At 49.8% G+C, this 141627-nt stretch overlaps 4 protein-coding genes across 19 annotated transcripts in view; 1 reads left to right on the plus strand and 3 right to left on the minus strand.

Moving 5' to 3' along the window:
* Positions 1–60189: 60189 nt before the first annotated feature.
* Positions 60190–79569, minus strand: ARRDC2 (arrestin domain containing 2). Of its 2 annotated transcripts, none has more exons than XM_032782852.2 (8): positions 79129–79569; positions 64819–64885; positions 64456–64603; positions 63603–63705; positions 63006–63262; positions 62360–62522; positions 61948–62096; positions 60190–61847 (listed from the first exon to the last, which is right to left on the minus strand). In XM_032782852.2, exons 1-8 carry the CDS (start codon positions 79196–79198, stop codon positions 61794–61796), a joined length of 1011 nt encoding a protein of 336 aa, XP_032638743.1. In that variant the 5' UTR covers positions 79199–79569; the 3' UTR covers positions 60190–61793. The 2 variants fall into 2 exon arrangements, with proteins under 2 accessions (XP_032638743.1, XP_032638742.1); XM_032782851.2 differs by lacking the exon at positions 79129–79569 and adding an exon at positions 65786–66087.
* Positions 79570–82387: 2818 nt separating this feature from the next.
* On the minus strand, positions 82388–98023 carry SAXO5 (stabilizer of axonemal microtubules 5). 4 transcript variants are annotated; one of them, XM_032782849.2, is made up of 9 exons: positions 97787–98023; positions 95028–95577; positions 93769–93872; positions 92804–92898; positions 92555–92670; positions 90645–90763; positions 89903–90104; positions 86000–86088; positions 85178–85444 (listed from the first exon to the last, which is right to left on the minus strand). In XM_032782849.2, exons 2-9 carry the CDS (start codon positions 95569–95571, stop codon positions 85256–85258), a joined length of 1458 nt encoding a protein of 485 aa, XP_032638740.1. In that variant the 5' UTR covers positions 95572–95577; positions 97787–98023; the 3' UTR covers positions 85178–85255. The 4 variants fall into 4 exon arrangements, with proteins under 4 accessions (XP_074927084.1, XP_032638740.1, XP_032638738.1 ...); XM_075070983.1 differs by lacking the exons at positions 85178–85444; positions 97787–98023 and adding an exon at positions 82388–82486 and having other exon boundaries at positions 95028–97754; XM_032782847.2 differs by lacking the exon at positions 97787–98023 and having other exon boundaries at positions 95028–96074.
* A 348-nt stretch (positions 98024–98371) lies between these two features.
* On the plus strand, positions 98372–114751 carry PEX11G (peroxisomal biogenesis factor 11 gamma). 4 transcript variants are annotated; one of them, XM_032782844.2, is made up of 5 exons: positions 98372–98494; positions 98679–98867; positions 99464–99642; positions 103649–103699; positions 104613–105138. In XM_032782844.2, the coding sequence occupies exons 1-5, from the start codon at positions 98423–98425 to the stop codon at positions 104836–104838; spliced, it is 717 nt and encodes a 238-aa protein (XP_032638735.1). In that variant the 5' UTR covers positions 98372–98422; the 3' UTR covers positions 104839–105138. The 4 variants fall into 4 exon arrangements, with proteins under 4 accessions (XP_032638735.1, XP_032638736.1, XP_074927083.1 ...); XM_032782845.2 differs by lacking the exons at positions 99464–99642; positions 103649–103699; positions 104613–105138 and adding exons at positions 111004–112810; positions 113994–114750; XM_032782842.2 differs by lacking the exons at positions 98372–98494; positions 98679–98867; positions 99464–99642; positions 103649–103699; positions 104613–105138 and adding exons at positions 110116–110136; positions 111004–112810; positions 113994–114751.
* A 10621-nt stretch (positions 114752–125372) lies between these two features.
* ARHGEF18 (Rho/Rac guanine nucleotide exchange factor 18) overlaps positions 125373–141627 on the minus strand; it is a 99932-nt gene continuing 83677 nt past the window's right edge. For all 9 annotated transcript variants that reach the window (XM_075070972.1, XM_032782853.2, XM_075070971.1 and 6 more), the window contains 8 exons: positions 140983–141120; positions 137589–137713; positions 136589–136645; positions 136045–136092; positions 134925–135392; positions 133791–134115; positions 130752–130874; positions 125373–130658 (listed from right to left, as the gene is read on the minus strand). In XM_075070972.1, the coding sequence (XP_074927073.1) occupies positions 130513–130658; positions 130752–130874; positions 133791–134115; positions 134925–135392; positions 136045–136092; positions 136589–136645; positions 137589–137713; positions 140983–141120 (1430 nt within the window). In that variant the 3' untranslated portion in view covers positions 125373–130512. The remainder of the gene's footprint in view (positions 130659–130751; positions 130875–133790; positions 134116–134924; positions 135393–136044; positions 136093–136588; positions 136646–137588; positions 137714–140982; positions 141121–141627) is intronic.

The raw sequence follows: 141627 nt of genomic DNA on the forward strand, positions 1-141627 counted from the left end.
GCAGAACAGTTTTCCTGGGGGTGGAGGGGGAACTAATCCTCACGGTGAGATCTCTGCAGATGCAAGAACATTACAATCCAGATGGCAGTCATTTGCTCACAAATTCCCTTGGAGACAAGCCCAGATCATAGAATCATAGAAGATTAGGGTTGGAAGAGACCTCAGGAGGTATCTAGTCCAACCCCCTGCCCAAAGCAGGACCAGCACCAACTAAATAATCCAGCCAGGGCTTGTCAAGCTGGGCCTTAAAAAACCTCTAAGGATGGAGATTCACCACCTCCCTAGATAGTCCATTCCAGTGTTTCACCACCTCTGCAGTGAAATAGTGTTCCTAATATCCAACCTAGACCTCCCCCACTGCAACTTGAGCCATTGCTCCTTGTTCTGTCATTGCCACCCTAGAGAATAGCCTAGCTCCATCCTCTTTGGGACCCCCTTCAGGTAGCTGAAGGCTGCTATCAAATCCACTCACTCTTCTCTTCTGCAGACTAAATAACCCAGGTCCCTCGACCTCTCTTCATAAATCATGTTCCCAGCCCCTGATCATTTTCATTGTCCTCTGCTGGACTTTCTCCAATTTGTCCACATCCCTTCTGTAGTGCGGGGACCAAAACTGGACACAATACCAGTGTGGCCTCACCAGTGCCATATAGAGGGGAATTATCACTTTCCTTGATCTGCTGGCAATGCTTCCTACCTAATACAGCCCCATATGCTGTTGGCCTTCTTGGCAACAAGGGCACACTGCTGACTCACATCCAGCTTCTCATCCACTGTAATCCCCAGGTCCTTTTCTGCAGAACTGCTGCTTAGCCTATCAGTCCCTAGTCTGTAGCAGTGAATGAGATTCTTTCTTCCTAAGTGCAGGACTCTGCACTTGTCCATGTTGAATCTCATCAGATTTCTTTTGGCCCAATCCTCCAATTTGTCTAGGTCACTCTGGACCATATCCCTCTCCTCCAGCATATCTACCTCTCTCTCCAGTTTAGTGTCATCTGCGAACTTGCTGAGGGTAAAATTAATCCCATCATCCAGATCATTAATAAAGATGTTGAACAAAACTGGCCCCAGAACTGACCCCTGGGGCACTCTGCTTGACACCGGCTGCAAACTACACATCAAGCCTATAATTAGGGTGAGATGGGAGTTTTGCCATTGGCTCCAACAAAGCCAGTTTTTCATCCTTAGTCTTTATAATCATTTATCACAGCTCACTCCCTGGCCTCTTGCTTTTCTGGGCTGTTGTGACCTGACTAGGGGACTTTCTCAACTAGGGGAGGGAGCAGAGCATCAGGGCTTCTGGAAAATGACTGGCGAGCTCTTTCCTCTTAGACCTGGCAATGGAAAGTAAGACTGTTCTTCACCCAGTCATCAACACTGAAACTGTAGTGGCAAGTTAAGAAACCTATCAGTGCTCTGCATCATCCTTTCACTTCCTGATGCGACATCTAGCTCTTCTGCTCACTTGCTTGTCACTTTTTCATGGACTTTAGACACCGACCTTATCATCATCAATACTCACCTGCCCTGTTTTTTTCTGTTCCAACATGTACAGCAATAAAATCTCTGTTATTTAGAAACTGGGAGCCCCTTTCATCCTGAGTGAGGACAAAGTGCTTTATGGACGAGGCACATGGATCACTTCACCCAGCATCAAAATGCCGCCACTTCAGGATGAAACACGACAGCTGCTTCACAACACTCAGCCACGGTGTGTAAGCGTTTAAAGCATGAAGTCAATATTCAATCCAGCTGAAACACCAAGGAAAATGGAGGGAGGTGGAATGCAATGATCAGAGCTGGAATTTGGCAAAGGCACCAGGATTAACAAGATTCACTCTTGTGGCAAGTACCATGAAATTTTTAATAAGAACAGCTGACCAGGACCAGTTTTATCCTTCTTTCTCTAGTAAGAAGGTGAGTGTCTCCTAACCCCATACTTGGGCACTTTCATTCTAATTCAGAGGGAAGGATACCACCTGCGGAATAACCATCGCCACTTCCTGCAGTACCTCGGTGTTAGTGCTCAGTCTCTTTTCAGAGTACTGGCCATCCTCATGGGTGCGCAGCAATGTTGGACCTGACACAGTCCTTGCACAAGATCCTACTAAGGGCTCTCCTTGAGTCTAGTCACAGGTAGTCTGAATTCTGCATAGCTGCAGGAGCCACATCTGACAGTAGTTGCTGACCTGGGTGAAACATGTTTGTGTGTCACTGACCAGCTTACCGCTAATTGGCCTCCTTTGGTGGTAGCTCAGCAGAGGTGAAGGAGTGAATAATTTAGGTCTGGAATCAAATTCCCGCTTCTGCCTTAGGAGTGGGCTGGTCCTTTCAACGAAGGGCTGGAACAGATGTTCCAAGGAAGATTCTCACTCACAGCCAAGGAGAGAGGCTGCATAGGAGAGCTGTTAAGGGACTTGTACTGATTGCACAATCTATTGAAACCAAACAACACCAATGTTAACTAAGAGATAAACATCAAGCATCTCTGAAGTGAGTGTACCGCAACACAAATAAAAACAATAAGCAAGTCTCAGCTAAACCAACCTGCAGAATATTTATTCCATGCACCTAAGACTGATTCTCAGCTTGCTTCCAATGCAGGTCTCTGCAGCCTGATTATAGCCTGGTTTTGAAGTGTGTTTTCAGTATTAACTCCTATGTAATTGATAGCTCCTGCCCATGGATTACATTCTTTGAGAACCAGGTCCTCAGCTGGTGCAAGTTAGCATTGACATGAATGGAGCTTTGCTGATTTTGGCCAGCTGAGAATCTGGCCCAGCATTTTAAAACATCTTTACTTTCTGTGAAGGCAGGAGCTTTAAGTCTTCACCTTTCTTATGAATTTATAACTTCTTTCAATAACCCTCTTTAAGCTGATGGAAGGACTTTGCATAAAAAATACCAAACAAAGCTGCAGTCAGCAAGGTCTCTCCCCCGCCCACCCCCAAACAGTTTGCAACAAGGAATCAGAATAAGTCAACACAAGAAAGAAGGAATAAATGGAGCATTCCCCAGCCTTTATTCAGCCTGGATCTGTGATGCTGGCTGAGGCTAGCTTTTCCAAAGCAGCAACTCCTGTGGCCCTTTTCCTAAGCACCTGTGCTAGGGAAGGAGAGCTGAGCTTGGGAGCTGGCCACCCTGGAACCTGCTGTATTTTCTTATCTTAGGGTACATCTACACTGCACGATTATTTCGAATTAGCTTAAACCGATATTACAAAACAGATCTAATAAAATCGGTTTAGCGCGTCCACAGTGGGATCACGAAATCGATTTTTCATTGCGTACCATGGTCAAAGCTACCATCGATTTCAGGAGCGGTGCACTGTGAGGTAGTGTTCCTCAGCTATCCTAGTTCCACTTCCACGGTTGAGAGCCGTGCCTATGGGTAGAAAACATTGCCCGGTCGTGCTGAGGTACAGCCTCACCCCTCCCTTTCGTGAAGGCAGCAGACAACTGTTGCGCCTTTTTCCCGGAAGTGCAATTTGGAAGGCACCGCCATGCCGCAATCATGGACCCATGCATATCACAAACGGATCCTGACGTTGTCAACACCTCGCGTACTCTCTGCGCAGCCTTCAGTACACGGAGAAGGTGACATTTACAGTACTCCAGGAATTATTTATTTTATTTCTCTTTCAATGTGCTGGGGGGGGGGGAGAGACTGAGAGCTGTTCCGTGAACCACGCAATGATACCGTGTTTTATTAAGCTACAGACTATGGGCGCTCAGCCAAAGAATGCAATATTGTTTTCAGAGACTGCTGTTGGAGACTGGTACTGTAGTCCTCATTACCCCCCTCCCTCCCCTCCTGAGCATCCGTTTGAGTCTCTGGCTTCCGCTACAGTTGTCCCGCCCGCTGTGTATCCTGGAGTTTATTTTTCAAAGCTTTGCCTTTCCTGTTCTTTAACAAGCTCTGATCAAACAGATTCTGTCTACATCCAGCGATTACAGATCTCAGTATCTCCGTACGGTTACAATAAGGAGCTATATTCTGCATATTGAACTGCATCGCCACAAGTGCTGATCAGTGGACCGTGAGCAGAGCAAATGTCTTCTAAAGGTCGGCGCGGCTTTTCCTGCTTTCGGCACTCCGCATCGAGGTTCCGGATTTGCGGACCAGAGCGTCAGTGCGTGACACTGTGGCTACCTCTGGAGGCCACTCATGCTCGATATTTCCGTCCACACGAACCCTAATCCGAGTTATCACTTTTGAATTTAGCGCTACTCCTCTCGTCTGGGAGGAGTTCCGAAATCGATTTAAGGAGCCGTTTAACTCGATATTAATGACGACGTCATGTGAATGGGTACAGCGTTAAAATCGGTATATCAGCCATTAAACTGATTTAAAGTTGCAGTGTAGACCTGGCCTTAGAGCCTTCATGTGTCTGGTATTGTAGGGGCAGTCAGTGCTATGCAGCAATACCACCACGTAGTGCTTACAGAGCGCTTTCCATCAGTCGCTCTATGCGTTTTACAGAGCAGGTAAGATCAATTGCTGCACTGCACACACGGATTAATTTCCATCTAGACAGGCTCTATTTGTGTTATGGTAGCGCTTGAGGCCCCAGCTTGGCTGGGGCTCCATTGTCCTGGTTCCTGCTCCTAAAATCTTATAATCTAAAGAGACAGGACATACAGAAGGAGAAGGAGGATTGGCCCTGTTTGACAGATGGGAACTGAAGCACAGAGAGGATAAGCAGCTAACCCAGCATCACACAGGGAGACTGTGGTAAAGCTGGGAATGGAAGACAGATCTCCTGAGTCTTAGTCCAGTGCCTTACCGACAAGCCTGTCCTGCTACATGCTGGCTAGTGCCATTTGGGCAAAGGAAAACACGGGTATTTTGATCACAAAACTCCCCTTTGGTCTGTACCAGGGATGAATTTGAACATGCTCAGACCAGGGCAATCCAATCTCATGCTTCAGTGTATAAGCAGATTGCCAGAGGAGTCAGGAAAGATTCCTCCTCTCACAACTAACGTTGCACATTTGTGTTTGGGGTTGGGTTGGTGTTTTTTTCTCCCCCCATCTTCACCCTAAAGCCTCAGGTCACTGCAGGAACAGGATACCTGACCAGGGCTGTCCAGAGAGGGGGGCAAGTGGGGCAATTTGCCCCGGGCCCCGCAGGGGCCCCCATGAGAATATAGTATTCTATAGTACTGCAACTTTTTTTTTAATGAAAGGGATCCCTGAAATTGCTTTGCCCCAGGCTCCCTGAATCCTCTGGCTGGCCCTGTACCTGACTTGATCTGGCTGTCAATCTTACGTTCCTACATGATTTCCAGGGCACTTTTCAAACTGGTGAGGGGAGTGTAAGAATGTGGGCAGTGGGTGGGTTTGAGCCAGTATTTTACACCTCAAGTCTCTCTCAGCAAGAGGCTCTAATATTCCAAGCCATAGATGAGCTATCTCTTAGTGCAGAATACATAGGGTGCTGCATCCAGAGAGGCATCTGTGCTGACCACACAGCTTTTGCACTGCTAGTGTGTCTCTCATTACTCGAAGTGCTTAGGGATAATTCTAGCATGAAATCAAACCTGCGTCTGACGAAGTGGGTATTCACCCACGAAAGCTCACGCTCCAAAACGTCTGTTAGTCTATAAGGTGCCACAGGATTCTCTGCTGCCTCTAGCATGAAAGGCGTCCTGTCCTGCCACCTGGTGGCAGAGGGCACATCCTGCTACCAGACATTGGAATGCATGTACAGAAATACGGAGGATCGAGATAATGGCATCTAAGATCAGATTCCTCTCCTTACATCAACTGATTAACCAGCATCCTCACAGTCCTGACAATGTCTTGGATACTGCCCAGCAACATCCCCATGTCAGTCCAGGGAAATCTGCTCATCAAAGCTGTTCTTGAACGGGTTCTCTCTGGAGCAGGATCCATTCTCTGCTGCTCCAACATCTCCAGTGGCTGAGAGTTGGATGTCACCAGCCTTAGTGCAGCGTTTACAACATCAGCTTGTGACAGAGCACGAGTCCCTTATTAATTTCCGCCTTCCTAGCTTTAATTTAACAGACCATCATTACTAGTCTACCATTGAAAATAAAACGTTGTGCTTTTTTAGCTTCTCAGTGCTCCTCAAGCATTCAGCAGCTGATCCTCTCAATGTCCCCATGAGGTAGCTTTTTGGTGGGGGAGCTAAAGCAGAGATGAAGTGACACAGCCAGCTCACAGAAGGAGTCAGTGTTAAGTCTGGTATTAGAAGTCGTGAGTCCTGGCCCCCAGCGCTGTGTTCAGGCCAGTAAAATCATGAGGGAAACTGGACGACTACATCTCAAATGGGAGAATGGTGTGTCCCAAGATGCCCAGCATGGACCTCACAGTAGAACTGTTGCTTTCTCATCCAGAATAAGAGCAAGGATTGAGGGGCTAATTTTACACACACACGAGGACAGCAATGAAAGTGATCGGGAAATACCATAACATGCTACCGCAGGCCACGGGGTGGCAGCAAAAGCACATTGTACATGAAAGCTGGAGCCTAGCCCTTTCCCTCATAGCAATGTCTTCCTCGGAAAGCACACTGACACAAGTGGGCCAAATTCATCCCACCTCAGTGGAGTTACACGGGACTGAATTCAGCTTCATGTTTTCCTCAGGCTCCAGCCCAGGAATATGCAGGGCTAAGTGATGAGCTGCTGAATAACTGGGCAAACAGGAACAAGAACTGAGCCTTGACGATTGAGGAGCCAGAAGGTAAATGAATCTTGTTCGCTCAACAAGCCCATGGTGGTGCAGAGAGAGGCCGGCTCCTGGTAACTTGGAGATCAGCTGAGGCCGACCTGTTAGGAAGACAGCCAGGCCTGTCGCACAGTTAAAGTGAAAGCAAAACATTGTAGAAAGCAAAACAAGTTTAAAACCTCTTTTGTCATATGTGCGTGGGGGACATTCTGAACACTGTGCCAACTGCAGCAGGCAGGCTCTGCATGTTAAATTCCCCTGGGATCTTCCCACTGATTCGGCTGAGTCATGAGTCCAGAGTTGCCATGAACCTCCAGTCCTGAGAGCAGGAGGTGGAGGGGGTGGGGGGCTAGGGGAGTTGGCAGCTCAGTGATAGACCATGAGATTTCCCCATTGCCCCTCACTCTGCAAGATCCCAAAACTCTTAACAATTCATAGCTAGAGACCATCTGACTCCCCGTTGCAGAGAGCTCCCTCGGGGTGGGGGTTAAACTGCACAGCAACACCGCACGCGTTAGAAGGAGGAAGTGAAGAATACTGCGTTCAAATGGCACTTCTGGGGATGGCACACGGAACTCAGGGAAGCAGAACAGGATTGCCCAGACTGGAAATTGGGCATGACACCAGGTTAACATCCCGCACTCATGACAAGCACCCTGGGATCTTTAACGACAAAGGGTCAGGACCTCCATTTTATCTAGAATATAGCGTCATCCCCTTGTTTATACATCACGAATTCCCAGAATAGGACAGCAAGTCAGCAAGTATCCCACCCACCCTGTTCCATTCCTTCGTGCTCTAACAGCTGTCACTGAACTGTAAGTGTTAGGCTGTACATTTGACACCATTAACCGTCAGGGTTGCAAAGAGGAGTTGTGGATCTCTCTGCCCAGGGAAGTTAGAAGCCGCTGGTGCTTTTCAGTTCACTCTCTTGTTCCTTGGGAGGGGATACATCATCTCTTCCAGGAGGTGTTCCTGTGTTATCATCATTGCTGAATGTTCCTCACACCGCACATATCTGAGAATATTTAGAACTACTTCTGGGTGCAGATATGGTAACTGAAGAGGTGCTGAGAAAACGCTGCACTATTCGCATGTGCAGCAAACTCTGTGATCTGGGGCTTTTTCTCTTAGTTTTAGGACAGTCATCTAACAAGACTCTTTTCCTTTCAGTGCATTTGAAGTACACAACAGGACACATCCACTATCAAATCAAACCAGCACAAGCACCGAAGTTCCCAGAAATGAGCTGGAAGTCACTGGTAGCAGCAGGGGGCTTTTTCAGTTATGTTGGAATCTGCAGAGCAAGAAAAGGCTGCACATGGGTAGTGCTGAGCTCAGCCTCCGGAGGCTCATACCCTTAGCCCTGAAGATCCTGGGTTCAACCTGCAGTGGCACCCACCAAGCAGTCATTACACATTCATTTATTGGAGACACGTTTACAGCATCTGCATGAACAGAAAGAACTGTGTTGTGACATAATTTGTCCATGAACTTGCAGAGAGAATTTGGAGGCTGTGCACCCCCCGCACAGCACCCTGATGATGAGACCACAGATGCCTCTCCGAGCCAAGTAGTGCATGACAATAATGGCATCAGCCTGGCTCCAGGATACCTCTGCTCATTCAGTGGATTGTTTCTTTACCATTCTAGAGCTGGTTCTGCTGCACTGCTGCTGGCTTAAGTGTTCAGTGATATTTTTAACAAACTAGAACTGGCTCACTGGAAGATTCAATTATTTGTATTACTGTAGCACCGGGGAGCCCTCCAGGACTCTTCCGTGCCCCCGGCTCAGGGCACACACACACACACAGCAGGGGGGAGCTGAGAACTGACAGGCTCAGTGCATGAAGGAGCCATGTCATTGTCCCCACTTTGACTCGCTGAGAGGTGGTGGCAGCTACAGGATCCCCCTTCCACCATGACTGTCAGTGAGAGGCCCAGGAAAGCCCAGGGCTTGGAGGGTGGGTGAGCTGGGATGATCCATGGTCCCCTAGTACAGTGTGTCTCAAACCTTTTTACTGGGGACCCCTTTCACACAGCAAGCCTCTGAGTGCGATCCCCCCTTATAAATTAAAAACACTTTTGCTATATTTAACACCATTATAAATGCTGGAGGCAAAGCAGGGTTTGGGGTGGAGGCTGACAGCTCGCGACCCCCATGTAATAACCTCACGACCCCCTGAGGGGTCCCAACCCCCAGTTTGAGAACCTCTGCCCTAGTGGGATCAAGGGTCAAGCCCTCCCAGAGAGATCCAGGCCGCAACCCCCCACAGCCTGAGGTAAAATTGGTTGTTTCCCTCCTCCCTACCAGGGAGCCGCTGGGCAGGGCTGCCTGAGGTAACTTCTGAGGCGAGGCAGTAGTGAGGTTTCCCTGCTCCCACTCCCAGTGTCTGAGCGACCTGGCTCGCTGCTCACGCTGCACAAAGGCCCGGTGGCACACACCCACCGCTGTAATTAGGTGTTTACACACAAACTGTGGCAGTCAGTTTCCGATTACAGCCTCCTAAACTCTGTTATTAGCGGAGGAGCCAGCAGGGCCCAGTCTCACACTGCGCTTTCTAGGCTTAAAACCATAAAACCTCTGCATTCCCGGCTGTCAGTTGTGTTTATGAGACACTGAGGCAGGCTGCCGGCTCCAAGCCGGGTACCTGCTGTTGAACAAAACACAAACCCATCAGGACAGGGGCGTCTGAGCAGACGGGGGGGGGGGGGGGGCGGGATTCAAGGCGACACCGGTTACTTCACCCAGAGCAGCCCTTGTACGTACCTCGCCCTGACCCTGCATTGGGACTGCTCCACCTCAGGCTTTGCATGGATTTCTTAGGATACCAGGACTCAGTAGTTCTGGGAATCTCCCTGGAAGCAGGTGCTGTACCCACAACACGGAGTGGAGGGCAAGGAGGCCAGCCAGGCCACAAAGATGACAGTTCTGAGTCACTGGACAGCTCTAGTACGGGAAGAGATTATTTTTCTTATTTAAAAAGAAAACCAAGACATGTATTTGGTGCCAGGATTTTTCAGATGGCAGAGAGAAGCCCAGGGAAGGAGCAGAGAAGCATCTACGGCATTGGGGTATATCCCTTTGTGAGGAGGCATAAGCCCACCCTCACCTGTTTGACATGGCAACTCCACACAGTCTTACTGGATTTTACCTAGCTGGTGCTCAGAGCTGGGCATCTCCAGCCGAGTTTGGACAACAGGGGAGAGCCTAGAGATAAACACATTCCTGGAGCCATGACTCAGCAGGCAGCTGGGAAACAGAAAGTGTCAAGCAGAGATGATACTCCAGTCACAAGCAGCTCAGAATATCCCTTGGCCAGAGGCTGATGTGTTCTGGCTTGTCCTGCTCAGGACAGCAGCCTCTTTTCTAGTAAGGTCAGTGGCTGGTTACTCTTGGGGAAATGCACAGTGACTCTGAAATGATGAACCCAGAGTATCTGCTACAATGCTGTTCTAAGTGAAAGAACCCTCCTTCCCACAACAAGAGAAAGGGATTTTTTAAACAGGGGAAAAAGTCAAGTCCATGGCTGAACAGCCAACTCATTAACAAGAAGCATCTCTGGCTGGATTTCAAAAGCGATCCTGCAGCTTCTCCAACAAACTGGAAGAGACCCTTATTGCAAAGCATATTATGGGGGGGATTTGTGATGCTTCAGCCAATTTGCAGCTGCATTAAAAGCTGCCAGACTCAAGCTTTTGTACCTTCCGCTCAAAATTGATTCACCATGGTTGTGTGTGCAAATCAGTTTGTAGACTCTGAACTTCAAAAAGTACCTGGGTTTGACTGACCCCAGTCCCCCATGGTTGCCTTTCACTAATTCATAGAGTTTAAGGCCAGATGGGACTGTGATGACGTCACCTCTCAGTCTTCTGTTTGATAAGATAACCCAACTGAGCTCTTTAAGTCTCTCACTGTAAAGCATGTTGTTTAAATGGGCCCAGTTTACCAAACAATCCAAATCACTCTGTATGACTGCCCTGTCCTCATCAGTATTAATCACTCTGCTGATCTTTGTTGTCATCCACAAATTTTATCAGCAGTGATTTTATATTTACTTCCCAGATAATTGATGAAAATATTGAATAGCGTTGGGCCTCATACCAAACCCTGCAGAACCCCACTAGGAACACACCCATTTGATGATGGAGTCTCCATTGACAACTACTCTTTGAGATCTATCAGTTAGCCAGTTTTTAATCCATCTATCACCAATATTGTATAGTGTAGTTTTTAATCAGAATGTCACGCAGTACTAAGTCAAATTCCTTACAAAACTCTATTACATCTACGCAGTTACCATTATCAACCAAATTTGTAACCTCATCGATGAACAAACTCAGGTTTGTTTGACAAGACATGTTTTCCATAAAACCATGTTGACTAGCATTAATTACATGCATATCCTTTAACTCTTATCAGTTGAATTCTGCATCATCTTTCCCATTATTTTTCCCAGGATGTCAGGCTAATTGGTCTTCAGTTCCCTGGGTCATCCTGGTTGCTCCTTTTTAATGCTGACATGACATTAGCACTCTTTTAGTTTTCTGGAATTTCCTCAATATTCCAAGATTCATTAAAAAGTATCAGTGGGCTAGAGGTCTCCTCAAACAATTCCTTTAGGACTCTTAGTACAAGTTATCCCAGTATGCTGATTTAAAAATGTTAATGCCTGGTAGATGCTGTTTAACATCCTTCTTAGTTACTAATGGATTGGAAAGTACTTCATCATTGTCATATAATACAAGTACATCAAGATGCTTCTTTCCAAATGCAAAACAAATATTTATTGAACACGTCTGCCTTTTCTGCATCATGATCATTAACAATTTTACCATTTCCATGGCAATTACATAGGCAAATATGCTATTGCCAGAAGTGGAAGTAGTGTTTGTATAGGAAGATACTTTGCAACATACTCCATCAAACAAAGGAAACAATTTCCCAGTGAACAGCAGCCCCAGTACTTTTGTAGAGATTTAGATGGAGGCAGACTCTGACAGATCATTTGTGGACACACAAAGTTCTAATGAATCACTGCTATTTCACACACAGATCGAATTCAGACCAAGACCAAATTTGACAACTATTGGATTTTGAGTCAAATGTATGAGACAGCTCTTGATTATGTTTTTCTGACCTAGAGGCAGCTGTCACACAAGGGAAGAGACAGCCAGCAAAAGAAAAGAACTATATAACCTCTCTTTCTTGCTGCTAACAGCCTCAGGACCAGACAACTTCAGTTCAGTCACGCTGGTGGCCTGCAAACTCCATGCTAGCATTATATAAGTATCCAGAAACTGGGTAACTGTGCCTCATAATGTTGTGTACCTATGCGTTCAGGGGACCTTATAAAAACAGAACAAATTAGAAGGGTTTTGGTCTGACTCTGATTAGTGCAGCAGCATATCTTTAAATGCATATCTAGCATCAATGGTACATTGAGGCTGACAAGGCAAACATCCCAAAGACAGGATAGTGTGCTCATTGGAGCTTCTATTGTGACGGATCCTTGTCTGGCTTGTTGGAGGAAAAGGGAGTTCTCGCCTCTTTAAGAGTGCCCTCTGTATTACAACAGGTACTGGAGGGAAAGGCTTACAGGGCCCCAGGAGGAAGCAGTTGGGCCAGGTGCTCTTCCTGCTAACTGGAAGGGGGGTGATATTTATACCCCATGCAGTACTGCAGAAGCCTGCTCTTACCTGGATCAGGCAAAAGCACCCACCCACCCACACTATTTGCAAAAGGACCAGGTATCGTTGGGGACTGGGAAAGAATTTTCCCCTCACTTTCAGATTGCCCAAGTCAGATGAGATTTTTTGCCTTCCCCACGGCAGGTCTGGGACCCAGTGGGGTAGAGAGTCACAATCACAACCAAGTAAGTAAAACTTGTGGCAGACATCCAGGGCATATACTCATTATGGAAGGGATACAGTTATTGGATAAAACAGATGGGAAGGAAAGCATTCCTTCAGGGAACTGAGTAAGGGGGAGTTGGGGCGCCTATGACTGGAACAGGAAGGAGACACCACCCTCTTTTTTCTAACCCCCCTTAAGGGAGCGAAGGAAGAAGACTATGACGTTTCTATGACTGAAACACAGGGCACCGATCCCGGTCCTTTTATAGCCCCCTTTTACCTCATACAAGGGAAGGGTCTCAACACTGGGATGGCTGGGACCAGGTTGTAGGATTATGTGGAAATCCTTAAGGAGATGATGATGACCTGCACTGCATAATTTATTGCTGGGTATTCCCAGATATAAGTAAATAGAGCTGTGAGCTGTAAACTACATCCATTCCCTCCTGTCTTCCTTCTGGCATGGCTTGACAATCCAAAATGCACGGTTTCTGCCCCATTATATCACAGCCATGGGCTCGGCCCATCAGGCACTGTGTGCCAAGTCTTGCTTGGTGCTTCTGAACAATCGTGAAAAATTAAGTACACAGATTTAAGAGATTCCTACACCCTGCAGTAAATGCACCGAACAGTATTTTCACGCAGACCACAAATCCAGAATTGTTCAAACCCTAAGAAGGGCACTATAAACCCATAAGTGAGGGCTAATTTCTTCCCAGGTTTGAAGAGTCAGAATTCTGCTCCTTTCAAGATACCTACTTGACAATATCTGATGGTCAGAACAGCAAATATGGGTAGGGTGGAGGTTCACCCTGAAAAATGGCCAAAAGTTCAAATTTTCCAAGAGTCGAGAGAAGAGACCAGGTGTGGAAAATTTCAGCTTTTTTTAAACAGGTTTTTTTCCAGACAGTTATGAGCAAGCCAAAATTGGACATTATAAATTAAAGTGTTTTATAACTGACTATAGCAGTCACTACTGAAGACAGCTATAGTACAATACAGTGGGCTGGTTCCTGAAATGTTTCATGTCTTGTGTAAAGCATTCGATACAAACATACTTCACTTGTTTTCAGTGCCACTGATGCAGTGAGAATAAAAATTGTTCTGTAAACAACACAGGATTAAAAAGTTTAGACCAGGATGGCAATTTCTAATTTTTGCTTTAAAACAAACAGGAAGCTGCAGTTTCTCTAGAGTGCTACACAAATTCAAACCCCTGATCAGAGAGCCACTGGAAGTTTTCCTTTCTCACTATCTCTAGGTTGAGACAAATGTGCATACAGGATATGGCATTAAACTAGAAAACATTTAGGCCCACGTTATACCCTTCCACAGAATAACTGGCCCTTCCTGGAAACCCCCCTATAACCTTGTATTGGACAGGTCAGAGCAATGCTCTTACATTTACAAAACATGTCTTTTTCACTCACATCAGGTGCCTGACCTGATTTCTGCTGGTAGCACGCACTGTCCCTGTGAGCTTCCACTTGTTTCCTGAATTATGTGCTCTGAGTAAGGAATACCTCACAAGCCTGTGCAGTAACAATCTAATTAGGCTGCCCTGTAATGCAGCCTGCAAAATAATGCAAATAGATGGTTCAGGGCTTCCTAATTAGATTTACTTTTCATAGAACTATTTCCCAGCTGAAACTCCCATGAACTTGACTTGATGACACAGGAGTCTGTTGAAGCAAGTGAAGCAATACACAGCTCAATGCAAGGGCGAGTCCTCCCTTGACCTCCCTTCAACTGGACTTTCTGGCATGTCTGCGTGGGGAGAATGGCACTGAAATGGGTCCTGAAATTACCGAGTTATATATAGCAAGGTAACCAACTGTACGTGGCATTTGGTTGCAGATGAAAATGACTTACAAATCCCGTCGCAAGACAAACATTCATTCCCTGGCCTGCCCACTGACAGGCCAAACACAAAAAGGAGCACAGCACGAGGAGCAAACAAAGGTTTTGATTCCTGGAGATTAACCCTGAACCATTTTGTGTGTCTGTGTGTCTCTGTCTGTCTGTCTAGTCTTGTTTTAAGTGCATCTAATGAAGAGGTTCCTATGCCTTCCCTTGGGAGACTCTTCCATAGCCAGCTGTTATCACTACAGACCATTGACTCAAGCCTGCATGCTTCCCCTAGTCAGGAGCAGCCCCATTCTGAATCTTTGTGCACTGCTCTAAAAGATTCATCTGAGAGCCATCCCAAAAGTAGCAGAGAGCAGGGGGAGCTCAGCCTATACTTGTCAGGAGGAGTGTGTTCATTTGGTGGCTACCATAGACCGACACACATCATATCAAAGCAAATGACATCGCAAGACAGGCAAATAGTTGTCTGTGTGACGAATAGTAGCTCTGATAAATGCATCTGAAATACTGTATTCAGCTTTCAGGATCATTAACATATTATCAAAAGAGGTTCATGTCTCTGAATTAAATTCCATGCAGTCAATAAGAATAATTCGGGAGCTAGAGAGACTATCAGTAAAGATAGGGATGAGTATGTATAAATTGTCTTTGCAACAGCTGAGCAAGGGGACTTGGTAAGTCTACAGATATGTGAAGAGGCTGATCTCCAAGGAGGGAAACAAATTATGTAAGGTTCTACGAAAGACTGTAACACTAGGAGCACTGAGTGAAATGAAGAACAGGGAAATCAGGAATTAGGCTATGGAAGAGTCTCCCAAGGGAAGGCATAGGAACCTCTTCATTAGATGCACTTAAAACAAGACAAAACTAGTAGACAGACATACACACAGAGACACACAAAATGGTTCAGGGTTAATCTCCAGGAATCAAAACCTTCTGTTACTAGGATGGCTACTGAACTTTTAAAAACTGTTCCCAAACTGAGTAGAAAGAGATGGAATCAATTTAAACCAACACACATATATTATTACAGAAAACCCAAGACACAAGCAAAAATAGAAAGGGAACTGGTGAGTAAGGACAGACAGAAATTACTACCCCCAAAACAGTTTTTTCTTGGTGAGAAATGAAGAAATTCCATTTCCTTTGGGAAAGATCGTGAAGTTGCCCAACAGAAGTTTCATCGTATGGGCCTCATTGGGCTGCCCACACCAAGAACTTTTACATTTGGAAGAATATGTTCTACCGGTGGATGTTTTCCTTCTTTGTATCAGGATTTCCAGGATCTGTCAGGAGCAGTCCCCTGTCCGTGGTGCTCAGCACCTAAGCACTGTGCACTCAGGTCTGGATGGAGTACCTGGCCTTGGTGCTATGAGATCAGATCCAAGTGGTCCGGGAACTGGTTCTGAATGGCCATTTGTGGTAGATCCATCAGCCAGAACTGCCTCAGCCAATACAGAGCCACCAGAGTGATCATGACCATGTCCCTTTTGATCTTGGCAATCACGCTTAGAATCAGGAGAACTGGTGGGAATACGAACAGCAAACCTCTCTTCTCCTGTAGGGGAACGGTGTCTAGCAGTGACCCTGGATTCAGGCCTCCTTTCATAGTGGCCAATAACTCTATCCTGGGGAGGAACTTGCTGGCAGAATATCACTGCTGGGATGATCTGTTGAAGGACTATTCATGGTTGGTCACTGATTATCTGCTCAGGAATGCTGCTAAGCTGTTGCTGATCTTTGGCAACTCCTGTTCCAGAGGCTCATTTCCAAATCCAGGCTGTGTTGGCGGCACCCCGGCTCTCTCCAGGGCTGTTCTTGCAGCCATTTGGCCTTCTCTGATGATCTCCCTTAGCTCTTCCCTTTTCTATAGGGAATGCTACAGAACACCAAGGGTCACCCTGTCCCCGTTAGGAAGTTACACTCTGCAAACAGTGCCTGACAGTTTGCCACTAAGAATGGCAGCAAAGCAGATGAGTAGGCTTTGTGCCCTGTCCTGGTGTGTGCCGTTCAGCAATTTTAACTTCTCTTTCACTAAAGATCCCATCAGCCAGGCCCATTGACCATGTGGACGAGTCTGCTGCAGGTTGGGGCAGTGTTTAAAACCACTGGATTTTGAGTCTGCCAGAGAAACAGGTGAAGGCACCTGCCCCCCTGTACAGGAGAGTGTCTTTTACCTTTTTTGAGGGAGGGGAGGTATCCAAATTAAAGAATTAAAGAATGAGAAGGGTAAAAGGCAGATTCTTCACAAATTACTTTGAAAAAGGAAGAGCGTGACGCTCCATTGGAGCCATGGGCCGGACACATGCTGGTTCCATTGCCTGGAACTGAGCGAGGGTCATGGTCACACTACCCTCTGTGCCCTCACATGGGAGCACACAGTGGCACAGGGTGCTACGGGACTCCAGTGGTCACTGCTATTCATAAAAAGCCACATTCATGTGCATGAAACACATGGACCTCTACTATGAGATCCAAACGGACACAATCTCAAAGAGCACCAAGTTCCTACTCTTTCAAGGGTCAAAAACCCAGAGATAGATGGTTACTAGTGGCCCTAGCAATGAGCCAAAAATGTATCAATTCCTGTTCTTCAGTCAGTGAAGGAAGAATGCAGTGAGTCTGGGCTACACCGGAGCTACCGGATCAGACAATAGCGACACTGCAATGTTATTAAACATTGGCTTTTCATGTCTGACGGATTCCAGTTACAAGTTTCTCAGTAAAAGGGCCCTGTAGGGGCAGATTTAGAACAGAGCAAACCTGTTTGCTAGCTCTGAATTGTTCTGTGCTACTCTGGGAAATTGCTCTGTCTCTCTGGAATCTCCTAGCCTGTCTCCGCCAGTACAAACTGGTTCTAGCTTCCTCACATAACACACACACAGAGTCTGATTTCTGAGCCAAGGAAGCCAGGCTTCCTTACATGCTGCAAGAGAGAAAGATTAGCTCTGCTGTATCACTGCCATCGACACCCACAGATTATGGGTGAGGCAGCCAAATGGGTCCTTCCCCCATCAGTTCAGAACCAGGACTGTAAACAACAGTGGAGATGCTGCAGTTTCCTCAGTTGTTTATACATGTCTCTGGGTTTAGTAAGTGGTGGTTTAAAACTCCTTCCCTAGTGTTTGTGTTTGAAATTAGACACATGGAGCCAGGCAGTAAACAAAACCGAACACTGGGTCCATTACCCAATACCGAGATTGGCTAATGATTTCCATCCAACTGGCCACATCCTGCCAACTTGGAGGAACTCAAACAACAAGAGCAAGTCAGTCGAGCTCTTTGGAACCGATCCCAGAGGGGTTCTCAGGAAGCACCACACTTTCCCAGAATAAGAGGCTGTCTCCATCGCCGAAATCATGTTGCCCACTCAGTGCTAACACTGTACATTGCACAGTCATAGAAACAATTTCCAAAGCCCCAGACTCCACCATGTGCTAAAGTGCCCTGGGAACTGCACAAGCAATAACGAATAGGCATTAGTTTGGCTACGAGTCAATTACTTTTGAGCTACCTGAAATGTACAAATGGATATGAACTGGCCATCAACAAGTTTAGGCTTGAAATTATGTGAAGGCTTCTAACCATTGCAGGAGTGAAGTTCTGGAACAGGCTCCCCAGGGGAGCAGTGAGGGCAAAAAAAATGAACTGTCTTGGAACCGGAGCTTGATAAATTTATGGAGGGGCGGGTATGAGGGCACTGCCTACAATGGCATGTGGCCAATCCACCTGCCCATGTTCTTAAGAGCAGGGGATGGCCCTGATGCCTCAAGCTGCATGAGTTACTCCTGAGTACCTGGTGACTGCTCTGTATGCAACTGCCTGTCCTGTCCAGGGCTTTGAGATCCCTGGAATGTAAGTGTTGCAGAAAATCCCACTACTCTAGTCTATGTTATTTTGGTGCATTCCTGAATCATACTTTTGTCTGTTAACATTTCAGCTTGCGGGGTAGGAAGCAGGGCCGCCCGAGGGGGGAGGGGGTGTAAGTGGGGCAATTTGCCCCAGGCCCGGGCCCTGCAGGGGCCCCCACGAGAGTTTTTTGGAGACCCTGGAGCGGGGTCCTTCACTTGCTCTGGGGCCCCGGAAGACTCTCGCTGGGCCCGGGCCCCTGGAGCTTCTTCCGCTCCGGGTCTTCGGTGGCAGGGGGGTCCTTTGGGCAGAAGGACACTCCCCCCCCCCACCGCATTACTGCTGAAGCGGGACCCGCTGCCAAAGTGCCGGGTCTTCTGTGGTAATTCGGTGGCGGGGGGCTCCCGCCACAGGCCTTCGGGGCACTTCGGCAGCGGGTCCCAAAGCGGAAGGACCCCCGTCCACCGAATTACTGCCAAAGCAGGGGCCCCCTGCCGTCAAAGACCCCAGGCCCCCTGAATCCTCTGGGCGGCCCTGGTAGGAAGGAGGCATCATGCAATTTAAACTGTTGGATTGTTCCTATGGCCACTAGTGCCTGAAGATTTGCTCATCTCCATGGTGATTCTGAGTAACTGAAGTCCAGTGCAAGCTACTGGAGGGAGAGAAGGAGCATTCACTCTTCCAGGGGTGGTTGTATGGGAGCCCTGTGGGATAACAGCAAGATATTCTTGCTTCTGGACCCGAAGAGCAGCTCACCAACAAGGAAATTGGTCTAACACAAGATATTACCTCACCCACCTTGTCTCTCTAATATTCTGGTATCGACAGGGCTACAACATTAAATTCTTTGAGGCAGGGACTGTGTCTTCGTATCCCTTTGGACAGCGTGTATTCAGAGAGGATTACATAAGTAAAAATGATAAACAATAGAAATAGCCAGGTAACCCCCAGCTCCCCAGTACTGCCCTGCATTGTCCATATGGGCATGAGCCAGCCTACGTCCTGGGTGGGTGGGACTCTGGACCAGAGACAAGAGCTACCCAGTGAGTCACAGGCAGCCTGGATGAGTCAGCGTCTTCCTTTACATTGTTTCTTATTCATCGAGACAAGCAAGTTGGCAGCTTTAACCTTGCTTCAGAGACACATCAAAGAGAAAACCGCTCCTGCCTATAGACGGAGGGCCATGCTGCCCAGCCCTGCAGCAACCAAAGCAAAGATCTAGCTGCAGACCCCGGCTGCTATCTCGGCACCTCTCTACCAGAGCAGGGCCCTTGATTTAATACATGTTTTCCATGTGAAAGTGGATGGCGTGTTTCATGCAAACAAGGAGAATGTGGGTCAGTGTGTTGAAGGCAGCGAAAGGGCTTCTCGTCTCCAGAAAGTGTTAGCAGCCGGCCGGTTCTGCTCGTGGTTGCGTCTTACCACAGCCTTCTGAACCAGGAAGTATCATAACGTTTGTTTTCGCAGTTTGATTTACAACCAGGACACCTGGCAGAAGCAAATAATAACAGGCCCACACTAAAGAGCCTGTTGCAATGCAGATATCCACCGCCAACCCTGCCTCAGCTGAGCCATGCTCTTAGCAACAACCCATATTTAGCAAGGCCAATGAACACAGGCTCTAAACAGATGCCCCTAACGAGTATGCGAATCAGTCATGGAGCTGGAGACTTCCTCTGTTCTCAGACAGCAGCCTGCCTGCCTGCCCTCTGTGAATCAGTTCCTAAATGAACTGCCTTTAAAAAAGTAGAAGCCAAATTGAATAGTTTAACTCTCTCGTGCATGGATCCCTTTCCAACATTACAGTCTGGAGTCATTCGGGAATAAGAGGGAAAGATTAGCACAGATTTAATGCCTAGGAGGGAAAGAGAAAAGCAATCTGCTCCCCACCCTGCTGCTGGAGAGAGCAGCCAGGCAGAGCTGGAAGTGAATAAAATCTGTTGCAAGACAAACAGCCCGATCATGGCCTGACTGCAGCACAGGAATCCAGAACCCCTGAGTTCAAAGGCCTGTTGGGACCCTGGGCAAATCACGGAGGGAACATCAACACTGTAAAAAAGCCAGACCTGTGCAGCAGCCAGTCTCACAGCCCAGACACTGACTGAGGCTCACACCCCCAATGGGGCTAAACCTAGCAGTACAGACATTCCTACTGGGGCTGGAGCCTGGGCTCTGAGACCCACCCCTCTCTCCAGGTTTCAGAGCCTGGGTTCCAGCCCAAGTGCCAAGTCTGCACTGCCACTTTTCACGCTATAGTGCGAGCCCAAGTCAGTTGATCCAGGCTCTGAGACTTGGTGCCGCAGGTTGTTTTTTTTTGGCAGTGTAGATGTACCCCTAACCTTTCAGCATCAGCTTCTCCATGGGAGATAAGGGCACCTACTCGCAAGGATTCCTGTTTTTAATAATAATATTAACCTCTTGACTATAAAAACAAAATTGACCCTCAGGCTGCAAGTAACCTGTGCCAGAGGGAACACCCTCCCTTGCAGCAGACGCCAGATGCAGGTGCCAGTCTGTATGCAAAAGAGAAGGATTCTTGTTCAGGTAGCATTCTTACCACTATCAGATAAAGAAATACAGTCAAACCCCATCTTACAAGTGGGTGGCAGCTGGTTGGGGACAATGGAAATGCTACTAAACCCCTCTAGGTCTTCTGCTCATCTCACCTCCTAAATAGTCCTGGCACACTGCAAAGAGTTTTGAAGTTTGCATGCAACACACTCACATCCTTTTCTTTTGTGTTAACAAAATCGGGCTGAACACTTGAGAGCTGGCATGTCCTCCTCACCCCCCAGCACATGGACCTCTCACACACAGGAGAAGAATCTACCCTGAAGGGTAGAGTCTGTTCTCTCCTCCCTGCAGAGCGCTTCAAGAAATGCCGATAAAGTGCTGATGACCATAGGCTTGAGGAGTGATTCCAGTTTGGGGAAGTGAGTTCAACCCAAAGGTCAAGCAGCTCCTCACTCTAACATTTAGAACAAAACTCAGAGATAGTAGGGCCAGAAAATACCAGACCAGATGAGCCAATCTGATCTCCTTGCACTTTGAAGGGTTTCTCCTGACGTCATCCCCACCAATACCTGATCTAACCTGTTCTTGTATTTTTGCAGAGAGAGTGCTATTTCTGCCTCCCTCCATTTCATTGCCTAATTACTTTTGCAGTTAAGGACTTTTTCCTACTATGTAGCATGTTTTTCCTTCCTTAGCTCCAAGCCATAGGAAAGCAGAAGTGAATATTATTATGTTGAGGCCCAGTGGATGCTGGAGGGGAAAGACCAACTTGATGCCAGATAGTTATTGGAAAGAGTAACTAACTTGAAAACAAGCTCTAGCACAGAAAAGGATTATCTACTGGGCAAACAGCCACAAAGTCAGTGAAGTAAACAGTGTAACCCGCTCAGGGGAGAATTAAATGTTGATACAGGAGTTGATTTGACTTAATCTTTGGGAAAACAAATCAATTTATAGGATTTTTTTTTTAAAGCAGCCTTTAAGGACTTCCACTTTAACAGGGAAACTGCATGTACAGTGTTCTGCATATACAGAGCAAAATGCCACACTGACTTTGCAAAAGCCGTAACAATTCTTTTTTGGCACAGCATACTTTAGCTACATTCTCATCACCATATTTCAAGGCTCATAAGAGCTGGATGGAAGAAGAGGAGAGGAAAGTTATTCATTTAGCACCCAGTATGCTGGGCTCTCTACGACCCACAAAGAAGGCATGAGCCCTGCTCCCAGAGATTTATAATTTAGAGAGACAATGTAACTCAGACACATCCTGCTCTGGCGTCCAAACGAAGTCTAACCTGAAGAGAAATTGCCCACTTGGGCAAGTTTTTCATGAGATCTCAGTGCCCCAGAAGCCCTAAATTATCCTGTTTTTTTAATTTCATTAGTCAAAATTTGTTTTTGTTTTTAAATCAACCGCACTATGTTTATTCAAGACCCATCACTGCACTGAATGGAATTTGTTCTGTGTTTATTAGAAACAGTCCAGCAACTTGTCTGTTCAATGTGATGAATGGTGTTTGGAGTGAAATGTCAGAGAAACACAGACACTATTGAAAGTGGTTCTCTTGCTCAACATGAATGTTAACAACACAACACCAAGTTATCAGAAAAAATCCTCCACTCTGAGAAATACACCTGTCGCTGTTGATTCAGAGTCGGGCAATACCAACAACAGCATTTACAACTCATAACATACTTTATTGCTATTTTGCAACCCTAAAAAATGGCATCACCACAACAATGTCCTAGTTTCTTATTTTGAAAATAGAGTCACCTAATCTCAAGCATTGACTGGGCTAAAAAAACAAATGAGAACCAATTAATTCTTTCAACTAAATGTTTACTAGTATTCTTACAAGTCTGTATTATTTTAATGGAAAGTTACTTACCTATGTACATATTTAGTGTTTATTTCCTCTAAGAACATTTTATAATTGCAACAGCGCCCTGCAGGGTGTGGATTAAAGTGCAGTCATTCATACCTAGCTGTCTGATACAGCGCTGACAATGAAACTGTATTATAACCACACCCTGCCATGCCTTATTGCTGAATGAAGCAAGCCCTCCACATCTCAATGTCTGGCCATGCAATAATGATAGGAAAGATTCTTCCTTATTGTAGTGACACACACACGGTTTTCAAAGGCCCTGGGATGACTTTAGCCCTGGTGTGCTGCTGCTGCAGCGTAACTTCTAATGGGGCGAGTGGAAGCTGACTAGCGCCCGAAGCGCTCTGTGTACTCGAAAGCTGGTCTCTTGCGACAGCACATGGTCCAATAAAAGCTGGTACCTCACCCACCTTGTCTCTTGAGCACTAGTGGTGGAGCAGTAGCAGGGTTAGTTTATAATGACCACTGGTGTTTTTAGTCACGTGTTGCTCTAAACCTGCCCCCAGGGGAAGCCCCTTTGTAGCCTATGGCAGTCTGCGATTGGTTTATGCAGGACAGCTTCTCTCTCTTATTATCCATGCAAACATTTAACCTATTTTGAATCCCGCTAAGCTTTTGGTGTCAGTGGGAACAGGGTGGTTAATGCCCGATGGTAGGGCACCTGGCCTTTTATCAGCTTTACATTTGCTGCCCTCAAGTTGCATAGGTGTCGGGCTAAAAGGGATGTTCTATGGAGAGTGAGTAAGGGGGCCAGACCTACCTTCTCTCCAACATAACATTTTTTTGCACACCTCTAAAATGCCCTCTCTTATTCCTTTCCTTTCTAAGCAGCCCACCCTCACTTTATCCCAGTGGAGGGAGACCAGTTGCATTATAAAACAACTTGCATGTTATTCTCTGCCCTGTTCCTTATTCACCCCAACCTCTTGTTCTGCATCCTGGGCTGCACTTCCTATGGAGTTGTTCAACATGGCATCCACCTCTTATCCTGAGTGCTGTTGGCAATGCTCTCCCATCTCAGCTCTGGCTTCCCTCTCCCAGCCTCGCCAGAGACCCTGTTTCAGATACGTTCCTCAGCCCTGGCCATAAAGGCTAGAGGCCTGCCTGCATGCCACCCCTCTGTCCATCACGCTGCCCCAGGGTCCCAGCCAGAGCAGCACCAATGGGCGAGAGGCCATGCCGGACGTGGAAGACTCCAAAGGGTATTTATGATTTGCAGTCGCTCTCTGCTCCCCAGATGGAGATGGGAGAGACACACAGGTGCTTGGGAGCCTGGGAAATGGGGAGAGTCCTGGGCAATTTGGGAAGCTGAGCAGCTTGGAGTACGTGGCATTGGGCAGCCTTGAATCCCACCTGGCCTGGTGCTGCCCATTCGCCTGGCCCCAGGCTGCCCTTTGCAGCACCTCACAGCCCTCCCCACTTTTCACCAACCTAAATAATTTGAGGCACTCTGCAAATGTTGCCATCTCCCAGCTCACCCCCAAATTCCACATCACTGACAAAATAACTCTGTGTTGGCCTGCTCCCCATACCTCTCAAATTGTTCCTGCCCATCTAAACTCAGAGAATGAAACGCACAAGCCCTAGGGTGAGGAGCACCAAACAAATTATTCACGTAAGGAACTTAAAACAGCTGCGGGGTTCATGCTTTTAGTGCAAAAAACCTCCTCCTACAATTTCAGCTTCATGCGTCTTCATTTCTAATAGGAATGTTCAGTATCAGGAGTACAGTTTTACCATTTCTGCAGCCAGCCACTCTCTCTGCTGCACAGATCAGGTTCCTGCAGCCAGGGTTTTGGCAGGCAGCTTCACAAAGTGTGGAAAGCCGGGGATATTTCTTGAGCTGAGCTGTTACATTATAAAACAAGGGTGTGTGAGCCAACCGGTTGCCTCCACACACAGGAGGGGCAGACTTGCCTTGGTGTTTATTCCTGGGACTTTCTGTGGCTATTTATTGAAACAACTGTGACCATAACAGCTGTGACCTTAGTTTCCACTCCCCATCGCAAAAACAAAGCAAGTCCCAGGAGATGCTCCAAGTGTCTCTCACCAACCCCCACTATCAGATTATCTCCCAGGAAAGGACATGCTGCCCTATCAACACACACATGCCTCTTGATTCACCTCTGCCTGTTTCCAGAGGTTTGCATCATAAACATATTTTGCTCCCTCTGCTAAACAAGGGTGGATTAAGGCTAAAGAAGACATGAAAGAAACTTTAAGCTCCCCTGTGCCCCAAGACTCTGTCTTCTACTCTCTCCTCCCCCTGCCTGATGGATATTTGTCTTTCGCCCACCCCCAATTCCTTGATTTTGCTCCAGGTGAAGTTTCTCAGGCCCCTCCCTGCAGAGGACAGTCCCAGCCCATAGCAGGGAGCTGCATCTCTGCCCCTTACCATGATGTATCCATGTGCCCAGCTCCAGAGAATCCAGCCTTAATTCAACCCTGTTCTAACATGGTCTCTCCTTGAATTTCTTATCCTAATGCAGAGGTGGGCAACCTTTCAGAAGTGCTGTGCCGAGTCTTCATTTATTCACTCTAATTTAAGATTTCACGTGCCAGTAATACATTTTAATGTTTTTAGAAAATCTCTTTCTTTAAGTCTATAATATATAACTAAACGACTATTGTATGTAAAGTAAATAAGGTTTTTAAAATGTTTAAGAAGCTTCATTTAAAATTAAATTAAAATGCAGAGCCGACTGGTGGCCAGGACCTGGGCAGTGTGAGTGCCACTGAACATCAGCTTAGGTGCCACCTTCAGCATGCATACCCCTGTCCTAATGGGTGCAGTTTGAAACTTTAGCTAGGGGCAGCAGCAAAGGTAGAAAACAAGGATAATGAACCACACGGAGTTCAGATCCTGTGGTGGTGAGGGTCACACACACATAGACAGACGGACACACACAGCTTTGGAGGGCAGAGTGGACAGAGAATTTCCACAGACAACAGTAAGATGCTAGTTTTTTTGTGCAGTGAGGGAAAAGGAAAGCCAGTTCTGTACCACTAGGATGCAGTGATCAGTCACAGTGTCTCATTCCCACTCCAGGGGGACTGTGCAGGGGAAGGTTCATACATGTCAAATATGAGCAGTGTCCACAGCAACAGACATTCCTGCATCATGGGCAGCCAGGCTGCTAGCAGTGGTTCGGCCAAGAAAAAAAAAAACATAAGGAGACTGGGTCAGTCTGAACCTGCTGGATCAGGAAACTAACACAACAATAGGAAATGTTTCCCCTACAAATATCACCTAATTGCAATGTAAATGTACCCAGCAAGAGGATTCACATTCCTACAGATTAGGCTAGAGCTTCTGGCTCTCCTGTCACTCTTCACTGGAAGCATCATTTACACCAGGCCCTTCCAGCTGGAGACAGCTCTTCCCTGCTTTCAGGAGGAGCAGCAGCAATGCAGAGCTACTGGGGGGGGAGAGTAAGTGGCTGACTTTAACTTAAACAGTAGCAACAGAGGTGAGGTAGCCCCTAACAGTAGCAAGAAGAGCCAGCCCCCCCACTCCCTCAGAATTCAAGCACTGAACAGCAGCAACTTGTCCTACAGTTTCCTCTAAAACTCTGACTTTCTATGTGATTAGAAAACAGCTTAATTTATTTTTGGTGGTCAGGAATCCTTCCAGAACTCCCTTACGTCTCAGATGTAATCACTCCAGAAAGGTCCTGTGTCTGTCAACCCATCCTTCTGGAAGTGCCACAGAGAGCCACTCCCTTGAGCCTTGCTGCACCTGGTCTCCAGAGCGCTCTAATCCTGGTCTCTGCAACAAATCCAATCCCTACCTGAGCAGAGCAGCAGATCGCTTGGCATGTTTAGAATATCATACTGCTCTGCTCAGTCTAATTTGCTGCTAGGGAGATGGACTGAATGGGTCCCAAGAGCTCTCAGAAGAAAGGCCTGCGTGTTTTTTTAGGTGTACTGAAACTTAACCAGGCTCACAGTTTCTCCCATGCGTTATGCTTCTGATAAGTTAGTTTGTAAAGCTGTGCAGAAAGGCTACATACATCATGAGCTACACTTCTCTCAGCCATTGCCAGTGGAATTCTACTCACAGGCCCACTGCAATAGACCGGGGGTATGAGATTGTAAGTGTGTCATGGCTGCATGCTACGTCTCTTCGCAAGGAAGGAGTGCAAGCACCTAACAGTCAGTGAGAGCCAGAGGATGATCCCCGAATAAGGTTAATAGCAAGAACACTGCTCCAGCATTCTCCCAAAAACTTCCTCTGCCTGGGGGTTATTTGTTTGATCTTTGGTAGCCAATTCTTTTTTTTCCGGTGGTTTTGTTAAAATCCTTCAGGAAGCAGAAAAACCGACCGGCAGGCACACCCCCACCATATCTAAACTGCTCTGACTTGAAGTGCAGCAGAAGTGCAATAAACCCCTTTGATTGTTCTCACGTCCACACCAGCGCCCCTTGCTCTGGTCATTGTTTTCCACTCAGCATTGCCCTGCTGAAACCCACCCCAACCGCTTCCAGTAGCTTTCAACCAGTTCTCAAAACTGATTATCAGGACTCACCTGGGGAAATCCCAGCCTGTCTAATCAGCTATCAGATTTCCTCATCTCTTTGGCTCAAGAACAGCTGTAGTTACCCAGTCTTGTCACTAGGTAATTCCTCCCCCACTAGTCCTCCACACCCATCAAAGAGTCTTTAAAAGGTTTTAGGGCCAGATTTGCATCTCCATGGCCCTTTGGCCCCAGCTTGGTAATAGAGGAGAGGTGATTCCAGCCACAGCAAAGCCCACACAGACCCTCTGTCCCCTGCAGCAGTTAGGGTCTAATCACACACTCATTGCAATCTCACAGCAGTCTGCAAGGCCCCTGACACCACACCTGGTGTCAGGTTTCACTACAAGCTTATAGGGACCCCCTATGGTTTTCTGTTGAAACCAGCCCAAACTGGATATTTTCTGCAGTTTCACATGAAACCCAGGGGCTTTGAGCGAGTTTCACTTGAGTATTTGGATCAATCTGAACCCAAAACTCCAGAATGCAGGGGGCTGCAAGACAGTTTCCAGCAGCACCTGGAGAAGGTTAAAGGCCAAGTACAACTCAGTGCTACGTTCAAATCTACTTCTGTAAAATGGACTGGAAAGGGGGCGCATTCACTGCCCGAGCTCAGCGCTGTTTCTGTGGTAAGTAACCCCAAAGTGTGGCACAAAGCAGATGCATCAGGGCAGCTAGAGAGGATTTTTTTCAAGGTATAAATATGGAGCAAGGGACCCTGCAGTTAGTGGGTGCCCAGGAGCTGGGATTGGGGAACTTCTTACCATGCACAAACAGTAAAGATCCCCACAAGAAACAAAATCACCCAGACTTTACATACCCCCAGAGCTACCTTTGTGATGGGAATTCAGCACTGAGATTGCCCCAGGGCACCTGCAGTGGAACCCCACTCACCAGGGCTTCCTGTGGGTATAGCTGTCAAGTCCTGGAGCACCTGCCGGGGCCCCTGATTTGATATTTGTAGGCAGCCACCTACCATGGACCCGTGCCAGCGCTGCCCCTGAGTTTGTGCTGTGACGGCTTCTTGGTATTTTCACAGCATCAGGAGCTAAGGATGCAGCAGAATGTTCTGCCCTGCCCTGCGCCTGGCAGCCACTTCCCTTACTGAGCTGGTTATTGCCTCAGATGGGCTCCTAAGAGCTTCTGGACAAAGGACAGTTAATCTGTCAGCTGCAGTACGAAGACAACTTTGAGGAGTTATTTTATGGGAACTGGTGTAAGTGCAGCACCGGGCAATGGCAGGCAGTGATCCTGATCCAGGCAGGGAGATACCCGGCTAACCCCACCTCGATCTTTCCTGTGTCTCTTGCTCCCAAATAAGGAGAAGCTGCTTTCAGAGGGGGAATTTTTGCTGCACCCTGATTGGTCACTGCTCAGTTACATCAGTGCAAAGGCTTTCTCAGCACAAGGCAATATAGGTTGCGGAATGGGAGGGACAGCCCTGGCCTGGGAGCGCCAAGGGTGCCCTGCAGATCGCTGGGATGGTGAAGGGTTTTATCATAGTCATTTGTGCTTATAAAACAAGTAGCAATCAATCAGTTAATAGAGCAGGGAAGCCTGGCTGAGCTCAGGCCTGGAAAGTAGTAAATGTGGAGCTCTTGCTCTGACAGAGACTGGCTGGATGGTTGTGGACAAGGCACATCCCTTGCTGTGCCTCAGTTTATCCCTCTGTGCAAAGATTTATGTTAAAAGGCAACAGAAACTTTCCAAAATACATAGTCGCTGACGTTACAAATTGTAATACATACAAAAAATTCAGTGTGTGTGAAGAGAATCAACATTACAATACAGAAGCTGTGGAATGACCAAATGTAAGACTCTGACCAGACAGCAGGGAGGTCAGGGGAGACAAGACATCCAGCCTATATTTATTTGGCAAAGCTCTTGAGCTTGAGCAGCCAGTTCTGACCCCACCCCTCCATCTCCTGCAATAAAGTTGTGGGGGCTGCCCCACACACCTTGCACAGAGATTTGGGTCCTTCTAGCACTGCTGGGCCAGCCTGTGATTTCAGGGCAGGGCTGCGGGTTTGGTTTCTACTCAGAGGTTTCTGTGAAACAGCGAAACTCATTTTCACTTTTCATTTCTTTTGCTTCTGAGACTGATGGCGGCCCCAGGGCATGAGAAATCCCAGCTCAATGAAGGACAATCCAGACCTTAATTAATGCCGTAGTTTGAGAAATGCAGACGTTTATGGGTTGTTTAATCATTCCCACGTACATGAGCTACCTGGACAGAAACAACTCGTAGTCCTCTGCATAAACCAACTCTCCCACAGAGGGCGCCAGCAGGCAGAGAAAGAGGATTCCTTGCGCCATGGGGATGGGGGAATTGGAGGAAGGGTCTTGTTACAGGGACCCTGGGAGTGGAAACAAAGAGCAGACGTGACAGAAGGCTGCGGTCAGTCTCCCATCAGACCTGTTCTGAATCTCTTGCTTTCTGGTTTTGTGCAAAATTAAAATAGAGAAGGTACAAAGTGGCTGTTTTGTTTTGCAGAATTCCTGGCACACAATCCAGGGTGACATCTGGCCCAGTGAAGTGATTGGCCAAATGCCCATTGATTCCAACAGGGCCAGGCTTTCACCCTTAGCTTCATTGCAGAGAGACCGTGAAGACGAATGTTACCAGTTCAAAGGTGGCAAAACATATCAAGGCAGATTAACACTGACATCAGCTATGGGGAGGGGACCTGGCTATGCCCGGCAGGGGAACCAGCCAGCCCTGCAGGATGGCATTGCAATGCTCAGTAGCCATGCCGTTAGCAGAGGTGCAAATGGGCTCCAAAGGGAATGTCTCCCAGGCTTCCTTGGCCACCTAAAATACTCCAGGAAAATGAAAGGAGATCTTCCCTGGAGCTCTGTGTTGGAATGCAGCTCCCCACCTAGGACCTCCCGCTCCCTCTGAGCGCCACACCCATCCTCGGCTCCTCCAGACTCCTGGGGCCTCTGAGCGCCGTGACTTGGCCACAACGTGCCCCACTTCCTCGGACAGCTGCCTGCCATGGCACTGGGTTCCCGTGAGTACCTTCTCCCTCTGGGCATCTTGCACAGGCCTGGCTCCTGCTGCCTCTGAGCACCATGCTGGGACTCAGCTCCTGCCCCTGCTCTTCTGCTTACTAGTTTGATGTCCCAGTCACAGGAAACCTCGTTATTGGTGCTCCTGGCCTGCCACTTCACCACCCCTGGCTGTACAGAAAGCTTGTGGCCCCACACCCACTGACAGTGCAGAGCTGAGCAGGCCTTTCAGCAGGCAAGAAGGGTTCATGACCCAGCTGTGAAGATTTCACACGAGTCACCGACAGTCACTGGTACAATGGCAGGTGGAAGTGATGCCCCCAGCCTCAAAGGAAACAGGAGAGGCCACCGGGGTTAGCGCTTTGAGCTGCAGGTCGCAGCCAAAAGCTCATCTATGCTAGGAAAGGGATGCTTGAAACTGGCCAGTAAAGCTCTGATAATCAGACATTCAGTGTCTGACCTTGTCGGCATTGGTGCTTTAAGCCCAGAACTCCCCAGGGAGCTGGATGCCTAGTTGTGATGCCGCTGGGCTCATGTCCGTGCTGCCTCCATGGCCTATCCACTGTTCAGCTGTGAGAGGGCCTTGTTACTATCAAGATAGCTGTCTAACAACGCGCGCTTGTATTCTCAGAAAGGAATTAATCTGTGTGCAGCCCAGGTCCATGCCAGGAGGGAAGAGTTAGCACCAGCCACACAGACAGACCATTTTTCCTTCCATCCATTCAAGCACTGATGACATTTCTGTGAGAAAAGCTGTGATTATTTCTGGGTGTAAAACATTATTAATAGCTCCAAAAGGTCATGCATCCTGCTGCCTCCGTTCATGCAAGGAGCCCAGGCTTCTCTGGTATGTGCTGAAGATAAACTGAATAGGTGATGGCTCCATGCTGGGTGATAGGCCTCTCCCCTTTACATTTTCTCACCTTTATGCCAAGAACTGGCCAGGAGACCAAAGGAGTGGGTGTCCAGGAGGCCTCAGAAGAGGTTTGTACTGGTCTGATCTGGCTAGCGATATTTAGGGGGGGAAATAATGACTGTCTGTGAAAATGGAATCAGTCACAGAGTGCACTGCCTATTCAGTCCCGCTGGAGATTCTGTATTGTTTAAGTTTCATCCGTAAGGCTCCCAAAAAAGTCGCTTGCCCACAATGAAGAGATAATCCATTTGAAAGACATCAGTGCAGTCAAGGAACTATTCCCCTAGGCCAAGAGATCACCTTTAGGAATGTATTCCTGATTTCCAGCCCAAATGTTCCTCTGCTCACTTCCATTCCCTTCGATGTCCAGAATTATCATTATAATACATAGTGTGGCAGGGATATTAAACCTCCTGCCTTGGGGCTTACGATGCCAATCGCTAACTCTTGGAGATCAGGAGGAGACCTAACGAAGGGACGGATTACTGCACATCTGCTACACTGGGGGGTCTGGCATTTTCCTCTGAAGCATCTGGGATCAGCCACTGTTGGAGGCAGTGGGCTGGACTTGGTGGACCTCAGGTGCAATCCATCCTCATCAGTTTGATGTTTCTCTGGAAAAGGGAAGCTGCTCTAGGGAGTTTTGAATGTCTAAACTCATCCGCCTGTGATAATACAGGGGGCCTTGCATACCTGGCCCTGGTGCTTCTTTTTTTTTTGTTGACGCCGCTCTACCTTTATGGTAAGCAGATGAAACTAGAGTTCTCAGAATGACTGACCATGCAGGAGGCCTCAGGAGAGGGTCCATCTTGTACTGTGAGTGATGCCCAGGAAGAAAATAATGGGAAGGAGTATGTTGTAGGTTGGCACAGCATAGGACAGTGGTTCTCAGCCAGGGATCCAGGACCCCCTGGGGGGCTGCGAGCAGGTTTCGGGGGGACCACCAAGCAGGCCAGCATTAGACTCGCTGGGACCCAGGGCAGAAAGCTGAAGCCCAGGACCCTGAGGCCCACCACATGGGACTGAATCCCAGGGCCTGGGCCCCATCTCCTGAGGCTAAAGCTGAAGCCTGAGCAATGTAGCTTTGCAGGAGCCCCTGTGGCATGGGGCCCCAGGCAATTGCACTGCTTGCTGTCCCCTAATGCCGGCCCAGGCTTTTATATGCAGAAAACCAGGTATTGTAGCACAGGTTGGCCATGGAGTTTTTATAGCACAGGGACAGGGGACTCAGAAAGAAAGACTGAGAATCCCTGGCATAGAGTTTCACATCCTGCAGACTCCATGTGGGCAGCACATCACAGAGGGTGAATTGCACTGTGCACTTAACATGGCTGTGATGGGGCATTTTCTGATGGATATGAACTCGATAGATCATCTGTGAGGCTGTACAATGAGAGAGGCTTGTTAAAGAGGTCTTCTTTGAAAGATACACCAGTTGTCCTATGAGTTTGCAGCTGGCTAGCAAAGTGCCTCATTTCTGAGGAAAAGGAAATTCACTTAAATGTTGTCCAAGCACATTGGGAAGTTATGAGTGAGGAGGAAAGAAAATGCTTAGGTGGCACCAGCGGTTTCCTCAATATCTCAGTCCAGGTTCGGTTAATAACAAGAGTGTATATGAGTGAATTGCCAGAAACTGCAGTAATGAACCATGGTTCCAAATGTCAACAAATGAAATTCAGCAAAGAAACTGCATCTTAGCCCCTTGCATTTATGCAGTGCTGGTGTTACATGTGCGTGTTTAGTCATACCGACAATGTGGCCAAGTTACTGGGGCTACGGGACAAGGATATTCAGTTTCCTGGCTTTTGTGTGTCTTAATGGTGAATTAACCAGTGAATTTCAGAATGATCAGAGCGGAGTGATCCTCAAAGCTTGAATTAACGTGTCTGTCTATGTACCAGTGTGTGTATCCATGAGTGTCTGTGCTCAGCACACTAGAATCTGAGTGCACTGACCTAGGCAGTCTCTTGAGCAGCTTTTCTATGTTCTGCCAGAAAGGGTCTGTTTCCTAACTGAGAATCCTGTCGGGGGCTGGGACCCTTGCTTAGAGATCTTTATAATAATTGTCCTATAGAAGGAAAAACGATTGTTGTTATATAGAGGCTCTGATTATTATTGACGGTAGCAGATCATGAATAATCCATCTATTGCCTCTTGTCTTACACTGAAATGGTATGGGCAGGGACTATCTTTTGTTGTGTGTTTGTCCAATGGGGATGGGACCTTCTGACATTACTGAAAGATCAATAATAAATATCAATTAATGCTTCTGAAAAGCCCGATCTAAGTTCCCCATGGAATGGCGGGGGCACTCTGGAGGACGTGAGACTATCCAGGAATGGGATGAGCGGGATCATGCTGTACTAAGTCATGGCATGTCTTCTGTTTACATTCCTCACCTTCATTTTCAGAACTGCCTGAGAGACCGTGCAAGAATCCTCAGGAGAGGTTCTGTCTGGTCTGATCCAATAAGCCATGCCTAGGAAGAAGTTAATTTCTGGATATAGAACAGGAATGAGTCATGGATTGACACTGTATTTGTAGTCCTGCTGAAGATTTCCAAGCCTACAGGTTCCACTTGGGCAGTAGGTCCTCAGAGTGCCTGAGGCCTGGCATGAGATGAGACGCGAGATCCATCTGTCATGGAGTAGTGGCTATGGATAGCAACTGCACTCACTCAAGTGAGAGAGATGATTGCTCAGCCGCATAGCGAGTTACTGCTTTCATCTCCGGAGACGTGACGTCAATGGGAAAGTGAGCTGAGTTACAGTAGTTTGTGGTTTTAACACTGTGCATCACAACACTGTCACATGGTGGTTCAGCTCAGCCCGTCAGCTCTCGCTGCTCAGGAGAGGCCTGCCCTTGGACCAAAGCAGAGCGTGGTGCTATTGGTCGGAAGGGAGATACATTAATGAAAATTTGCCCAGGACCTGCCAGGGCTGCATACAGCTCTAGTCAGAAGGATGAAGGGCTGAGTTACGCTGCTGGGATTCAAAGCTGTGGTGCTTCGGAGGTAGGTTAATGCACTGACTGGGTTAGAGCAGAGGGAGGGGATGGGGTATTTACCATTCACACCTGACCTATAGCAAACTAGACAGCTGCTGCTGCATGTGGCCATGAGGCATCTCTAACCCATCTGCCTTCATTCTAACAGCAAGTCCTGCAGAGCAGTTCTCCGAATGGGCAACAGTCTAAACAATGGAATGAGCCTGCAGGCTTGGACCATCCGGCTCATCTAGTTTCGCTAGGCAGAGCTGCATCATTAGCTGGAAGGTGCCGTGTTTTCAAACAGAACTGAAAGTATCAGACTGTAGAGAAGTGGTCATGTGAACTCCAGCCACTGGGAGCCACACAGATCAAGCACCAGTCGATGCCAAATAAAAGTTACAGCTCTGGGCTGCAGGGAGCTGGGACACAGATGAAACATGGACCCAACGCTGCCACACCAAGTCAGCCGTGCTGGGGTTGGATTCCAGCTGCATCCAGCCTCCACTAAGGCAAGAAGCCTACAAAGAAGTCAGCAGCCGCTTGGTAGCAGATTGCCAGCCACATCAGAGCGGCTGCAGTGAGTGACGGAGGAGCTGGCTGTGCTGCTTCATGCCAGCTAGAGACTCCTCCCTCTAGGAAATACCCAGTTAGGGAGATGTGAAGGTGTGCTGGCTCCTTTGCAAGACCTGAGCAATGCAAAGGAGCAGTGTCACAGCTCAGAACCTGGCCCTGGGCCTTGAACCAGCGAGAATGAATGGTCCTGCCAATATACAGAGGCTTCTTTAAAACACATCTTAGCAAAGAGACATTTAGACAGTCCTCAGTTTGTTTAAGATGGGACACAAATGATCCTATTAAATACATGAGGCCCCCTCGCCTTCCCCTCCTCTCTGCTCATTTCCTTCCCTTCCTCTGAATTTTACCTCTATTCTCACATTATCTTAATTTTTTCTTTAGCTAGTTGGCTTTTTATAAACAAATATGGTTTGTTTGAATTGTATAACAATTGATTTCTATTTTATTTATATTTTAACCGTTCATATAACAAAATTAAATATTTCACATATAGCTACAATTAGATAGCAAATAGTTAATATATAATAAGAAGTTTATGTAGTTTATTTAAAATATATATACAGAAAAAAATAAATTGAATTAAAAAAGGATATCTGGCACAAATTCAGCCTGATTTCAGTGGTGGGGTATCCACTTGTACCAGGACTAAGTCTGGCCCCTTAAGTGCATTCATCAGTAACAAAATCAAAAAGACACAGCATTATCAGGAAAAGAGGGTAACTGGGCACAACTAAAACTTAGTGAAGAAAAATAACCCAGCTCCATCTGAATATTCTCAGCAGGACAGATTCTATACAGATGCCCTGCTTTTCCTGCAGCCATGCCCCATAAATGTTTCTCCAACTTTAACAAACAGTTCTATTTTGGGGAAAACCAGCTAACTGGTCTCTTGCAAATCTCTGTATTTACCATACGAACAGGGAGGGATTCCGGGATCCCCAACCTGAAAACACTGCATGACTCCTGAACAACCCTTCCCTGGCTAAAAGGAAACAACTTGCAAATGCAGAACTAGTGCCAGCCAAAGACTCACTCCTTCGGATAACATTTATTTCTTCCTATCGCAGGGATCACTTACGGCCCAGATGGTACAAACTGAGCAGGGATGAGGCTGTGGAGCACAGCAGCAAAAAGCCACTGCCTTTCTAAAAAGATCACCCCCAGCCATCCTCCCAGCAGCAAGGTAGAAAATTAAAATAAACTCACACCAAGGCGACCTGTCATGGAGCATGCTGACAGTGCAAAACCAGTAGAAATAGGACGATGATAATCATACAAGAAATTAAGCAAAATCCCCCAGAGGTAGTGACAATTCTTCCTGACAGCAAACTATCCTTCTCTGCTGGAGCAGGGAAGACACTGACTGTGTCAATGACTAACTGGCAGCTGGAAAGACCCACCATGGCCAAACCTAACGCTGAAAAGAGCAGCGATAACCGTTACTGGAAATCCAAAAGCAGTAACAACAGCCTGCAGCAACCTATTACCTCCCTCAGACATCACGAGAGTTGGACAAGATTCACTAGATGGTCTAGTCCATCTTCCTGCCTCTGCACATCACCCACTTTCATCCCAGACTATAGACACAGGGATCCTTCCACCCACCCCACAACAGGTACCATGTCATTATGCTCCCAATGTGTCCAAATGCTGTGCCCTGGCTGTGACTGCTTCCCAGCCTGATCAGAGTAAATAGACTTGAGAGCTCCTTTGATGAGATTTTGTCTGCTATTCAGGATTGGAGTATGATAGGTTCTAGCAGGGATGGGAGAGCCGAAGCCAGCTCCTAACATTCGGTTCTGTTTCTTTAAAACTAATGGTTTCATTAGAAAGTTATCAGGACTTTTACAAAGCACTGTCATATGAGCACTGGAAGTTATCACATTAACTGTTACAATACAGAATGTGGCACTTTTTGCTTACAGAAACATTCTGCATCAATACAGCCCCCAAGTTTTTCTGTTTGACAGGGCAGGACAACCAGGACATGCCTGCAGGCATTAATTACCTTTTGCCTCTCCCCACAATGACCATCTTGAACCAATCTAGTCTGAGTATGGGGGTTTTCTGAGCATTTTATCTTTTGACGACATCATCCAGCTCTTTAACACTGGAAGGTACTTAGAGAAGAGAGCCATTGTCAATAGCAGTTCGACTTACCTACATTTTTTTAAATTGTAGGTTCCTACATTTTCACACACCTACTGGGGCTTTAGTCAGCTTGGACTAGGCCGCATTTTGAAGGGAGCACGACTAGAAATGCCAGTCTAGCCTTTCCCCTCAATGCTGGAGAAAAGACTTTCTGATGGGATAAATCCGTATATATCAGTTACCTTTAATTCATAAATAATGTTCCCACAATTATACACGTGGCATAATTGTTTCTTGTAAACTTCCAGAAGTTTTTACCCCCTCAGGTTTGCTGTTCAATGTCCTCCAAAAGGTAAGAGGGGGCTGAGAAATGCTGGGCATTGAGGGCTCGTGGAGGCAGTTTGTCTGGGACTAGATTCTGCTCTCAGTTACATTGGTATAATCCCAGAGTAACTCCACAGATTTAATTGTACGTACGTACTGCAGCTTTACACAAGTGCAACTGACGGCGACTGCAAATGAGAAGCCTTTGTCACGTGAAGTGTTTGTTGAAGCCCACAGAAGTTTATACAGCTTGTGGGGAATTACTGTGTAGGAACCCACAGACTGGCCAGCCAGGCCAGAGGGCAGGTGGTGATCTCCTCACCGTCCAGGGGGCCCGACTGTTCAGAGCCAGCGTATCTTTACTGCAGTAGCACTGGGGAAGTTACACCATTGGTCACTGAAATCTTTCTTCTGGTATTACGTGATCGATTTATTATCAATATAACTGTGTCCAAGTAGAGGGTCGTGTGCAGCCAGAATATCAGACAATAGCGACAGACAATGCTGGGAGGATGATTTTAACTAAAATCACAATCTTACTATGACAGAACTGCTGAGAACAGACCCTGGGGTTACACTCGATGTTTTGCAGGAAGGCGAAATTCACCATCATGCACCTGGCCAGTTGTGCAACACTGCCTAGAAGAGGAAAATTTCTCTGCCCTGAATCCTGGGGCCACGAGTTGACAGCCTGCAGCAGGAGCTCTTAGGTCACAGGGCAACAGATGCTATTTTTGTTGGTCATAAAAGCAGCCAATTCTTTTTAAATCCAGCTAAAATAACTGGCTGGCAGAACACCATTAAACTAACATTACCAGCCTTTAATCAGTTATATATTAATGTGCATATCCCCAAGAGTCAGAAAAAAGCTAGAGGCTAACTCAGGCACGGAGATCACTGGGTTGCTAATGGGATAGGTGCAGGTCTAAGCAACATGACTGATTTGTGCCTCTTGAGGGCTGGAGAGAGTGTCTCCAGCTCCCCCCACCCTGCTCCCCATTTTACTGACTTCTAGAGTAGTGAGGGAGCTGGAGTCTGTTCACACCAAACCATGCTGAGACCTGAATGTTGCCATTCTGTGTGATTACCCTGATACAGAGACTTGCATGGTGACAAGTTTCAGAGGAGCAGCCGTGTTAGTCTGTTTCAGCAAAAAGAATGAGGAGTCTTGTGGCACCTTAAAGACTAACACATTTATTAGAGCAATAATGAATAAATAAATGTGAGAGTCTTTAAGGTGCCACAAGACTCCTCGTTGTTTTTGCTGATACAGAGAGCAGATATGTCTCCAGAGAAAGGTTGTGGGGAGAAGAGTTAGGGCGGGAAAGCGATCGCAGCTTGAGCCTTCACTGAATACTGTTAACCCAGCCCCTGTAAGGTTCACACTAGGCAACCAGATTCAGTGCTCCAATCTGGCACCATTCCATTGTTTGTACAGCAGCTGTGTGGTTTGAAAACCCCCAGCCACCCAAAGAGACGAACAGGAGGAGGTCAAAAGTATCCACCAACATTCCCTCTCACCCTCTTCTTCTGACAGGATAGTCTGGGAAGATGGAAAGATAGACGGATACACACAGACAAGAGCTTTCTGTTTCTCACCGTTCGCCTGGCTGGGTAACTTCCCCTTGAGCAGTAAAATGCTGCCTATTCCCCTACAATCCCCGTTTCCTTCACACTGAGTCTGGACAGGGGCTAATTTGCCTATTGAGGACATAGAGTACTACAAATCAGTGATCACTTTTGAGGCTGCCCTGCTCTGTGACTGAATGTGCCCTAAGCCCTGTGAGAAAGGGGAACGCTCCCCACGTGGTGGGGGACCTACTCAGAGTGTCAGTGGCTGAGCCAGACATGGATCCCAGGTCTCCTGATTCCCAGGCTCTGGGTTCTAACCTCCTGCCTCCCTAACAGGAGCTACCTTACATAGGAGAGGCTACCAAGAGACACCCTAAAAGCAGAGCCAGTGTGGGGTGCTCTCCTCTCTGACACCAGCCTGCTGGTGGCAAAGCCCTGCCTGTAACATACAATCCGCATCTTTTCACCACCCTGGTCCTTACATCCCCAGGCCAAGATGTTTTTGAGGGCAAAGGCTAGTTGTCTGGGTAGCTTTATTTACTTTAATTTATGAAACATCAGCCCTGGAGGGATACACAGCAGTCCTTGCACCATAACAAAGGAGGGAGAAAAGTGAATCCTCACACCTGGGCTTTTAGTGCCTCCCGCCAGTGAGCTCATCAGGGAGACAGCAGAGAAAACCAAAGGAGAACAACAGTGGCTGCCTGGGAGGTGGGTGGGGAATTGTATCGAACAGCCCCCGGGGTGCCCAGTTGCATACAGAGCTAACACCCTCCCACAGCATGGTGACAGGCGAGCAAGCACCGATCGCCATGGATCACTGGCCCAGCATGAACCCTTTCGCGGTTCCCTGCCCCCCCTGCCCCACAGAACCCCGGCACTCCTCTGCCCCACACCGGCCGTTCTTCTTGCTCTGACATGGGGCAAAACTTCCCGCTGCTTCTGCCTTTGCCGGCACCATGGGTCACTGACCTGGTTCTTCCCTAGGGAGAAAGAAACAGCCCGGTGGGGGTGAGGGATTGAGGGACCTATATCCCTGCCTAGAGCCCGTGTACAGCAAGCTGGTGCTGGGCTGGCTTCCCTCACCCATCTCTGCCACTGCCCCCCCCATTACTGACCTGCAGCCCTTTATGCCACTGCTCCCACTACTGACCAATAGACCCCCCAATCCTGCAGCCTCCTGTCCTGTTGATGCCCCCCACACTGACCCACAGCTACCTCTGTTCTGATGATGCCCCCCACTACTGACCTGCAGCACTTCTACTATTCCAGCCCCGCTGCCCTCTGGGCTCTGCCAATGCCCCATAGCCCTGTCCTGCAGCCCCTCACCCTCCAGCTCTGCCAGTGCCGCTCAGTCTGGCCAGCAGCCCCCCATTCTTCCAACTCTTGGTCGCTCTGGTCTCATCCAGCCACTCAGGAGTGGGCGGTGAGCACGTGCCTCCTCAGAGATGGATTGAAATCGAAGCCGCAGTCCCGTATCACCAAAGGTCAGAAGTGAAAAGCCTCATGTGATCCCCACCATGCTCCTCTGGGTTCAAAGCCCATGTGGGTAGTTCAGACCTTCTGGTGACTGCCAGGGCTGACAAACCGCTGCTCGTTACCATACATGTTTGTGCAACACCCAAAAGTTGAACAGAGCCCAAACAAACAGAGCATTGGATTTCACGTAGGAAACGTTACCTGTCTACTGGGGCACCCTGCAGTGTTATCCACTTGGCTCATTTCCTCTGTTAGCCTTTTGTTTCATTGGAAACTAGTCGAAAAATACAAATAGAATTATAGAGTTGAGCTTGGAGCATGCACCAGCTGCACTTAACACACAAACAGCTGGTTTCGACTGAACACCAGAGAGGAGATCTCATCCCCAGGTCTCTCCAGCTGTGACAGATCACACCAAATGACAGGCAGCCTAGTGTCACCCAGCTCTCCAGCTCAGGTTGAGACAACAGGGTGCTGGATCCTAAAGGCCAGCACCACATGCTTTGTTGCTCTTGCCGGGGGCTAGAAAAACAAAAAAACAAAAAAAAAAGCACAAACTTTACAAGAAAACACAGACCTTGCAAGCGATAGCAACATTTAATCCACATCAGGGCTGCTTCTGCCAGATAAATGCATGGACTGTGCACTTTCAACTGAAGATTATGTAGAGCCTCACAAACAGTCACTCATTAAACTTCACCCCCCCACTCAAATATTAGCCCCAGGATAGATGGGGAAACTGAGGCACTGAGAGTTGAAAGTTTCCCCCCCACTGTGAGCTGGCCACTAAGAGAGGACTAAAGCCCAGGATTGCTGGCTCTCAGTGCTCTGCTTTCACCACTAGATGCATTTCCCCCACTCTGATGGACCTACCAGAGTAGCCACCAGATGGGCTGGCTCAACATACTGATTGAAAAGTCCAGTATGGGAGTAACTGTGCCTTAATGGGTCACAACTGAGGATGCCAAATTCAGGATGAACTGCTGAGAAATAGGGCAAACACAACCCAAAACTGGTAGTTATTCTTTTATAAGATATATCAAACCAGCCACAAAACCACCACGCTGGCTAACAAGAAAACAAAGGCAGTTTCCTCAGGTATTTCAGTTCTTATATCACCACCAAAATCACTGGATTCAGAGATGAGTGGTTCTTTACAACCTATCTCATCAAAGAATAGGTTCTTCTTATCCCAAAAGGACCAGCCACACACACAGGTCAATATATAACTTAGATCTTACTAAATGATTGGTATCAGTGTGATTTTTGGGTATCTAAAATCTAAAGGTTTATTTATAAAAAGAAAGAAAAAAAGTGAGAGTTAAAATTGGTTAAAGTAATGGCAAAGTTCTTGATTCAGGCTTGCAGCAGTGGTGGAATAAACTGCTGGCCTATCTCTGGAGTACATCCACAGCTTGGATGGTCATTCGGTCCTTTGTTCAGAGCTTTAGTTTGTAGCAAAGTTCCTCCAGAGGTAAGAAGCAGGATTGAAGACAAAGTGGAGGTGTTTCCAGGGCCTTTTATAGCTTTTGCCATGCGGAGGGCATCCCATTGTTCTTACTGTGGAAAATTACAGCAACAAGATGGAGTTTGGAGTCACATGGGCAAGGCCTATATCCATGCATTTCGCCTAGTCACAGCAGGAAATTTAATTAAGTGTAGATGGACATCTCCCATGGTCCATTGTCGGTTAAATGTTCTTTCCATGGACCACTCAATTTGAATAGTCCCTCCAAGATGTGTTGGCTAATTACTTCATGGGCATTACTGCAGGAGTAAACATTTGAAATCCAAGTATGGAGCCAATACTTATAACTTCACATACAAAAACGATACAGGTATACAGATAGCATAATCGTAATCATAACCTTTTCATAGACACCTCACTCAACAACATTTGTACAATATTTGCTGCAAATATATAACAGTGATTGCAACAATTGATCTATATGATCATATTTTAATCAGCTAACGTCACAGTGGGATGAACCCAGGATCTCCCAGCTCTATCCAAAGGGCAGAGGAACAGTAGGATGTGTTTGGTGTGGTGTTATTGGGTTGTTGGGCCCAACTCACTCTGTGTAAGTGCATGAGCTCCACTGGGCAGGTTAGTGACCGCACTCGTGGTAGCTGGGAAGGGCGTGTTCATGCCAAGTCCTACCTGATCCCTGGGAGTACAGATCAAAAGCGACAGAGGGGCTCATTCCAGTGAGAGAAGTGGAGCAATGACTCAAGTTTAAGCACTGGTCTGCTAAACCCAGGGTTGTGAGTTCAATCCTTGAGGGAACCATTTAGGGATCAGGGCAAAAATCTGTCTGGGGATTGGTCCTGCTTTGAGCAGGGGGTTGGACTAGATGACCTCCTAAGGTCCCTTCCAACCCTGATATTCTAAATGTCTGTTTCCCTGCTGAAGCAAACTGGGCATGCCAGGTAAAGTTCACACCTTGTAGCAGCTTTAGGTTTCAAACCAATCACGTGGGGAGGTGCCCGGCTGGCACAGCTCAGAGGTCATGGGGATCCATTACTGGAAAAGTGTTTGTGCCATTCACCCAGCCCTCCTGCACATGGGTGTCCTTAAAGCCTGATATGGACTCTCCTGCCATTACCCCATTAGCCTTTCGCTTAGTAGAGACGGACGGAATGAGATGGTCTCACAGTCCCTAGTAGCCTAGGAGGGCTTGACACTGAGGGGAGGCGGTGAAAAGGCAGTATACTAAGCACATGTCCCATGACAGGGAGAAAAACCGCATTACAGCCTGTCACCTCACAGGCCCACAGCTAGAAGCTTTGGGGCACGACCTCTGATCTCCTGCTCCACCCACGCCATATCTAGGATTCTCCCACTGTCTGCGGTGCTGCAGCAGGGGGTACAGGTCTTTGGGGGCCCTGAGGGGAACCAAAGGCCTGACTCACCCCACCCGAGTGCCATCCTGAGCGTTAAAGTCCTTAGGGGTGTTAATAAGGCATCAAACTATACAAGCCACAAGAAATGTCATTGTCCAACATGTCCATGGGCCCTGCTCCCAGAGCGTGGATGACAGTGCTGCGAGGGGCCTGCCCCTGGAGTGGGGTTGTCCTCAGTGGCAGCTGGCCTGTTGAATAGCAACTAATCAGCCATCAGGGGCCCCTGGCTATTTACAGGGCTAAACAGGACAGTGAGGGGTTAAGGTCTCTCTGACTCCAGTTCTCATAGCCCTCAGTGTTAGGGCAGCGGCCTCTGGCATAGCATTTATTGTACGGGGCATCCTTTCCACAGGAGCCACTGATGACCTCCCAGCACACCCACACTAACTAAGGCATCTCAGCTCTGTTTATATGTCAACACGTCATGTGCCTCAGTCAGATGATTCTGGAATTTTTTTAAACTCACTGTGTTTGTGAGAAACTCGGAAACGTTTACCTTGGGGCAATGAACATTTCCCACCAGTTTGAGACTTGGTTGCTACATCGTAAGGTGTGCTATTTCTTGTAAACATCTGCAACTGCCCTGTGTGCAAAATGCTAGCTCCATCACGTGAAGTGTCAGAGCACCCAACCGAGACCCACTGCAATGGGTGTCAGGTTTTCAGCCATATTCCACTTCCATTGGGACAACAGGAGAGAGGGGATTTCACTGTAGCTCTCCACAATCCTCATCTTTATTTACAGCTACACTAAGGATCTTCCCCCTCTCACCTCCGCGACTTTCTTCCAGAAGTGCCATTACTGGGTCTCCCTCAGGCGAGATTGGAAGGACCTACACAATAAAGTTCTGGGCAGTGTCAGGTTGTATTAGGAGCTTAGTTTACAGACTGAAACAGCATCATGTTGGCTTGGCCTTTCCTAACACTTCGCAAACTTGAGCTAATTTAGTTCACAACGATCTTGAGAAGTTGGTGGGCTCAGCAGTGTGAGAAGAGCAGAGGGAGGGAAAAGGGATTGAGGAGGGAAGAGAAGCAGAGGAGATGGGGAAGCAGGAGTTCCTATGTGGGCCCACAAATGCCTGCACCGAGCTGGGTGCAGGCAGCCTAGCTTTGCCCTCTCTGGTGGCTTGCCCTCCACTCACCCATCCTGGTGAGCAGCACCTCCACTCGTGGGCCCAGGCTGTGGTTTCCAAACCAATTGCTTGGATTCCTACAGGTTTGCCTCCTTGTTCAACTCAAGCACCGTCCTACTCATGCCAGACACCCTGGCTTTCTGCAGCGGCCAAGTGAATGGGACCAGTGAGTCGAGAAAACCAGCACAAGGCAAATGGACCCGTCCTTAGCGCCAAGGCCCTCTGGGCTCCCACAGACACCATGGAGCTGGGCACAGGGACCCAGCAAGCGAGGAGACTGGGGCATTCCCAGCAGCAGACACAATGCAGTGTGGCTGAGCCCTTTGCTGGCTCTCCCTGCGTGAACCCTCACACTCTCTGAATCCTGCCCCTCCCCAGCCCAGCAGTGGTAATGGGCGACTGGTGTATATGGATCCCCAGCACTGGTGTAGCTCTTCCAGGAGCAACGCTGGCTGCTCCCTCACCAGGGGAGCCCTTAGGGTGCGTGCAGTCAGCCTGCAGGGTCATTTGTCCCTGGCCATCCCAGGGTTCAGTGACCCGAGCTCAGACCTCATGTTTCACAGAGGCCTCTGGGCAGCCTGCACACGATGAGCACTGGCAGCACTATTGACCTAGGGTTGCCTCAGTCACCTGTTAGTATTTACATTGCCATAGTGCCATTCGGGTCCCTGCCCCAAAACAGCAGAGGTGAAAAGCTCCTTTTCCCATCCCCAGTCCCAGAGCTGCCCAATAGTCCAGGCATAAAAACACTCTGCACTCTGGTTTCCTCCCCGGGAGGATCTGCCCCGCTGTGACATCATGTGGGGACAGGAGAGATTTATACATCCTCTACTGAGACCCTGACTATAGCTCTCGCCATGCCCGGCAGAGCTGGCTCTGGTTGTAGCTGGAGTCCATGTATTTAGAGGTGGCCTCTGCTAAGGACAAACCATTGCCCTGGATGGAGGGAATGGTAGCAGCACGCCTGCATGGTTTGTTATTCTCGAAGCAGCTGCCTTGCTGAGCCCTTGTGTTTATACATAGACATGTTTGTGAGCTCGGCTCCGCCTCTTCCCTGCTTCAGAAACAACTGGCGCAAGAGTAAGAAGTAGTAAAAATTTTCCATTGTCAGAGGAAGTGACCAACAAACAAGAGTGAGCAGCCTGGGGCAGCCCCACCATACAGGCAATCCAGAGCAGCCCCAGCAAGTCTCTTGAGCAAGTGATGCCAACAACAAGGGGAACCAGAGAAGACAAACAAGGGTCTGTTTTTAACAAGGCAATGTGCAGGCAGGGTGGGGAGGCAGTGGGCAGAGTGGGGCCTGGGGCATCAACAGGCTGTGTGGCAAACAGTTTCTGGGAAAGAGCCTAGAGCCTCCCATGCTTTGTGTCCTTCAGAATCAGAGCCACAGGAGAGAAGGTCTCTCCCTCCAGGGGTGGCACCAGAAGCCCCAGCCCACTGTGCCAGGTCCTGCATAAACGTGACAGGACAGTCCTTGCCCCAAAGCACTTACTGTCCTGGAACAAGACTGAAAACAATAGGTGGCTACAAACAGCCAAGGAGAATGCAAGGAAACAATGAGACAGTGCTGGCCAGGCCAGCATCAGTCCCTGCTCACCAGTTGGCTGGCCACCATCCAGGGCTCAGCTGGCATCAGGGCAGAGGAGTGTTTGCAGGATGACAGTGACTTAGTGGATGGTACCAGGGAGCCCCTCTCTACTCAAGGGGTGACATAACAGAAAGCGACAAGGCACTGGTGGGAAGTGTTTTAAACACCCAGAGCCCGTTCCTGGTACAGTGCTGCTTTGCACAGTCCTAGCTACTTTGTGCCGAGAGCCTCCCGGCAGCATGCCTCAGTATCACCCCCATCTTACAGAGCGGAGCAGAGACACACAGGTGACAAGTCACAGGCAGAATAGCTGACTGCACCACACGATTTGCCTTCCCCATCTCTATTCAGACACAGGGTGGCCTGGCAGTGCGCTCCATGCCTGGAGTCTCACCACTCTCCTGCTGCCAAGCCTGTGTGATTAGAGCCTATGTTTGAACTGCGAGTCTGACAATCTGCTGTGGGATTCGGCTCATGCCCAGGGCAGGCCTGTGCTGTGTGGTTCCATTTAGAGTCCCTAATGCACAGGAGATTCGCCCTGGGAAGCACAAGTAGGAGTTTGCCTGGTATGTTAAGTGGGACTGGGAATAGAGGTTGTTGCTTCAGACCAAACTGCTCCGTGCAAGAATGAGGGGGTTTGTTGTCACACGAGGGAGGTCAGCATGCCCTACGGGGCAATCAGTGACACAGCAGCACACAGGGCACAGCGCCTGCAGCAGTAGACCAGCAGGGTCCAAACTCAACAACTCAGAAGGAACAGGGCATCTTAGTCGGCAGGTAAAGAGCTGGGGGGCTTTCCTTGCTCCTCTGCTCCATATCGCTAGATCCGGTGAATGCAGAGGCCTCTCTCCTAATCCTGCGCAGCACTTGCCTGACACCATTGGGAAAGCTGATGTTCTTCGAAGGGAGGAAGCAGGAGGGAGCCAAGCAGACATTTACAGCTCCACAGAGCAGCTTGCAGAGACTTTGCAAGGAATCGTTCCTTCCTGTGATGTACCCTTCACTGGGAGGATCTCAGAACAATTTACTGACATTCCTGCATTCATTACTTACCCCCACCAGATGGTTCCCCTGCTCCTCCCACCATCAGCCAGCATGCCAGGTGCTCTCACCTTAAAGGAAGCAGGTTAGACACACCTTTCAGGGCAGGTGCTTGGTGGTTCAGCTCCGAGCAGTCCGGGGGGATCAGACGGGAGTGCCCGAGCAGGCCCCATGTGGCACAGAACCTGCATTCCCTTTTGGGAACGGGTGAAGTTAAGATTTTGAATGTCACCGTGACAGGGCCACCACCCTCCGCCAGCTCTAGGGAGCACCCAGGGCTTTCATACTCTTGCCCCCAGGGTCACCGTATGTCTCTAGTGGCCTCCCCAGTTGTGCCCCATGGAAGCACAGACATGTCAATGCAACAAGTCTGCAGTGTGGGCAGATCCCCAGGGCTACCTGACCCCTGAGCCCCATCTCAGCATGCCCCAGGCCCAGCGTAACACTGTGGGTGGGCTCCGAGAGCTGCTTCTTCTGGCTCAGTCCAGAATCCTGGTGAGAAATCTCCAGGAGGCTGACCAGACCTGCCAGCCCCTCCTTGGCCCTCTAGCAGACACAGGGTGTCATGGCTGTAGTTTGGATACAGATTTCCTGACTCCGGCTTCCTTTGCGTCTCTGGCTCTCTGCCAATCGGGGTCAGGGGAGCTGCCTCCATCTGCTGCAGCCCATGCCCACCGCAAGGCACAGGCACTCCCTGTCGCTGGCTGCAGACTTCCCAACTGCTCACTCGCCACAGGCTCCTGCTTCCTGTTTGTGAAGGCAGTGGCAGGCCTGAGTGCAGAGGAGAGCCCAGAAATGCTGACCTGGTACTTCCCAGGTTTAGCAGAATTGAAAACAAAACAAAACATGTCCCCTTCATGAGGGTTAATCCCTTGCCTGCCCGCCCCAAGCACATGGCCTCGGCCAGGGAGAAACCACACTGGAGACACCCGGCCCAGCTCAGGAGAAGAGGAGGCTGAGTTATTTCAGCTCAGAAAGCCCCATAGCCTGCAGGGCTCTCTCCAGCACCTACTGTCCTGTAACCCACTCACTCCATGGCACAGGAGAAGCCTGTCCTGCCTCAATGCTAGTGTGCCAATTGCCAGGCTGCGTTGTGGCATCCTGCACCTAAGCCTGAGAGGGGTGGGTGCTCTCAGTGCAGGCACCCACATGGCAAGAGCCACGGCTTGCAGCTGGCACTGCTTGTATCCTCGAGGCCAATGTAGAACTGATAACTGAAATTGTTTTTAAATGTTCACTTTATTAATGTAAATTCTGTTTGCCATCCACTACACTTGTCTATATTGTAACTTCTGTTCACTGTTTGCCATATTGTAATTCAAACCCCATTTTAAAACGCTCACTCCATTTTGTAAAAGCTTCCTCCAACCTTCATTTTTGCAAACCCTGCTGTAATCTTATTAGTTAGTTTAGATGTGTAAATAAAGTATGTATGGATGATGGAATCAACCTCCAGCCCCAGCCTGTCCTGATGAAATAAAGTTCAAACTCCACCAGCTGAAAATGCAGACAAGAGACCTAACAAAGTGAGAAGAGTCCACCCTAAAGCATACAATAGAAGGAAGATCAAAGCCAGGTCTGAGGCTGAAAGTCACACCTGCAATTGACAAGTGATCAATCATCAAACCCAGAGGCAGCGTGACATAGCAAGGTGGATAGACTCTGAATACAAACTAAAGCCTACAAAAAAATGGGTGAAATAAAAAGCTTTGGAGGGTAACATTCTGCTGCCAACATGGAAGTACATCGGTGCAGGCCCAACAGAGAGCTAGCTTGTCCTTGTGCCTGGCTTTCCTGGTCAGTTAGTCACCACAAGCTACGAACCCAAGCTGCAAAATCAAGCCACGAACTCAAGCTATGTCCAGGACTGGTAACTATGCAGCAGCTGCAGAACATCTGATGGGTGTAAGTGTGGTGTGTGTGTGTGAATATAGGTATTAGGTATAATGTGTGTGTATAGGGATTAAGATATTAGTTATTGGTCATAAATCAAATTGTTATCATAATAAATGTGGCATCTTTGTCTTGCCCCCTGAAAAGATCCTGTGTAGTTTTGTCTGTACAACACCAAGCAGTGAGTAGCCCTGGAGACTGAACTTGCCTCTCCTTCCTAGACCAGGCATGGCCGAGGCCTGCTGGCAAGGCAGACCATGATCTACTGCTCCCACTCCACTTGGCTGTGCAGAATCAGAGCTCTTTGCTTCCAGCTCCCAGACTGTCCACATGGTTCTGTGCACCAGCAAACTGGCCAGACCCTGACAGGTCACTGCAGGGTACCACGGGACATAATGGTTTCAATTCAAGCAGCCCAGGTGTCACCTATGACCACTTCAGTACAGGCAGGGTATTAACTAAACATCGCGACACTGGCTCTGGAACAGCAGCACAGTTGTACGTGTGCAGGAAATCTAGGCAGGTATATTTATCTGTTTAACAAGTCTGTTTGCATGTCATGTCCCATAGAGTATTCAGTGTATTCCCCCACTAACCGAGTTAACTTGGCCTAGAAGCCAAATACAGCTAGAGACAGCATCACATTCTGACCTCGGTTACACTGGGCTAAATCTGGAGTAACTCCATCGACTTTAGCGGAGTCACTCTGGATTTACAGTGATGTCTGTGAGATCAGGATCCAGCCCAAGGCAAGTTTAGCCACAGTCAGAGATAGACGGGAGTAGGGAAGCAGCAGCAGCTTTGGCTGCCTTGCCGAGTGCTACAGCCTACTTGTAAGAGAGAGTCATGTGACTTTAAGATGCCTCTGTTGCAACAGGAGCACATGAAACCGCAAAACCAAAAGGAAATGTCTGCGTAGATTTTCCTCTGCATGGGAGCCACATACCGAAGAGTTCTGATCACATAAGAACATAAGAGCAGCCATACTGGGTCAGACCAAAGATCCATCTAGCCCAGTATTCTGTCTACCAACAGTGGCCAATACCAGGTGTCCCAGAGGGAGCAAACCTAACAGGTAATGGTCAAGTGATCCCTCTCCTGCCATCCACCTCCACCCTCTGACAAACAGAGGCTAGGGACCCCACTTCTTACCTATCCTGGCTAATAGCCATTAATGGAGTTAACCTCCATGAATTTATCTAGTTCTCTTTTTACCCTGTTATAGTCCCAGCCTTTACAACCTCCTCAGGCAAGGAGTTCCACAGGTTGACTGTGCGCTGTGTGAAGAAGAACTTCCTTTTATTTTTTTAAACTGGCTGCCCCTTAAGTTCATTTGGTGACTCCTAGTTCTTATATTATGGGAACAAGTAAATAACTTTTCCTTATCCGCTTTCTCAACATCTCTCATAATTTTATATACTTCTATCATATCCCCCCTTAGTTTCCTCTTTTCCAAGCTGAAAAGTCCTAGCCTTTTTAATCTTTCCTCATATAGGACCCGTTCCAAACCCCTAATCATTTTAGTTGCCCTTCTTGGAACCTTTTCTAATGCCAGTATATCTTTTTTGAGATGAGGAGACCACATCTGTACACTGTATTCGAGATGTGGGCGTACCATGGATTTATAAAAGGGCAATAAGATATTCTCTGTCTTATTCTCTATCCATTTTTTAATGATCACGCAGCAGAACAAACAGAAAGTGGCAGAGGGAGCTTGGTGGTGGTTTCTTTTAGCCCCTGAATGGTGAACAGTCCTAGCAAGTGCAGCCAAGGAATGGATCTGAGGATGGGGATGCTGATGTATATTGCCACAGCACCTAGGAATCCCAGGAACAAGTCAGAGCAGGATTGTTATTGCTCTGACAGCGCCGGGCACAGAGGCTGCCTGGACTCAGATAGCCCCCAGTCCTGGTGTCACGCAAGACACAGCAGGGGGATCAAACTGACAGGGACAGCATGGGTGGGAAGGACAGGAGAACAGAACAAACAGGACAATCCATTGGGATAAGGCCTGGCCAAGACAGGACAGCAAGGCTTGCGCACAATCCCTCTCCCGGGCAGCAAGGAGCATCGTCCCCTTTAGTACGTTGGGGAAACGGGACTAGAGGCCATGTGACTCCCCTTGCGTCAGAGGAGGAAGGTGTTTGTGGCAGAGCCTGGCTCTTCACAGCAGGGTCACTAGGCAGAGGTGCCATATCGCTGCTCTCTGGCTGAGGCCCTCAACAGAGGACTCCAGTCGCCAGGGAGCATGTCCCTGGGCAGGCCCAGCTGCACCCCTAGCGTCAGACACAACATCCCATCAAATGCTACCAAGAGCTTTCTGAGCCTGAGGTGAAACAGCTGGTCAGTGCTACTGGCACCAACAGCACAGCAGTGGGACCAGTCCTACTCGACAAAGCATCTCTTTCAACCCCCTGCCAACAAGAACCTAGGAACAGCCACACTGGGTCAGACCAGTGGTCCATCTAGCCCAGTGTCCTGTCAACCTACAGCAGCCAGCACCAGGCACTTCAGAGGGAGCAAACACAGTGAGTGATCGGTCCTCTGCTGTCCAGTCCCAGTGTCTGGCAGTCAGAGGCTTAGGGACACCCAGAGCATGGGTTGCATCCCTGACCATCCTGAATAACAGCCATCGATGGACCTGTCCTCCATAAACTCATCTAATTCTTTTTGAACCTGGTTATACTTTTTGCCTTCACAGCATCCCCTGGCAACAAGTCCCACAGGGTGACTGTGGGTTGTGTGAAGAAAAACACTTCCTTGTGTCTGTTCTAAACATGCTGCCTATACATTTTATATTAATAGAAACTACAAATGCAGAAGCAGAACCATACGCAAGAGGCCAGGCAGCTTCCAACCAGTGCATAGCAGTGTCCTGGCACTCCCAGTGCAGGGTGGGTGGAGCTGACGTTAATGGGATGTTTGTGACAAACAGTTGTAATGAATGGGCCACCCTCAGGGACACATTCCCCAAACTTTCCACTAGAGGCTCTAGCTGTGTTTGTTTGCAGGGGGTTGTGTTTCACAAGAGGGCAGGAGAGGAGCTGCTGATTCTCACTCATCACAACATGCCTCTGCTGCCTTGTTTTGCACCATCCATGCAAGTTGCACAGTGGGGTCGCTCAGGTGCCACCTGCCCAAGTCCAGGCCCATGGGAAGGGCACATAAGGAGAAGGGGAAACGCAGGCAGGTTTGGAGGCCAGGAAAGTAGCGAGATGATGTTTATGGGACTATTTTCAAACAGCCCAAGGAGCTTCCATATGACCAACATGGTGCACTGGGGGAACAGGGTCCACGTGAGAGCAGAGAGCTTGGAGGAAACTGTTCTAAGCCCACGGGCAGCGTGAGAGAGGGAGAAGAGAACAAAAGCAGCAGCAAAGCACTTAAAGCCAGTCACTACCAGCTCAGCCCCAGCTTCCCATGGCTCCAAGCAGCCCCACGTTCGCAGGGGCATGGGGCTGCGCTGCTCTGGGCCAGCCCTGTTTGGGCTCAGGCCTGTGGGGCTTGGTAACCCTCAGCACAAGGGGTTTTACTGGCAGCTGCCTGGTCACACACCCCCTTTGCCCGCATGTAAGTGGCCCAGGCTGGGCAGAGCCAGCCCTTATGTTGGTTTGCTCCAGCCCAGCCTGAGATGCACAAGCTGCCTGGTCATAACCCAAGTCCCCCCCACAAGGCTGCTGCCAGCACAGTGCTGGGCTCGCTTGTTTCTCTCTGGGGGGAGCCGCAGCTCAGGAATCCACACACGGCAGCCATGCCACTAATCCCCAACTCATCATCTGGCAAAGACCCGATCACAGTGTCCCTCCCCGCACAGTCTGTCCCTGTCAGCCGGCCAGGCCACCTGATCCCACCAGCCTGGCATTTCACACTCAGCAGGTTTGCCTGCCCCTTGCCAGGGAGTTTTAACCCTCTGCTGGAGAGGATGATAACCCCAAAAGAGCTCCACCCATAAACACACAGCTTGCCAGTACAATACCTCACTGCCTGAGCCCGCTGGCTTCTGCCCTCAAGTTACCCTGAAGGCAGCAGGGACACCAGGACCTCAAGAAGGGGATTAGTTACCTGGGGATATCAGTTCCATTAGCAGCAGAAAAGCTCATCAGCAGGGCCCTACTAAATCCACTGTCCATTTTGGTCAATGTCACAGTCAAATGATGTTAAAAATCATTAGTTTCATGATTTCAGCTGTTTAAACCTAAAATTTCAGCTGTTTAAACCCTGAAACTGTAGGGGTCCTGACCCAAAAAGGAGTTGTGGCTCATTTCAGGTGTGGCCAGGATTCTCGCCATTAGCAGCCAGCCTTGCTGCAGTTGCCATGGGAGTTCCTGGGTAAACTGCCTGTTTGTTGCTCATTGGGAGCATCTCAGTAATTTGCATCTTGTTTCCAACTCACCAACTGCAACACCAGCCCAAGGAGGCATCCGTCGAACGGTGACTGCTGGCCTTGTGTGTCAGCCGCTGGCATGGGCTCTTTCGAGTTACCTGTCCGCCTTGGTACCCAGCTGCGGGGTGGTCTCTGCTTTCCTGCCTGGGACACACAAACTCCACATGCACAGGCCTGGCCAGAGAGGATTAACACCAAGAAAATGCCCCTGCCTTCCCTGTGGAACATGGACAGAGAGACCCCAGGGTGCAGGGCCACGGCTTGCTGACAGTGAACTGAGAGGAGAGCTGTGGGGAATCCAGGGGAACCTTAGGTTAGCTGAAAGCAGCTGTACTAGGAAACCAAAGGAAGGGTTACAAGATGGCCCGGGACTGCTCAGCAAACAGCCCCAGCTGATTCCAATTCAGTGTGTCTTACTTGGAGGCCGAGCTTCTGGGAGGGGGCCAGTGGGCCAGAGCCAGCTGCAGGCTAAGCCATTTCCTGGCTGGGGAGAGAGAGCTTAAAAAAAAGGAGCATAAACAAACCCTTAAATCAAATAAAACTTGAGAAAACGGAGCGAATTGAGCTAACCTAGCGACCACTGGTGGGTCTCCAAAGCATTTTCCCCCAGCTGGGCCCGGTGCTGTAAATAGGCTCAGCGCTGTAATAACACAATATGCCCCCCCTGCTCAGGATCGGGTCGCCACACATGTGCTGCTCACGCTCTGCACTTGTTTGGGTGCCGTTGTGTAAGTGGCGTCGTATAGGACGGTCTGTGACTCCCTGCAGGACAGCACCTTCCTGACTGAGTAAACCAAAACAATGCAACGCTGGGCACTTCTGCAGCCTGCTGATCACCCCTGGCTCCCCTACCCCCCCTGCCCCGCCACAAACACACTGGATTCAGCACCCACCCTGCCCAGCCAGGCGCCTGGGGAAGGCTGCTGGGAGCTCTGCAGCTCAGGGGGTGTGGAAGTGTGGTGGGCGCAGAGCTCTGGCTGGGCAACCATGGATATGACGCCTCCTGCACACAACAGCTGAGGCAGTGACCAAGTGTGCCAGCCCTGCATCTGCCAGTGTGCCCAAAAGGACCCTTCCAAGGGCAGTTCTGTTGCTGAGGCTTATTCAGGGCTCGACTCAGCTCCCACTGGCCTCAGCCAAGCCAGACGAGCCCATTGCTCCTCGGAGGCTCTGTGGGGAGGCCGACAGTGGAGACAATTAAGCCAAAGGGGACGGAGGTTTTGTCAGCTGGACACTTGTCCATGGGGCACTAGCCTGAGCCCAAGTCACAATGTTAAATCCCTGAGGCTACCAGCCAGCCCAGCACTGGGTGCATTTTGCAATGACTCGTTTGTTCGCTCACCGTCAGTTGCTTGAGAACCCCTTGTGTCACGGCTGTGACCAAACAGATGGGCAGCAGCATGCTCTGTCCCTGCCATGCTGCAGCATCTGCCACTAGCAAACAAAGCCAAGCAGCAGGGGCTTGCGCTGGGGACCTGGGAGCTCCCCACGCACTGCATGTCCACCAGGCCTCCACAGGGAGTTGGAGAGGGAGTGCACGCTGGAGAGACAGCTCCTGCTTTTCTACGGGCTGCTGTAAAATACATTTGTGAGAGACACTCAGACAAAGGCCTGGTCTGATGCCCACTGACCAATCCAAGGAAGCAGGGGCAAGAGCAACAGGGAAATGAACTGCAACCTGTCACTGACAAATGTTCCTTTTGTAACCACTCTTGGTGCCCATGCTGTGAGGTGCCGCCTAGCCTCAGGGCCAGGAGAAGGCAAACAGATGCTGGGCAGAGGGTGGGAAAAAGGGAGAGTTGTTGTTATTATTATCACGCCACTGTAATAGTTGCTGCATCCGCACCTGGGCTCTGGTGGTAAATAGTATCACATACAACACCCCCGCTATAAACAAAGGAGTTGTGAATACACAGGCAGGCTGAGGGCTTTACACGAGTGTAATACACTATGCACACAGTGAGAGACATTTTCCAGGCCTCCTCTGATTAGAAACAGACAGAGCATGTCCTCCTAATGCACCAGCTGTTTATTAGCCTGGCATATGATGGCTTTACAACAAACCTGGGGAGAATTCCTGGAAGAATCTCTGCTTGAAAAACAACGTGTCATTCGTCCCATGTCATAGCGTGACTTGGTGCCTAGTTGGGTTGGATTCCCTAAGGCGCCAGGCCAGTGCCCAGCTCACACTACACTGTCCCCATGCCAGGGGTCACATGGGGAGAGCTGGGCTGTGGGAGTGCTGCCATCACAATGGGACATGTTTCCCCATAAACAGTGGGCTGGTTTTTTGCACTCACTAGGAAAACAAAAAAGAGCAAGGGCACACATGCCAAGTGTAAACCCGGGCGCAGCCCCAGCCCATCCCCCAGACCAACATACACCTCTTTACAGAAGCATAATCCTGTGTTTGCAAACACCAGCACAAACGCTGCAAGATGTCTAAGCACAGAGTGCCGCAGCCCATTGGCACACGGAGACGGGGCCAGGCCACCATGCAACATTTTTTAGGGGGTCTGCAAATTAAAAACAAAAGTTTGCAAACCGCTGTGTTACAGCATGAAGTTCTGTAGCTTAAGCCAAGGGTGCAGCCCGTAGTGCTGACAGGGGCCAGCATACAGTGCTCCAATTTGCACCAAGTGGCTACCTACTGGGGCCCACCAGGTCAGCAGTATCAGGGTGACTGAGTTTGGCTTCCGGACAGCACTCTGGCTGCTCCAGTAGGAATAGAACCCACAGCTGGAAAAATACAGATACCAAAAACAACAGGAAATTAATTAAGCAAACTTGGTCATGGCAGTGCCCCAGGGCACCATGCAGAGACAGGTAATAGGCATGTCATGCACAGCGTCTGCTTTGGGACCCTGATCAACATGGGTTGGGGATAGAAGAGGAAGTGTGCAGACGCCTTTAATGAGCAGCTGATGTGCTCCCTTCTGCACAGGAGCCTGGCCCCTCCTCGGGCCCCAGCTGCACCATCACAGAGCAGGCTGGGCTCTGCTGCACCGTGTTAAAAGCTGTAAGAGTCCCTGTGCCCAGCCTGGCACACTGCCCTGTGCCCATATGCTCCACACTGGATGTGAGGGGTTGGGTGTCCTGCTGCACTTCCCTTCCCCAGCACCTCCCCAGGCATCACCCCCAAGGTGCCACCCCCAGCAGGGGGCTCAGTACTAATGAATGGTGCTGCGCTGGTCTCTTGGGGCTGTATGGGGTAACCTACCCCCTCCCCACAGGGGCAGCTTCCAAGTTTGGAGGGGTGATCAGGCCCTAGGGACCAGCCAGGCCGCAATGCATAGCCATTAAGTGCTTACAAGAGTCATGCACTGCCTAGTCCAGGTTCTGTAGGAAGCACTGGTGGATAGTTACCTGCCGGGCAGCACTAGTGCACCTGTCACTTCTACCTCACCTCCCCTCCCAGCTACCACTGCACGGACAACACCATCCATCCCCCCAACACTGCTGACTCTGGCAGCTGCCATTGCTCCAGGGCCCAGCACTGCACATGCCCCTTTCCACCAGCTCATAGCTTTGCAGCAAAGGCAGGCAGCAGCTTTGGGGAGGGTTGTGAACTCCAGTGCCTGCTTTGGCATGCCACTTGGAGAGCCTGGAATCATTCACAGGGGACCCCACCCTGAATAGCACACAGTGTTCAGTGCAGTACAGCTGGGGCCTACTTATGTGCCTGAGGGGCCCCATCAGCAGTGCGCCGGTAACCTCCACTGCGGAGCAGCCTGGCTGTGGCTCAGAGCAAAGACCTGGGGTCAGGACTCAGGTTTCATGTCCACCTCCCATGTTGTGTGGCCTCCTGTGTACTTCTGCACCCCTCTGCAGCAGGGGTCACTGACACCCTCCCAGCCATGGGCTGGGACGAGGCAGTTGAATTCAGGAGAGATCAGCAGCCACTTTGGGAGTCCCTGGACAGCTGCACCGAGCAGTCCTGAGCTTGTCAGAAGCTGGGGGGCTGACCCCCAGTGACTGGAGAGGGCTAGGTTAGCATGTCAGGGTCTGGAACAGCTCTGGGCCCCAACTATAGCCGGGCATGGACAGGTCACAGCCATCCCTAGCTGGGGACTATGGAAGTGGAGCTGCTGCTGTTTAGAAGGACCAGGCAGGCTGAGAACTCCTATAAATACACATCAGCATCACCTCACATTCCATCCCAGGGCAGAGGGTGTTGCAGGACTGCCCCCCAAGCAGTCTGGCTGTGCAGCTGGAGCAGAAGTCTGTATGAGTGACAGGGCGGTGGGTTCCCAATGTCTGCTCTCTGTTCTGCAGCAGCCACTCCCAGGGACAGCCAGTCAGCAAGACTCTGGGTATGTCTACACTACGGGATTATTCCAATTTTACATAAACCGGTTTTGTAAAACAGATTGTAGAAAGTCGAGTGCACGCGGCAACACTAAGCACATTAATTCGGAGGTGTGCGTCCATGTACCGAGGCTAGCGTCAATTTCCGGAGTGTTGCACTGTGGGTAGCTATCCCGTAGCTATCCCATAGTCTCCCCTGCCCATTGGAATTCTGGGTTGAGATCCCAATGCATGATGGTGCAAAAACAGTGTCGCAGGTGATTCTGGGTAAATGTCATCACTCATTCCTTCCTCCGTGATAGCAACCGCAGACAATCATTTTGCGCCCTTTTTCCCTGGATTGCCCTGGCAGATGCCATAGCATGGCACCCATGGAGCCCGTTTTGCCATTTGTCACTGTCACCGTATGCGTACTGAATGCCGCTTGCTGGCGGTCTGCAGTGCTACACAGCAGCATTCATTGCGTTGCAAGGTAGTAGAGCTGGTCACCAGTTGTTTCTGTACTGTTGTGCTATTCAAGTGGTGATGAAATGACCGGTTCATCATTCAGTACTGTCTGCTACTGTCATAGGTACTCCTGGCTGGCCTTAGCTTGAGGTTGGTCGGGGCAAAAGACCAACATGGGGAATGACTCCCTGAGGCAATCTCTCCTTTATGGTTATCTAAAACATAGAGTCAGTCCTGCTAGATATGGGGACAGTTGTACTAGAGAGCCAGTGTATCAGAAGCACAGCTGCTCCGTGTCAGATCCTGCAGAAATGATGAGCTGCATGCCATTCACAGGGGTGCCCTGCAACAACCTCACCTGTTGATTCTTTCTCCCCAACCTTTCTAGGCTACTGTGGCAGTGTCCCCCATTGTGTGATGAAGTAATAAAAGAATGCAGGAATAGAAACACTGACTTTTCTGGAGATAAAATGAGGGGAAGCAGCCCCCAGTTGCTATGATAGAACAGGCAGGACAATTAAATCGTGGGGGGGAAGAAGCCCAGCACCCTGCTGCCATGATAGTCCAGGCAGTACAGAATCTTTTCTTTAGACATGAAAAGGGGGGAGGGGTGATGGAGCTCAGCCCCCAGTTGCTAGATGAGACGGTTCCAGCCGTTCTGTATCATCTACCGGAATGACCGGAGTCATTTCATTTTTACCCAGGCACCACCGGCCGACCTCAGCGAGGCCAGCCAGGAGCACTCACGGGCTGTTGACGACGATGGATAGCAGTCAATATGTACCATCTGCCACCGGGGAGAGGAGAGGAGAGGAGAGGAGCTGCTATCATTGCCGCGCACCGTGTCTACCAGCAGATGAGTAGACATAGGGTGACATAAAAGAATCAAGAAATGATTTTTTTTCCCTTTTCTTTCACGGGGGGCAGGGGGGGGTAAACGACGACATATATCCTGAAACACCCAGACAACGGTTGGACCCTACAGGCTTGGGAGCTCAGCCAAGATGCAAGTGCTTTTTGGAGACGCGGGATAGCGGAGTCCCAGACCCACTCCCTCCCCATGAGCATCCATTTGATTCTTTGCGCTTTCCGTTATGCTTGTCACACAGCACTGTGCTGTGGCCTCTGTCTATCATAGCCGGAGATTTTTTTAATGCTTTGGCATTTCATCTTCTGGAACGGAGCTCTGATAGAAAAGATTTGTTCTCCCATACAAGCCATCAGATCCAGTATCATCCTGTACATCATGCGTGGAGTTTTTTTGGATTTGGGACTGCATCACCACCCATGTTGATCAGAGCTCCATGCTGGGCAAACAGGAAATGAAATTCAAAAGTTCAAGGGGCTTTTCCTGTTTACCTGGCCAGTGCATCCGAGTTCGGTTTGCTGTCCAGAGCAGTCACAATGGTGCACTGCAGGATACCGCCTGGAGGCCAATACCGTCAATTTCCGGCCACACTAACCCTAATTCGATATGGTAATACCAATTTCAGCGCTACTCCTCTTGCCAGGGAGGAGGACAGAAACCGGTTTAAAGAGCCGTTTATATCAATATAAAGGAGTTCGTTCTGTGGATGGGTGCAGCGTTAAATTGGTTTAACACTGCTAAAATCGGTTTAAACGCATAGTGTAGACCAGGCCTCTGGAGGAATGAAGTGTCTCCATGGAAAGTCAGAGGCAGGACTGCCAGTAAGAACTTTTCACTTACGGAAACTGGAGCCACAGCAGGGCAGGTACAGCTTCTGCTAGAGCTGGCTAGGACCATCAGGCTAGTGTCCTGGCCACATCCCCTCCCCACTAGCCCATGCACTTTCCAGTCAGGAATACGGGTCTCCAAGGTTACTCTGGCTCAAAAGCAGATGCAACTAGTGCAGGTGCCCAGGTGCACATGTGCTGTGATGGTGCAGACAGGTCCCACACTGGCAACAAGAGGGTTAATGAGAGTCTCTGAAGCCAATTAGCCTGGCCCTGCCACACCTGGAAAGGGGGGTTAGTGGCCAAGACCTAGCCCAGTTCAGAGGTGACTGGGAAGGAGAGCGGCTTGACAAAAGGCTGGCTGCAGCACCAGCTAGAAGGGACACTAGTCCTTTCAGACACCAGCTCCATGAGGATCTAACCCAGGGACCCCAGAAATACAAGCTGTACAAGTGCAGATAGGAGGATAGCAGATTGGGTCTGGGAATCCAGGGAGTGAGGGACAGAGATGAAAACTGGTGGCCCAAAGCCTCCCCCACCCCCAAGGTCACTGGCTGTACAAGCCTCTGTTCATGTGCTAGGTGCCCTGAGAACTGGGCTCATGCTAACAGGTGAGGCCAGCAGAAGGCAGCATTCAAGCCACCATCTTCAGAACAACACGTGTTTATTTCAAAACCTGGAGTTGTACAAAAGCAGAATTAGACAAAAATATTAAAAAAACATCAGTTACAGGCATATAAAAAGATTTCCTCCACTAGGAACAGGAAAGGCTATCGACTGCATAGCTAAAGTAAGCAGGTTTGGGACCTTTTGCTTTGGCTATCAGCGGTTCTAGCCCCCCGGCTGGGGGTGGCTACTTCAGGCAGTTTCAGCCTCAGATCATGGAATGCACTGTTTATTAATGAACTATCAATAGCCAAGACTTCTGGTCAAATCTGCACAGGGAGCAGGAAGACCAGCCTGAAGCCAAAGGCAGATGCACCCAAGCAGTCTTCATTACAACCTCTTCTTCCTCTCCCAACAGGATTTACCAGTGTTCAGTGCTTACAATCAGCAGCTTCTTCCTCACTCTGCTAGTGGCAGGCAGATGTGAGGCTCTTCCCCACCCACTAGGTGCTGGGTGAAGTGTTAGCAAGGCAAGTCCGCATGCAGGACTGGATTTAAGGCTCTTCCCTACTCAGCCTATAGCATCTACAGGCCTCACTGCATGTACCCTCCAGTGCTGGGCTACGTGACACTGATCATGTCAGCTCTTATGTGGCCCTGCGGCTGGCAGCTTTCCCGATTTCCCATTCACCTTTTACTCAGGCATAGAGGGCAATCAAATGCTACTGGGACAATTCTAGCAGCCCCAAAGGCACAAGCCTTTTAAAGACCAAGGCACAGCTTCCTGCATCAGCGGGAGTTCAGTGGGTTTTGCATGTTTGTCTGGTGCCTGCCAGACACCAGACAAGATTTGGTGACCAAGACAGCACCATAAATCTTGCTGTTTATGGAACAGGGGTTCTTCCCTGAGCTTGCAGTGCTTGGTCTCCTGGCACCTGTACAATCCCTGACTCAGAGGAAGAGTCTTTACATATTTAGTGTCCCGCAGTGTTAGACCAGAGGCCATGCACAGCCCCAGCAGCAGGCACCCTGGGACACAACGTAAGGCTCATGGGCGCCGCACAGCAAGTGCCAAGCCTCAGGCTGGGGAGAACAATCCCATTTTAATTCTCCAGAAACTGAAATCCTGGTGACTTTAAGAATGCAGTAGCTGGAGGGTGCCCTCAGATTACCATGGTGTTTAAACCCTTCCCCAGAGCAAGATTAAAATGCTTTCCAGTAATCCTGAGAAGCATTTCCCAGTCCGGTTTTGTATTGGCAGCCGTTAGCTGGAGCAGGACTATGGTAGCTGCAAGATGCAAGAGCTTGGCTCATTTGAACCCCATACTCCTGCAGAAGATTTCTTAACCCTTCACCCTCCTCTGCCTCCCTTGCACCACGTGCTCAGGAGCTGCTCCGACCCCACACGGCAAGTCCAACACCCTCATTTCAGCTTTGGGGCAAGGAGTCAGTCCATGGGATGTAGCCGCATCAGGTGGTTTCAAGTGGCAGTGAGCAAACAGGTTCTCAGCTCCACATGAGTGCTGGCCTCACAATAGCCTCTTGGACGCCGATCCAGATACCCAGGGCGGAAGTCCTGCAAGACTGCAAGCTTCTCATCCCCACAGGATTTGTATTCTAGTAACTGCACTCAGTGGCGCTTCCTTCAACAGGTCATGCAGCGTGGCCGGATGCTGTCTGATGTGGGGTTTGGATCCACCTGAAAATCCAAGTTAAGAAGAAGTGTTGTACCAGACACCAGAGGGAGTTATCCCAGCAAGGGTCCCCCAGCCCAACCCCCAGGAGGATGCTGTACTTACCTCTGAGTACAGTGGAGGAGGACGGTAGCGGAACTCTTGGATGTAAGGAAAGAAACTTCCCAAGCTAGTGCTGAGTTCATCCTGGCAGGGCGGGGACAGGTTCTGCGCAGACTCTTCCCTGGACACAACAGATGAATATTCAGGAGGAGCTGGAAGGAGAACAGAGGTATTGTGTGGTTAGGCAGGAATCTGCTAGCAGGAGATGTGCAGGTAGTTACCTTTGCATTCAGCTACATCCCCTCTCATGGATACCTGGTTCCTGCAGTACAAGACCCACAAAGCCACATGCTAGGCAGAGTCCAGGGGCAGAGGACAAGGCTACCAGTTTGCTCAGACACTCCCTTGGGACCAGCTCACTTGGAGCTGCCACCCCATGCAGTGGGATCCCCATGCACTGAGAACAGCCACTTACCCTCAGGCTCCTCCGGGATCACCATTCGGAGCCAGTCCAGGTTGACACTGTACTGGCTACTGACACTGGATGTGCGGCTCCCGAATGGATGCAGTGGGATCGTCCCAATCACGAGTGGCAGTTCCAGGAGCAGCTTGGAGGTCCCAGGAATATCAACACAAACCTTTGAGGGGGAGGAAACAGCAGTCATTTCTTGGCATTCCCTCAGCCCATGATGACAGGCAGCATCCAATTCTCTCCCTGATGGGGTGGGATGCAAGTGCAGGCACAGCCTGGCCAGCAACATGTTCCCTTGGCAGGCTGCTATGCCAGGGCAGGAGGAAGCTGGTAGACAACTTCTCCAGCAGGAATACGAGATTTTACCTGCACAGGCAAATACATAGTTTGATGATGGAGCGAAGGAGGAAGGACTGGATATCAGCACAGGATAAGAACCTAGGAATCCACCCTGCCACTGACCCCAGAGCCAGGTGGCACCTCAAGTGGGCAGCAGACCCACAGGCATGAGAGGCCCAGCACAGAAAGGGCACTTCAGCAGAGTGACCAAGCCCCACCTCAGTCACAGCTAAGAACTTAAGGCAGTGGGACATGTCAGCCTGTTTATTCAAGGCCTTGTGCTGCAGGTCAGATTTATTCTACAGCCTACCTTCAGGGCATATTCCACACGGATAATGCGGCACTGGAGGATCGAGGGGCCCACTGGGGGGATCTTCAGCGCTCGGCCATGCCACACTTCCCTCTTCCCAGCTGCAATGGAGTCGCCTGCTATGCTGGCCACCACAGACTTCTTCTGCTTCTTGGCACCCCGGGCAATGAACGTCTGAGTCTGGATGATGGCAGCTTTGGGCACTACGGTGCAGGTGCTGCAGTTGTCAATTTCAGCAAAGATAGGGATGACCTCACCTGGCAGGAGAACAACAGGCTTGATAAAACCCACTGGCCCAGCCATGTGACGTGCACTGCACCAGAGAAACCAGGCATAGCTAAGATGTAGAACTGCCTGGGATAGCATTTGTTAAGCTACATCTTGTTCCTGCAATTCCAGCCCTTCCGTTCCCAGGAAGCTGCGCAGACCAAGGGCACGTCTGAGTAGTATTCAGGGGCTGGGGCCTCTCTGGAGCTTCACACAGTATGAAGAGCCCAGTCACAGCACGGATCTAGAAGCCCCACTGCCAGCCCCTGTACATTCCCCAGGGCAGTTACACTCAGCATCCTTTGATCAGGAAGTGGCCCGTTGAGTTACCTGGTGTGTAGCCTTTTCGGTCTATCTTGGCTGATATAGAGACCAGGCCCCGGTTGCAGTACCAGGCACGAGCGAGCTTCTCCTTCACGCCTGCCTGAGGAGCCTAGAGGAAGGGACAGAAGCAAGTCAAGTTTTAGCTCTCTAGTCAGGAGCCCTCACCCACCTCTCCCTCCTGGGATCTCCACACAGCGCCCCAGCCCTCTCTCATATTACTTGTCTCCAGCCTGAGCTGTGATCATGGAGATTAGTCACTCACTGAGCAGAGGGCAAAGTCCCAGGAATGGTTCCTCCTGCATCTTTTGGTCACATCTACCAAGCAAGAACAAACCCCCAGCAGCGACTCTCAGGGCCCAGGTCAACTGACCAGCAGTGTGGACATGCCAGCTCCGAGACCCATCCCCTGCCTCGCTGGGGGCCAGAGCCAGGCTCCAACCCAAGCCCAGATGTCTACATGGATATTTTTAGCCCTGCAGCACAAGTCCGGTGAGCCCAAGTCAGCTGGCCCGGGCTCTGAGACACTATCACAGGTCTCTTGTTTTGCTGTGCAGAGGCCCCCTCCCAGCATAACAGGCAGGGATGCTAATCTGGCTGCCTCATGTTTTTAAGACAAGGTTTTCAAGGAAGATTAAGAGAAGCCCCATTTGGAGCACCTTGGTTTTGGAAGGCCCAGCTGCAGATGTGTTTTTAGAGGGCAGGTGCGAGCCATGTTCTGAACATCTGGCCTTTTAAAGGCATCTCAAGTCAGGCCCCACATGTCACTAGTCACTCCTGATCAATCTTAGTCTGAGCTAAGGTCAGCTCCGAGCACCCGGATCTCAGCTCTCTGAACTCGCTCTGGCTGGCGTTCACTTACCAGCAAGGCTGGGGTGTTGATGTCAATGGGCTCGATCACTGTGAATTCTTTCTTTGCTTTCTTGACAATGGACCAGGGTCTGTGCAACTTGGCTTTCACCCAGTAGCGCACATTCCCATGCCGGCCTTCAAAGGAGGTGGCCAGAGTCCTGCCCAGGGAGAAGTGACAATGGTTGGGGGGGGTTTCCCCAGAATTCACAATGAGACACTTCATCCACCTACAGAGCAAACACCCAGAGCGTGCATATTTAAACTGGGCTTACTCCCGGGAGCTGCTGATGTACTAGAACAGTCCTACTGCCCCCTCCTCCTGTCCCACAGATGCTTGCAGTGGTGCTAACACAAAGAATAAAGTTGAACTTACTCTGGGAGCTGAAACGTGAAGGGGAATTCGTGTTTTCCTGCCTGCAGAACTGTGACTTCACCATTGTCTGGGGAGGGGAAAAAAAATTTAAGGTGAGTATGATCAGATCTTTCTTGCAAGACTTCTTTACCAGAAGAGTGCTGTTTGGCTGTCACTTTACAGGAAGTGCACTCCAGCCATTAGAAGTTACTTTCATTCTGACTCAGGAGTTGCTGCTGAAGCATTTGACACAGAAAAGCAAAATAAAGACCTTAATTCACAACAACTGTCACAAGAACAGGATGAGGCTTTGCAGGGTGTCATTTAGATTGACCACACAATAGTCTCCATTTGATAGAGCAAGATCAGATTTAATTAAGTTAATATATCTTGACTATTAAGAACCCAGAAGACATTCCAGGGAGCTCCAGGGTTAATAACTACCAAAACCCACATGCCAAGGTCTTCCTCACCTGGACTGCACCTTGCAAAATACTGCAACTCAATTTAGTCTGACTGAAGTAACTGATGTGCAAACAAACTTTTGCCCTACAGCTCAACATGCACACACAATCTCTCTTCAAACATTTCCAAGGAGAGACATTGGTGGGGGAGGGAAGGGACGGCCGGAGAGGGGAAATTAAAAAAAATAAATCAATCCCATTCGGTGGGACCTGCTGCTGTGTTTAGGAGGCGGAGACCCATCATTTGGTCCGCTAAACACACCCTAAGACCCTCTCCTGCCTGATCAGCAGGACTCCGGCACCACTTTCCGGTTATGTACGAGTGTGGGACTGGGTCACCCGTGCCCTCTCTGCTGAGGGTCAAGCTGACGTCCCGCAGAAGTTCAGCGGAAGGCAGCTGAGTAGGGGGCTCAACCTTCCCCGGGGCATTCTTCGGAGGCGGCTCCAGCGAGCCAGGCTCCAGCACCGGGGAGTCACCCCGAGATCCCCCGACAAAGCCCGCGCCCCCCGGCCCAAGGATCTACCTGGCGCGGCCAGCAGCGTGTCGCGGTGGCTCAGGAACGGCACCTGGTCGCTGTAGCTCTGGGTGTAGGCGGTGCTGGAGCCGGCGCTGCGGGACTCGGTCCAGTGCACCTTGGCGCAGCCCTGGGCGTGCAGCTGCAGAGCCCCGAGCCGCGCCTCGCCGGAGAGCTCCAGCACCACCCGGCCCGACACCGCCTCGCCCGAGCTGAAGACGGGCGGCGAGTCCAGCTCGGGGCAGTCGAGCAGGACGCAGAAGCGGCGGAGCCGGTCGAAGAGCATCGCAGAGCCGGGAAGGAGCGGAGCAGCCTGCGGGACACGGCGGCCGCGGGGCCCTTTAAATGCCATGTGGCGGGGCGGGGCGGGGCGGGCCGGGCCGCCCCCTCGCCCAATGAGCCNGGGGGCGGCCCGGCTGCCGGAGACTGACGGCGCAAAACAAAGCCCCGGGCATGTGCGGGCAGCGCGGGGGAGAGCCGCCCCCAGCCCCGCGCCCGACCCCCGGCTGGGGCTTTGCGGGCAGAGCCCGGGGGTGCAGCAACTCTCCCCCCCCGGACATCAACTGTCCCCCACTGGGCAAAGCCGCAGCGGTCTCCCTGCCTGCTCCCGAGCCTGCCCTGCCCCTGCTGGGAAGGGGGCTCTGGCTCCAGCCCGAACTGCTGCCCGAGTGGACAGGCAGATGCCCCAAACACCCAGTACAACCTGCTCTTTCTATTTAAACGGGAGGAGAAACGTATCTGCTATGAGTCTCTTGGGGTGATTTAGTTGGGGTTGGTCCTGCTTTGAGCAGAGGGTTGGACTAGATACCTCCTGAGGTCCCTTCCAGCCCTGATATTCTATGAAACATTCGGAAACCGACCCTTGCATAGTCTGTCACCTCGCCCACCTGTGAGTGGAGTCACCCATAACAGTGACCCCCAGCCAGACTGACCCTCCACTGACCATTTGCTGGGTCCCTAGCTCGAGACAGATGATGGCCAGAAACCAGACAGCAGGATTCTGAAACCATCCCCTCTCTCAATTCTAGACATGCCACATCCTGTCCACGTGTCCACCATCCCCAGGCCCAGCTTCAGTCACCTCCTCTGACCCCTCTGTGCTTGCAAATGCCACCTGCTCTTCCACCTCCAAATTCCCCACTGTCCCTGTCCTACAGTTCAGTAACACAAGCTACAGCACAGGGCATGCTAAGAAACCCTCTGGACACTTTGCAGTCACTGCTCAGCCGCATCCCCACAGCTGCCCCACGTGCATTTGGTGCCACAGTTTAAATGCACAAATGCTTGCAAGCGAAGTGTTGGGCCAAACCCAGAACACTGCAGATTGCCAGCATGATTGCAGGCAAGAAGTCAGCCCAGCCAGCAGGCTCTCTGGGGCGACTAGGTACACAGAGCATTTGTGGGGCACAAAGAGGAGTTTCAGGATCTGAGGGCTGGTCTACACTACGGGGTAAAATCGATTTTAGATACGCAATTTCAGATACGTGAATAACGTAGCTGAAGTCAAATATCTAAAATCGATTTACTCACCCGTCCTCACCACGCGGGATCGATGTCCGCGGCTCGCCATGTCGATTCCGGAACTCCGTTGGGGTTGGTGGAGTTCCGGAATCGATATAAGCGCGCTCAGGGATCGATATATCCCGTCTAGATTAGACGCGATATATCGATCCCTGAGCAATCGATTTTAACGTGCCAATACGGCGCCTAGTCTAGACGTGGCCTTAGTGTTTGATGCTTTCAAAGGAAATAACCCAGCAGCTCCCCATTCCCACTTCAATTTAGCTGAGCCCTGCATCCCCACAACAACTATATACTTGGCACTCAGTACAGTATTGATCAAAATCCACTTTCCCAGAAGCCTGGTTGACAAGATAGATGCTATGGGGCTTCTCACGAGGGAACAGCTCAGGTTAGCTGCTCGTTTTGCTCCTTGGCCCATGTGCTTGTACAGCAGCAGGAGACACCCCCTCTTCTCCTAAAAGCAGAGGTGCCGATGGTACAGCCTTAGGCACGGAATTCAATACCTGCCACAGCCTGATTTACCGAACTGGAGCAGCAGAGAGAACCACTCCGGGAGAGAATCACATTATACACTTCCAGGGCGGTACAGTGGTGTGTTTTACCCATAACTCTTGCAATTAATTAATGAGCAATTTGTCTTGCTTGTGTTTTTAACCAGGACAAGTCTAGTGCTGTACAAGGTTTGTAAGTGGCCTAGCACTGCTCTGCGCTTCTTATCTACAAAGCCCAGGAACAATTAAATAATCTCTCATGTAAGTGGAGCGCTCCACTACCTGGGACAAACACGCATCAGTTGCCTATGGTGTTCAGCGAAAAGTAAGACAATGTTGTGCTGGAGGCTCTGTGGATACTGAGTTGATCCTCAGTGCAGGTGTCTCTGTGATTAATCATGCAAAAGACGTGCCTGGCTGTAAAAAGGGACTGACGGCAGTAAAATGGCACAGGACTCCTCAGGGATTAAAGCAGCTCCAGCAGTTTTCACTTTAATTATTACTATTAATTTGTTAAGCATCAAGTGTGCTCTGGCCCCAGGCCTGGAGGTGGCAATGGGCCAATGAAGACAGGAACATTTGACAGGTTACTCACCCTTGGCTGGAGAAAGCATGACTATAATATAGCATCACTTCAGGCCATGCTGTCCAGGACCTGCCTCTCCAGAACTCCTGCTTTGAGTGCATTATTCTCTCAGCCATTGTAGATCATGTTGGGCTGAAGCTGTGTAAGGCTTGGTTAGCTCAGAAAGCTCCATGTTTAATTCCTTAGGAGGTTTCTGCCTGGTACAGCACCAGGGAAGGGGCCTGTTGCTTTGTTACATGTATGTGCAGAGCACTGCACAGCAGGGGCAGGGGTCTACCTGCTACCACCATGCAAACAGCCATAAAGATTGCAGGAGCTGAACCACATGCAAGGGGGGTTTGCATGTGAATTCCAATAGGAATCGGGTGTGTGCCACAGCATGACAAGGGTTAATTTGTGACAGCCAGCTCTGGGAGGCTCCTTGTCATCCCTGTGGGTACCTCAGGGTACAATCACTCCTCACTCCCAGAGAGATACTTGCTGTCTTGTTTCAATGCAAAGACTTGCACTGACTTCAGTGGGAGTTCAATTAAGCCCTTGTAAAAGACTGAAAATTTCCCCCTCTCTCCATGGCCCCCATGCCCCTGAATCTGATCCTGACCATCTTTGAGGGAAGTACTGTCTGCATGTTAGAGATGGGGGACTGAGTCACAACTCACAGAGAGACTCTAGGTCCGTCTGCACTGCAATCAGGGGGAGGGGTGTGTGATCATAGCACATGTAAGACAGGCCTGAGCTACCTAGTGTGGGTACCAATAGCAGTGAACCCACGTTCCCTAAACTCTGGAACATCCATCCTGTCCGTGCTCTTTGTATGCTCCTCACAGCGCCTGTGCCTGGGTTCTGAATGAGGGTAGGCACAGACGCACTGAAAGGCAGGAATTTTCCAAGTTGTGCGCCCAAGTCTCTGAGGGTGGGGCTGAGCCCTGCTGCTGAGCCTGTCGTCACTTTCTGTTTGCTAAGGTGAGCACGATGCGGCCAGGACAGTTGGAGGAACAGTTTTCCCTGCAATGTTATTTCACTAGGCAATGTCCCACTGACATGAACGGAATGTTGCAAATCTGATTTCAGAAGACTTTGCCAATAGGAAGAGCAACATTGTCTTGGGGTGACTCGCCGATCATGCATCCTCTGGCAGCCCGGGGCGGCAGCATTATGACACATCAGCTTTACTAATCGGTCCACTCTGGCTCACCTGTAGGACTGTAGTTCTAGGAGGTCGGGCAATGTAAAGGTGTCTATAGGCCTGCACCAGCTGCTCTGCACCTGACTCCTCTGTGAGCCCCCTCAATTTCACAGGGCTGTGAGAAAGCCATTGTTCAGCACAGTGCATTGTGGAGCAGGGACCCAAATCTAACTGCAGGAGTTTCGGGGGCCTTTCCTCTTACTCCCCTGATAAGCATAAAGTAATGCACGTTGGAAAAAATAATCCCAACCATACATACAAGACACTGGTTCTCCGTGCTTGGGGCAGCAAAATGTCTAGAGCCGCCCCTGTAAATTAGCTGTTACCACCCCAAAAAAGAGATCTTGGCGTCACCATGGATAGTTCTCTGAAACCATCTGCTCAATGCACAGAAGTGGGCAAAAAGTCTAACAATAGGTTAGGACCAATTAAGAAAGGGATAGAAAATAAAACAGAAAATATCATATTGCCACTATATAAATCACAGTGCTGTGTCCCGTTCTGGTCACTCCACCTCAAAAAGGATAGAGTGGAACTGCAAAAGGTTCAGAGAAGGGCAACAAAGATGATCAAAGGGATGGAACGGCTTCCATACAAGAAGAGATTAAAAAGATTAGGCTGTTCATCTTAGAAAAGAGACAACAAAAGGGGGATATGATGGCGGTCTATAAGATCATGAATAGTGTGGAAAAGTTACTAGAGAAGTGTTATTTATCCTTTCCCACAATATAAAACTAGGGGTCACCCCATGAAATTAATTGGCAGCAGGTTTAATACAAAAAAGAGGAAGTACTTTTCACACAATGCACAACTAACCCATGAAACACATTTTCAGGGGATGTCATGAAACCAAAAGTATAATTGAGTTCAAAAAAGAATGTATCAGTTCCGCAGGATAGGTCCACCAATGGCTACTAGCCAAGATGATCAAGGACACACAACCCCATGCTCTGAGTGATCCTAAACTTCTAACAACCAGAAGCCAGGAGTAGAAGACAACGATGGATCACTCCATAATTACCCTATTGTGTACACTTCCCCTGACACTCTGGTGCAGGACGCTGTCAGAGACAGGACACTGGAGAGGATGGACCATGGTTGGACCCAGTATGCTAATTCTCGTGTTCTTATGCCCTTCTGGCGACAACAGGTAGCCTATTTCAACCTTTAGAGCATGCAAATAATGTCAGAGATAACCAGGTCTGCTTATTAATTAGCATTTGTAAAGTACTTTGAAGAGAAGAGTGTGATATAAGTGTTCAGCTTTGTGATGTAACAGAAGAACAAATAAGAAAATTAAAGACAAAACTAGCTCAGTTAAGGTACCCATGGAGTTCTTCATCAGGGCTACACTCACCCTCACCCAAATCTGCGCTGGTCCCTTAATTCCCTAATACACCGACATGAAATGGGAGTTAAGGCTGTATCAGTCATTTCACGGTACATTGCAGTGCCGTTGTATTTATTCTAAGGACAGGTGCTGAAACGCAGTCAATTCCTTGAGAAAGTCAAACAGAAAAGAAATCTCAACATGTGAAAGATCCAAATGCACAGGGGAGGCTCCCCAAAGAGCCCCAGCTGCCCCTCACAGTAACATCAGGTGATTACCATGGGGATAAATAGCGTTTGCTCTCTTATGGTAGAGGAAGCTGGTTTTCCATCTTCTCCCTTTCCTCCAGTGTCACAGGTTTCCCCACTCACTAATCACACCTTGTGCAGAGGAAAGAGATTGATTTTTCTCCCTGTGCTCAGACAGGATCCCAGAGTTCCCTGGCACAAGCATCACAAGATGGTGACGGTGCCACTGACAGTGAATGTGCTCTCGTACAAAAGGGAAAACCGTCACTAGCAGGCACTGCCGAGGCAGTGCCTGGTTTCGTGATTAGTCCCACTGCTCCCACCAGGGCTTTGCACAGAACCAGCCACTGCAGAATCACAGGAATTTTCTGTCTAGCGCACATGAGCATATTCCGCAGTCTGCACCGCCACCCAGCGGGAGCCACGGAGCAAAGCAAGCCCAGAGTCCCTCTTCTCAGTAAGGAACCAGATGGCATCTTTGCCTTGGTGTTTCGGAGCAGGGAACCAGAGGCACCTACTGGCCAAACAGCAGAATCACATGATTAACCGGTCACCAGTCGTAGGTTGATCCATCGGGGCCTTGCCCAAAGTTTTGTTGACATAATGACTATAGCGATCAGGGGCGTGAAAAAGCCACATACCACTTGCCAACGCAGCTGTGCCAGCAAAACTCCCAGCGCAGATGCAGCTACATTGACAGAGAAGACCTTATTTTGGCTTCGCTAATGTCATCTGGGGCAGTGGGGCTACTAAGCCAGCAGACAAACTCCATCTCTGGGTGAACTTTGTCTGCCCTCAGGGGTTGTGCCAGCGCTGCTGCACTGGCAGGGGCGTTGTCCTGTAGACTAGGGGGTTCTTTACCAACTCAAAACTCAGCCCAGCTTCAGGTGCTTCAGCTGCTGGTGACACTGGGGGGAAAAGGCGAAATTAGTCCCCCAAAACATAATCTTCAAGAGGCCCCAAAATATTGCCAGAAAGGCCAAAATATGTACATTATGTACAGTTTTCATCTTGTACATAAATTACAAATCACAGCAAAATACTGACACAGGAGCCAAACTTTTCTTTTCTAAATTCTTGAAATCCAAGATTTTCCAGGGCTCTCACTAGCCCTGGGACTCCTGGAGGTTAGTTTTTAAACACCGACATCCATGGCCCCCACATACCCACTTCCCCCCTCCTCCAATAATGGGACCCTAGAACCGGTCCTGCTCTGTTTCAGCCAAAGGTTCCCAGCTGCCCTGCAGTCACCTGGCCTCAGTCCCCTCCCCACACACCTTGGGGTCTGTCCTCACACTCCCCTGGGCCGAGAACACCCTTTAGTTTATTATTATGCACGTCTCAAAGTAAACTAAAGTCCCACACTGTAACTCCTACACCCCTGGCTCTGCTGCCTTTTGTTCCTCTGGACTCCTCTTCAGTCCCCCATCTTCCTTCCTGGGCTCCCTCCATGACCGTCCCCCAGGAGGTCACAGGCTCTAACAATGCAATAACACATAATCCACATCTGCCTGCCTGGGATTAATCCTGCAGGGTCCTTTTCCAGCTCCCTTCTTCTCATACAGGACAGTGGCCACCGAGATGCTCTCCTGGGTTTCCTTCCAGCACCCACCGAGAGTGGCTAGAACCCCCTGCCGCTCTGCAGGCCCTTGGTTTCTTTCAGCCTCAGTTCTCTTCCAACTGCTTATACAAAAGTGGGCACAGATCACTCCCTGGGCCTGCCTCGGGCTCCAGAGCACCCAGGCCCATATTTCCTGTGCCTAGATGCTACCCCTCCCCTAGCCAGGGCACACCTGGGCAGGCCGAGGAGGACTGAGACACTGTGACAAGATGCAATCATGGAAGGTGAGGGAGAGGCCCAGTCACCCAATGTGCAGATCCAGTGTCAGGAGTGCGCAGCATGTGCCTTGGAAAGAGCCCACCAGGGTTCTGTCAATTATCGAGGGGTAGCTCTGCCTCAACTGCAATGGAGCCTCCTGTAAGAGCCTGTGAGAGGCACCGAGCCCAGCTCCCTCCTGCCTGGCATCTCGGGACACCAATGCAAAGCAGGCCCCAAACACTGCCACGTCAGAAAGGCAGTGTGTCAAGCCCTGTCATAAACAGACAGCTAAGGGTTAATGTTTCTTTCACCTGTAAAGGGTTAACAAAGAGAACCAAACACCTGAGCAGAGGACCAATCAGGAAACCGGATTTTTCAAAGCTCAGGGGAGGGAATGTTTGGGTCTTTGTCTGGCTCTCAGCTATGAGAGGGGATCTTTTTCTATCTGTAAGCTTCTAATCTTCAGTTTCCAAGTTGTAAGTACAAAGGTAGAAAAACCAATAGGCTGTTGTTGTTGTTGTTGTTTGTATTTACACGTGTGTAGTTGCTGGAATGTGTAAATTGTATCTCTTTGTGAATAAGGCTGGTTATTCATATTTGTCTTTTAAGTAATAGCCCTGTGTATTGTCACCTTAATGCAGAGATCATATGTTCATGTGGTTTTTCTTTCTTTTTAAGACTTGTTTGAGTTTCTCTCTCTGGGTAGGCTAAGGAACGAAGGGGAGGGAAATTCTCTTTGTGTTAGATCTACGGAGGGTAAAGCTCTGCAGCACCAGGGAATTGGTGGGAGGGGGAAGAGAGATAGAATCATTTCCGTTTCCTTGTATTTGGGGTTTGTCTCTTTGTGGAATAGAAGAGACATGCTTCTTAGTATTGTGATGTAAAGAGATTGCATCAGTAACTCTCAGGTTAGCCCAGAGAGGAAATTTTGGGTGGGAGAGAGAGGGGGAAGGGAAGTGGGCTATTTCCCTTTGAGGTAAGACTCAGGGATTCTGAGCCTTGGGGTTCCCCAGGGAAGGGTTTGGGGAGACCAGAGGGAGCCAAAACCCTGGAATTTTTGGCTGGTGGCAGCGAAATCAAATCTAAGCGGGTAATTAAGCTTAGAGGGGTTCATGCAGGCACCCAAATTTCTGGACGCTAAGGTCCAGATTTGGGAATGCTTATGATATGAGTGGCAGCGAAGTGGGAAAGATAACAATCCAGAAGTCAGTAGGACACTGCCACATCAGAAAAGCAGTGTGTCAAGCCCACGCTGCACGGGAGCCCAATCCTGCATTGCCCTGCCGCTTCTCCCATGCAACACCAGTGGAAAACACCCCCTGTTCACTTAACCACCACACTGCACTCCCTTTGCATCGGTATAAATGGAAACATGAGGTGCAGGGCAACGGAGAACAGGCCCAACAGATTAAGTGGCTTGAACCTGAGTGGGAGTCAGGACTCTGGGCCCTATTCTCGATTCTGCAGGGGAGAAGTGGACTTAGTGTCTCTGGCCGGGTTCTTCAACAACGCTACAGTCCATTTTTGGTGCCCATGTGACTCGCCTGTAGCAATGATCCTGCAGACACCTACACGTGCTTAACTGTAAGCAGGTGAGCAGACCCACTGAAATCACGTGCTCAGAGTTACGTCCATTTGTGAGTGTTTGCACCAGCAAGGCCCTCGTCTCTCTGTGCCACTCGTTCCTTGGCTGTGAAACAGGTACCGTAAAACCTAGATCCAGGGGGACATTGTCAAAACTAACATAAGCACTTAGACGCCAAAGCCCCATTGAAAGTCAATGAAACGTGGGTGCCTAAGACACTGAGGTGCTTTTGAAAATGTTACTCTTAGACTAAGCTCTTGGGCACAGGGCCAGTTCTGCTGGGGGTTGTGCATGGCCCAGCACAGTGGGGCCTGCTCTCTGGGCACTACCGTAATGCAGCTAATAAACACCCCAGGTAAAGTGCTTGGGGATTGCCTATGGCAGAGCTGGAAAAGGGGCGGCAGCTTTGGGTACAGGCTCTCTCTGAATACTCTGAACAGAGGGTTCCCCAAAGGAGACACACGCCAGACCCGAGCCAACAACCCAGCTGCCTCCTGTGCGTTGCCTGACAGCCAGCCTGCAAGTGGTAAGTGACCCTGGCACAGGGCACCATGTGGGGAGGAAAGTCTGGGCCCTCAGGCTGGGGTTTCTGGAGGGACTGGCACAATTGTACATCGTCTCCTTAGCACACACAGGCTGCCATAGCACAAGGGCACCTGAGCAGCCCAGGGGACAAACGCTGCTGCTCTGCAGGCTAGGGAGAGGATCGGAGAAGGGAAAGGAGGGAGGATGTAAACCCTGAGTTCAGCTGGGCCAGTGCAAACCGGGGAAACCACAGGAACACGAGACCCCCACACGACAGGCTGTGGAGCTGTGCTGGCTGGAGCCATGTGGGTGCAGCCTCCTGGGGAAAGCCACCGCTCCCTTCCTGCACAGATGTCCCCGGGCTCAGCTCCTGCACACGGGAGGGGCTATAAGGAGCTCACAGCTCAGCAGGAAGCTCAGCACCCCGCCCACTGGGGCTCTGTTCCCTGTTGTTACCATGACACCCACTGCATTTTTTTTTTTTTAAACCCCAGGCAACCAGTAGATCTCAGCAGGAAGAAGCAGCAGCTGCTGCAGGAGGAAGGAGAGGTCATGTGGGTAGTGCACAGAGTGCTGACGACAGGCCATCCTGCACCCCACGCAGTCCTCAGCAAGGGGCCCGGGGCCCCTGCAGCCCTCCTGATGAGGGGTATGAGCACTGGGTGCGGCCCCCAGGGCAGCAGCCTTGGCTGCACAATGGCTTTTCTCAGTAGCACACGGTGCGCTGCCTGCTGTAGCACGTCCCTCGCCTCCTCCTGTCCTTCAGGAAGCAACGATTCCACACCCGGTGCCCCAGGGAGAGCACGAACCCAGCACAAGGTCATAGCCAATAAAATCACAAACCCTGGAGTCTGGAAAAACCCACCGCAGCTCCCCACGGGGCCTGGCTAAACCTGGGTGAGGCCAGGGGTCAGCAGAGCAATGGAAATACCCATCTCAGCTCCAAGCTCCACCACAGCAGGGTCTTGCCAGAACACAGCATCCAGGGTCTGTCTACGTGCCTTCCTTGTGGCTCCAGGGGGCTCTTGCAACATGCAAACTAAGCCATGAAATCTAAACACAGACAGCGGCTCGCGGCTTCCCAGGGGAGAATCACAGGGCGTATTAATGGGGAACAAACCTCACCCCATCATCCTCCTAGCTGCAAGCAACCAGGAGAGCACTTCCCTGTGTGAGATCATGGTGGGGCCTCTCCCCAAACCCCTTATCTACTCACCCTCCTTTCATTGTAACATAGAGTGGCAGTGCAGGAGCCAGAGCCCCTGCTCAAGGTGAGGGAAAGCAAGGGCTGGATTCACCAGGATGCTGCAGCTGCTTCCTGCTGCTGTGGTGGCACAGAGCAGCCAGCGTGAACCAGCAGATCTGGCCCTTTGTGCTTACCTGAAAGAAAAACAACTCAACAAAGGAAGAACCACGATCCACCCCACCTGGGACAGTGATTCCTCACATCCCACATCAGATTATTCAGTTTTAACACATTCTTCTAGCCAGAAATGTCGCTTGTGTCCTTCTGGGGTGAGTGGCTGGGTTCTCATGCCAGACGTGGCCAGAGATCTGCAAACTACATGCTTGGCAGTCACACATCCACTCCCAGCTCAACCCCTGCAGCCTCCTGGCCACTGCATGAATTCACAGGGATTGGCTTCCTCCACCTGGTACCTGGGTCAGCATTTACACTTCAGCAAAATGCCAATATTCACAGTGTCGGGTGGGGAGAATCAGGCCAACTGGGAAGCAGAACAGGGATTCCCTATGGTCTATCCCTGCCATGGGTGTCTCCTGGGCAGAGACTCCATGGGGAGAACATCTTCATTTGACAAGGCAAAGCTAACGGCTTGATGGCTGTTAGTGAGCACAGAACCCCTGTGCTATTGGTCCTGTCCGTCCCAGCTTGGCTGCACTGTGCTGGGAGGGCCGGAGCAGGCTGTGTCTATCAAGCTGATTAAAGTTGAAGTCCACGAGGGGTGTATGGGGCCAGAGCCATGGAACAAGAACAAATATTTGCCAGCCTGCTAAGTGCTCCATTCACACCTGGGAAGACTTCACTGTTTACCCGTCTCTGTACAAACAAAGCAAGAGCCTCAGGACACCGAGCCCCTGGCACAGAGGTTTGGTCCAAAGAGGGTTGGTCCCAGCAGCAGAGAGAACTCCCTTGAGGGGATGCTGGCATGGGAGCAGGTGAGTCAGAGGCACTTTGTGAGTGTCTTTGGTTTTCAGTGGGAAACAAGGCTTACGTCCAGTAAAGCCAAGGGCACTGAGGCATGTTGAACCCCCACCCCAGCATCTCGCAGGGCAAACCTGCCCATACAGGAGCTGTGGTCACAAGCCCTCCAGGCCTGGAGCTCGCTAGCAGCATCTCTGTGAAAGGCCTGAGGCCGAACAGCCCCTCTGGAGTGAACGCCCGTGAACCCCCAGCTGGTGTCCTGAGTCAGGCGCTGGCCTCCCCCAGCTCCACAGAGCCAGGAGGCTTTTCTCACAGAGTTTCATTGCTGCTCCCTGCCAGGTGTGGGAGAGGCACCAAGATTGGGGGTAGGGGTCATGCTGGCCCTGCTCTGAGGTTTGGCATCTCCTGGCTCCAGGGCCTGGCGGAGGAAGGCTTCCTGGGAAGTGCTATCAGCAGGACACCTTGCTCACCAGCATTACCAGTGCTGGACAGGGAGCTGACTAGGTTCCATGGCTGATTTAGAGTTTAGAAACTGCCCAGAGCTAGAGCCCTGTCAGTGCTGCTCTGAACATGAGCCAGGCCCTCCTGTGAGAGCCCAGTGCCTCACTCTCCTCAGCAAGGGCTTATTTCTGTACGGGGCCTGTGGGCAGGGAGAGGCTGATGAACTGTCCATCGTTTGCAGGGTCTAATACTGAGCTAATTTCATTACCCCTCCATGTGGGGCAAGGAACAGCCCCTGAAACAGCCGATTCGAGCTACTGGAAAACCAGGGCTTGTATTTAGTCAGGAAGGATCTCCAGCCCCTGCATGTCTGGCACCACCCTACTCTGGCTGGAGTCACATCTGGACTGCCCACAGCTGACTGTATGGGTCTGATTGTGACACCCTAGTTTAGAGAAGTCATATCCTCAGCCCTGTGACGGGCTAGTCCAGGCAAAGCTCCCGTTGCTCGATCCTGCCTTCCCGCCCATGCAGAGAGGTGGGAAATCTTGCATGACGTGGGCAAGCTCTTACCTGTCTACAGAAATGGGAAGATGCTGATTGACCAGATCACACCTCCACAAGTGCCAGTGCACTGGAGGTAAGGAGCTACCCCGAGACATGGGCGTAAGCCCCATCCCCTTCCCAGCTAGAGCCTGGCACAGCTCATCGAGTTCTCATTTGCCTCTCAGCTCTGGAGATTGGAGTAAATAACTTGGGCAGGGAAAGGGGAGAGCCACAGCTTTTCAAAGTTAGCCCCTGGGGTGTTCACACAACAGCAGCTCCTGTGAGACTCTGCGCGGAGCAGACACTGCACCAAGATCCCTCGGTGCCACTTGGCACTGTCACGTCACTCAGACCAATCACACACCGCAAGGAGCACAAGCTCACGGATCCAAATACTCCCTGGGCAACAGAACCAGGTGGGACAAACCTGTACCCTTCATCGCCAAAATAGGCACCACACACAAGAAGCTGGAGGACGACGTGAAGGAAACGCCCTGCTCAGGTGCCAGGACACCTCCTGGCAGGCGGGCAGGGCTGGGCACTGGGACAGAGATAGCTAAGGGGGATGATGTGGCTCCCCATGGGTGCGAGGGACACCCTCCCGCAGGCAGGCAGGCAGGGCTGGGCACTGGAACAGAGACAGAGACAGCTAAGGGGGACGATGTGGCTCCCCAGGGGCACAAGGATGCGCTCCCGGCAGGCGGGCAGGGCTGGGCACCGGGGCAGAGACAGCGAAGGAGGACGATGCGGCTCCCCGGGGGTGCCAGGGACACACTCCCGGCAGGCGGGCAGGGCTGGGCACCAGGGCAGAGACAGGGAAGGAGGACGATGTGGCTCCCCGGGGGGTGCCAGGGACACACTCCCGGCAGGCGGGCAGGGCTGGGCATCGGGCCGGACAGGGACTCACCGCGGAGGAGCTGGCAGCGCGCCCTGAGGTAGGGCTCGTAGGCGCTGTAGTCGCTGTAGACCGTGTTCATGCCCACGCTCCTGCTCTCCAGCCAGTGCGCCGTGGCCAGGCCCCGGGCGCAGACCTCCAGCGCTCGCACCCTCAGCGGCGCGCTGAGCTTCCATGATCACCTGGCCCGGAGAGCAGCTCCCCGCCGCGGTAGCCGCCCTGCGCCGGGCCCGCTGCCAGCTCCAGCGCGAAGCTGCGGATCTTGCCCAGGTGCTGCATGGCCGGCGGGGGCCTGGCAACCTCCGTCTCCCGAGCCGAGCCCGGGAACCGGGGGCCCGTCTCCCCGGCGGGGCTGGGCTCCGGAGAGCCGAGCTCGGCCCGCGTAGCCCGGCTCCGCGCAGCGCAGCTCGCCGTCTCGCTGCGCCCGGCCGGGGAAGGGACCGCCCGGAAAGCGCCGCAGCCCCGCCCCGGCCCCGCGCTGGGCCCGGCTCCCCGCACGCCCGCGCCAATGGCCATTTAAGGCTCTTTGCCTCCCTGCTTTGCCCTGAGCCCGGCTCCGCTTCGTGTCTCGTTGCCTTCCAGGGCAGCAGCCCAGGAGTGAGCCCAGCAGGGCGCAGCCCTTGTCAGCGGTCAGCTCACAGCGCTGCACATGGTTCCCATTTTACATATGGGAAAACTGAGGCACTGGGCGGGGAAGCGCCTAGCCCAAGATCACCCAGGAGGCCAGTGGCACAAGAGGGAATAGAATCCAGTTGCCCTGATGCTGGGTCTAGAGCAGGGTGGGCAAACTACGGCCCGGGGTCGTAGCTGGCCCTCGAGCTCCCGCTGTGGAGTGGGGTCCGGAGCTTGCCCTGCTCGGCGCTCCATCCAGGGAGCAGAGTTAGGGGCTTGTCCCTCTCCACGCAGCTCCTGGAAGCAGTGGCAGGTCCACTCTCTGGCTCCTACACATAGGGGCAGCCAGGGAGCTCCACATGCTGGAGACATGACACTGCTTCTGGGAGCTGCTTGAGGTAAGCAGCCCCCTGAGCCTGCACCCCCTCCTGAGTCCCAACTCCCTGCTCCAGCCCTGATACCCCTCCTGCCCTCAAACACCTCGGTGCCAGCCCAGAGCATCCTCCTGCACCCCCAACCCCACCCCAGCCACACACCCCAGTTGGAGCCCTCACCCCCTCCTGTACCCCAACCCCCAATTTTGTGAGCATTCATGGCCCACCATACAATTTCCATACCCAGATGTGACTCTGAGGCCAAAAAGTTTGCCCACCCCTGGGCTAGAGCCCTCTCCCCACCCCCCAGGGAACAGGCCACTGTCCTAGTGTTGCTGTTGTGTGTTGTTCACAGGAACCAGGCTATGCACAATTATAGCAGAATCCAGGCCCAGCCCAAGGATGTGTATAAATGGGTTCTTGTCTGGGAGGGAGAACATAGTGCTGGGCCCCTCCAGCTACCACCAGCTGTATCTAGTAACCCTGCTGAATGAAGGAAGAAGCAGTTTGCCGGAAGATCTTTTCAGAAGCCCCTCTAGTCTAGGCTGGTTCTTAAATGGGCCCATCACTGTGGTATCTGAATACTTTCCAGCACTGAACGCCCTGGCCTGGGTTTCTGCATGACTTCAGCCATGTCAGAGCAAAGCCAGCCAGGGAACACCCAGGGCACATTACTTATTTTTAATCTAAACTTATCCTAACGCAGCTCCGCTTATCTCTGCAGAACAGAAGCAGCTGACGTGTAGCTGCTACGTGCCAACTGCTCTAGCATAGGGGAGGGGGCCAGTGCATTGGCTGCACAACAAGTTTTCCTTTTGCAGATTGAACGTCACCACTGGAATCAAATCAAAATTGCGGCCAGCCTTTCCTCCACCAAGCACAGGCCATTCCTGCATGCGCTCTTGGGGAGCAGAACAAGGAAGAACTTCAGGGGGAGGCTCCCAGGCAGATTCCATTCCCTCAAGAGCCAACTGTCGTTTCACTGTCTGAAATTGGGTGCAAATCCAGTTGGGAAAGACAGCAGCATGTAAGAAACCCCGGTGGGTTAGCAACCACCACCAGCCACGGTCAGGTGTACCCACCGGACACTGCTTCCGCAGACACCAGCCTCACCCAGCTCTGTGGGGACATATTCTGGATGCTGGCAAATCTCTCCAGCGGCAGCAGGGGGTTAGCTCAGCCCCTCACTCACAATAAGCCCTGCATCAATCTCCAGCCCAGCTGGGCCAGATCAGAGGTGTGGGGGGATTAATGATTATTTGGTAGGAGGATTTATTGCTACAGCAGCACAGATGGGGATGCTACATCACAACCAGGTAAAGGACGTGTGTCAGCTCCCCAGGTGGTGTAAATGATTTATACCAGCTTGGGATTTGGCCGACCTCAGGGACCATACAATCCAGATAGCCTGGATATTACCCTCATTTTTAACATGAGATACCAGTTAACGAACCAGGAAATTGCAACACTTGGTGCTCTCTCTTCTTCTGTGTAAGCAGGTAAATGTCCCTAGAGAACATTCCTACATAGCCCACTGCCCCCGTGAATCCTCAGGACAGCTAATCTTAGCTTTTCATAACAAATCTAGGTTCTGGCTGTTTCATACCACCAGCCCTGTCTTGTCCCATGAGATGCAGGATTCCTTAGGAATTCACATTTTCAGGCATAAAACCAGAGCTTTACTAGGAGTCTGTAGCTGGTGATGGGAACAGAGCAGCCTCAAAATCTCCCAGACCTTTAAGATGTTTAATGTGGGGGGGTCTTGTCCACATGAGAGTTGCAGTAGGTCACAATGGTTTAGTAAACCACAGTCTGTTTTCTCTATGATGTTGCTTTTATAGATCCATGGAAGAGCATGAGACGGGGACCTGGCATGGCAGCACCTGACCCCTCACTCTGCTTCCACACCAGGGAGGAGACCTAGAGTACAGCACCGCATCTGCGTTAAAATCTTCATGCTGAGAAGGTTTAGTGCAAACTCAGCATCCAGGCAAAAACAGTGAGCTACAACCCCAGTAGCAAAGACACTGCCCCCACCCTGGAGAACAGCCCTGCCCTGCCACCTCCTCAGCCTTGGGTTCCTCTCTGCACTCGTGTTCACCAACCTTGTGCTGAAATGCAGCCAGTGCTCATGAGGGGAGACTCCACGCCACACTTGGAGCTTACGGTATCTCTCATTCTGCCTTTGAGCTCTCTATCTAAACTCAGCGGAGAGGTGACATCCCTCTGTCCCTGCCAGCTCACAGCCTGGGGAAGAGGTACTTGGAGACATGGGCCCAGGCTCTTTAGTGGTCCCTGTGATTCTGGCAAAGGGAATCACCCTGCAGCTTTGGGCTGTTTTCCCAGTGTTTGTTCGCAGTCGCATGGGTTCCCATCACCTGCTCCTGCACAACAAAGGAGCAAAGAACACAGGCCCTGGTTCTGTGCAATGGACGTTTTGCGTTGCAAAGCCAGTGAGCAAGGGTGGGTTATTAGCATGAAGTACCACAGGCCAGACTGCACCCCTGTACGCATGCCGGTGAGCAGATGCACGGAAGATACCAGCACTGCATGGGTGAGTTACTGCTCAGCAGGGTGGGAAATGGGGCATCCTCTGCCCTAGAGTTCTCATGTTACACCCCTGGCCAGCAGGGGATTACAGCCCCTCACAACTGGGAGCCTCGGCAGAGGAGCCCCTCCTAGCTTTGCTAGTGCTTCCCTGCACTCTTGTCACGGAGTCCCCGGGCGATGCTCTGGAACTGCTCCCCACCAAGCCAGGCAGGACTCTGGGGAGCCTCCTCTCCCTTGGAGCAGACTTGTTCAGGGCAAGAAGCTCACACGGCTTCACCTCCTGGGTCTTTCCTTGGAGCATTCAGCATCCTCTGCCCCTCCGTGAGCTTCCCACAGCGAGCCCACCCAGGAAGGGTCCTGGGGAAGCCACAGGGTACTGCACCCCCACTTAGCAGTCAGACGTGACTCTTAGCCAGCAAAACAGAGGTTTATTCGATGACAGGAACAGGGTCTAAAACAGAGCTTGTAGATACAGCGAACCGGACCCCTCGGCTGGGTCCATTCTGGGGGGCAGTGAGCCAGACCCCCACATCTGCACTTCCAGACTCATAACCCACTCCAGCCCCTCCTCTCTGCTCAGCCCCTTTCCCGGGCCAGGAGGTCACCTGACCTCTTTGTCTGCAACACCTTCAGTTGGCACCTTTGCAGAGAAGGGGCCCAGGCCATCAGTTGCTAGGAGACAGAACATCATGTGCACTGACCCATTGCTCTGCAGCAATCACACACCCTGATCCCACCACCTAGATATTAAGAACTGCATAGGGGACACTGAGGCACCAACACAGTATTCAGAGAAAACATTAAGAACATTCCCAGTTTGTCACAGGAGCCTCCTAGCTTTCCTAGTGTTTCCCTGCATTCACACTCAGAGATGGGACTGGAGGCTGGGGGAAATGTGCGACTAGCCCCATTAGTGCAGCATCCCCCCTACTGGCACTGAGTCACGCTCAGCCCCCCCACTCCCCAAGTTACTGCAGAGAGTGGCTGCTACCAGGAGCTGAGCAGGCACACCCACATGCACTGCACCAGGCCTTTTGTTCCTTTTTAGGCTGGCAGTGAGGAAGGTAGCTCAAGTATTTTACGGGGGCGTCATTTCCCAGCCAGGCTGTGAGATCAGGGCTGCACCAAACTGATGACTGGGCACTGAGATCAGCCGCAGGGGTGGGAAGTCCCTGGTGCTCCCCATGTAAGGGGTGGTCACAGCAGGGCTGTTTTCCAATGTTCTTTCTCTGTGGCCTCAAACTCTGGCACTGTCACACCCTGACTCCTCAGCTGCCCTTTCTCCTCTTATACCTGGAAGCTTCCCCCTCTCAATCACACTCTCCCCCTCAAGCCCCTCCCATCCATGGCAGGAAGGGAGGGAAAATCTTTGTTGGTTGCTAAGTACTAGCCTGAAACCTCCCCTCCTGCTAGATTGCTGCTGCCCTCAGCTGCAGGGAAATCGCTTCGCCCAAAGACCCTGCTCAGCTCCAGCTGTACGTGAATCCCTTCTTCACCCTTCAGCTGCTGGCCCCTTTGCACCTCCTGAACTCTAGACCTGGAGGGACATGGCCAGAGAGTTTGGGTGCCCTACCTCTGCCCAGTCCCCATCCTGCAGAGCAACCCCCAACGGAAGTCACTGGGGCTCTCTATGGGTGTCTGGCCCTACATATATCCCACTTCAGGATGAGGGCAGTAAGCCATAACAGAGTGATGCAGAACTACAGGGGCCCAAGCTGCCATGGTGGCCCCGGTGCCAACTCGGGAGCAGAGATAAGTCACAGGCGTCAGTGTGGGTACAGTACCACCATAAAACTCTGCTTCCAGAAGACACAGAAATAGAACGGGGGAGGCTCCGCAGCAGATACAGGGTGGGGCCAGTGGACAGGACCCTGACCTGGGGCTGAGGAGACCTGGGCTCTTTTCTAGAAAGGCACTTGTCTGGCCTTCTCCCAGTCATGCCTGGGCATCTCACAACCAATGAATTTTAGCCACACAGGAGTAGGAAGTATCATCCCCTTTTCATGGGGCAGATTCAGTGACCTACCCCACGCCACACAAAGAGGCTCCAGCAGAGCTGGGAACTGAACCTGGGTTTCCCAACCCCCTACTCACTCAACCGTCCCTTTTCTCTAGCCAACCCCCAGCTCTGCCACTGACCTGCTACATGCCCCTGGGCAAGCCACTTCATGTCTGGGCCTGTGCCTTTTTTCGCTCGCTGTCCATCTGATCAATTCAGACAGGGCAGGGACAGTCTCCTGCCCAGTGCGTGAGCAGCGCTCAGCACAAGGGTGCTCGGATCCCAGCTAGATTTGTTACCCGCCCCCATCAAAGGGAAATGGACCTAGGTTGTGACCCCTCTCCGCTGCGAATGGAAGTTCAGCAGGAGCACAGAGGGCAGCCTGGAGCTGACCTGGAGGCAGGTTTGTCGCCAGCTGGCCCAGTTCATCCCTGCTACGACTCTGCCCAATTCCTGAGATAAGTTTGGCACAGAGACCTCAGGTGCTACAGAACACAGGGAGGGCAGAGCACAGGGAACATCTCCACAGAAGCCAGGTACCTGTGTTTATTTGTAGGCAGCCCCTGGAGAGTGGCATTGAGAGCCCCCATAGGAAGGCAGCACTTTATGTTGCAAAGACCATCTGCCTCTGGGGGCAGTACTTCTTCAGGGTGCCCAGGGGGATACTGCTCACTTGAAAGTTCCCCCCGCAGATAGTCACAGGGCCACTGTACTTGGGGGTGAACTCATCTTGATGCTCTGTCCCAAAGAAGCGCTGCCCCTGCCATGGTGGGACCAGGTGAGAGTATTTAATCTGGGGAGACAGGAAAGGCCATTGCGATGGGGGGATTCTGTCATTAACCTCGCAAGCCCTAGAAGTAACCCACCGCTCAGCTCTCTGACTGCTGAACACTAGCCTGTAGGGAGCAGAGTTCAAGTCTATGCCAGCCAGCAGCTCTGAGCAGCCTGCCCCCACGCTTGCTCTGACCCTGTATGCTCTTTGGCAGAAAAGCAGAGGCTTCCCTGCTGAGAATGGAAGAGGCAGATCCCCATGGCAGCTGGCGTGGCTCTGGCCTCATCCTGTAATGCCCGCACCCTTCCACTGCCAGTCTGTTTACTGGAGAGCCTTCAGTATCTAAACAGGCCCGCTGGGAGACAACACATTCTGTACTGGGCTATTAACTGGGCCAAGTTCAGAGGTGGGCAGCCCCTGACCCTTCCCTGCTCCCTCCAGAAACACCTACTTGTGGGGCCCACTTGCAGTGTCCTTTTCCCTCCCAGCTGCTGGGGGGCATGAAGACTTGCTCAGCTATCCTTCTCACCAGGCCTTTGTCCTGAACCTGGCCACATATGCCAGCTATTGCCGTACCTGCTGCAGCAACTCCTCCGAGGGCCGGACCATCCACTGTCTGTGCGGGACCAGCATAGCCTGTGTCGTTGTGACAGCATCTTTACCTGCTCACAAATGGAATAAAGAGCAAAGTCAAGGCATGAAATGAGCAGGCAACAGACAGGTTTTGCAGTTGACTCAATCACAGACCTGCCTGGGGTCTGCACTGACTGGGAGAAGAGACACAGGCCTCACCATGGGCAGCTCACTGCACAGATGCAGGCAGAAAAACTGCCACGGTGCATAAGGAAAGGGATGAAGAATGATATGGAAAACACTGCAATGCCATTCTATACATCAGTGGTGCCACATCACCTGGAATGCTGCATGCAGGACTGGTCACCCGATCTCAAAGGACAGAAGAGGATTAGAGTGAGTTCAGAGACAGGGAGGAGAATGATTAGAGCTCCGGAAAAACTTCTCTATAAAGAAAAATGTTGAAGAGTAACTTTATTTGAGAGGAGATGACAGCAATATACAGAATCATGAATGTCACAGAGAAGGCAGACTGGTTACTGTTCACCCTGTCATATACAGGTGGACACAAAGGCAACAAGTTTAAGAATGATTGAAGGAGGATTTTTCCTCACCCAATTGTCATAAATAGGTAGCTAAGGGTTAATGTTTCTTCTACCTGTAAAGGATTACAAAGGGAACCAAACACCTGACCAGAGGACCAATCAGGAAACCGGATTTTTCAAAGCTCAGGGAGGGAATTTTTGGGTGTGTGTGTCCTTTGTCTGTGTCTCTAGTGCTCTCGCGGCTCTGAGAGAGGACCTCTCTATCTCCAGGCTTTTCTAATCTTCTGTTTCCCAGTTGTAAGTACAGGTATAAGACAATATAGGTTTTTATATTGTTTTTGTATTTACATGTGTATTTTTGCTGGAATGTTTTAAATTGTATTTCTTTTTGGATAAGGCTGTTTATTCAGTTTGTTTTCTTTTAAGCCAATGACCCTGTATGTTGTCACCTTGATACAGAGACCATTTTTATTTTCTTTCTTTTTATATAAAGCTTTCTTTTTAAAACCTGTTGGATTTTTTTCTAGTTGGCTCAAGGGATTGAGTCTGCAGCTCACCAGGGAATTGGTGGGAGGAAGAAGACTGGGGGGGAAGAGAAAATCTCTTTGTGTTAGAGTTACAAAGCTTGCATTTGCAGGGACTCTGAGTGAGGGTGAAAGAAACCTGATCTCGCTGGTTTGCATTTCAAGGAATTGAAATAGGGTGATCGTCCCGGGCCATCAGGGAGGGGAAGCCTGGGAGGAAGTAAAGAGGAGACAAGGGGAGGGGGTTATTTCCCTTTGTTGTAAGACTCAGGGTATCTGAGTCTTGGGGTCCCCCAGGGAAGGTTTTGGGGAGACCAGAGTGAGCCAAACACTGGAATTTTTGGCTGGTGGCAGCGCTATCAGATCTAAGCTGGTAATTAAGCTTAGAGGAATTTATGGTAGTACCTCATATTTGAACTCTAAGGTTCAGATTGGGGATATATACTATGACACCAGTGCATAACCAACCTGTGGAACTACTGTCACTAGACATCATCAGGACTAGACGTTATATGGAGAACACACACATCCATCGTTAGACCCTCCTGCCCCTCAGCCAACCTCTCTCTACACGGGGTTAGAGAGAATCTACCCTTACAGCCAGGCTATTGCAGAACTGTCCATTATAGGGTTAACCGCGAAGCATAGGGTGCTGTCCACAGTCAGACACAAGAGAGTGGATTACTTTGGATCTTTGTTCTGGATCACTATAGAAATTTCCAGGTTAGTGCAGGAAAACTCGACCTGCCGAGATTCCTGTTCCCAGTGATTCAGAGAACTGGACTCTATCCCTACCAGCTTGAGAGGTAAGCTGGGGGCAGTTCTGTGCAGCCTGCACAATGCACAAGCCTGCCATCCCAGCACCCGATCCCAGGTCTCCCAGCCTAGAAGCAAGGGAGTGTCAGGTTGCTCATGCAGAGGGAGCAGCATAGCTCCAGAGCTGTCATGACAGGGTGACTGGCTTGTGGACCAGAGAGCCTGGGCTAAGCCAGCTAGGGGAGCCACTCACATGGACCCAGAATACTGGACATTCTGGTACTTCAGAGAACAGAGTGGGCCTGCCCCCGCTGATGTGACCCCATTCCCCCTCAGCACAACCTTGCATGCACAGTGTGTGAGCTCACACCACAGGAGGGCCATGCTGGCCTGCTACTGCTGGCATGACTTCGTATGCACCGTGTGTGAGCTCATGCCACAGGGGGGGCATGCTGGCCTGCTACTACTGGCATGACTTGGTATGCACCGTGTGTGAGCTCACGCCACAGGGGGGGCATGCTGGTCTGCTACTGCTGGCATGACTTGGTATGCACCGTGTGTGAGCTCACGCCACAGGGGGGGCATGCTGGTCTGCTACTGCTGGCATGACTTGGTATGCACCGTGTGTGAGCTCACGCCACAGGGGGGGCATGCTGGCCTGCTACTGCTGGCATGACTTCGTATGCACCGAGTGTGATGCTGGCAGACCAAGTGCTCTTCATTATGGCATCTCCCATCTGCTACTGGACAAAACAATCTCCATTTCTATCTCGGCAGCGGCAAGGGAGTTACATTAGAAAAACCGGACTGTCCAGTGCACAGCTGGATGAATGCCCTGCCTAAAACCAGCCCCGATGAGAAGATGAGCCTCATCTGAGAGGACCCGGGTGATTCAAATAGAAAAGGCAGCAGGTCTCCTGCAGTGCAGAAATTGCAGAGAAAGAAGGTCTCCTGCAATAAGCCTCAAGGAAGGGAGGGTGATTCAGGGCAGAGGGGCTGTGCCCAGTGTACGGCTGGATGGATGTTCCTTTGTGCGTTTGCTTTTGGGAACGTCATTCATTTAATAAAAACCCAGAGCAGGACACTGACTGAGCAGGACTGTCATTGAAGGCGCCCTGAAGAATAGAGGACAAAGGCAGGGCACTGCAGAGGCACCCTGGGCCACAAGAGGCCACAAGAGGGCGCTACAGTGAGCAGGATACGTTCATAAATATCTCCTGTCTGTGTGTTCCATTCTATGCATCCGAAGAAGTGAGCTGTAGCTCGCGAAAGCTCATGCTGAATTAAATTTGTTAGTCTCTAAGGTGCCACAAGTACTCCTGTTCTTTTTGAGGATACATTCAGTCAGTAATAATGCAAATAACAAGGAATGGAGAGACGCCCCCGCCCCCCAGACTTAGTAGATTCCAGAGCAAAGAACCCAGAGGTTAGAGGGGATCTTTTTAGCCTCTTCCATACAAAGCCCTGTATCAATCCCTGCCTGGGGCTGCACAAAGCTTATAATTCACACACTCCACTACCTCTTCCAACCTAGCGAGAGAAGGCCTTTGCTTCTGGAAGTCAGCTGAGGAAATTCCAGCAAGAGGAAGAGAAGAGCGAGTGTCTGGCTCCAGTATCCAATGGCATATGCTACAAGTCACCCACAAGACGGTAGTGCAGCCCTGACGCTCACACAGGTGGTACCTTTCTGCTCTCTGAGCACTTTGACACTGCTCCTCTGAGGAAGTGGCCAGCTTTCCAGATTAACATCCACCTGCCAGTCCCTGGGAGTGCTGACCAACACTGCCAGGCGCTGTGCTAGCACAAGTTCCCTGCCTGGTTTTTGGGGTCACTGTCCCATTCTTGTTGACAAAGACAACCCCCATCCCAGTGCAGCACATGCCTGCAGCCTCCCACCCAAACACACCCACCACTTCGATACCCAGCTCACCCTGCTGCAGGCAGAGTGACTGGCAGGGGCAGAGCACCAGGATCCCATGCAGAGGAGCAGCTAAGAGCACCCAGCACAGCAGCCTGAAGCTGCTCCTGGGACATGTCCCAGGGTTGGGAGCTGCGCTAGGGTCCGAGGGACTTTGCCTTACTGGGATAATTAAAGGGCATGTGGCTCTTGAGGTGGCTCTTGCTGCTGGACACCTCCCTCTGGCCATAGGGTGGCGGCTGATAATCCGAGTGCTGCGTTGTGCTGAAGAAACAGGCGTTTAAATGCTTGTCACCCAGGGGTACTTTGCTTTGTAGTCTCCACGGTGACACATCTGGCTGAGATGGACATTTCCCCAGGTCAATCTGGAGTAAATGAGAGCAGAAGTTAACGGGCAGGTGCTGTAGCCAGATGCTCCACTCGGCTTCCAGCTGTAAGTATGAGCACCCCACTCAGACAACACAGAGAGGCCCAGGTCCCCACCGTTAGCTGCAGGATGCTGTGTATTTCTCTGGCATCCTGCATAGTTTCTGTCTAGAGATGGTTACCCCATAATGAGCCCAAGGTTCTTGCCAGCTGGCCTATTGAGAATGAGCTCTCAGTAGCTGACCTCGCTGTCCACTCTGAGGCTGCAAGCCTGCATCTGGGGGCTCTCCACGAGCCCTGATGAAGGGTGCACTGTGGCAACTGAAACAGGAGCCAGGCCTCCTAGGGTATGTGCCCAAAGACTGGGACAGGAAACTGGCCATGCGTGAATGTTATGAGTGAGCAAGGACACAGGGTCCTTTAGAGACCTCACCCTGCAGCATGAGGCAGCTCTGATCCTGTGACACACTCAGTGATCTTTAGAACACAGCCCTGCTCCGTGATAGCTACTGCTGAAAGGTGAAAGGCAGGGCACAGACCTGGGTGTGGAAGAATCGGCTAGTGGTGGTGGTCGCAAGCTCCCTACTCCTCTCAAGGTCTTCGTCGCCTTTGGGGATCGACGAATTCTGTTTGCTTAGACACGTAACTTTCACAGGGGCTGGTAAAGGCAAAAAGCAAATTCTGTCAGGGTTCTCAATTCTGAACAGGTTGTCGCTACCGCAGCATTCCTGGGTGGGATGGACAGCTGGAAGGACCCTTCCAGCTGCGTCTACAGCACGTGGAAAAAGGCTGATCTTGTGGTTAAGGCACTAGGTGGGGGCAAGGGATTTGGGTTCATTTCCCAGTTCTGCCACAGACACCTTTTCTTGGGAAAGTCACGTAGGGTCCCAAGCTTAGGTGGGGACTCTTCACCATTCGCAGTCAGAGATGCTGGGTCCTGAGCATTTCTGAAGATCTGGCCAATGATTTTGGTGCCTAAGTAGGAGCCGAGCTCCTGACAATCTATACTTTAGTATCTCTGAGTCTCAGTCCCCTGTTGGTAAAATGGGAACAATAATCCTTCCTTTCTCCCACCTCTCTGAGCTCTTAAGGACAAACTCTCCTGCTATGTGCATGTGCAGCACCCACACAATGGGACACATGGCCATGGTTAGGGCCTCTTGTTGCTACTGTAATACAAACACTACGGAGTAGGATACAGGGTTGAGTAGCTGTGGCTCCCAGTTATGTCTGAGCTGAGGCAGAATGCTGGCAGCTGAGCTTTCTGGACACAGGATCTGCTGCCTCTGGGACAAAACAAGGATGGGAATAACATAGGGATAGGAACAGGACAGATATGCATGTGGAGGCCATATCTTCACCGACTATGGGCCAAATGGAGAAGTAGTGTAAGCAAATGTTACCCCCGTTGAAGTCAACTGATATACACCTACTTATATCAGGCGTTTATCTGGCCCAGCACGGTCTCTGAGACTTAGCGATGGAGGACAAATTTCTCTGAGCATGATGGAATTTTGGATAAAACTGGCCCCAGATTTGATCCCCCAAGCACTGGCTTAGGTTTTGCAAAAACAAAGTCACCCAAGTTTTGCACTAGCCCAGTAGGGGCAATAACAGTAAGATTTTGCAGTGTGCTAGTAACAGGGAGATCAAATTTCCCCGGCCCATGCACCAGAGGAAGAGTCAAGCCAAGGAAATTAACAGGCGCGGTGCTCAAAGCATACATCTTGAAATGGGGTGGGAATATCTTCAGAAAGTAGAAAACAGTGCGAGCAGGAGCATGGCACAGTTGTAAATGCTATGCCTACCGCTGGGGGAATTCTGTGCCAAAAAATTAAAAATTCTGTGCACGGTATTTTAAAATTCTGCATATTTTGTTTGTCAAAATAACACAATCATACCAGTTTCAACTATTTTGGTAATTTATTTCAAAATACCTGTCAGCAAGTAGTCTGTAACAATACAGACAACAAAAAAGATTTAGGAAATGTTTTTTGACAAATAGATTCCTTATTAGGCATATTAATACAGAACTCTGAGTAACCATTTAACTATAATAAAAACACACATTTTCTGCAGCCCTCAGAAGCAATGCAAAGGCTTGGTGGAGTCACGGATAATGGAGGAGCTGAGGGCGAGGGAAATAATTGTTGGGAAGGAGCCTGCGTGTGAACTTGGAGGGTTTTGGGGTATGGGTGGGAATAAGTCTGGAACATGTTTTTGGGTGGGGGCGAGGCAGGTAGGGATTGTTAGGGAGCTTCCCCCATCCAGAGCCTGGCTGACCCCTAGCCTCTCCCATTCATTAAAACATTAAAATATGTGCAGCACATGAATTATGTGCAAGTAATGGCGCAGAATTCCCCCAGGAGTATACTCTCCGGCCAACAGGAAGGCACAACAGTATCATCTATGTGATCTCTCACTGTGTCAGGTCACCGTTCCTCTATACCTAGCTCCCGCCGAGGGAACGACTCCAGTGCCACGGTAAAGAATCTGGTGCAACCATCCCCTGGCTTGATGTTCGTCTTGTGTATTTGGAAGACAGCATGTTCTTTATCATAGACTCTGCAAGGCATAAGATATGAGTTGCTGAGATAAGGTAGTGAGCTGTGAGTGACGTGCTCAAAGACAACTTGCCTTTAGTGAGCACCACAGAGCCTGGGACAGCAACAACCCGTCAGATGTACTTCTTGGCTACCTGTGGTTCCTTGTGTCCTGGAGAGTGTAGGCATGTTTCTCCTCGCTGGTGCTGACACTGCTCCTGGGGTCTCCAAACACAATGGAAGACTTGCTCTATAGAGAAACCACCTCTGAGTGATGCTGCCTGCCACAGAGCAGACCTCACCAGCTAATTACAAGGGAAACAAGGACTTTGCTGACTGTCTCCACAAGCACTCATGCTTCCCCAACCAGTAGTGCAGAAACCATGAGGATGAAGGGCACACGTCACCCTTTCATTACCTTCTGGAGTTCCCAGTTCCAAAGAGACTATTCCTTCATTCTGGAAAGCTAACAATGCCGCTGGACAGGCCACTCCATGGATCAACAGGTGTTTTATTGGAAATCCAAGTGTGAATCTCTAGGTGGGGTGCACAGACTGGGATAGCTCTGATGAGCAGAGTCCAGATGAACCCAGAAATATCATAATTCTTTGCACTCATAGCACCTTAGCACTCATATTTGCCAACAGTCTCACAGCAAGTCAGCAGTAGAGCTGGGATTAGGACCTGGCAGTTGTGACACCCAGCCAAAATTCATATTCACTGCAACAGATACTGAGCCCAAGGGCTCAGAATGGACCAACCAAGGACTGGATATTTATATGGATAATGACAACAGCCAGCATTACAAATCGGATAAAATATATACAGGAGCTACAGAGTCTCCTGCTTCAAGGCACAAGCCAACCACCAGCTGATGATGTTAGAAAGCAGCTTCCCATATGGGCAGGTCATTACAGAGTAACCTGCACCTTCTTCTGAAGCAGGTGTTTAGAGACAGGACCACACGACTGGAAATTCCTATGCTCCCCTCCCCATAGCTAATCACTAGGCTCCACATCCATCAGGCTGCCTGAGTGGGAAGCAGTGTTTTAGAAGTCTTAGTCCCATCAAAATACGAATTGGAAGCAGCATGGTTGAATTTATAGGACTGTGATGTTACCTTTCTAGAGGACTTCACAGGAGGGATCCAGCCACCCTCAAACTGTGCTTGATAAGAAGTGCCATAGTAGGAGCATCTGTCACCTTTAATTGAGGGAATTCCTCCTGCCAAAAAACACAGGGGGGAATGATCTGAGTTATTCCTTTGCAGTTCTCAATTACAGTTCTTAGGAAGTGTAAGAAACTGACATGAGAACTAGGGTTCCAAGACAGCTGCCCAGTCTCACACTGACCTGGAGTATCGACCCACTAAAACTAACGGAAAACCCTATTCAGGCTTGGCTACTTCATCCCTGACAACCCTTCAGCCTGGGACGCTGTCTGCCTAGAACAAAGGGATTTTGTGCTACCCATCCCCCAGTCACTGCATTTAGGAGACCATGGTGGCTCTCAGGTTGGGCAAGTATCCAGAGCTAAAAAATCAGGGTCTGATAGCAAGGGCACAAAGTGGCCTTTTGCACAGATCAAAGATCACTCTCTCCTGGCCCCAAAACAAACAGACCCCCACCGAAAGAGCAAATTCCATTGGACCTACTCCGAAACTGAGGCCACAGTTCAGCAAAGCCCTTAAGCACAGGCTTTGCGACTGGGAATTGACTTCTTTAACAATATTGCATCTTCATGCCCCTGTAATTTCTTGGTGTGGTGAGGTCACTGGCTGGCACGGCAAGTAAATGCATTCACCGACCTTTCAACTCCGGAGGTCTGGGTCCAGATTCTGCACTAGGTCACTAATGTGTCTGTGTCAGGTAGACCCCATCTGTGCACACCACAACACTACCACACAGTTTTGCACAACTGACCGCCTGTGCTAAAGAGAAGCACAGACTGTAACAGAAACCAGGGATACTGGGAATGCTGCAAGGCAGGACTGCGTGTACCAGCCAAGCTATGGCGTGGGGGCCAAGACTAGAATATCAGAGAGTGCTGCAGGTAAAGAGGAAGGTGCACTGGCAGAGCTGCATAGTGAAAGCTTGTATCATGTGCACCACCAGCCACCGCTATAAGCCTCTCGCTATCATGATCACCAAATTCACACATGAAATGATAAAAGGGAGACCAGTGATATTTAAATAGTTCTAGATCCTAGACCTCAGCACTTAGATGATAAAGGACTCCACTCACTACAGTAAATACAGACTTAAACTGGTTGTAATGGAAACCTAAACCAAACCAATGAAAACCCCAGTGCCCGTGAATGCCACCTGCCCTGAGACTTGTGAGGTCACAACCTAACAGAGAGAGCCCCAAACAACTCACCCAGATGTACAGATGGCGCTCTGGCAATGGGCTCGAGTATCTCATACGCTGGGTATGAAAAACGATAGACAGAAGGCAGGAGCTTTAGTTTGTCTTTGTCTCCACAAGGAAAATGATCTTCCTCCTTATTGTAATAAGCTCTAGTGGAGGCTGGTCCCTGCAGCATCACGTCTGGCCAAGGGTAGCTCCCCCTTGCAGTTGAGGTGAAAATTTTGGTCTGGGAATCTGCATGCATTTGGAGGTGAGATTCTGGCGGACAGATTTTGGGCTTTGGTTCCAGGGATCTCACCGGAAATGCCAGGTGGGTTTCTGACCAGTTTTCCCTGGCTTTATCCATATCCTGATTCAAAACCTCCTTGGAGTTTGGAAGCAGAATTGGGTCTGGTTTGTAACTGCCCCATAAGGGAGGGAAATCAGTGCGGAAAGGAGATTCAACAACGTTTCCCTGTGGTCTATGGTCAAACCCTATCTGAAAATGTGAGGCCTTTAGGAAGGGAATCCCTGTGAGCCGGGCTGGGATTAACAACTGGCCAGTGGCTGCCATTTTCCCCTGTAAAGGAAGAGACATGATATCAGACTTAGGTGCATCACTGCCTTGGTCCCTTCCTAAAGAACAAAGAGCAAGAGCCTCCAAGAGGTAAGAAGGAATAGGAGATAAGGATCTTTATTCTCTGACTGTTCCTTACAAGATGTCCAAGGAAGGCCCTTGGTAGGAGGAGCCTGCATCATCCCAAAAGCAGCCACTTTTGAACAGCAAACGTTTGCACTCTCTACAATGAAATGAGCTCCCAACAATCCCAGAACTGTGGGTACATCCTCCTATGGAGCTGTCCTGCTCTCCCCAAAGATACTGCCATGATAAGAGCAGCCCAGAAGCAATTGGGCTTTGTCCTGCCTCAGATACAAATTAATCTCTGCTGTCAATCCATGGACATTACAGGGTTACTACCGGGAAAAATCTGGGCCACAGAATCTCAGGGATTCATGGGAGTTGGCCATTTGGACTACTTGCTAATCACCCCGTGCCAGGTTCTGGGATATTTCTAACAGGATTATTGGAATCAAAAGGGTGATATTTTAAAACATGGCCAAATGGGGCCAGATGATAGAAGGACATTAGCCAATCTCCTCCATCCAGGACTGGATGTGCCATGTATACAGTCGGTGCCTATTACCACAACTGAGACTCAAACTGGGCCACAGATAGTTCAGACCGCAGTTGTATAGAATGAACCAAAGGCAGCCTGCCCCAAAAGCAAACCAGTAAGACCCATTCTGTACTAAGCTGGGCTGGGAGTCACCTCCCCTCTGGCTGAGTAAAAACCACACTGTCCTAGTCTCAGCTGGGACTCACTTCCCATGGCCAAGCTGGTCAAAGGAGTGGTGGTAAGCTGGTCTCAGCTGGGAGAGGCATTTCCCATATCTCACAGGAGAGCCTGAATGGATTCTCTTATATAAATGGCCATGCATGTGACTCGTGAGTTTGGATATAGCCACATCCCAGCTGGCATCCGTGGACGCTAGCCCAGAACACTCTACCGAGGGCTGGCTTTGCACCTCTATGGTCCAAATTAATGCAAAGCATATAAGCATTTAATAAACAGCTGCATGCATACCAGAGTTGGTCTTACCTATAAATGAGATTAAATTATCTTTCCAAGGTGACTGACTTTGATCAGTGAATTATTATTATTCCTTGCATCCCAATCAGCAATCATTGTGCTGGTACATGCTTACAAGGAAATAATGGGCCCTATCCCCAACAGTTTACAACCTAAATAGCCATAAATTGGCCATATGCATCAAACACAAGACCCCAGATAAGAAAAGGAATTAGTTAGACTTAGAAAAGAAAAACTGAAGACAACGTAAACCCAGTGAGTAACAGCCTATGGGGCAAATACTGAAAAGGGAGCTGGCTCAGCAGTTCACACACTAACGAGAATCTGACAATAAAACCGTGGCCTCACACAATAATGCTAATCAATGTTTCTCTTCCTTTGAACCCTCAAACGGTATCCCTCATCCATTCGTTGCGCCTGAGACAAGGTGACTGTAACTCATCTCCATCCAAAGCTAAACAATCAACTGCAAATTTTTCAGTGTCCTGTGATATTATTATAAAAGCATCATGTCATAATGGAATCTCAGCAGGGGAGAGGTGAAGAAGATATCTGGAGTAACAAAAATGGAGAAAGTGAGAACAAGAAACAGAGAAATTATAGGAGAGCAAGAGGGCTAAAGAGAAGAACATGCGTTCGGGAGGGTAAGTTACAGGTGCCAGTGCCACAAGATTTCAGAGAAGCAGCAGTGCTACGTCTGCTTATGAACTGGTAGCCTAAGCCTAGCACAGGCAAGATCAGTACCATCCCTGTCAAACCCCGGTCTCCTGCCCACAACAGCTCATGGTTGGTGGTAACATTGCGGGATTGTGACATCAAAGGTAAATCAGCCAGTTAACAACCCTCTATCCCAGCCCAAGGAGCAGAGCTACCATACCCTCATTCACAAACCTGAGGCCTGATTCAGCAAAGTTGCTGAGCAGGAGGCACACACAGAACAGATACAGAATGAAACGTGCAATGAGTATGATAGCTCTGCTCTCTGGGCTGGCAGGGGCTAAACCAGTAATGTGGGAGGAGGGGATATGAAGTCAGCTTCAGAGTAGATGCAACACACATCACATTTACACAACCGAGCTGTTTCTCACACACTCTCAAGGAGTTGCTAGTTCATATCACAATCCCAGTGTTCTTCACCCGGGGTTTGGGAACCACCAGATGATGCAACAGACCGGGAAAAGGATACGGAGACTTTTAGGCCCAGGTCAGCAGGGCTTACAAATCCTCAGCCACCAGCTCCGCTGCCCATGAAAGGGCGCTCCCAGGCAGTCTCAGCAGTCGCACCCGGAAGGGTGTTCATTCCTGTGCAGGATGTACGCTGGCAAAGCTGGCACTGCTGCAGGCTGTGAAGAACTTTGCTCCCTCGGGCTGCAGCAAGCCCATCGGCCACCCACCCCATACCACCTGCCCCCGGCTGTGAACAACACCCCCTGACAGAAGCGCCCATGGAAACAGGCCTGGAGGATTAGTATCACCGGGAAGCTGGTAACACACAGCACGTGGCGCTCGCCCCGGTGGCGTCTCGAGTGGACCCACCACAGGGCCACCCGCCTGCTGGGGACGCACAGGCCCTGCCCGCCCAGGCTCCAGCCAGGGGCAGGGGAGCCAGAGCCAGAGCCAGCCCCCTCGCACACAGGGAACGGCCACGGTCCCCATAGCGACAGCGATCCCCCAGCAGCCACCGCGCCACCCCGTGTTGCATGGGGGGCGCACGAACGTCATCACGCTGCAAACGTACGGCCGGATGGCTGCTAGGAACCCGGAAGTGTTGCCATGGCGGCCGCTGCGGACCCGCTCAGCAGCCTGGTCTCGGTGCTAGAGTCGTACCGGGGCCGCGACCGAGTGGTGTGTGACGCGCCCCCCCCGGCGGTGGGTGCAGAGGGGCGGCGGCGTTTACGGGAGCGGTGCTGTCTCGCCCCCCCGTGGGGCGGTCGGGTTCCCGAGGGGAGACGTGGGGCATATGGGGGGTACGGTTGCGAGTCGCAGTCACTGAGCCGTACTGTGGCGCTAACCGTCCCCTTCCCCCCAGATCCGGACCCTGTGTTATGGCTGCCAGCTGGCCGGGGGGGTCCTGGCCCGGAAAAGCCCCACGGAGTCAGAGGTGGGCAGGAGGCTCCTGGCTGTGTCGGCCCAGCTGAGCCACTGCCGGACGGTGCTGCGCCTCTTTGATGATCTCGCCATGCTCGCCTACAGCCGCCAGTATGGGCTGGGTGCCAAGGTAACCAGCCCCCCCCGCCGCCCCATTCCCCAGGCGTGGGAGGTTGAGCCATTCCTCCACAGCAGGTGCAGCTTGCTCCCCTTCTCCCCTGGGATCAGGGGTAGACAGGGCACACAGTGCTGTGGGAGACTAAGTGCCCTGTGGGCGCTCGACATCCAAGGGCTAATCCTGCAAAATGTTGTGCGCTCCCCCCTCTGCTGACTGTAAGGAGGCAGCGCACCCGGGTGATGGAGGCCATATAGATACCTAGACATCTGGTCCCCTTGCAAGTTTGGGCCTGCTGTGCAGCATTACCTAAGTTATAACGACCTCTCCTGTGCCCAGGGGCCTCAGCTACCATGTATTTCTCTGAAGTATTTGTATTGTTTATTTGAATTGTGGTATCCCCCATTGGGCTTTGGCCCTGTCGCACTGAGTGCTGTATAGTGATGTGCCTTGTTTTCATTCTCCATTCTCAGAAAGAGGTAAACTTGTACTCAGGGCTGCAAGGAAGCTGGATTAGCAACGCTGCTGCAAGGTGCAATGTACAGTCTAACCTGTGGTGTTTATGCAAGAAAGCAGCCAGTATTAAGTTCTTGCCTGTCTCTCTGCTACAGGAAGAAGATACCATTGTCCGCTGGCTCTCTGTCCTCAATAACCTGGCTGATCAGCTCTATTACCCCTGTGAGCACGTAGCATGGGCTGCTGATGCTGATGTTATTCGCACAAACTCACACAAGTGGTGGACATTAAGCACAGCTTTCTGGGGGCTCTCCCTGGTCCTGGGTATTGTACGGTAATGTTCACTCGATGCAGCTCTTAAAGGGGCATGAGAACACTGTCTCCGCTTCTGGGGCCTGGCAGAAAGGCTTACTGGCCACAGATCTTAGGAGGGGCTCTGGCTGCTCCTGGGGGCTGGGCAACGGAACACTGTGGTTTTGGATTATCTACTAACCTTGTTGTTACTCTTCTGAAGTTTTAACTCCTCCTCAGAATCAGAAGCCTTGGCATCCATCTTCAGAAGGAAGCTGTGCTATTTGTAACAGACACCCTGGAAACTAAGGGGATTTTGAGTGATCCTAAAATATAGTGCTAGAAATCCTCCTAGCCTGTAGGATATTGGTAAATCCTTAGAGGTGATTATTACTGTATTGCAAAATAATCATGAGACTGTTCTAGTCCAGAGACAGTCTGCTGACCCACCCACCAGGATGAAAAAATAAATATCTTCCACATCTATCAATGTATTTCTTGTTGTAGGGGAAGAGGCAAATAAAAGCTCTGCCTTAAAAGGGGCCTGCAAAAGTGTGTGGGGAAGGAGATGGGACTGATGCCCTTTTTTTGACGGCCTTATAAGTGAAGGCCTGGAAGATTTTAAGTTTTCTTCATCTTCTATTTTACACTAGAGATTCAGTTCTTGTACATGTTTTGAGGAAGACTGAGCTGGCACATCTGCTGTTTCTAAAGTAAAAACATAACCAGAATTGCCCCATCTCCTCCTCTGACAATAAAAACCCTTTCAGATGGTTTTCTTCTTTTCTGACCCCTAAAGGACACACATCCTTCCAGTCACAACCAGTTTGTAGGTCACCTTTATGTGAGTTGTTTCCTAGTTACATTGTTTACCCCATCTAATGAAATAGCAAATGGGAAAAACAGTTCAGTTTCCAACACAAGCAAAAATGTCAAGTGGGAAAACATGGGAATCCTGAAAGAGCCCTCCCTTCCGTTAGCCAGATGTTTAGCTGGTTAATATGACTCAGTTGTAAACCAAATTAGATTCTTACTGTAAAATTATCTCAAAATAGTTTTTCCCCATTTCCATTTTTCTTGGTGCAGTAAGTGAATCCTCTGGTTTCCACATTAAGAGTTAACTTTCTGCTGTTAATGCTTAAAGTGTTCTTGGAGTAATTGTGGATAGTTCTCTGAAAACATCTGCTTTAATGTATGACAGCAGTCAAAAAAGCTAACAATGTTAGGAAGCATTAGGAAAGGGATAGATAATAAGACAGAAAATATCATAATGTCACTTAATAAATCCATAGTACGGATCCACCTTGAATACTATAAGCAGATCTGGTCACCCCATCTCCAAAAACATATATTAGAATTAGAAAAAGTTCAGAGATGGGCAACAGAAATGATTAGGGGTATGGAACAACTTCCAAATGAAAAGAGATTAAAAATATTGGGATTGTTCATCTTAAACAAGAGACAACAAATGGAGGATATGATAGAGGTCTGTAACATCATGAGTGGTGTAAAAAAGGTGAATAAGGAAGTGTTATTTACTGCTACACAAAACAGGGTCACCCTCAGTATAATGTATCAGAGGGGTAGCTGTGTTAATTTGGCATCTGACAAAGTGGGTATTCACTCACGAAAGCTTATGCTCCAATACATCTGTTAGTCTATAAGATGCTACAGGACTCTTTGTCACCTCAGTGAAATGAATACACTGCTGGTTTAAAACAAACAGCCTGAAGTACTTCTTCCCACAATGCCATATAGATGCTAGGGTTGCCAATTTTGATTGGACATATTCCTGAAGGTTTCATCACATGACAATCTTTAATTAAAGATTAATCTTTAATTCCTGGAGACTCCAGGACAATCCTGGAGGGCTGGCGAGCCTACGCAATGCACAGTCAATCTGTGGACTGTGTTGCCAGGGGATATTGTGAAGGCCAAAAGTATAACTAGGATCAAAAAAGAAGTAGATAAGATCATGGAGTATGGTCCATCAGTGGCTATTAGCCAAGATGATCAGGGATGCAACCCCATGCTCTGAATGTCCCTAAACCTCTGACTGCTAGAAGCTGGGAGTGGCTGATAGGGATGGATCACTTGATAAATTGCCTTTTTCCATTGACTCCAGGAGCATCCAGCACCAGCCATTGGCAAACGACAGACTACTGAGCAAGACAGGCATTGGTCTGCCATAGTATGGCCATAATTATGTCCTTATGCATTAGTAAAATCAAACTTTCCACATTATTCTCCTTCCCACATGGAGAAGGAAGAATTCTCTGAGTTATAGTGAGGGGCTGAAACCCTACTACTTACCCATCAGTAAACCCTGATCTAAGAGCTACATTAATCCATGCAGTTTCAAAAGGGCATTTTTATTCCAGCTAGCTTAAGTACCTTGAACATTACTCCAGAAGCCCTGGTGGCAGGTTCAGACAAACTTCCTCTGCAAAATTAGCTGTATGAAGGACATCAGAATCTTCTGTCCCTGGTAGGACCCCAGCAGTTGTTTTTGGTGCATGATAGATGTTATTTTAAAAAAACTTTCACTAAGGACAGTTTATTGTCCCTGGCCTTTTATTCCATATTCCTTACATTACTTAGAAGGCCAAAGTTCAGGTAAATCTAGAAAAATTGGTACCAAGCTTAGAATTTGGTTTTGATCAGACAGGCAAGAAAGAATTTGAGCTCTTGAGAAGGAGAGTACCATGCTGCTTCTGATCTAGCCCGAGGCTAACCCCCTGTAGCTTATCATTGTTGTAGAACAATGCTTTTCCGTTCCTGTAGGCAATACAGCCTGTTTTAACAAGGATGCCTTTACCCATGGCAAAGACTAGTGCTAGCATTTGGTGGTTCTTATTAAGATGGACCCTTAGCATTCAGGGGGTGATGGTGTCAGAGTCTCTCTTGGTCACAGATAGCTTGGACTCTAATGCCAGGTCTACACTGCGACTTTAAATCGGTTTAATGGCCGATATACCGATTTAACGCTGTATCCGTTCACACGACGTCGTCATTAATATCGAGTTAAACGGCTCCTTAAATCGATTTCGGAACTCCTCCCAAACGAGAGGAGTAGCGCTAAATTCGATAGTGATAACTCGGATTAGGGTTCATGTGGACGGAAATCGACGTTATTGGCCTCCGGGCGGCATCCCAGAGTGCAGCACTGACCGCTCTGGACAGCAATCTGAACTCGGATGCAGCGGGCAGGTAAACAGGAAAAGCCCCGTGAACTTTTGAATTACATTTCCTGCTTGCCCAGCGTGGAGCTCTGATCAGCACGGCTGGCGATGCAGTTTGAAATCGAAAAAGAGCTCCAGCATAGACCGTACGGGAGATACTAGGTCTGATCGCTGTATGGGGAGACAAATCTGTTGTATCCAGCTCCGTTACAGAACACGAAATGCCAAAGCGTTTGAATAAAAAACTCCAGGATACACAGCGCTATGTGACAAGCGTAACGGGAAGCCAGAGACTCAAATGGACGCTCATGAAGGGAGGGAGGGGGTACTGAGGACTCCAGCTATCCCACAGTCCACAGCAGTCTCTGAAAATTATTTGCATTCTTGGCTGAGCTCCCAATGTCTGTAGGTTCAAACACAGTGTCTGGCGTGGTTCAGGGAACAGCTCCTCAGTTTATTTCCCCCCACCACCACGTGAAAAAAAAAAGGGAAAGATTGCTGTGCTATGGCGTTTGCTCAATGCACTCCGCGAAAAAGGCGCCAAAGGGTTGTCTGCTGCCTTCACAAAGGGAGGGGTGAGGCTGTACCCAGCACCACCCGGGGCAGTGTTTTCTGCCCCATCAGGCACTGTGCTCTCAACACGGAAGTGGGAACTATGGGATAGCTGAGGAACAGCTACCCACAGTGCACCGCTCCTGAAATCGATGGTAGCTTTGGACCATGGACGCAAACAATCGATTTCGGGATCCCACTGTGGACGCGCTAAACCGATTTTATTAGATCTGTTTTGTAATATCGGTTTAAGCTAATTCGAAATAATCGTGCAGTGTAGACGTACCCTTACCATCATCTCTCTCTTGTTTTCAGGTCTCTCAGAATTCTGTTTCAGCTAAGAAGGAAGCTGAGAAATCGCACTGGGTATGCATTCTGTCCTATGTAATATAGTCGTTTTAACACATACTCCTTATCGCCTGAAGTAGCTCACCCAAGGTGACACTGATTATTACTTATCAATCTCAAATGAGGAAGCCTGTACTCAGAAACGTGGCTACTGATAATTGATCAGTTAACATTTCCTGAGAAGATGCTTTTCAGCCTCTGTGTCTACTTTATAATTATGCACAATACACATTAGTGTTTCCTGAAACCTTCTGCCATTATCTGGTCTCACTGGCTTCCCAAATGTAAATGTGGATCAGGAGAAGGGACACAGTTATTGCTGTAGATCCCAAATGAGCTGGAATTAATCTCCTTGTGACATATCTCATACTCTAAGTAATGCTATGCCTTTGAGATTAGTAAGATATAGGACCAAAAGCGGGTGTCCTTGCAATGAAAGAGAGGATGCTAATCTTCCAGATGCTAGTGGGTCTCCTGGGGACCATATCTTCCCTGATTGGTGTCTACCAAACATCTGTAGGGGCAGATTCTGGGGCTGTGTGAATCATGGGGTCAGCTTCAAGAGGCTGAGGTGAGGGAGAGGTAATGGACATCATTGTGCTTAGGTGGTACAGGACAGGAGAATAATACTCCAAGCAGATGTTGAATTTTCAGAGAAAAGAACAAGCCATGTGAACTGTTGTTCAGCAGAGAACTTCTAGGATTTGTTGCAATAATTTTGAGTCTATCAGGCAGATGGGGCAAGGAATAGACAATTATAGATTTGCAGATGTAAACACATCCTCCTGTCCATGCTTGAATCATTTGTTCTGAGACTTTTCCTCTCTGAAAGTTACTGCACACATCATGAGGATTTCAGCCATGTGACTCTGCCAGAGTCCCTAGTGGCAGACTGGAGGATGGATATACTTCTGCCTTTTTCTCCCCACAGTGAATCCTTGGAGCAGAGTCAAAAGGAAATAGACGCCCAAGTGAAATCTGAAGTCTTGAGCATCCTCAGCAGTTTGGCAGATCTCTCCAATGCTGTCCACTGGCTGCCTCCAGGATTTCTTTGGGCTGGACAGTTTCCTCCATGGCTAGTGGGTCTCATGGGGACCATATCTTCCCTGATTGGTGTCTACCAAACATCTGTAGGGGCAGGTTCTGGGGCTGTGTGAACCATGGGGTCAGCTTCAGGAGGCTAAGTTTTTTGTGGGTAAAGTATGAATGCTTCCTGTTATGGATCAGTGCAGCATGTAATTAGAATGTAATCACAAGGTCTCTGTAATGTGATTAGTTAGGGTTAACGTGTTGATAGCTCTTCCTCATCAGGGCATCCTGCATCCTCTGTATAGGGAGAAATCTCAGCTCTGATCAATATGCTCTGTGGTATGATGGCAAATGAAATGATGATTACCATTAGGAGAGACTGACTGAGGTTTTCCGAAAGATGGGAAAAATTAAATCAGCAACAGCAAGTGACTTCTTCATTTTGTCCCTACACCCTCAAAAGGTGGGGATGTCACGTCCCGTGTTGTCTTGAACATGAGACAAGTCTGGAAACTCATTGTGGGGTAGGGAAATGGACACAATTATGACTTGTGAAACTCAGAGGAGAGAACTCCACAAGCCTACCCTCTTGCTCTGATCTAAGCATTCCTGAGAGATGCCAGGAGCTGTAAAGGAGCATGCCAAGTATCTGTCAGTTTCCAAATTGCCTTGACCGGCGCAGCCAGGGACATCTGATCTGAAGTGGGTTTTGCTTGCTTGTCTTCAGTCTATGGAGGTGTGTTTCTCCTGTAAAATATCCTGGTCCTAGGCCCCCCAGGTCAGAGCTGCTAGCTACAAAACAGAAGCAGATGTTTAAAGGGTCCGTTTTCATGGCATTCTCTATTGTTCAGGCCGCATGTGATATGGTGAAGTGAAGTGCTAGTTATCAGTATCCTAGGTAGCTCTTTATGCTAGAAATGGAAACCTTTTGCCTGTATTGGTCAAATCCAGTGTACCTTCAGATGCTGTCACATGGAACATCAGCCGCAGTATGGAGTTCTCCAGTGGGTGCTCTTCTGTCAGGCTCCACCCCAGCCAACAGACTTTCTTAAAAAAAAAAAAAAAATACATATTTAATATCCTTGTAATGGATCAACTGACTGAATGGGAAGATCAGACCTTGCACCAAAGATCATATTTACAATTATTTCTCTGGCTGTGCCAGTAATAAAGGAAGTGAACACTACAAAGCGTAGCCTGAGGATTGGATCATTACTGTTCAGAGCTAGAGAGAAACTCTTTTTATCTGGCTTTTGCTGGTTCCAAGCTGATCTGAAACAGCAGAATATATTATGGCTGAAGCTGCACTGTGTTAGCTAAACCTGCCCAAGGACAGGTGCAGACTGTTCCTTATCTAACCTTCCATCACAGAGGATTTTCCATGGCCTCCATGCTGATGTCTTGGAGATATATTGTTTAGGCTGTGCTGCTCACCTGCTTGTTCCGAGGGGTGCTTAATCTCCCATGTAGCACATTAACATACAGTATCAATAAAGCACACATTAAATGCATTAAGAACTGGCTGACAGATCTCAGAGTAGTTGTCAGTGGGGAATCATCATCAAATGGGGGTGTTTTTAGTGGGAAACAGCAGGGATTGGTGCTAAATCCAAAGCTATTCAAGAGTTATATTTACTTCCAGATGAAGATAAATCACTGCTGACAAAATTTGCAGATGACCCAAAGATTGGCGGACTGATCAATAATGATGAGAAGAGGGCAGTCACATGGAGTGATCTGGATCGCTTGGTAAATTGGGCCTAGCCACACAAAATGCATTTTAATATAGCCCAATGCAAAGTTCTACATTTCCAAAAAAGGAAGGAAGGCCATACTCGCAGAATGGACTACATTCTGGAAAGCAGTGACTCTGAAAGGATTTAGGGGTCATAGTGGGCGAGCAACTGAATCTGAGATCCCAGGCCAAAGCTGTGGCAAAATGGGCTAATGCAATCCTTAGATGTGTAAACAAGGGAGTAGGGAGTAGGAGTGGGGGAGGTGATTTTACCTCTGTATACAGCATTGGTGAGACCAATACTAGTCCACTTCTAGTGTCCATATTTTAAAATGAACTAGAGAGGGTGCAGAAAAGAGACACAGAAGTGATGTGCGTGCTGGAGAAAATTATAGAGAAAGACTTAAAGAATTCAATTTGTTTAGCTTATCAAAAAAGATTGAGAGGTGACTTGATTACAGTGTCTAAGTACTTCACTGGGAGAAAATACCAGACACTAAAGTGTCTCTAGTGGAGAAAGTCAGAACAAGAACCAAAGGTTGGAAGCTGAGGCCAGACAAATTAAAATTAGAATAAGGAACAAATTTTTAACAGTGAGCATGATTAAACGTTGGAACAAGCTACCAAGGGCAGTGCTGGGTTCTCCATCTCTAGCTGTCTTCAGGTCAGCACTGGCTGCCTTTCTGAAAGTTATGATTTAGCCAAACAAGTTATGGGGCTCTGTACAAGGTAACTGGGTGAAATTTAATGGGCTGTGATATCCAGGGGAGAAGACTAGGTGAGCTATCTAATGGTTCTTTCTTGACTTAAACTCTATGAACATGCAGCTGCCACTATCACATACCAGCGTTCCAGGAAGTTCGCCTCTGGGTTCACCTTATTTTCTGCATGATTGCTTGCCTGGCTTATCCTGCTGCCATGTGGTGATTGGCATGGAAGAAACATGTTGCTGGACTTGGCTCAGCACTTGCTGTCACTGACTGACAGGAAACAAAGCATCTGGACTGCAGAGCATCAGCAAGAGATGCACAAGAGTCTTGTCCGGACGAGGGTTTTCTTTCTTCCCTCCCTGCATCACTAGTCTCAGACCTTCCAGTGCACTCCAGCTGGATGGGTGACCTGAGTAACCCTACTTCTGGGACAGTGTTGTTCCCTTGAAGTGGGTGGGTAGGTGGCACCCTGTCCTTGGCTGCAGTAACCATGCTTAAACACATCAGTGCTGCACTGCTACTATCAGACTGGCCACTTTTCACCACAGTATCTCATGAGTGTTTTACAGCTGCTTCCTTGTACACATGCTTGTTGTGTCCAGCAGTGGGCAGCAGCACAGATACTATAGCACTGAGCCACAGGGAGAGAGGTGCATTAGCTTAATGCAGATTAAGCATGGTTTAAATCAGTTTCTGTGTCTATAGCTGGAGTCCTACTACAGACCAGTTCTGAAATGGTGAAGTAGCAAAGAGTCCTGTGGCACCTTGTAGACTAACAGACGTTTTGGAGCATGAGCTTTCGTGGGTGAATACCCACTTCGTCGGATGCATGTATTCACCCACGAAAACTCATGCTCCAAAACGTCTGTTAGTCTATACGGTGCCACAGGACTCTGCTGCTTTTACAGATCCAGGCTAACACGGCTACCCCTCTGAGAAATGGTAAAGGCTGCTCTCTGAATTAGTTCTGGCCCCAGCTATGACCCTTTTTAGAATGGTTAGAATTTACCATAGAGTAATGCTTCCTTTGACTATTTATCACTTATTGGTTAGGCAGCTGTTGCTTGCTGCAGAGATTTTCCAGCCCTGCACTTGCTCCAGCTCACCTGCTCTTGTTTGCATGCCAAATGCCCCAGCAAGTGATTTGAAGGCAGAGTCACTGACTGGTGAACGTCTCTCCATCATAGAATGAGCCTGAGAAACAGAAATACGTTTTCCCCTTCTGCAGCTGCCACTAGGCCTTTGTGCCCATTCAGTCCCTGGTCTACCACATTACAAGAAAGCATGTTTGCGGCGCAATGGGCGGTTTAACTGATTAGTTGACCATGGATATGCTGTGTCAGTGAGCTATGAGCTGGAAGGCCTTCGTTCAGCCACTCAGCTTTATAGTGTGTGACTGATCATGATGGCTCAGACCCATGGTTCCTGCGTTTATGGCCCTTAATCAGTGAGACTCCAGTGAACATCTGTGCTCACTGAGGGCCAGCACTGTTAATAACACTCCCCCATAGGAAATGTAATGATGTCCTGCTCTGAAACAGCAAAGGGAGAGGTTCAGAGGCCATGCAGCTTTCAGATACTGTCTTCAAGGCCAGGGTTCATGAGGTCTTATGTGGCAAATGACCTTTCCCTTCTCTGTTAGTACTGTGGCGACACGCTGCTTTCCAACTGTGGAACTCAAAGCAGTTCCCAAAAGTGAGGTGAGTGTAATGAGCACCCCCCGCCTCCTCTTTCCAGTGGGGAGCCAGTTATGTATGGCAGTGTTGCACTGTAAGGCAGTGTCACACTTCAAAACAGGCCAGGGGTGTTGCCGTTTCACATCAGTGCTGGCAGTTGTGAATGTGCCCACTACACTGGCTGCTATGCTTCAGGATAAGCAACGCGCCCTACTCAGGCCTGCTGGCAGACTCCACTCTTAGGGTACAGCTAGAAGGCAAAGGGTAAAAAAAAGCCTGGCAGCAGCACATCTCAGCACCTGGGTCTATGGACATGGACTCAGGCTATGGCAGTAAAAGGCAGCCCTGGAGATATTGCGGCTTGGGCTACCTCCCCCACCCTGGGCTTCAGAGCCAAAGTTCCAGCCCCCTACGTGGCTATATTGAGCGGCACAGCAGGCGCCGATGGCTGTAGACCAGGATGTTGAGACTTCTTACTGTGGTTTGGGGTTTTTGGCAGCGTGGATGTAGCTGAGGCAGAGCGGTTAGTGTGTGGCTTGAAAGGGCTCCAGCCACTTGGCCACACTGGTACTTAAAGCCTACTGCTGGGGGTGCAGTGCCCGCTCTGGGAATGCGGCACCCCATGGAAAGGGTAGATGCCTAAGACACCTGCAGCTGCCATCAGCATTTGCGGCCACCCTTCCTCTCGGCTGGGCGCCTCGGGCGGCACAGAGGCGGCCCCAGGGCCGGCTTGAGGCCGGTTCCGGGGAATGGGCCCCGCGCCTTAGGCCCCTTTGTAATTTCTCCTCCGGGCTGGGCGCCTCGGGCGGCACAGAGGCGGCCCCAGGGCCGGCTTGAGGCCGGTTCCGGGGAATGGGCCCCGCGCCTTAGGCCCCTCTCGGCGGGCGGCACAGAGGCGGCCCTGCCCGGGCGGGCAGCTGACCCGCTGGAATGAATGGGACGCAGCCGCACGCCTGGGCCAGGCTGGTGTTTAGCGAGTCACCGTAGCCAGGCCCGGCCACCAGCCTCGGCGCTTTGCGCCCACCTGCTCCCAGGCCTGGCGCAAGGGCAGCCCGGCGGGGCCAGCGGGCGCGGGGCTAGAGCAGGACGCCTGGGTTCTTTGCTTGTCCCGGGGCCAGCTGCGCCCCGCCCCCTCCAGCCGTGCGAGCGCGCATGCGCCAGGGCGAGGCCAAGCAGGGTGTCGACCACTGACTGGCTCAGGGAACTGCATATTAATGAGGGGGCGGGGCTAGCGATCCGGGAAGGACGCGAGGAGGGCGGCGGCTGTGGACAGGAGCTGGAGCGCGAGCGCGTCGCGGGCCGGCGGTGAGTGCGGGTGCGGGGGGGCCAACGGGCCCTGCCCGGGTCACGTGACTCCCGTGGCGGCCTCCATCCCGCGCGGGGAACCCGGCCTGGGGCCTATGCGCGCTCCGGGCCGCTGCCCTGCGATCGCGCCGGGTGGGGGCAGAGTCGGCCCCTGCGGGGGCTAGACCCCCACTGCCAGCGCTGCCCTACCCCGGCCCGGCCCCGGCCCCGGCCCCGGCCAGGTGGCTCAGGCCTTGGTGACGTGGGTCCGGCCGCGCAGCAGTTCCCTCGCCGGGCGGGGCAGCGCGGTGGGTTGGTTAATTCCTCCTGCGCCTGTTCCACAGCCCTTGGCCGCCGCCAGCCGCTGCAGCCGCCGGGCCCCGAGAGGCCTGGAGTGCCGGGGGGCCTGGTCGGTGTCGGTTCCGGCTGGCAAGGAGGGGACTGGAGCGACCCTCTGCTACCCCGCCCGTCAGTGCGTGAGGAGCGACAGGGGCTCTGCCTGAGCTGGTCCCGTTTTCCGCACAGGGCCTTTGTTCTAGCAGCACATGGTGTAGTTGGAACTTCTGGCAGTACCACCCGTGCTGAACGCAGCCCTTGGCCCCCTTGCCCTTCGGCTGGAGCTTTCCCCCCTCTTTGATTCAGTTTCTTCTCCTTCTGGGACTTGGCTTACTTCACTGAGCCCCCCTTCTCAACACAGCCTAGCGGCTTCGCTCCAGGCACCATGCTGCCGAAAGTGCGTTCTCCTGTGTTCTCCAAGAGCTGAGAAGGTGGATGTGGTACCGAGCTGGGGGAGTGTGAGCCCAGCGGAGAGCCGCCTGGGGGAGGCAGGAGAGAAACAGCTGGGGATTTTGTTTCTGGAGCCCAGAGTCACCGCTGTTTTCCTTTCAGACTAGCATTGTGACCATGTCCATCAGCAGTCACGAGAACCGCAAGTCCCGCTCCAGCTCCGGCTCCATGAACATCCAGCTCTTCCACAAGCCGGGCCATGCCGACAGCCTCCTGACCCAGCTCAACCTGCTGCGCAAGCGGCATCTTCTCACCGACGTGGTGCTCCGGGCAGGGAACCAAGCCTTCCACTGCCACCGGGCTGTGCTGGCCTCCTGCAGCCGGTACTTCGATGCCATGTTCGGTGGGGGGCTGAAGGAAAGCAAAGACACGGAAGTCAACTTCCACAATTCCCTGCACCCGGAGGTGCTGGAGCTGCTGCTGGACTACGTCTACTCAGCCCGGGTGCTGATCAACGAGGAGAATGCGGAGTCCCTGCTGGAGGCTGGAGACATGCTGCAGTTCCAGGATGTCCGCGATGCCTCGGCCGACTTCCTGGAGAAAAACCTGCACCCAGCCAACTGCCTGAACATGCTGCTGCTGTCATACGCCCACTGCTGTGAGAGGCTCCTGGAGCTGTCCTGGAGGATGGCACTGGCCAACTTCGCATCTCTCTACCGGACTGACGACTTCCTGCGGCTGCCTAAAGACAAGCTGCTGGAGCTGGTGGAGAGCGAGGAGCTGGAGGTGGAGGATGAGAGCCTTGTCTACGAGGCTGTCATCGGCTGGATCCGGTATGACTTGCCGCAGAGGCATGAGGACTTGCCAGAGCTGTTGCGCTCGGTTCGCCTGGCCCTCCTGCCAGAGTCTTACCTACAGAACCAGGTGGCCTCCGAGGAGCTGGTGACCAGCCACAAGCTGGGAGGGGAGATCGTGGCTGACGCCATGCGCTGCAAGATGAAGATTCTTCAGAACGATGGGCTAGTGACGGGTTTCTGTGCCCAACCTCGGAAGGTCAGCCAGGCCCTGCTGCTGCTCGGGGGCCAGACATTCGTGTGTGACAAAATCTACGTGGTTGACCGTCAAACCAGCGAGATAATCCCCCGCACTGACATCCCAAGCCCACGCAAGGAGTGCAGTGCCTGTGCCCTCGGCTGCAAAGTGTATGTCACCGGCGGCAAGGGCTCAGAGAATGGCGCCTCTAAAGACGTCTGGGTTTACGACACTCTCCACGATGAGTGGGCGAAAGCTGCGCCCATGCTGGTGGCCCGGTTTGGCCATGGCTCTGCTGAGCTGGACCACTGTCTCTATATGGTTGGAGGCCACACGGCGGTGAGCAGCTCCTTCCCAGCTTCGCCCTCCGTCTCTCTCAAGCAGGTTGAACACTATGACCCCCAGTCGGACAAATGGTCCCTGGTGGCCCCTCTCCGGGAGGGCGTAAGCAATGCTGCTGTGGTGGGGGCCAAAATGAAGCTGTTTGTCTTTGGTGGCACCAGCGTGAACCAGGAGAAGCTGCCCAAAGTGCAGTGCTTCGACCCTGGCCAGAACCGCTGGACAGTGCCTGCCAGCTGTCCCCAGCCCTGGCGCTACACGGCTGCTGCTGTAGTGGGCAACCACGTGATCGTGATCGGGGGAGACACGGAGTTCTCGGCCAACTCTGCGTACCGCTTCCACAGCGACACCTACCAGTGGTCCAAATTCGGAGATGTGACTGCTAAACGCATCAGCTGTCGCGCTGTCACATCTGGGAACAGGCTGTACGTGGTAGGGGGCTATTGTGGGGCCCAGCGCTGCAAAACTCTGGACTGCTATGACCCCTCCTCCGACACCTGGAGCAGTGTCACTACTGTGCCCTACTCCCTCATCCCCACCGCCTTTGTCAGCACTTGGAAATACCTGTCTGCCTGAGCCTCGCCCTGAGACTGGAACAGTAAGTCCTTACCCTTCACACTGACCCCCTGGGACCTCTCTGCTCCAGCAGGGCAAAGAAGCAGACAGGTTAAACTTTCCAGGCTGAGAGATGCTGGCGCTGGCATGGCTTCTCTAGGAGAGCTGCTCGCTGTGGGAGGGAGCTCTGTCATGGCTCGAGTTCTCTACCCAGCAGCCTTGCTGTCAAACCCCAGCTTTCAGACGTGGGAGAGCCCAACCAGTGAAGGAGGAAGAGTCCCTCTGGGCCATAGGATATTAGAGAGAGAAGGGCTGTATACATAACTGGAAGGGGAGAACGCTCCATCTGGCATCTCTGCACTTCTCCAGAGTCCTACCCTAGACGAAGCCTTTGGGGAATGCTGTTGCAGATGGGATTTGATCTCCACAGTATGGGACAGCTCGGCTTGCTGATCACTACGTTATCATGGAGCAACTCCCAGTTTGTCTGCAACGAACGGCAGGAGCCCAAAGATAGAGCTGGTTGCCGTAAATAACAGACTGGTTTGTTTTAGCGCAGACTCCTCCTGACGGTGCCAGGGCCAGTCTGCCAGGAACACTCAAATAGCAGTCACTTGTGGGGATAGGAGAGCTAGTGCCAGAACAAGATTACAGCTGGGATTTAGGCCCAGTATGGCTTGTAATTGCATTTGTAAGACAAGCCCTGTCTGCATATAAACACAGGGTCTCTTTCTTCTAATTATCCTCTGGTCCCATTCATGCCACTTACCTCCTGCTGCAGGAGATTTTAATTTTTTTAAAAGTTGGAACAGGAATTAACCCTTTGTGGACTCCCCCTCAGTGGAGTTGGTGCCAAAGTGAGACAGATTACTAGGCCTTTAATTGTATGTCTTACCCATGGTCCTGTGTCCTTGTGTCTGGATGAGTTTGTTAGATGCAGCCAAGTATTCCCTATAAAATCCTGCACCTTATAGGACATTCCTTTTTGGATGCAGGCAGGCTTCCTGCACAAGGCCAGGTTGAGGGGAGTGGACTCACCTTGCCCAGTGCTTAATTTGTAATGAAAGAGGTGCTGGGCTTTATGCAATGTTGTTTTTACCTTCATAACTGATGCAACAAGCCCAGAAGTGCCGGGGCTCAGCCCTGGCACAAATTAAGCACTGACCTTGCCTCAGTTTCTGGTTTCAGTGCTTAGCGTTCTCACGACAGCCCCCTCTGCATTACAGGTTTCACTAGGAGCAACAAGTTTCTTGTTCCACTTCCCCAAGAATTGACCTGGAGCACAACCTATCAAGTCATCGGTGTGCCCCACAATCCAGTCCTCCTTCCCACTGGACATGGAACCCATCAGCACCAGGTGTGCAGCGCAGGACAGTCCCCTTGGGTGTCAAATAACTGGTTGCAAAGTCACATTGGTTTCAGAGGGCTTAGGATAGATTCTAAAGGGAGCGTGGTGGGCAAAGCGCCAGCCAGGCTGGCTGCCGGGCTCTCCCTTGAGAAGCTGATGAGGAAGGACAGATTTTCCATTCTTGCCCTTACATGCAAGGGATCTTCCAGCAGGAACTGCAGGGATGTAGTCCTTTTCCTTTACAAACTGTCACTTTTTTCAGTGCAGGCATCAGCCTAAGAAGGGAGAATCCCTTTGTGTTTCCCACAGGTGCCCCTTCACTGCCAGTAACACGTGCTGTGACCAGGATCTACAGCACTTTGGGAGGCAGGTGGCTGTTTCACAGCTGCAAGTGAGCAAACCCGTATTTCTAATGGAACTGTTGTTCACTAGCAGGGACAGAGCAAGATTCCTAGCCAGGAGCAGTTGGCCTCTGGGTTCTCTTGCAGCACCAGTGACAAGTTGTCACGGAGTCCCCGCGTGATGCTCTGGAACAGCTCCCCACAAAGCCAGGCAGGACTTTGGGGAGCCTCCTCTCCCTTGGAGCAGACTTGTTCAGGGCAAGAAGCTCACACGTCTTCACCTCCTGGGTCTCTCCTTGGAGCATTCAGCATCCTCTGCGCCTCCGTGTGCTTCCCACAGCGAGCCCACCCAGACGGGGTCCTGGGGAAGCCACAGGGTTCTGCACCCCCACTTTGCAGTCAGACGTGACTCTCAGCCAGCAAAACAGAGGTTTATTCGATGACAGGAACAGGGTCTAAAACAGAGCTTGTAGATACAGCGAACCAGACCCCTCGGCCGGGTCCATTCTGGGGGGCAGTGAGCCAGACCCCTAGGTCTGCACTTCACTCCTTATCCCCAGGTAGCTCCAGACTAACCAACCCCTCCAGCCCCTCCTCTCTGCTCAGCTCCTTTCCCGGGCCAGGAGGTCACCTGATCCCTTTGTCTCCAACACCTTCAGTTGGCACCTTTGCAGAGGAGGGGCCCAGGCCATCAGTTGCTAGGAGACAGAGTGCCAGGCATTTAGGTGCACTGGCCCTTTGCTCTGCAGCAATCACACACCCTTATCCCACCACCTAGATACTTAAGAACTGCCTAGGGGACACTGAGGCACCAACACAGTATTCAGAGCAAACATTAAGAACAGTCCCAGATCGTCACAGCGTGTCGCAGGGTAAAGCTTCCTCCATCCTACATATGAGAGAAGCTATTACATGCCTTTCACACATAGTGCCTAGCATGGTTCTTTTCCCACTGGCAGGGCAGAGGGGAGGGAGGAAATGTGCTAAGAGCTAATCCTTCTCGGTTGTAGTGCCATGCTCCTGGGCACTGGAAGGAAATACAGAATTTAGGAGCTGTGCGAATGTGGCTGCTCAATGCCCTGCTAAAATCACCTTTAGTTCCTTTTAAAATGGCTGTTTGCATTCAAGCCGAGTGCTTGCCTTGAATGGGCTTCATGTGATCTCAGGCCATTCTGTATCACGGGTGCCCCGGGGCACTCCAGCTGGTCTGTGATGGAGCAGGGAACAAAAGGCTGCCCTGGCTGCAAGAAGTGGCACCAGCTGGGAGACTCTTCCTAGGGACAGCCGGCCTGCGGCTACATGGAGTGCAAGCTGTGGGCTGCATATAACAGTGCTTGTGACAAAACCCTTCTCCCTACAACAGGCACCTCTGTGGCAGGCTGGTCAGGGCCTCGCTCAGTGTCAGAACACAGAAATAGTGGGAGCAGAACCCCACTGCCCCAGGCTGCCCCTTCCCACTGGCTGAGCTTTTCACCCCAGCTGCACAGCCTGGGGCTGGGTGGAGCTCTGATTGCTCCTGTTAAAACCGAGCTCCTTCCAGGACTCTGGTTTGTATCAGCAACCAAAGCCTGCTCGCCAAGGAACCGCTGTGCTGGCTGCATGCGCAGAAGCATCTAAGGACAGCACTGTTTGGCTGAAACTTTTCTCATTGCCCTCGCTCTGTCTCCTGCAGCAGAGTCAGCTCTGTGGAGTGTGGAGACACAAAGTCAGTGAGTGGAGTCTGGAGCAGCAGCCTGCTATAAAGATTTGGGCGGAAGTTTAGAAACACCAGAACTTGTTCACAGGAAGCAAACTGAATGTGCAATCAAGTGTCTGACTATTGGGGAAAAGCGCAGTTTAGGTTTGAACTCAATGTCACAGGCTGGCCCAGCCCCTAGGCAGGCAGAGAGCCTAGTGTGAAAGAGAGGAAGGGTTTCTGCATCCTCATCCCCTGAGCCGCAGTCTAGTTTAGGGCTCCTGCCCCCTGCTTGTGTGCCAGGGTTCCTCTCCCTGTAACCTTTGCTCTCCTCCCATGCTTCTGCTGAGCCTGCAGCACAGCTGGGGGGCCAGGCGCAAGGTAGGGAGAGGAGCCGGCAGCTCCATCCTGGGTAGAGCCTGCTAGAAACGCAGTCACATGAGGGCTGCAGTTCTCTGCACCTCCTGGCTCTGCCATTGAGCAGGGCAGGCAGGCATGTGCCAATGGGGTTTCACCAAGGGGTGAGCTGAGGCCTCAGTTTCCAATGCCAGACAGCTGCAGAGCTGGGTTCCCTCCCTTCCCTTATCTTATCTCAGCTGTTACTGAGCAGGAAACTGCTCCTTCCTCTTTAAACCAGCGGCTGCTTTCAAGGGGCAGGCAAAGTCCAGCTTGACTCCAATAAGCTCAGACAATCAAGGTTTCATTCGTGGCTGTTTATGAGCCTGTTTTGTTCACGCTGCCAGGGAACGGAGCTCGGGATCTCAGCCACCTCCTGCTCCTGCAGCACCACTGAGTCTCCGTCTGCTTCCTGCCCTGGGATGTTATCTGAGCTCTGGGCACAGCGTTTTTCTTTGAGGGTCACTTCTCCTGTTGGAGCCTTCATAAGCATCCCGAAGTCATTTCCCGCCTTGCATTATCTTTAGAGCCAATGCTACTCTCATGGGGAACGGGCACTGGCCTCCTCCTCCGTAGCTGGATCCGTTTGCTCGGCAAAGGGCCCTGGCCCTGGCTGCTCTGTAATAAAGACAAAAACTGCAGTGGGTCGCTCTGGCCTCCTTTCCGTTCGCACTGAGCACTGTCCTGTCCCTAGCTTTGCCCTCTCCCCGTCGAGTGCGGCTTCTAGTGCTACAGAGGGGACACCTGGGGAAGGCTTAGCCCCGTTATTTACTGTGTCCCATGGGCCCCAGTTGTGTGCAACGCAGACCCACTTTCCTGGCTGAAGATTCCAGCTCCTCCATTGGCAGCTGCACATGGACCCACTTGGGAGCTGGGCAACACATCGTAACCATTTCAGCACCTGTTAGACTGAAAGGGCTGCAGTCCTTCCGCAGCAGCTGCGGATGCACTTTTGCTCGCTGGAGCAGAAACCCACCTGAGCTAACCATATGAGACTCAACACTGCTCGAACCAGACACCTCTGGCACTGGCAGCCATGGGATTTCCTGGGCATAGGCACCCACAGCTGGGCTTGTGCCTCCCCTTAGCCAGACTGGTCACATAATGGGTGCAGTGTTAATGTCCGGGCCTGATTGTACACAAAGCTCCACGCACGCTGGGCCTGACTTGCACAGCTGCCCTGCAGCTCAGTTCCAGGAGCCTCCAAAGCTGCTGCAGCTTCCCTTCTTGAATCGGTTTCTTTGGTTTGAGTGATTGCCTGGAGAGGACCCTGGATCTGGATGTTCTGGGCCTGGCTGGGGACATTTAAATCACTCAGCAGCACAAACCAGTTTGCATCTGTCGGGAAGGAGCAGTGAACATTTCAAAGCAGCCGCCCGGTCTGACCGATGCCAGCGCAGCAGCAGTGGCGCCTGTTCCCTCAGTTGCCAACTAGGCTCTATGATCTTATCAGCAGCCTAAGGATTAGCAGGTTAATGAGCAGCTAGCCTAGGCCAGGCTATTTCCAACAGGTTAACCAGCTCCTGAGCAGTCGCAGTGCTCAGCGCTGTGACTCACTGGTGCCCCAGTGAGCCAGTGAGTCACCACCCAGCTGCTAGGCAGGGCACTGTGCCAGGCTGTGAACATCTCTCAGCTGAGCTCTCGTGCAGGTGGCAGCAGGAGAAGCAGGAGCTGGCCCTGCATAGGACAATGTTTCTGTTAGTCCCCTGTCACATGACAGCTGATAGCTGGGTTAGCCCAGGGACTCCCGGGAGCCATGGTCCTGAAGGGAAGGCAGCCCTGGGAACCACCAGGGCCATCTCAGCTATGAGCAGCCACAGGCTAAGAGCCCCCTCTTCTCCAGTAGCACTAAACCTCCCACAGCATTATACTGACTGGCTAGGAGTCCAGCCGAGCCACTCTGCTCAGGGGCTGGGGAGAGGCAGTGGAAGTAAGGGTTCCTTTCTAAGCAGGATGTTTATCAAAACCCCTGGCCTGCCTTATCTGGAGCACTTCTAAGATCAAGGGAGTCCCTCCAGGCAGCAGCTATTTGCAGAAACAGTAAATATTTCATAGCAGTTATCAGCCCAGCCCCACCCGAAAGCCAAACCTGCCTGGCGTGTTGAGCCAGTCTGTTCCTTCCCTCCCTTGTGCACACTGCTGTGCTGGGGACAGAGCTTCTCCTCACAGGGACCTGCCTCCTAGGACTGCCAGTGCAATCCAAGCCCTGTCCACCAGCCTTAGCACCGAGAGGGGCAGGACAAAGGCTCAGGTCTGGCCCCCTGCCAGGGCAGTGCACAGACCCCACTGGGCCTGGGTCTCCCCAGCACTCACTGGCTCTGTGGGCTTGGGGAATAGGAGTGTCCCCCAGGCAGCCACTGCTTTGTCAACCAAGTTCTTCATGCTGTGGGAACCCAGATTGTTTGCTGGGCCTAGCAGTCCCTATTCTCCCACCCCACCTTGCTGGAGGGCTCCAGATGCCTAGGAACCTGCCGACGAAGCATGACCCCCAGGAAGCATGAGGCTTGCCATTCCCTCCCCTGGGATGTGAGCTGCAAGAGAAGGCCCCTAAACAGCTCCCAGCCACAGGTTCCTCCTCACCTCAAAGCCTCCTGCAGCGCTGGCCCGAGCTATCGGCAAAGTGGCCAGTCCCTCCAGGACCGGGATATCCTACAACAGCTGTGCTGCAGCAGAGCAGCAAGACCCTCACTCCATGGAGACAGGCCTGGCCTGGCCACCGGGCAAAAGGCTGCACTCCTGCCAAGCGAGAACAATGGCTATACACCTCACAGTCCTCCCAGCCCAGCTCTGTGACTTCACACTCCCATAGCACGTTCCCCCCACAGCCTGGTAGCTGCACAACCAGATTTATAAATACTAGGCAGGTTCCAGATACTAAACAGACCAACACCCCGCCCCCCCATGGCCACATGCCACACAGCCAGGCAACTGGCACATGTGGCCCCACGTTCAGCAGGAAGTGGAACAGCTGGCATTCAAAGGGCCAAGAGACCCCAGTCTGCAGACCAACCAAGTCTTTATCTTTAAATCCTGAATTTAATAAAAAGCTGAGAAGCCTCAATCACAGAACTGGAAGCCAAGCCCAGACTGATCTGGACAGCTGGCACTACCAGCTGGCCCTGGCGTGGGGGGGCCCTGCCCATAGCTAACATGCTATCGCCATGGTGCCCCGTTGGGTGGCTGTAGTACAGGGAACATGCTGAGTCACAAGCAGCAGCCACCTCGGTTAGAGAACCAAATGCTGAGTCAAACATTCCCACAATTCCTCCCTTGGGTTCTCAGCTGCACCCTGGGAGTGGAGGACATACCAGGCCAGCCCTGCTGCTCTCAGGCCTGACCTCCTCCTCAGGCTAGGTGTCCACGTTATCTGTTCTGACAGAGCTCTCACTTCACCCATTACTCCATTAATTATCCATCGTCCTCTGCTGCCTTGTAAGCTAGGGCTGGAGATGTTCCTAAGACACGCCTCTGCTCATACTTAGTTGTGTCCTGGTTATCCAGCCTCAAGAGGCCTTGTGCTGCAGCCACCATCCTGCTAGCCAAGGCGTGCAGAGGCTGCGCCTAAATCCTCACTTTGAGGGGTCTCCATTACATGCCCGAGCCACACCATTAATTACTGGGCATATGATTTAGTCTTGTCCAAAGGGAAAAGAGCTTTCAGATAACTGGCAAGGCACCTGTCACAGAAATACTGGATCAACGTCATCCACGCTGAGCCGGCCATCACACCTCAAGGGTACGCTGCCTGCCAGCCCTCCCCCGCAAGCCAATATCAGTACTGGGTGCGAAGTGTTCTGCTTCCTAGAGGGAAAACTCCATTTGAGCCAACTCTGGAAGACTGGACTTTGTATAGGGAAGATGTGGCTTTGCTGAGGAGCTGACATGATGTAAATAAGATGCTTTCTAAACTCCAGCGACTGTGGGGGTGGGGGTATTGAGGATTTGTCAAAGTTATACCCACACTTGTGCACAGTTTCTATTGGGTGTGAGAATGTATTAAGTAAGCGGTTGTGTTAGTAAGTGGTCGCTTCATGTAGGGCTGTTACCTGTTATTCTTTCTCTCCTCTAACAGGAGCACAGAGAGAGGGAAAGTGACTTAGAGCCAGGCCGGGAGAGGGATGGGAATAGCCTCCTGTATTGTATTTACTGTTATTTTCTCTCTCTCTTTTTGCTTTGATAATATTTAAACTTGATCCACTCTGGGGCTCACTGAGCAGTTAAGAGTGGAACCTTCCTCACCCATTTGAAATCCCTTGGAATATTTTAGCTGTCACGCATGGTGCCAGCCTCTGAGTCTGTCCATTGATCTCAGCACTCCAAGGTAGTTGTGGTTACTACATATTGCTTAATTCATGTTAAGCATTAAAGAGACATCAGACTGTCCGGAAAGGGGTGATGCCTTTTATCGTCCAGAGGGCTAGGGGCAGGCCTGGCCCGTCTGAGGGCACCCTCCCGAGGATCTTTCAAGATTGTAGTTTTACTCTCAGCCCCCCCTCCCCCCCCCCCTTTTTTTTTTTTTTTTTTTAAAGAAAAGCAGCCCTGGAACAGAGTGTGTGAGATCCCAGTGCACCTGGCCTGATGCCATGCCTGCGACACTCCAGTGCTGCTAACTGCCAAGACAAGTCGCCCAGAGCACTGGCAGCTGGGCACTTACCTTGCTTCTCCAAAGGGGTGGAAGGGTCCCTCTCTGATCTCACCCCACGGTGCCAGAAGAAAGCACCTCAGGCATCACCCCTTCCATTGTATGCCGAGAGCAGACTGGCCCCCTCCTGGGGTAGGAAACTGGACTGGTTTTGATTCACAGAGGTGATGAAGCAGCTGTGACGAATGGGGAATGTTCTTGATGTTTTCTCTGAATACGGTGTTGGTGGCTCAGTGTCCCCTAGGCAGTTTTTAATATCTAGTTGGTGGAATAAGGGTGTGTGATTGCTGCAGAGCAAAGGGCCAGTGCACCTAAATGCCTGACACTATCTCCTAGCAACTGATGGCCTGGGCCCCTCCTCTGCAAAGGTGCCAACTGAAGGTGTTGGAGACAAAGGGATCAGGTGACCTCCTGGCCTGGGAAAGGAGCTGAGCAGAGAGGAGAGGCTGGAGGGGGTTGTTAGTCTGGAGCTGGCTGGGGACGACGAGTGAAGTGCAGATGTGGGGGTCTGGCTCACTGCCCCCCAGAATGGAGTCAGCCAAGGGGTCCGGTTCGCTGTATCTACAAGCTGTTTTAGACCCTGTTCCTGTCATCGAATAAACCTCTGTGTTACTGGCTGGCTGACAGTCACTTCTGACTGTGAAGTGGGGGTGCAGGACCCTCTGGCTTCCCCAGGACTCCGCTGGGGCGGGCTCGCTATGGGAAGCGCACGGAGGGGCAGAGGATGCTGAATGCTCCAAGGAGAGACCCAGGAGGTGAAGCCGTGTGAGCTTCTTGCCCTGCAGACAGTCTGCTCCAAAGGAGAGGAGGCTCCCCAAAGTCCTGCCTGGCTTGGTGGGGAGCAGTTCCACAGCATCGCCCAGTGGTTCCGTGACAGCAGCATATTCCCCCTCTCAGCAGCACAAGATGGACCCAGTGCTCTTCCTTCACCATCTGGTGCCAGTGGCGCTCAGAGGCACTTGCAGCCGAGCCTCCCCCATATGAAAGGGAACATTCGCAGCATGAAGCTTGTCATTCCCCATGGCCCAAGTGATCCGTCCTTCCAGAAGGGGTGATGGTTGGGCTGAATTTAATCAGTGTCAGATTTGAAATGAGCGAAGGCAGGTGGAGCTGCTGCCCTTGCTGAGGTACTAGATTTATTACTTGCTCACACACAACTGGTTTGGGGTCAGGCTCTGGAGGGGGGACTAGCCGGGAAAGCCTGCAGCAGCCCAGCTGTCCAGGGGCTTTACAAACTCTCCTGTGAGGGGAGGCCAGGGCTGACATATCTTTATACTCATTTTACAGAGCCTCACCACAAGCCAGCAGCAGAGCTGAGAACAGACCCCACGGGGTCTCCATTCCCAGCCACTTGCTCTCGCCATGGCCTGTCCTTCGTGAGAGAGTTATTTGCCACTGCCCTGAGTCTCCATTGGGCTTTAGTGAGGCCGTCGTCACTGGCAGAAATATTCCCTTCCTGCTGCCTGACTGGCATATCTGCATGGCAGATGTGGATGAGCAAGTTCAATGTAACCACCAGCAGCATGAATTTATGGCAGACTTTCAGCCTGTGCTGCAGGCTGGAATTGGCCCCCTCCTACCCAGCTGCAAACACTTGCCAGTCACACCACCACTGTAGCAGCCTCCTGATCTCTTCAGCCCTGGTCTTTGAGCCTCCTGAGCACCACAGCTGCCTCATTTTCCAAACCATTTTCTCTGTGCTCATCTTGTCCACCCCCAGCCCTGCCCTTCTTCTCCCCTCTCGGGTCTTTGCTGGGACTCCCTCACGCTGCCTGGGACACTAAAGGAGCAGCTGTAGTTCATGCAGGTCATCCAGCCAGTCTGCCCTCACCTTCCTACTTCCCTGCAGCACAGACTAGACCCCTGCACTTTGCCCCATCTACCCACAACTTGCTCCAGCACCGGAGATGGCAGCAGTTCTGAAAGGCAGCTCCCTAGTTTCACTAGCAGCAAAGTCCTAGTCAGCCTGAATTTTTCTTTGGCCACTGTTTGTTAGGCTCTTGCTCTGGGAACACTGCACCCAGCCTGGGCCTCCTCACCTCACACCCCAAGAGCTAGTTGTGAAGACTCCAGCCCTACCGGCAGCACCTGCCTTTTAATTCCAGCCATGAAACAGCCCCTCCCCCAGCTGTCACCCACCAGAACTCCGTTTTCTGCTGCTGTACAATATTTAAAAAAGAAAGTGATTCTTCGCCTGCACTTTGGCGAGCTACCCCCCCAAACAGTAAATGCACAGAACAGTGACCTCCAGTGCCACTGCAGCTGAGCGCCAAGAGAGCTTACCAGGGGCCAGAATAAGCACAAATGAGACTCTGTTTTGTCCTCAAGGCAGATGCAAGTTATCATAAGCCTCTTTCCCAAATCTGGACCTTAGCGTCCAAAATCTGGGTGCTTAGCATGAACCTCCAAGCTTAATTACCAGCTTGGATCTTATCTCGCTGCCACCAACCAGGAATCAGTGCCTGGTACACTTGAGCCCCCCAAAACCTTCCCTGGGGAACCCCCAAGACTCAGATGCTTTGAGTCTCCAACAAAGGGAAATAAACCACTTCCCTTCCTCCTCCCTCTCCCACCCAGACTTTCCTCTCTGGGCTAACCTGAGAGTATTGATGCAATCTCTTTACATCACAATACCAAGAAGCATGTCTCCTTTATTCCACAAAGAGACAAACCCCAAATACAAGGAAACAGAGATGATCCTATCTCTTCCCCCTCCCACCAACTCCCTGGTGCTGCAGAGCTTACCCTCCGTAGATCTAACACAAAGAGAATTCCCTCCCCTTGTTCCTTAACCTACCCAGAGAGAAAAACTCAAACAAGTCTTACAAAGAAAACTTTTTATAAAAAAAAAAGAAAGAAAAAGACATAAGAATATAAACTCTGCATCAAGATGACAATACAGGGCTATTGCTTATAAGAAAATATGAATAAACAGTCTGATTCAAAAAGATATCCAATTTGAAACATTCCAGCAAGTTACACACATGTAAATACCCCCAAAACAACATAAAAGCCTATATTGTTTTTCTACCTGTACTTACAAGTTGGACACAGAAGATTAGAAGAAGAAAGAAGCTTCTCATAGCTGAGAGACAGACAAAAGACCCAGAGTCCAAAACTTCCCTCCCTGACTTTGAAAAATCCGGTTTTCTGATTGGTCCTCTGGTCAGGTGTTTGGTTCCCTTTGTTAATCCTTTACAGGTAAAAGAAACATTAACCTTTAGCTATCTGTTTATGACACAAGTACAGATCTATTTACACGCCTTTTGGAGCTCCATCCTCTGAAGCGTCACTCACCTCTACCGATACATCCATCAGTGTTGACATATGCTGGGAAAATACTTGGGACCCTCAATCTAACATGAACTTTGAAGACCCACAACTTGAGATACTAAGAACATTTCACAGGTGAAGAGTAGCTCCCAGATCCCTTGATACCACTTTGAGATTGATATGATTTTAGTGTTATTAGACAAACCTAATCATTTAGTCTGCTACATTCACACACGTATGCACATCTGGCCAAAAGCGTTCCGCAGCAGACTCCATATGGAATGAGTGAATGGAAAATGCCTTCAGTCTGCTGGAATCCAGGAACCTGCTACTGCCTGCCCTTATTTTATCTTGTCTAATCCCCTGGGCCTCAATCCCCTGCATTACCTAAGGCCAAGGCAGGCTGACTGAGACTTCCGTTGGAGTCTGTCCACACTGAGTGTTGTGAGGAGCTCCCCACCGAATGCACTTTGTCAGACTTGCAGCAGGGGCAGAGTACAACTAGTCAAATGAGTCCCCTGCTGGCAATACCTAGCAGCACCCACCAGGCTGGCACAGAAAGAGTTCGATACACTGCAGATGGAAACTGACTGACGTGGCACCAGCAGCATCTCAAACCAGATTGGCCCCAATGTAAGGTAATTTCCTACTGTCCCACTCCCACCACTATGCTGTCTTTCTGCCATTCTGGGACCAGACCTTCGTGGAGGCTTCAGCTCAGAGATCTCTACACTTGTCAAGACCCTTGCACTTGCCCTGACTCACCATATGCCTCCTCCTTCTTCTAGGCAGCCGATGTGGTGTTACTTTAACACACTAGGAATTTTGTCTGTAGGGTGGAAAACCAGATGCACATGAGAAATGACTTTCTCAGATCTGTTTTAGGACAGCATTTAATCTTAAACTGAAATAAAAGTGCCTTAAAGCAGCTAGTTTTTGAGGGTATTTTTATTGCTGGAAGTTGGTTTCAGCTCTGTTGCCACTCTGAAACCCTTCAGTGGAGAAACATTGCAATCATTGAAAAAATAAATTGTTTGGTGTGCTAAGATCACGTTTACAATTAACCAAGAAGTGCACAATTCAAGAGAATATTAACATTTAACCATTGACTTTACAAATAAAATTAAGGACTACAAAGAAGTTGAATTACTGAATTATTGACAGTGGAACTATTTACAATGTTTACATCCTAACAAAAGGAAAACAACCGAGACATTCCCCTAACAAAATAGTCAATTTAAATCCCATGTAACCATAAATCATGATTATTCATGAATCATTGCAGCGCAGGGTGCCTTTAAACCACACCTAAGACTAAACAGCGTTAAGACAGTTCACAGCTCAGTGAGCGAGATACAACAGGATTTACTTTCATGAGCATTTACCTTGGGACAAACAGAAGAGGAATTTAAAATAAACCTTTCCTAAAGTGCTCCAATTTTTTTCAGTACAAAAATATAAAACACTGATTGGAAACATGGCACAAATGGAATTCGATAAGTAACATGCACACACAACGGATAGAGGGCAGCTAATGATTTCAAAGGTACTGGACTGGCCTTGAAGGCGGGGGACAGGCTGTTCTCCTGGTTTCTCAGTGAGCAGGGTTGCAGCCACAGCTGAGGTAAAATCTACTGCAAAGGGAGATTTAAAAAAATGCTGAGAACTGGGAAGACAAAAAATACTCCTGCATTTCTCTTGAGGAGAGGAATCTATGCAACGAACTGGAACGTCACTCACTAGCATTAGCAGAATCTCAGGTTAATTAGATTCTGCAGGATCAAGTATAAGGATTTTTTTTTTTTAATTATTTTTAAACCCTATTCCAGACTAATATGCTACTTTGATTCTAGGTTATTTTGCCATTTGCTTTAACAGGTGCCATGAATGGACTGAAAGTCGCCTGCATCTGGCTACAGGACTAACAACGGAGGACAATTTAGAAAGGCAGAATTGCCACCATTTCTTGGAGTTAACCCTGCTTGTCCGGCACACTGGTAACAAGTATGCAGCGAACAGGCATCTCCAGAAATCAGCAACTCTTCCCCGCACACAGGGACACGGATTTCAAAAGTCAACTTGCTGGACCTAATGCACCTACAATTCACAGCTAAGAAAGTCAGACACTAATAAAGCACTTAAGATAGAGCGTCAGAGTGAGCGCAAACGTGATGAAGATATTGGAATCTAAAGACATGAAACATGAGTGACAGCAGTTTGAACTGACAGGAAAAAGGAAGCAGCCTTCAGATTGGATTTTAAAACTAAAGGTCAAACACTACAAGCAACCTTAACATTTCAAAGCCACAATATGAAACACACACATCATTGGTAATGGTAAGGCTGTGACAAAGCGAAGAACACCCAAGTAGTTCAAAGGTCATGCTGAAACTCCCACCGTCCCTCAGGGCAGTAGAGGAACAAAGAGTGAAGGGCAGCATGGAGCTTCTGATTTGTATCAACAGTATTTAAAAGCAAACATTTGGTAGTGAGCTTCCCTCCCCCCCCCCCCCGCTTAAAATAAGTAAGTTCTTCACTAAAGATCATTAGGAATATATCAATTACCCCAGACTTGAACAGCATCTTAGCTGCTTCAGGAAAAAAAATGTGTTTAAAAACTAGTGCTGGGCAAAATACCCTATATGAGCTATTTTTTTTTTTTATGACAAAATGTATCTAGTGAAATTGGAGGAATTTATTGACATTTCAAGGCCTCTGACTTAGCACAAATGAATAGGTGATTTTTTTTGATTGCCTTTTTCCCTCAGTTCCACACAAATGATTTATTTTGCATTTTGGTAGGTAAATGTCATATTTTGGTCTGGAGCATTGGACAGTTACAGATTTTGCACACACTATCATTAAGATAGCACATCATTTGCTAATTCACTGTCACGTCTCTTCAGGCCAGTCACCCTATAGAAAAATCACATCAGTGCCTAGCTTGGCACTTAAAAAAACTCAAACAAACCTGAGTTTGACTCAAAAGACCAAGAATCAAATGGGTCAGGTCACCACACCAGATGCATGCACCCTCCACAAATGCTAGCAGCAGTGAGACATGTGCATTGGGGCAGATGCTGACTCTTAAAGTAGCTCCTTAGTTGTGGACTGAAGGCCTCATCTGGGAAGGAGCCCTAGGGATGCCGCCCAAGAGGCGGCATGTCTGCTCACTGGTACCTACAATCACTTCCTGGGAACAACACTGATAAAGCAGATGTTCAAAACTCGGGTTATATTTCTGATGAGATCTCGTTACAAACCTAGCAGTTTCAGATGTAGAAGAGTTACACCTGAGAGCATTTATTGCAGGGAGGGGTGAGGATGGCAGCCGCTAAACAAGCCTTGTAGATCCATACACTATTCATCTCCCACAATGTTAGAATGACACAAATCAAATGACGTAACTGTTTCGGAAAATTGGTTTAACACCCCCCCACCCCACCCCCTGGACTGGGACCACAGACATAAGCATAGCTCTGTGCTAAAGCTCCTGACCCCAGGGGTTCTAAGGAAATAGCTGAAGAGAGTTTCAGCTTGGAATGGAGAGAATAGAGCAGCCGTGCACTCCTGCTGCTTTGATGTACGTTGACATAAGGAAATATCTCTCTCTCTCTTTTACACAGGACTGGAACTGCAGCATCAACAGATCAAATACAGAAATCAATCCTCACTGGGCGGCTCAGTGGGCCCTCGTGCAGGTCTCCGGAGTCCACAAGTTAGATAAGAACTCATCTTACTCTAAGGAGAGAAAAAATTCCAGCCCAGCAGCCAAGAGGGTGTCAAATGAAGACAGAGCCGCAAACTCATCATGGTCCCATGTCCTGACCACTAATAACGGGACACACAGGGGCACAATAATGCAATATCGCGATGCCAGCATCAGGCGGTCTCTTGATATGACCTTACAGCTCTTTGCACCTCGGCTCCATAACAAACTGCACAAGCTCTGCAAGGCTGCAGATCAGCAAGCAGCACTTCAACACCATAGCCAAAGAAGCCTGATTTAGAAACAACTTGTCTCAGAACAAAAAAAATTCAATAGGAACGTCTAGAGGGCACTTCTCTGGAGATAAACCAGATGACTTGGGGGCCTGATTCTCTTCTCACTTACACCAGTGTAACTCCACTGACTTTAATGGCATTGCTCCTGATTTGCACCAGAGAGGAGAATTAAGCCAGCAATGTCGAAGGCAGCACCACAGGAGATGGCACTTGACCAGCACAGCGGCACAGTGCCACTTGGCTTCCAAATATTTGTTTCTCCCTCACTGATCACAGATTTCCAGTGTGTTTGAGTTTCCCAATTACAGCTGAGCCTGTTTGGGGCAATAATCCTGCTTATACCATTTAGCCACTTTGAAACAAAGACTGTATTCTGCAGCAAATACTTTTGACACTTCGTAAGACCTCCTGGGCTTCCATCATTGAACAGTCGGCAATACTTGGGCTGAATTGAAGTTACTGCCATAGAGTATTTTATTTGCAGGTCACATGTGTTCTGCCCATTCAGAGGGAACTGTTTATTTAAAACAGAAACTGCTCACGTTCCTCTCAGGCCGGAATAAAGCAGCATATCCAAATGCTTCTGGTTGGAAAATTGCCCTAACTTGGCTGAAATGATTTTAGCCCGGATTTTGTGCGCCCAACCTACACCAATCGTATTTTGGGAAGCATTTCCCCAAACTTGCTAAGGTCGAGAAAGACCTGTTTCCCTTCCTATGGCATCGTCCCCTCTGAACAATCCCTTTTGGTGCATATCATTGTACGCAGTATATTTGACCAGACACTTCCACATACTAGGTTACATGTTCATTAGATGTAGTGCACATTCAAGAACTGAGCCACACGCTGGAGTCCTGTAATACCCTGAACCATTTCCCGAAATGCACACTACCATTTGAGCAGAACGGTGTTAACTTTGTCACCATCCCAAGATTCACTAGATCCAACCCATCCAGTAGGAGGAGATGTCAAAGCAGCTGTAAGATGGTTTAGTTAACAGTAAATTATTCTAAATATTCCTTATTTGCTTCACATCTGCACTCTCTGCAGTAACAGCAGCTTTGTTACATTCCAGTCCTCAGCGTGATGTCCACTGAGGTGGCAGACAGACAAAGATCCAGTAGACAAGAGGTTAAGACAGGACAGTAACCAACTGCATGCTGAACCAGCTCTTTATGATCAGCATCTTCAGCAGGAATAAAACCCCAGTCTCAAAGTTAATTTTGAACCAACACATGGTTTTTGCTTTGGGAATTTATACACACTCACAGACATGGAGATGGTTCTCTACTTGATGTGTCTTTAACGAGCCTTTACCTAAGATGGACGTCAGACCCAGTGCAAGTGATGGCCAGGGAATGTGCTCTCCTAGCATAAATATTCATTACCACATTAGAGAATTTATACATGTCCAACCCTTTTCTACCACAACTAGAGGGAGTTTTTTAGCTCTCAGATTTTTTGAATGTTAAGAGGTTTACAGCCTCTCTTACACTGTGCATGTGCAGTGAGCCCATGTTCCACTGAACTCACGAAAAGGTACAAGATGCTATTCCTTTCATGCAAGTGGATAGCTCTCCGTCACACTGGTTGAGAGAAGACTGGCTTGCTGTCTGGCTAGTTATTAAAACAAAATGAATGATCTATTACACTGATCACTGCTCTGTAAAGACAGAATTAAACTTCTCAGCCATTTAGAGCCTTTTGTTAAAACTTCTACATAAAAAATCTGAGAGGCCCAACATCAACTAAAACTGACTTGCTTTACAAGATAAAAGATCTACCAAGAGCTACTGCAAATTCACCAAAGAGAGCAAATTACAGTAGATGGCAACATTTTAACAGGCTTTGAATTTATACATCTAAGCCATATAAAAGTCAATACTTTCCCATGCTTGGAAAAGTATATTACTATGGTGAACTCATTTTGAGTTGTCAGTAGAGAAGCCAACCAAGCAACACTGAAATCCTGCTGCACTGGATCAGTGGTGGAAGGACATCCACAATGTCAAGCTTCCATTCTTTGAAACGGCATGGCACAAGGACCTTCTTGAACAGGAAACACTTAGAAAAAAATGACATCTTCCTTGCAGGTATCGTCTTCAGCATTTCTCAGGGCTGGCAGAGAGGCCACCAAGGTGTGGACGTGAACACTGTTGGGCTTGAATGGATTGACTGTTTCGGGCTGGCTGTCAGCTGGGCTGTAAATCTCTAGGGGAGAAGGAGGGAGAGGAAAGACTCACCATAGTACACAAGAATGTCTCAGCACAGAGAGGCTGCTCACTGTTTGCTGGCAAGACTTACCTGGCTGGAACGCAATGCTCTGGCTGTTCGGGAGGACTGGGCTCGCTGACCGTCTGTTCTTCAGTGCACCCTCATCTTTCCCAACAAGCTTAGGTGTAAGCAGTTGTTTCAAGTCAACAGATGCTGAAAAGAAAAGTTTCTTTACACATCAATACTTCATCCTGGTAGCATTTTGCCAGCTCCACTGTCTCAAGCCTGGGGTCAGACACCTTTACCCGCTACCCACTCCTCACACACCCAAAGGGGCTGGCACTAAAACTTAATTTAACTCTTCAACTGCTCAGACCATGAGCATTCACCCTCCCTCTCCCCCACCCCGCAGCTTCTATTTAGTTACACACGGACATCCAACTCCCAAGTGGCCCTCCAAGGACCACTGAAGATTTTAATCTACTTTTACGATGGTCTGGTGTTGTCAAGAAACCCCTTTAGCACAGGCAGAACCCAAATGGCTCCTGCCACTCTCCTGACTAGAAAGGTCACCACAAATCTACCCATGGCTCCTTACCTGCAATGCAGCTGCAGCAGTGAGGAAACACAGTAGCTCTGATGGGCTAGTTTGCCAATATTTTTATTCCAAAAGTAAAAGCAATCAATGGGAATTGAATCACTCCAGTCCCAAAGGCCTCCACATCCCAGTGCCCATCCCTTACCTAGCATCCTACAAGCTAAATTAGACACAAAGTTCTGAACTATGTGCCCCCAGTGCAGAAAGTCTTGCTACATTTTATTCTCAGATCTACATCCAAGAGCACATCCCATTAGTGCTGATGAGAATGGAACCCAATAGGTTTAGGTTTCACACCTTGCTCATAAGCTGATGAAAAACTGCTACGTACATTTCCGCTGTACACAACACTACGTAAAAGCCAGGATGGATTTGATTTAAGGGTTAGGGTTAGGTTAACCCCAAGTTTAACCTAGGGTTAGCCCTAACCCTAAATCAAATCGATTTAAATCACTAGTCAGGAAGACTCGATTTAATCATGAATTTCTACATAAAAGTGTATTCTTGTTGGTTATTATAGCCTTAATACATATTCTTCACAGGTAGAGGAACATCATTAAAATATTTCCAAACTGAGTCTCTTTTACAGCCTGCTGCCATTATAAGTTTTCCCTTCTAGTGAGAGAATGGTGTGGTAGATCTCAAATCAATGAAGGCTACAGTCAGAAAGACCTCAAGACTTCTGGAATATGCTGCTTAAACAGTTTCACTTTTGTTTTTACTGCCTGTCCCTCCCTTTTCACATTTATCTCCAGACTTCTTCTCCCTGTCCAGATCTATTCTGCCCCCAACAATTTCTATTCATTGAACTTTTCGAAACTTTGCACTTTTAGAGAGAAGTAAGGGATTGACTCTGTGTACACAAATCTGCAGAAGGACCATAGGGTTGAGATCTGTTATTTCTCACCTCTCTATTATTTATTTTTGCTATTAACAAGCATGTTACTTCTGGGGACGCAAATCCACAGTTTGAGAACTGCAAAACTAAGCATCTCTGATGGTATCTTCTAGACTGAGTACTGAGTCCCACTGGGTAGATAGAGAGATTAACCTAAATAATCTATACAGAAGCCCGTGGAACCCCATAAGATTGGGTCTCTAATCCCTAAACTACTGGAACTCATTTACAAAACTTTTCTTAAACTTGACATGAATATATTGTCTCATACTATAGAATCAGAATGTCTAATCCCTATTCCATGAGATGTCTCTGAGCTATAATGTATTTTTACATAGGTTTTTCCCTCAAGCATTTTATCCAAAAAATCTGATTTAAATTAAAAAAAACTTTTAAAAAAAATAAATAAAATAATTGATTTTTATCCACCTTAGTAAAAGCAATTTAAAAAAAATCAAGCTTGGGAGTTGTACCACTACAGCTTTGTTTTCTCTATTGCCACCACTTGGTTCAGTGGTAAGGGGATACGAGGTTACAGGTATGAGCTGGAAATAAGCCAATTCATTTTATGAAAATAAAGTTAAGTCTGAACACCAGTACTATAGGAGAGCACGGGTGGAAGAAACCCCCACAATGCACCGGGAGAAGCCTGACACTAGCCACGCTACATAAACATGGACCTGTCAGATGTGTAAACTTGACGGGACAATCTGGCATGGAACTAAAAAGATATTTATATAAAACTCAAAACTAAAGGCTGTTCCATGCAGCTGGAAATAAAGTGCTTTCAAGTGGCTGGTAAACTGTGGTTTTTGCATTGTCTATCATTGTCAAAGGCCACTATTTTAGTACCCAGCTCTTAGAAGCAGAAATTACACTACGGCATCCTGACTGCATTTGTAATCCTTTCTATTTCTGACAGAATTAGCTCTTTTTAGCCTTGCAATATATTCAGCACCCTTGTTCTGGCCTGGAGATTCATGTTCATAGGGTGACAAACGTTGGCAGATTACTGCCTTTCAGATTCCGGGGTTGAAAACGGCTAGGTACTAGCCAGCAGCTTTGTACTAGGAAGTGCACGTCTTCCCCTTTGGACTTTCCAGAACGGCCTTTGCAACTGAGACATCTTCCTGGACAAGACATTGGCCGCAGGGAAGTGGAGGAAAGCCAGTTCTCTCCCATGCTGGGGTACCCAACAATGGCGAGGAGGAGAGGCCCAGAATATTCCATACACCACCACGAGGATAAGATACTGCTCAGCAGTCACAAAACAAGCTAGGATCTGGGGTGAGATTCATTCAGATTTATTTAAATGTGTGTGCGCCCAAAGCAGAGTTGGATGCTCTATTTGCAACCCCCTCTCCCGATTTCCACATTCAGTGTTACAGCAGTTGAGGACAGGGTCAGGGAGACATACGATTAAAATCAGCCTTAAGTTCCATCCTGGGTTACTTAGGACATTTCAATTTTCAGCTACATTTCCACCCCAAGCAGGGTCCTCGTGCTTTTTGTGGCTTATGAATTCCTGTGAGGGGTTGTTTGGCTGGATGGAGGTGGCCAGAGATTTGCTCCATATGGTGTTGTGCACATCTGTGATTTCAGCAGAGCTCAGAGATGTGCTTAGTGCACTCACCTGAGCTGTCTGTCCTGTGCGATGCTTTGCTCTTCCCCTTTTCTTTGCTTCCTTTTGTGAAGGTGGCAAGCTTGGTGGGGATTTGCTGCTGAACTGCAGCCTGTTTCTGTATCTGGTTGGTTGCACTCAGCAGGTGGATTGGCACTTCATTCTTCATTGCAAGAACCGGACGATTCTCCAATATGGTACTGTCCCTGCGAACCAGCTCTGGCCGCTCCACATAATCTACTCCCAAGACACTAGCCCTCCCAGAGGGCTTCAAGTGTGGCACAGATCCTTCTATCCCTTCTCCATTGAAACTGACGGAATGGTTCAGCAATTGACTCTAAATGAGAGAAGAATTGTGTTACATGAAGCAGATACCTCACATCCCCCAAGGACTGAGGAGGGGAGGAAACAAAAGACACAAACCTTCCTATGACCAACACTGGGCCCTCCCTTATGCTACCGAACAAAAGAAGGGGCAAGAAAAACTCAGTCCGCATAAATCTTGGCAAACTAAACATAATATCTTGGCAGCTTCAGACCTTGCTTAATATCATCCCTAGCAGAGGGCTTCAAAAGGTACGGCTGGTTGACAACAAAGTGCAAATAGGGGAGGAAGTAAAAAAAAAGGCAAGTGATAGGAGATCAGAGGCCTGCACTAAGAATGGGGAAGTACAGCACACACCTGTGTTACAATCAGACTAAGAATCTCACCTATGCCCGCAGACATGCTCTGGATTCAAATAGGCATTGAAAACTAAATGGAGTTTTAACTCTTTAAGAAGTGTCTGGGCTGAGCTACTATCACCTGCAACTCTGCCCGGGGTATCCAGGCCTGTAACACTTCTAAACGGCAAGGGAGCTTGGTCACCTATTTTACAGCCCTGTCATTTCAATGCTGCCTGTTGTGGGGCTCTCCCTGGAGAGGGGCTGAACCAGTGGAGCTGCCTTGTCTCCAAGAGTGGCCAGTACCTGCTTCTTCAGAGGAAGGTGCAATGACAAACCCTGCAAGAGGCAGCTGTGTCACCAGGGAAAGTTACATGGTTAAGATGTAGCACTACTGTAAAGAAGGGAGACTTCCATTTAGAAAAGTCTATCTGAAGGTGGTAGTTAGAAATCGAGCATCCAGCTACAAGACAACTCAGTTACCTGTCCCATTTCTGGGGAGAACGCACCCAACACCGTATTCTGTTTTTTCAGCTTCTTTAGCTGCTCCACGCGCTCTCTCTCTTTCTCAACTGCTCTCTGTGCTTCCCGTAGCCTCTCCAGGTCATGCTGATAGGCCTCTCGTTGTCTCTCCAGCTCCACCCTCTCCTGGTTCAAGCGATCCTTCAGCTGCCGAGTTTCCTCTTCTCGCTCCTGCAACCGTGCCTCTATACTTTCAAATTCCCTCTGCTGCCGGTCCCTCTCCCGTTCCCAGCGCTGCTGTTCCACTTTCAGCTGGTTCTGAAGCTTTTCCACATTGGCCAGTTCTTCTCTCTGCTTCTCAAAGTTGCGCTGCTTTTCCTGCTCTAGCAGCAGGTTCCCGCGCGTGGACTGCAGCCGATACTGCTTCTCCCGATCTATGATGGTGGCTCGCTGGATTTCAATGTAACTGTCCTGCTGTGATATCACTGCCTGGAAAAAACAACACAGCTTAGTCATAAGACACATGGGCTTGAAAAATACAGGAGAAGTGAGGTCAGACACTGCATTGTCTACCAGTGCATAAATCTCAGACGGTAAAGAGATCTATTAGGTTACCCAACCCATTCCCCTCAGCACAAGAGGGCTAAATTCCCACTTGGAACCTGTGGTTGCTATTAACTTGGTACTACATGTGACCTTGAGTCAAAAAAACTAACTTCCATCATTCAAAATGATCCATCCTTTGAACCTAATTATCAGTCTGTATCTGATGGGATTATCTATACACATCCACACAGGCGTGGTGTGTGTATTCTATAGAGTCATCGTGGGGAGTACAGTGTATCTCAGCAGTAAGGAAACCAACTGGAGCTCAGAGAGGTAGAAAGATGGGAGCTAGTTAGATCAGAAGGAGAGACGGATTTCATTCTATAAAGGCACAGGGGGCTAAGGCTTCCTCTGAAATACTGGGGATAGTATTAGTTACGCTGGCACCCAAGTCTCAGACAAATCCTGCAGCCTCCCCAACCTACACAGGAACTCTGTCGTTTCCAGTGCTGTATTAAAACGACCATTACTACCTACATTTCAGGAGACTGATTAGTACAGCTTTAAACGAATCTCTTGGAGAGCAGCGTTTTACCTGAAGGCTGAGGAGCAACTGTGACAACCTCTGTATCCGTTGGACAAGCTGAGGAAAGAGAAAGGCATTATATTCTGGGGAGGTTATGGTGGCAACATTCATTTGGACAGTACTAATCTGTTGTCCAGCTAGAGTATCAGTGCCCACTAACATCACACTGGGATTCTGGGCAGCAATCCTTGTGTTAGGCTTTCCTCAGTTTAAGGGCTCGATGCTGGTTTCCTCCAACACAGCAGCGTGGAGCTATGACACATACGCAGATGCCTGAGCCATCTCTCAAAGATTCAGTTTCACCTTAGTGGACTGAGAACGAAAGTGAATGAGAAGTAGTTAACTCACTATACTTAAAACTCATCTTCACTTTCAAATTGGATTTTACTCTCTGCATTTATTATATCCAAGTAACTAACTGCAAGGTCCAGGTTGCTGACAAGTTTCTGAGTCTATGGACATTAAAATGCTATATTTTCTTTTGTATACTATGGAGCCAAACGTCACTCCTCCTTACACGGTCTTAAAGCACAAACATAGCATATTCTAGTACCTCAGATTCCAGGAGGGGCTGGAAACTGCTGTTGTAATCCAGTCTCATTACATCACTCTGGAAAAAGACAAGCAACAGATGTCCTAGAGCATACTGTAGATAAGAGCACAGAGCTCTTCTCACCGTCAGTGCACATAGGCTGCTTTGTCGTCACTCTCTCAGCTTTACAATGGGACAGGCATATTTAGATGGAAATTTTACAACCATCATTTCAATAGAAAACATTTGATTAGCCCTATTTCAGTTGTGCAGTGTCAGACCCATTTAAATCATTGCAAGTGTTTGCAGACCTAGAAGACCATATTCCTTCAATACAAGTAAATAGTAAAGTACCATTAGAAATAGTCCAATAATAATTTATTTCTCAAGTATCAAAAGAGAATTTTCTTGTTTTTTAAAAATTCATTTTGAAATGGATGACTAATGCTGATAAGAATCCAATTGAAAGCAATGAGTCACATTAGGTTCTATTCTATGAAACACCCCAAATCATTTTAGTGTTAAGTACATTAATTTGAAGAAAAAATAAAGTAAAGGGAGTGGGACCATTAAGACACACATCTCCTGATACATCATTGTGTGGCATTACCTAGATGGCCTTAATTAAAGGCAACTTCCCCAAGGGCTCTCACACTGAGGAGGGACATGGGAAATATTTTAGTCAAATGCCAGGCAGAAATAGATGCACAGTCATTAAAAACAACATGTAAACAGTACATATTGTACAGAATGGACAAGCACTACAAATGTAAAAGTTGCCAAAGTAAGTACATGTAGATTCTTGCACTTCAAATGTAAAACTACAAACCACTAGTTCAACCTTAAAGAACTGTAGTCTTAAATGGAACCAACTTATTTAACACGAGGTAGGACTCTGCGAAGGAGCTGACAACGTAAGCTTTTGGGACTTCCGTTTTTCAGTGACTTATCCTCTGTCTCCACCATTTTGTCTAGGACTAGCAAGATATGCATTTACAAGGAGGAGTGAAGACTAACGTACTGTGTGAGGTCCTTCTTCTGCATCAGGAGGAAGGTCTTGGAGCGGCACATCTGAACTTATTACAGCGCCTCTGCGGTCTCTCAGCCTCTGGTCACTACCACAGACCGTCGTCTTAAAACTACCATCTGAAAAAGCAAGTAACCCAGTCAACATACACAGAGATGATTTGTGCAACACTGGGTACTTTCCATTAGGAAAAAGATCTAGAAATTGAAACAATTTAATGGGCAAAAGCAGAACAACTCTGGGGTTGGACGTTTGTATAGATTTACAATTTGTTGATTTAAAAATATGTATGAAAGTAGGGAACAGGGAGAGTAAGGTCCATCTGAGAGTTGTACGAGACCCGAAGAGGACAGACTAAGGGAAACAGTGACAGTGAATTAAAATAGCCCGTGTACATATTAACACACAACCGGCAACAAGGCAAAGACTGAAAACATCAGTGGTTACTAAAAACAGACCCTCTGATATCTGTTCCTACATACATCTTACTTGAAGCAATTACTGTGGTGGATTGGGGAGGAACTGAAAACCAAGTCTCGTAAGGAGAGTATCTACAGTGTGCTCTTTTTGCATCACACAAACTACACCGGACCCTCGCTAGAACGCGTGATTTGGGATCCACGTGCGGTACTGCGTGAACACAGGGACCGCGTTGTAGCAGGGACCATGTTAAAATGAATTGCAATTAATTAAATTTGGGATCCATGGCCACGACTGCGTTATATGCGAATTCGTGCTATATAGACACACTTTCTAGTGAGGGTCTGGTGTACCTTTAACAGGTAGGTGAAACAGCTCCTGTAGATAAAAGATGGCAGGGAAGGGGCACCAGAGCCTGTAGGATGTTCCAAGTATGTGCGCATCACATCCCCAGGATGTGCCAGTGAGCTTCTGAAGGGTGCCAACCGTTGTCTTTATTCTTTTGGTGTTGGCAATAGCTTGGCGTCCAACTGAAGGCAACGCCAAGGGACCACAAATTGTGGTCATGTGATAAAGGCAGACCACAAAAGTCGACTTTCAGTGGCACTCTGGTCTCATAGTTGTTCAAGTGGAAGGCAAAGACGAGTGTTTTTCCAAGTGTTGGGTTTCAGTTGCCAAGCTCTGAAATATGTCTCAAGTGTCCAGAGGTCATTGTTAATCCCCTTTTCTATGGCCTTCAGAGAGGACACTTGCATTGCTAATGCAATATCAACTGCACACATGCATTTATGGGACGATGTTACTGGAATGTTGCTGGTACAGATATTAAACAGTGCAGGCACAAAAACCGATCCCTCTGGGAGGCTGTTGTTCAATCTCCATAATTTACTAGTAGAGTCACCAAAGTGTACAGTAAATCTTCTGTTACTCAGCATGTCTGTGATAAGCCTGATGGTTGACTGGCACAGGAAAACTAAACTTCAGCAGGAGACCTTTTCACCACACAGTATTGTATGTGGAAGGAAGGTTAATAAATGCTGCCACTTTTTTTAATTTTCGCTAGTAGCCAGATTCTATGTAACTGGTTACGGCCAGCGCCCAGTCACAGCAGTTGCGACTGGTTCTAAATCTGGCTGTCTCTTTGGAAACCAAATGCTCCACTACTGGCTATAACCTTTGAAGTGAGAGCCACTCAACAGTTTATAGCAACAGCTCAGGAGGGAGATGGGCTGGTAACTTTTTTGGTCAGTGGCCTCTTTTCCGAGCTTCAAAATAGCTATAAGTATTCGACCAGAAGAGCAGCTGTTACGGAAGAAGTCTGCCAGACACATTCTTGCCTTCGGGCCAAGGTTCTTCAGGAATTCTGGAAATATTCCATTCATTCCTGATGCATTCCCGGACTTAGTGTTGGAGAGGCCCTTGTCCATGTCATCCACTGTGTAGAAGGCGGAAAGGAATGAAGACAACTGGCACTGCTTTAAATGTGCAGTAAAGTTGTTTGTGAACTTGCCACCTTATGTTTTTATCCATCGGCACACAGAAGTTGACAGTTAACTGCAGTGATGGCATTGGCACTTACTTGAGGTGGTTTGTAAGCTGCTGGAGCCAGACGCCCTAAAAGATAGAGGAGCTTCGAGGCTTTGTGGCTGGACCTCATGAAGTCAAGAGCCATCACGGTTTTACAGAACCTTTTCCTTCTAACTGCATTCAAAGACTCAATGCCATTGCAATTTTGAGGCTTTTGTTGGCTTGATATTGCTGGAAGAGTGCCTCGCTCTCTTCCATCGAGCAAGGAGTGAATGCTTTTCTGAAGCCTCGTGCAATGCTTGATTTGGTGGCCAATATTAGTAGGCCTATAAAGTGGTGGTAATGAGCCGGATGGGGGTGGTGGTGGGAAATCCAGTTTATCAATCCCTCTAAGATCGCCTCATAGCAGGACCAATCAGCAGACTGTAAATTCTAGTGGTTTTTCAGGAGGGAATCAAATTAGAGGAACTTGTAGGCCTACACAAATCACAGCCAGATGGTGTTGGCTGTTGGGAAAGTAATTGAGAACTGACCTTGTATACCACTAATATTATGTGACACAAAACAAAGGTCAAGAGTGTAGCACTTCCTCCATCGGGCTGACCTGAATGTGCCACAGTCTTTGGCATCATAAAAAGAAGTCCTGGTCTTCGATGAAAGCCCAGGATGGTCATTCCTGTTATAGCTCCATAGGCTATGGTAGCTATTGCAACTGCTCATGTGGATGGTAGGATGGCATGGGGGCGGAGATGATAACCTTCACACGGTATCCCATTACATGTAAAAACACAATGAATGTCATCAAATCAGTAACCAAATGATTAAGGGTCCTCCCAGACAGAAAAGCAAAGACAATAACTGCACGTGTCTGGGCCAAACCTTCCTTCCAATAGACCCATCACTGCAGATTATACAACTCAATAACGAGGACTTATCCATCGCAAAGTGCAATTACATCAGAACAGTTCTGCAGACTTAAAAACATCAACGTCCTTGCACTGCAAGAAATACACCTGGAGAGTGAAGGCCACTGATCAAACAGCAACGGATACATCCTTGTGTCTGCAAGCCATCACCCTAAATATGAACTTGCAATGTTTGTAAAACATGACCTTAAGGATTCCGTCCAGGTCATGCCTATCACAAGCTTTCCTCAATCACCTTAAGATCAGCGATCTGACAGTCAGAAATGTGCATAAGCCACCAACCATGGAATGGCCACATCATGGTTACCAACATCAAGCCATCTTACCATCCATGTCAGCAATTTCAACAGCCATCATAGCCTATGGGGCTAGTACCAGAAAGACTGTGCTGGAGAACACCTGACGTCCTTGGCTTTCACCGAAAAGATTAGCAAGGTGACCAGAATGCCAGCTCCTCTCACTGACACACGGGGTCTGCAGTCCTGCACTGGATCTCCGAAGGCCCAATGTCTTACTTTTGTTTGGCACTGTGGTGGTGCTGTCATATCCCCCAAAGGTCTCTGCTCTCCTGGGTAGCCCCAACCCACAGCTGTCTTCAGAATGACAGGTCACATTGGCTAACTGTGTGAAGATCAGGTTCTGGAGATTCTCAACTAGGGAAGAGGAGCACAGGTCATTTTAAGGAATCATGTCCATACAATGAGGCATTGGCATCATGCTTTATGTTATGTATACAACCATTCAAAACTCTGACATGCATTTAGAGAGATCAGACTAAGCCTCTTTACAGCACAGACATGCCTTCCCTTACCTCATGCTCTGAAACGAAAAGGTGTGTGTGAAGATGACGCCTCATCTTCAAATGGGGACTCAGGTCATTAGGCAAGTCTGAATGGGCTTTCAGAAGGCTAAATCAATAACTCTTCTCACATCAGTCACCAATTAAGGTGATGTTTGTTATCTGTGCTCATGCCACGACGGCTCTCACAGGCAGCCCAACCTCCTTTAATTTGGGACCCTTGCATGGTATTTCAGTACACGCTGGCATGCTGTCGGGGCACTCAGTAGCCACACATCTGAACAGACTCATGTCTACGCTCCATAATTTGATCTAACTTTTAAAAAATATTGTTCTAACTTGTAGGGAATGTCCACATTAC

This window comes from Chelonoidis abingdonii, chromosome 11 (genome assembly GCF_003597395.2).
Source record: "Chelonoidis abingdonii isolate Lonesome George chromosome 11, CheloAbing_2.0, whole genome shotgun sequence".
Lineage (NCBI taxonomy): Eukaryota > Metazoa > Chordata > Testudines > Testudinidae > Chelonoidis > Chelonoidis abingdonii.

Coding starts and splice junctions, on each gene's coding strand:
- PEX11G (XM_032782845.2), top strand. CDS start 98,423: ATGGCGGCCGCTGCGGACCCGCTCAGCAGCCTGGTCTCGGTGCTAGAG. Junction 98,495..98,678: donor ACCGGGGCCGCGACCGAGTG/GTGTGTGACGCG, acceptor CCTTCCCCCCAG/ATCCGGACCCTGTGTTATGG. Junction 98,868..111,003: donor AGTATGGGCTGGGTGCCAAG/GTAACCAGCCCC, acceptor TTTTCCTTTCAG/ACTAGCATTGTGACCATGTC.
- SAXO5 (XM_032782847.2), bottom strand. CDS start 95,595: ATGTCTCTTCCTTTACAGGGGAAAATGGCAGCCACTGGCCAGTTGTTA. Junction 92,899..93,768: donor CTGTGAAGTCCTCTAGAAAG/GTAACATCACAG, acceptor GTTTCTCTATAG/AGCAAGTCTTCCATTGTGTT. Junction 90,764..92,554: donor GTTCCCTCGGCGGGAGCTAG/GTATAGAGGAAC, acceptor TGCCTTTACCAG/CCCCTGTGAAAGTTACGTGT.
- ARRDC2 (XM_032782851.2), bottom strand. CDS start 66,062: ATGCTCTTCGACCGGCTCCGCCGCTTCTGCGTCCTGCTCGACTGCCCC. Junction 62,523..63,005: donor GTGTGGAATATGCCCTGAAG/GTAGGCTGTAGA, acceptor TCCCCCTCAAAG/GTTTGTGTTGATATTCCTGG. Junction 62,097..62,359: donor GATCCCGGAGGAGCCTGAGG/GTAAGTGGCTGT, acceptor TTCTCCTTCCAG/CTCCTCCTGAATATTCATCT.